Raw genomic sequence first — 120,774 nt, 5'->3', positions numbered from 1 at the left:
CTGGAGCCGTTTGGACAAGCCGAGGGTGGGAGATGGTTGAAGGGAGGAGGTGTTCCTGGGAATCCCCAGGGCTCTAAGTAGCTCCAGGCTAAGCTCCAGCCACCATGGGGCCTAGGAGAGGTGGCCCCTGCTCTGGCTCTGTGGCACCCTCCCTCATCACTTTGCCAGTCCCCAGTCCTGTCTTCCCAGGTGGGCTGCACACACACTCTGGGTTCCAGTCTGCAGGGCTCAGGCTCTTTACAAAAAAGCATCTGGGAGTCCCTCTGGGAGTCCCAGATGCCAGATGGGTCTCCAGGTGTGGAACCTAGCAGTCATGGTTCACAGAGCCCTTGCCCTGACCTGCGACTGGGAGAGAGGAGGCGGCCAGTCAAGTGGAGGTGGGCGGAGGGGCAGGCCAGTGGCTCCCATTCACCCTCCCCGCCTTCCCTGACGAGGAAGTGCCTGGGGTCCTGTCAGATTCCCACCTGGCCCCTGTGTGGCCCTGACCCTCCCGGGGCCCAGAGGGCCTAGAAAGAGGCTGAGTCCTGTCTAGACACTATGAGTGAGGAAGGGGAAAGAGAGGCCAGCCAGGGCTGGGCGGGCCTACCCATCTTTTGAGTCCTCCCTGTGCCTCATAAAAAACTCGGAGAAGAGGTTAGCTCACGCAAGCTCAGGCAGCCGGAAAGTGGCCAGGACAGACGTCAGCCCAGCTCTGACCAAGCCCCAGGGCCCTCGCTCACATCTCTCCTGTTATTCCATCTGCTGGGTGGGGGAGGAAAGTGGCCCCGGGGGCCTCCAGGCCTGGCTCCTCCTCTCCTCCCAGGACCCTAGCAGGCCTGGGCTTGAGCCTTGGTCTTGTTCAAATCCTAGGCCTGAAGGAGGGAGTGTGAACTCTCTCCCCATCTTCATCCCTACAGCCGAGCTGCATGCCTGGCACGTGACGGGTCTCCTCACACACCCGACATAGCCCTAGGAGGCATTGCTGCATTGCTGTGTCTGTTTTGGTGGTTTAGTCGCTCAGTCATGCCCAACTCTTGTGACCCCATGGACTGTAGCCCACCAGGCTCCTCTGTCCGTGGGATTTTCCAGGCAAGAATACTGGAGTGGGTTGCCATTTCCTCCTCCAGGGGATCTTTCCAACCCAGGGATCGAACACTGGTCTCCTGAGCTGCAGGCCGTCTCCTACAATGCAGGCGAATTCTTTACCGACTGGGCCACCTGGTGTCTGTTTTACAAAGGGGGAAATTGAGGCTCAGAGAGGCCCCTCGCTTGTGAAAGGAGGATCTGAGAAAAGAATTGTTGATTCCAAAGCTTGGGCCCATCATCACTCCCCAGGAATCTGCTCAGAGCTTCCGTGGCTGCTGGATCCCCACACCCACCCAGATATGACCCCAGGAGCAGTGTCCCTGGTGTGGGTTCAGCAACTCCCAGGGAGTCTGGGCCCCTCTGCAGGTGGTCATGGGGCAGGATGAGGCTAGGAACACTGCCCAGTTCCCCACACTCACCTTTCACAACTTAACCGACGGTGCCATGGCACAGGAAGGGTGAGAAAGAGGCCACAGGAAGTGGTGACACTGCGGGGTGGGGGCCAGGGAGGGCTGGCTCAGCAGAGACTGGGACCAGAAGGACACACAGCTGCGGGGCTCTGGCCAGCGTGGACGAGGCTGGCCCAGGATGGTGGCGCCCAGGGCCCTGGGGATCCTGCTACTCCTGCATTTGGCCTCAGGTGAGCAGTGGGCTCCTCACCCCCTCCTGCCAAGCCTGGGAGAGCCAGGGTCGGGGACGGGGAGGGGGCATGTCCGGAGCGTGTCCTCTGAGGAGCCCACCCTGACGGCCGCCTCACCTCCTCTGACCTCTGGGCCAGTTTTCCTGTCCTGGTAAACTTGGGTCAGCAGTCGTCTTGGGTCCCCTTGGCTTCCCCACAGCAGCCTGGACATGGGAGGGGGCCATGGAGGGTGCTCCCCGACCCCTATACCTCACACTGTGGCTCTCTGACAGTCATGGCTCTGGGACGTGGGGTGAAGGGATGTGACAAGCCCTTCTCCACTGCCTCTGAGCTCCTTGGAAAGGAGTCTGGGACCCCCTGGAGGCTGAGGCCAGACATGGCCTGCACTGCACTCCCACCACCACCCCCAACCCCTTTCCCCAGCCACACAGGCTCCCTTCCCTGACCCCACAATGGCTCCACGGTACCCAGTCACCCAAGCTGAGAATTAGACTTTCCATTCCTTCACTTTGGCCTTTTTTTTCCCAAAGATTTTTTTTTTTTTCATGTGGGCCATTTTAAAAGTCTTTGTTGAGTTTGATACCTTACTGCTTCTGATTTTTTGACCCCGAGACATGCGGGATCTTAGCTCCCCAACCAGAGATCGAACCCACACCCCTCACACTGGAAGGTGAAGTCCTAACCACTGGTCCGCCAGGGAAGCCCTCACTCCTGGTCTGGCACACACCCACACGGTGGTTGTCCAGAGGCAGCCCGAGGGTGCCAGGCTGTGCCCTTGCTGTCCTCCTTCCTGGGAAAGCAGGCCCCTGCCCCGGCCCACCTGGCCAGCTCTCCCTGGCTGCTCTCTGCCTTCTGCAGCGACCCCCTGGGGCAGAGGACGATGCACTCTCCCCATGGGCTGTCTGTTTTTCTGAGCTTTGCCTGCTCCTCCTGTTTCACTCTTGATTCAGTGAGTGGCCTTCATGCCTGTCCTTCATCCCCACCCCTGTGTGTGTCCAGCTTGGGGTCACATGGCTTTGGATTGATCTCTCGGGCTTCAAGTAATTCTCTTCTCTTCAAAAGTTGGGAAATTCAGGGAAATGCAAAATTCAGTCTTTGGCACAAAATAGGGCTTCCCTGGTGGCTCAGATGGTAAAGAATATGCCTGCAATGCAGGAGACCTGGGTTCAATCCCTGGGTCAGGAAGATTCCCTGGAGAAGGGAATGGCAACCCACTCCAGTCTTCTTGCCTAGAGAATTTTGTGGACAAAGGAGCCTGTGGGGTCACAAAGAGTCGGACATGACTGAGCAACTAACACACATGGACATGGCTCAAAAAAGTGTGAAAAATGGCAACATTGTACCAGAGGTGTGGCAGCAACACTTGAAGGATTAATTAACTTCATAACCAATAGTGGCTCTTGCTTGACCTCATAAGGACTCTAGGCCCCTCACAGAAGTTGTAATTTTCTGGTCAGGCCTCGAAGTCCCCTTGGAGTGACAGAGTTTCCCCTATGGTAAGATGGGTGCTCTGGTTCATCTGTTTAAACAATGTGAGGAGCCCTGAGAGGTTTATATCTTGAGGTCAGTACTCTTGCCTGGAAAATCCCATGGATGGAGGAGCCTGGTAGGCTGCAGTCCATGGGGTCGCTAAGAGTTAGACACGACTGAGCGACTTCACTTTCACTTTTCACTTTCATGCATTGGAGAAGGAAATGGCAACCCACTCCAGTGTCCTTGCCTGGAGAATCCCAGGGACGGGGGAGCCTGGTGGGCTGCCACAGAGTTGGACACAACTGAAGCGACTTAGCAGCAGCAAGGTCTTTTCTTTGTGGGTGTTTTTGGGCAGTTGCCACACGTTCATTTGTTCTTTTCATTCATTCATTCCCAAATGAATGGAGCCCTCGACACAGTATAAGGCCCTGTGCTCATATACCATGTGGTCCCTACTCTCAAGGGACTCACATTCTAGCAGAGTGACATGGGTGTGTCAAAGGAGTAGGGACCCAGAGGAAGAAGTGTGTGCGTGCTCACTCAGTCATGTCCAACACTTTTGAGACCTCATGGACTGTAGCCTGCCAGACTCCTCTGTCCATGGGATTTTCCAGGCAAGGATACTGGAGCGGGTTGCCATTTCCAACTCCTGGGTATCTTCCCAACCCAGGGATCGAACCCTCTTGCATCTCCTGTGTTGATTGGATTCTTTACCACTGTGCCACTTGGGAGGTATCTAGAGGGAAGCAGACGGTCTCTTTAATAAAGGGTTACCTTCCTGGGACTTCCCTGGTGGCCCAGTGGTTGACTTCACCTTCCAATGCAGGGGATACAGGTTTAATCCCTGGTCGGGGAGCTAAGATCCCACATGCCTTGTGGCCAAAAATCAAAAACATAAAACAGAAGCATTGGGGAGTTTGTAATTTCCTTGGTTTTGTCTCATTGCAACAAAAATTTGAAGTGATGGACAGACTAGTGTTACAGCCCTCGGATGTGCCAGTGTTACAGCCCCATGTAATTTCCTTGGATGGACCTGTGTTACAGCTCCGTGTTACAGCTTGGTTTTTTTTATTCTTCTTCTTTATTTTAATTGGAGGCTAATTACTTTAAAATATTGTGGTGATTTTTGCCATACATTGACATGAATCAGCAATGGGTGTACATATGTTCCCCATCCTGAACCCCCCTCCTACCTCCCTCCCCAACCCATCCCTCAGGGTCATCCCAGTGCACTAGCCCTGAGCACCCTGTCTCATGCATCAAACCTGGACTGGTGATCTATTTCACATACGATAATATACATGTTTCAACAGTATTCTCTCAAAATCATCCCACCCTTGCCTTCTCCCACGGAGTCCAAAAGTCTGTTCTCTACATCTGTGTCTCTTTTGCTGTCTCGCATATAGGGTCATCGTTACCATCTTTCTAAATTCCATATATATGTGTTAGTATACTGTATTGGTGTTTTTCTTTCTGACTTACTTCTCTTTGTTTAATGGGCTCCAGTTTCATTCACCTCATTAGAACTGATTCAAATGCATTCTTTTTAATGGCTGAGTAATACTCCATTGTGTATATGTACCACAGCTTTCTTATCCATTCATCTGCTGATGGACATCTAGGTTGCTTCCATGTCCTGGCTATTGTAAACCGTGCTGCGATGAACATTGGGGTACACGTGTCTCTTTCAATTCTGGTTTCCTCGGTGTGTATGCCCAGCAGTGGGATTGCTGGGTTGTATAGCAGTTCTATTTCCAGTTTTTTAAGGAATCTCCACACTGTTCTCCATAGTGGCTGTACTAGTTTACATTTTTTATTTAGAAAGCAAAGGAAAATACATCCTCGAGGTGTGAGGGTGGGCCGAACCAAAAGACATGACGAGAAGAGAAGCCCCTGGCCCAGTTTTGGTTCCTCTTTTTTTATGTTTTTTCTCCTCCCCTTGAGCCTGCCCTTTGTAAATTGGGCTAGCCAGGAGGGCTGTTTGTTTTACCTGAGGTTCTCACTCCGGTCCTCGAATCTTCCTTTGTTCTATTTTCAGGGGCTTTTCCCTTCTTTGTTTTTGTCTTTTAGCCACTGCCATTCTGGACTCCCTTTTCCTTTCTAACTACCTAACAGAAGCAATATTGTAACAAATTCAATAAAGACTTAAAAAATGATCTACATTAAAAAAAATGTTTAAAAAAGGCGGAGGGGGGGTACTTTACTAAGCACAGGTCAGGAACAAGAATTTGTGGCTGTCGGCAGAGAGAAGCAGGCCAGTGATGGGGAGGCTAGGGAGGGGTAGGTACTGTCCTGCCCTCTGACCTCTTTGCCCATCCCCCACTCCCCGTATGAACCCAGTTTGAGGTGGTCCTTGGAGACCAACCTCTGGGTCAGAGCAGGATGGAGAAGAGTAGGGTGGGTTTGGAGGGACCCCACTCCAGTACTCTTGCCTGGAAAATCCCATGGACGGAGGAGCCTGGTAGGCTGCAGTCCATGGGGTCGCTAGGACTCAAACACGACTGAGCGACTTCACTTTCACTTTTCACTTTCATGCGTTGGAGAAGGAAATGGCGGAGCCTGGTGGGCTGCCGTCTATGGGGTCGCACAGAGTCAGACACGACTGAAGTGACTTAGCAGCAGCAGCAGCCGGCACAAAGGCCTGGGTCAGGCTCTCCCTGTCTGGGCTAAATGCTTCTGATGACGTCTTCCAAAACTAATTGCAAAAAAAGATGTTTTGTAATCTTCTCTGCCCCGGGTACTTGCCAAGAGCTTCCTAAGTCTGAAGTCCCTAAAATCTCATGGCGGGCCAGGAGGGAGTCTCTGTTTACGCCTGCGGAGGTACCCTCTGTACCCCGCACCCATGAGTAACCCCTCAGGCACACAGAGGGCTGCCATTAAAAGACAATGTTCCCTCCCCTGGAGCTGACGTGACACTTTCCTTGGCTCCCCTCCTCTTCCTCTCTGCTCTTCTTCCTTCTTTCTTTCTTCCTCCTTCCCTGTTTTCTCTCTCTTCCTCCTTTTTAAAAATTATTCATTTTTATTTTTGGCTTTGCCGGGTCTCATCGCTGCCTGGGCTTTTCTCTAGCTGTGGTGCATAGGCTCCTCATTACGGTGGCTTCTTTTGTCTCGGAGCGTGGGCTCTAGGGAGCGCGGGCTCTGGGGAGCGCGGGCTCTGGGGAGCGTGGGCTCTGGGGAGCGTGGGCTTCAGTAGTTGTGTCTCCCAGCCTCTAGAGCACAGGCTCAACAGTAGTGGCTCCCAGGCTTAGTTGCTCTGCTTCTTGGGGGTCTTTCCAGATCAGGGATCGAACCCATATCTCCTGCAGCGGCAGGTGGATTCTTTATCTCTGAGCCACTGGGGAAGCCCCTCTCTTCCTCCTTTGCTTAAAAAGCAAACATGGATCTTGTTCTGTATATTCTCACCCACCCTGTGCTTTTTCCCCTTAAACAACATATTATGAATATCTTTACAATCTAACAGAAAACTAAAGTTCCTTTATAAGCTACTTAAAACATTGTCACATATAGCCCTAATTATTATAAAATCCACTTGAAAATGTTACTGTTTTACCCTACATTTACCCTAACTTTGGTGTGCTTTTGTCTTTACTATGTATTTCATTTTTGTCTTAAAATTTAACTGATTTCATTTAATGTGAAAGTAATACTGTACATAATTTTTAAAAAATCAAACACTGGAGAAGGGTGTGAAAAAATGAAAAGTAAATGTCTCCCTGCCCACCTCACCCTCAGCTCCTGGTGGGCCAGTCAGAACTTAAAGGCACAGATTGTCAAGATCCAGGCTCACCCCTGTAAAGGAAACAATAAAGCAGTTCATGGAAAAAGACATACAAATAGATGCTCAGACTCCTTCTAAAATAAAAATGAAATCCAATTTTACCCCCAGTCTAGCAAAGATTTGAAAGTTTGGTGAAGTCTAGGACTGTGAGCGTGTGAGTAAGCAGTCACTCTTGCCCATTTGGGTGCAAGTATAAAGAGCTGTAGCCCTTTTGAGAAGGAAATTTGAGGACTTTGAGGACTTCCCTGGTGGCCCAGTGGTTAAGAATCTGCTTGCCAATGCAAGGGTCATAGGTTCAATCCCTGGTCCAGGAAGATTCCACATGCCGCCAGACAACTAAGCCCACAGAGCAAACTGGTCTGTATGCCACAATCACTGAAGCCTGAGTGCGTAGAGAAAGCCTGTCAAAGACCAGGCTGCTGACTGGGTCAGCAGCAAAGACCCAGTGTAGCCAAATAAGTAAGTAAAACTGAATATCTTTTTTTTTAAAAGGAGGAAATTAAATAATATCTAGCAATTTTCCAAAGTGCGTACATTTTGATATAGAAATGCCGAGGATAGGAATGTTTTCTACGAATTCATAACATACACTGACAAAGATGTAAGTAGCATTATTCAAAATAGTAAATAAAATAAAACAAACCCCCCCTAAATGTTCACCAAGAAGGGGCCAACTGAAGAAGCATTGCAATACCCGTATACTGAAATAGTATGCAAATATATGATGAATGAGATGGATCGGTATGTGCCGACACAGAAAGCTCTTTTAGATATATTGCTAAATGATCCCGTTCATGTAAATTTGTAAATTCGCATAAAATGCTTGCATATGCATAGTCATTCCCTGGAAAGTTGTACAATAAACTTTTACAGGTAGTGAACTCTGGAGTGTGACCTGGGAGTTGCAGGGACTTTTACTTTTCATCTTATGTCCTTGTACACAGTTTGTTTTTAAAAACTCTGTTCAGATATTATTTTTGTTGAGAGATAGGTAAATATATAGACACATCCTTCCATCCAATGTAAATACATAAATATGCAAATAGTCTTACAATGCCTTTCTCACCTCCTGGAATAAATAATACTGACTCTTTGTACCCCTACGGTGAGCTATGTCCTTAACATGTATGATCTCTAATCCTCCCCACAACTAGGAAGGAAAGTATCATCAGCTTCATCTGGCCAATGGGACTGAGTATCAGAGAGTTTAAGTAATTTATCTGAGGTCACACAGCTAGTGACCCGAAGCTTGCACTCCATCCCCTACCAGGTGAAAGCTGACCTCTGGTCCTGGAGTCTCCAACTAGCTGTTGACCTTGCTCAGTCATTCTGCTTCAGGGAGCCTCATTCTGCTGTATTTTCCACCTAAACCAGGAGGTAGCCATGAAGGTTGTGCTGGGAATGTGGGAGAATGAGGCAAACCAAAACAGATCATGTCTAAGAGTTACACCATGTGTCCCACTTGTGAAGGTTGAAAAGTCTGATGTGGAACAAATGCAAAAAAGCCAGGCAGACTCCCTGGAGGAGGCAGGAAAGGGTACTCGCACTAACATGAACCTTTATCTATAGTCATGTGCCAAGCCTTTTGTATGTACTTTCCCCGAAGTAGCCCACTGGCCCTGTGAGATGTTGGGGGGGTGGGTGGTGCAGCAGGGGCAGGATATTATCTCCTTCACCTTGAAATCGAGGTCCAGGGAGGATATAAATCCATCTCAAGTTCACACAATTGCTGTGGATGGATGGAGTTGGGGTTCTAGTCCACACCACTAGACTCTGGACCCTGAACTCCTCTACCCTCTGCCCTTGTGGTGCCTGTTCATGCAGAACATTCACATTTTGCATCCCTCCGTTAGGTGAGGAAGATTCCACACCCAAATATGAAGAGCCAAGAAATGTCTGCCAGGGCTTCACCAATATGAACTCGTATGAAGACTTTGACCTTAACAGAACTGCTGGTTGCTTCTCAAAGTGTACACGGTCTCAGGAGAAACTGTGCCATCTGGGAAATTTGCAGAGGTAAAAGGCCCTCTGAGCTGGAGCAGGAATCTGGGCCTCTTCCATAAACATTTGAATTCTAGTTCTTTGTAGACATATGTTTTCATTTCTTTGGGAATGGAATTGCTGGGATATACAGTAAGTAAATGTTTAGCTTTATAAAAAACTGCCAAACTACTTCTCAAAGTGGCTATATCATTTACTTTCCCATAAGCAGTATAAAAGGGTTGTAGTTTCAACACATTTTAACAATACTGTTGGTATTTTGGGTTATAGCCATGTCACTGAGTATGGATGGTATTTCACTATGGTTTTATTTGCATTTAGCAAATGACTAATGATGTTGAGTAACTTTTCATGTGCTTGTGTATTTTCTTTGGTGAAATTCAAATCTTCCTCTCTTTTAAAAAACTGGGTTGTCTTCTTACTACTGAGTTTTAAGAATTCTGGATACAAGTCCTTTATCAGATGTATGATTTGCAAATATGCATTCTCTCCCAGTATATGATTTGTTTTTTCATTTTCCTAACAATGCCTTTTGAAGATCAAAAGCATTTAATTTTGATAAATTCTAACTTAAATTTAAAACATATCAAAGAAATGTTCATCAAGCAAAGCTATAAAATTTTTCTTCTGCTCTAAGTTTTCTGCTCTAAGTGTATTGTTTGAAGTCTTATAATTAGGCTCAATTAGCATTTGAGGTTCATTTTTTGTACACAGTGTGAGACAAATGTCTAGCTTTATGTTATTGCCGTCATTTTACATTTAGATAGCTAATGGTTTTGGCACTATCTTTTTTTTTTAATTAATTAATTAATTTATAGCTGCCCTGGATCTTTGCTGCTGCAAGGTGAGTGGTGGCTATTCTTCGCTGCACTGCGCAGGCTTCTCATTATGGTGGCTTCTCTTGTGTGGAGCATGGGTGTTCCACACCCGTGGAATATTCTGGGTGTTCGGGCTTCAGGAGTTGCAGCTCACTGGCCTAGTTGCCCCGAGGCATGTGTAATCTTCCTGGACCAGGGATCGATCGAACCCATGTCTCCTGCACTGGCAGGTGGATTCTTAACCTCTGGACCACCGGGAAGTCCAGTTTGGGCACTATTTATCAAAGAGATTATGCTTTCTTTATTGAATTGCATTTGCGAGGGCATTTCATTGAATGGCTAAATACTAGCTCCTGGAATGTCTTCTTCCCACTGAGATAGTAAACCAGAAACAAAACAACATCGATGGGGGCAAATATAGAGGTTAATGCATCCATGAAAGTCTTGAAAGAACCAGAAGTGATAATACCTGCCCTAACTCCATTTAACACACCATCAGTCAGGTGGGTCTTGGAGAATGACACGGACTGTCATAAACTTAATCAGGCAGTGAATCTAATTGCAGCTGCTGTCCCTGATGAGTATGTTTACACAAAGAAATCAACATAGCCCCTCGCTATTGCTATGCGGCTATTACATGGCTAATGTTTTTTTTCTCCAAACCATTTTTCAAGGACTTCCAAAAGTAGTTTGCTTTTTGAAAAAGTTTTTGAAAAAAATTTTGGCTGTGCTAGGTCTTCATTGCAGCATATGGACTTTTCTCTAGTTGCGGTGAAAGGGCTTCCCGTTGTGATATGTGGACTTCTTCTGCTGTGGAGCATGGGGTCTAGTGTGCTCGGGATTAGTAGTGTAACAGCACGTGGACTCTCTAGTGGCAGTGAGGGGGATTTAGTGGCCCCGAGGCATGTGGGGTTTTAGTTCCCCAACCAGGATTTGAACCTGAGAGTAGTGAAAGTGAAAGTTGCTCATTCGTGTCCGACTGTTTGCAACCCCGTGGACTATACAGTCCATGGAATTCTCCAGGCCAGAATACTGGAGTGGGTAGCCTTTCCCTTCTCCAGGGGATCTTCCCCACCCAGGAATGGAACCCAGACCTCCTGCATTGCAGGCAGATTCTTTACCAGCTGAGCCACAAGGGAAGCCCAAGAATACTGGACTGGGTAGCCTATCCTTTCTCCAGCAGATCTTCCCAACCCAGAAATCAACCCGGGGAATCCTGCTTTGCAGGATGGTTCTTTACCAACTGAGCTATGAGGGAAGATAGTTGAACCTGAGTCCCCTACATTGGAAGGTGGATTTTAACCACGGGACCACCAGAGAGGTCCCCGAAGTCGTTTCCTTTTACTTGGCAGAGCTAACAGTATATAGCCACAGTGTTTCCTCAGGGCCACATCAAGTCTCTTCACTGTCATAAGATAATTCACAGAGACCTCACTCATCCTGAGATTCTACAAATTTCACTACATTGACAACATTGCTGATTAGATCTGATGAGCAGAAAGCAGCAAGTAGTGAAGATGCTGTAGGAAGACACGTGTGAACCAGGAGATAGGAGACAAACTCCCTAAGAATTCAGGGTCCCTGCACCTCAGTGAATCTCCTGGACATTCAGTGGACTAGAGAATATCAAGATGCCCCCTCCAAGGTAAAAGACAAGCTGTTGAACTTCACACCACTTACAATGAAAAAAAAAAATGTACCATGAAAACAAACACAAACAAAAAATTATCTCAATAGTTAATTTAGTATCAGACAAAGAAGATGACCCTTAAATAAGTGTCAGCTTTACAATTAAAAATTCAGGTATACATCTATGGAGAAGGGAATGGCAACCCACTCCAGTATTCTTGCCTGGAGAATTCCATGGACAGAGGAGACAATCCATGGGACCACATAGAGTTGGACAGAACTGAGTGACTAACACTTTCTTTTCACTTTCATTTATGCTTTAGAATTTCTGAATATATGTTACTTTCACAACTAAAATAATTTTTTTAAAGTGCTCTGAAAACCAGATCAGAAAATCTTCCCTCAAGAAAGTAAATTCATGGTCTGTTTTGTAAGGGAAAGGAATGTTTGGAATGCATGAGGTGAGCTATTTGTATTGTGAAATACAATTCTCTATTTTATTTGGTAACAATAAAAATCACAAAACTTCTTTGTTTAGATTTTTGAAAGATAAAAAGTAGCATCAATTGGTGTATCTCAGTCAATGGATTTGGACAGTCTCATCCCACTGTTTCTGGCTGGATTTCTAGTTGCCTGATCCATCCAATCTCATTTGCACATGTTTTCATGGATTACATTTTACAATATTTTTGTCCTGTGGTTTCCTTGGAGTTTTATTCCTTGGTGCTGTGCTAAGTCACTTCAGTTGTGTCTGACTCTTTGTGACCCTATGGACCATAGCCCAGCAGACTCCTCTGCCCATGGGATTCTCCAGGCAAGAATACTAGAGTGGGTTGTCATTTCCTTCTCCAGGGGATCTTCCCGACCCAGGGATCGAACCAGAATCTCTTATGCCTCCTGCATTGGCAGATGTGTTCTTTACCACTAGCACCACTTGGGTAACTGTGACTATTCAAAAAACAATGTTGAAATAAAATTCTCCCTTTTGTCTCCCTTGCAAGCCCTCCGTAGCTACTCCTTTCCAGTAGCCTTGATCTGGCTCTATCTGCTCTTGTTCCACTTCTCTCTCATTGCTACTTCAGCCTTCACCTGTTTAAAATTACTTTTAAAACATGGGCAACACATCTTAGGACGCCTTGCTTAGGAAAAGGAACTCTGGCCAGAGAAGTTTCAGCACCATGGATAGCACCAGTACGGGGACCAGGTTGGGAGGCGGGACTTGCCTCACCCCAACTTTCTAGCCCAGTGGTCCCCGAAGTTTTTGGCACTAGGGACTGGTTTTGTGGAAGACAACCCCTCACCTCCTGCTGTGCAACCCAGTTTCTAATGGTCCATGGACCAATACCCATCTGTGGCTCCCGGGACTAGGGACCCCTATTCTAGCCTATGGCAAGAGGGCTACAGTAAAATAAATGACAATTAAATTTGTGTTCTATGTATTTCCAATGCCAGTTCAGTTCCCATAAGTCAGTGTCCATAGAGCTAAGTCTTCAAAGGCTGAATTCCCTGTATTCACTTAGCCCTTAGTAATAAATGTGAATGAGCTCTCACACAGGGGCTTCCCTGGTAGTTCAACTGGTAAAGAATCTGCCTGCAATGCAGCAGACCCCAGTTTGATTCCTGGGTCAGGAAGATCTCCTGGAGAAGGGATAGGCTACCTGCTCCAGTATTCTTCAGCTTCCCTCATGGCTCAGATGGTAAAGAATCCACCTGCAATGTGGGAGGCCTGGGTTCAAACCCTGGGTTGGGAAGATCCCCTGGAGGAGGGCAAGGCACCCCACTCCAGTATTCTTGCCTGGAGAATCCCATGGACTGAGGAGCCTAGCGGGCTGCAGTCCGTGGGGTCACAAAGAGTCGGACACGACTGACAGACTAAGCACAGCCCTCACACCACACACTGATCATCCCACAGTTTCAACTACTCAGAAGAATTTCTCCAAAGAAGATTTACACAGACCAATGAGCACATGAAAATGTGCTCAACATCATTAGTCACTCAGATCAGATCAGATCAGTCGCTCAGACATGCCCGACTCTTTGCGACTAGAGAAATGCAAATTAAAACCGCAGTGAGATACCACTTCACATCCCCTAGGATGGCTATATTTGAAAATGAAACAAAACAAAGTGGAAAATACTAAGTGTTGGCAAGAATCTGGAGAGGTCCAAACCCTCATCCACTGGTGATGGGACTATAAAATGATGCAGCTAATATGGAAAACAGTTGAATAGTTCTGCAGGAAGTTAAACATAGAATTACCAGCAATTCTGCTCCCAGGTATCCACCCAAAAGAATTAAAAGCAAGTCTTCAGGGGCTTCCCTGGTGGTCCAGTGGTTAAGACTTTGCCTTCCAATGCAGTGGGTGTGAGTTCAATCCCTGGTCGGGGAGCTAAGGTCACACATGTCTCCTGGCCAAGAAACAATAACACAAGACAGAAACAACATTGTATCAAATTCAATGAAGACTTAAAAAAAAAAAAAACACCTCTTTAAACAAAAGCCTCTACATGAATACAAGCAGCTCTACTCACAACAGCCAAAAAGTGGAAACAATCCAAATGCCTATCAATGGAAACATGTATAAATAAAAGGTGATATATACATGTGAAGTATATTATTCATCCATAAAAAGGAATGAAATGCTTACACATACTATAACATAGGTAAACCTTGAAAACATACTAAGTGGAAGAAGCCAACAGACCTGATAGCACATACTTCCATTTATATGAAATATCCAGAATAGGCAAACTCATAGATTAGTGGTTGCCAGAGCCTGGGCGAAGAGAAACTGCTTTATGGGCTCAGGGTTTCCTTTTAGGATGATGGCCATTTCTGGAGCTAGATAGCAAAGATGATTTCAAATGTTGTGCATGTCCTTCAGGCACCCAGAAAAGCAATCCAACTCTTCGAAAGGAGGTAGGAAAAAATATAAAAGACAAAAAAAAGAGACAAAAGAGGGAGGGACGGAGTTCCGTCCCGGGAAGGGAGTCTTAAAAAGAGAGAAGTTTCCAAACACCAGGAAACCTTCTCACTGCCGAATCTGTGCCGAGCTTTGGAAGCACAGAGGGCAACATAACAGGAAGAAAAAATAAATAAACAATTAAAACTCGAAGATTGCGAGTCCTACGGTAACTCCCCCAGCGGAGAAGCAGCGCAGACGCCTGCACGCGCCATTAGCAAGCAGGGGCTGGGCAGGGAGGCGCAGCTGCATCGCTTAGAGTAAGAATCTGGCCTGAATACCCTGAGCACTATCTGAGCGAAATAATTTGGGCTAGCAAACCAGACTGTGGGATATCTACCACGCGAAAAGCCAGCCCCAACCTAAGACACCGCCAGGCCCGCGCGCGGAACAAAGAATTGAACAGAGATAGCCGGCTGCAGACCTTCCCCCTCCGGTGACAGGCAGCCAGAGCCGGAAGAGGGCAATCGCAGCCCCAGAGAGACATTATCTATAAAACTGTAAGCAGGCTTCTTTGCTAACTAAAACTTATTGGGGGTCTGGATGGTTAACATCTGCCTGAGAAGGTGCGCCGGTTTTACACCCAGATAACCGAGTGGCGGGGAGGTGATAAGTCGCAGCATTGGCGCTTGCCAAACACCTCATCACTTGAGCTGCTCGGACCTGGGAAGAGCACAAAACTCAGGCCCAACTGAGTCTGCGCCTCTGAGGACTACCCGAGTGCCTGAACCTGAGCGGCTTGGACCTGGGAGGTACATGCAACCCAGGGCCAGCCTCGGATTGTTCCCGGCGGAACAACCTAGAGCCCGAGCAGTGTGGGCAGGGAGGCTACACGCGCCCTGAGCGGGGGCGGACCCAGTGTGGCTGAGGCACTGCGAGCGCACGCCAGTGTTATTTGTTTGCAGCATCCCTCCCTCCCTCCCCACAGCGCGACTGAACAAAGAGAAGAAATACAGCTCCACCCATCAGAACACCGACACAAGCTTCCCTAACCAGGAAACCTTGACAAGCCACCTGTACAAACTCACACACAGCGAGGAAAAGCCACAATAAAGAGAACTCCACAAACTGCCAGAATACAGAAAGGACACCCCAAACTCAGCAATTTAAACAAGATGAAGAGACAGAGGAATAGCCAGCAGATAAAGGAACAGGATAAATGCCCACCAAACCAAACAAAAGAGGAAGAGATAGGGAATCTACCTGATAAAGAATTCCGAATAATGATAGTGAAATTGATCCAAAATCTTGAAATTAAAATGGAATCACAGATAAATAGCTTGGAGACAAGGATTGAGAAGATGCAAGAAAGGTTTAACAAGGACCTAGAAGAAATAAAAAAGAGTCAATATATAATGAATAATGCAATAAATGAAATTAAAAACACTCTGGAGGCAACAAATAGTAGAATAACAGAGGCAGAAGATAGGATTAGTGAATTAGAAGATAGAATGGTAGAAATAAATGAATCAGAGAGAATAAAAGAAAAACGAATTAAAAGAAATGAGGACAATCTCAGAGACCTCCAGGACAATATTAAACGCTACAACATTCGAATCATAGGGGTTCCAGAAGAAGAAGACAAAAAGAAAGACCATGAGAAAATACTTGAGGAGATAATAGTTGAAAACTTCCCTAAACTGGGGAAGGAAATAATCACCCAAGTCCAAGAAACCCAGAGAATCCCAAACAGGATAAACCCAAGGCGAAACACCCCAAGACACATATTAATCAAATTAACAAAGATCAAACACAAAGAACAAATACTAAAAGCAGCAAGGGAAAAACAACAAATAACACACAAGGGAATTCCCATAAGGATAACAGCTGATCTTTCAATAGAAACTCTTCAAGCCAGGAGGGAATGGCAAGACATACTTAAAATGATGAAAGAAAATAACCTACAGCCCAGATTATTGTACCCAGCAAGGATTTCATTCAAGTATGAAGGAGAAATCAAAAGCTTCTCAGACAAGCAAAAGCTGAGAGAATTCTGCACCACCAAACCAGCTCTCCAACAAATACTAAAGGATATTCTCTAGACAGGAAACACAAAAATGGTGTATAAATTCGAACCCCAAACAATAAAGTAAATGGCAACGGGATCCTACTTATCAGTAATTACCTTAAACGTAAATGGGTTGAATGCCCCAACCAAAAGACAAAGACTGGCTGAATGGATACAAAAACAAGACCCCTACATATGTTGTCTACAGGAGACCCACCTCAAAACAGGGGACACATACAGACTGAAAGTGAAGGGCTGGAAAAAGATTTTCCATGCAAATAGGGACCAAAAGAAAGCAGGAGTAGCTATACTCATATCAGATAAAATAGACTTTAAAACAAAGGCTGTGAAAAGAGACAAAGAAGGTCACTACATAATGATCAAAGGATCAATCCAAGAAGAAGATATAACAATTATAAATATATATGCACCCAACACGGGAGCACCGCAGTATGTAAGACAAATGCTAACAAGTATGAAAGGAGAAATTAACAATAACACAATAATAGTCGGAGACTTTAATACCCCACTCACACCTATGGATAGATCAACTAAACAGAAAATTAACAAGGAAACACAAACTTTAAACGATACAATAGACCAGTTAGACCTAATTGATATCTATAGGACATTTCATCCCAAAACAATGAATTTCACCTTTTTCTCAAGCGCACATGGAACCTTCTCCAGGATAGATCACATCCTGGGCCATAAAGCTAGCCTTGGTAAATTCAAAAAAATAGAAATCATTCCAAGCATCTTTTCTGACCACAATGCAGTAAGATTAGATCTCAATTACAGGACAAATGTTGTGCATGTCTTTAATGCCACTGAATTGCACACTTTAAAATGGTTAAGATGACAAACTTTACATTGTAATGTATTTTGTTACCAAAAAAGAGAAACATGTACTCAGGGGGACCTCTGACTAGACTCCCTCAGAACCAGCATGAATCCCTCCCATGCACCCCTGTTCTTCTGCAGCATCACGGTCTTCCCTTTGATATCCCAGGTCACCCCTCCTACACCAAGAGCCTGATGATCGCTCTCCATGGTATTCCTCCTCCTGTCATCCAGGTGAGCGGACCAGGTGAGTGAGTGACTCAACCTGCAAGACCCTATTTTTCCTTGTAGATATTGGCTGAACTTCGAGACCTATCTGGTGGAGAGGAATCAGATGGACACATTGAATACGTCTTTTTTGACAGCGTTTGTCAAAAGCATCAACACCAATGTCTCAGAAGACCTGTACTTCTCTCTGACCCCCTCTCAGGTGAAGATTCCCCAGTCCCCTTTGTTGGGTTCTGGCCCTACTTTCCTCAGGCATGCTTTTCTGAGAGAATCATGGTCTGTGCTTGGTGTCCATCAACAGTTGTCCTTCCCATGTCACACTGGGTAGTTCTCTGCCACCTGGCTAGTGTGTGCTGGTGAGTTAACTGGGTGAGTGGATCCTGGTAACAGATTGTCCAGGGTGCTAGCATGAGACCTTCGGAAGATCGCCAAATTGAGAATCAGGGTTCTAGTCCTGGACTTTCTCCCACCTGACAAAGTGTCCTCAAGGAAATCCCCTCCCCTCTCTGGGCCCCTGAGTCCTCATCTATAAAATGAGCTTGAAGACTCCTCCAAAGTCTGACATTCCCACGAGAACTTCTAAAGGGTTAACAGGCAGACTCTGGATTCTGCCCCTAACTAGTTACTGTGATCTTGGGCAAAGTACTGAACTTTTCTGAGCCTCAGTTTCCCCATCTGTAAAATGGGGATGGTATTGCCCACTTTCAAGGTTATCAGACAGAGAAAATGTGATAACTTACAGGGAATATTTGGTGCAGTGAGGGCACAGCCTCCCTCCAGGCATAAAGCAGAGGGTGGAAGTTTGAGCGGCAGGAAAGTGGTCTGTCACTGAGACTTTTAGGTCAGCCTAGAGAAGGAGAGATGGAAGATGGAGGGGCCTTTCTCAACCCTTTATCACATCACCCTAGCAGCTGAGCCCTCTGCATGGGGTAGGCACCGGCCTCTGAAATCACCCACATGTCCTTTTGACAAGGTTCTGGGCTAGGAAGCAGAAAGTTGAGGCTCTCTGCTACAACACTTAGCTCCCCCTCTTTCCATGCCCATGGGTGCTTTTGAGGCAGGATCCAGTGGGACCAGGCTGCAGCCCCAGGGGAACAGTGAGGTCACAGAATGGACGAAACACGCTTGGCAACTACCCATGAAAATTTATTTTAATATTTTGACCATTCTTAGCTGTTACAAAATGTGTTGTTGGGTGGGAATGGCTATCACATTCAATGTGAATTCTTGAATTCTTCCTCTTTGTCCTCACTGTCTCCCTTCCCGATGGCCTTTTGCTTTTCCTTTATATCTGAGTCAGAAACCAGACACTCTCACCCTGGCCCTATGTCAGCACAGCAGGGGTCAGAACGCTGGCCAAAAGCACTACCACTGACCCTTCCTCACACCTGCAAACTGACTTGTCCAGGTGTTTCCCCTTCATAATCCACTTTCAGCCTGCCTGACTGCTGGCCACAAGGACACCTTGCTGGCTCCATTCTCCATATTGGGAAAACTGAGGCTCCACAAGGACTATGACTTGGCCAGGGGCTCACAGCCTGAACAGAGCACAGGTTGGACTGTGTCGCCAGGTGTCCCACCACTCAGAGCTGTTCTCGGACCCTGGTGCTGTCCCACCACCCAGCGTACCTCAGGTTTTCCTTCCAGCTGGGGGAGGGGCAGGAACTGTGTTGGTGACTGGGCTCCTCGGGGAAAGACAGAAGTGGCTGGGTCTGTGGTTGCAGATTCCGAAGCAGGTGACCAAGGATGAGCACCAGCACCCTGACAGAGTCCGGCTGCCCAAGAGCCTTTTCGGATCCCTGAAGAGCAGTGGGCCGATGGTCCGGTTGGGCATAATTGTCCTGGACATCGGTCCAGGGAATGTCTTCAAGGTAAGGAGAGGCACAGGGTGGCTGAGATTCAATGCTGGGTTCACTGGGACATGCTTGCCCCCTCTGGAATCTTTGCTGAGGGACCCAGTGGGGATGAAGGAAGTGATGAACGTCTCCAGCCAAGGTCATCTAGACCCATATCCTTAGAGTCTGGACCGCAGGGTCATGCTGGTTATTCCCACTTGGTATTTAGACACCACCTGCCCCCCATCAGTGTCTGTGGACTTGTATCTGTATCCCAAGTGAGTTCGTGTCCTGTGTGCGTCCTTGTCCGTGCACAAGCATGCATCTCTTTTCTTATTCCTGATTACATACATAATCATGTATGTGCTGGTGTGACCATGTTCACACTAACACGCATGCGCATTCCCTTGCAAATGTGTACCAGGTATGCCCCAGAGGTGTGTCTGCACTCACACAGGGGCTTGTGCATCCCTGAGTGCTGGTGGGCAGGGGCTCCCCACTGTAGGCATCCACTGTCCTCCATCTCTCGTCTCATCTTCCTTCTAACCCTGTGCTCCAGTTAAGAGGGCAGAGGAGGCCTGGGGACCAGAAATGGACAGCTATCAGATACACAGCATTGTGGCCATTCGGCCTAGAGTGTAGGGCCCGTCCTGGCACAGCCGGTGCAGATTCCAGGGAGCAGCAGGAAGAAGGTCGCCCATGACCCCTTTTCCCCTGGACCTCTGGCTCCAGACCTTTCCCTCCAGGCAAGGTGCACAAGCCCTAGAGGGTCCTAGGAGCCCCCACCAGGGTTGGGTCGGGGGAGCCCCTTGTGTAGCCTGGCTTCCCACGCATCCCTCCACAGGGCTCCCTGCTCAGCCGGGAGGACGGCAGCAGAGTGTTGAACAATCGCATAGTGGGCTTGACTCTGGGTCACATAAACGTCACCGAACTGGCTGAGCCTTTGGAGATCACCTTCTCCCACCAGTACCAGCCCCCCGTGAGTCCCCCACCCTGGCCTGGCAGTTCCCGAGGGGCACATGGGCAGGTGGGCATCCCCAGGCATATAGACAGACACGCAGGGGACTCTGCACCCTCCTACCCTCCCACATCCACCTGGGAGAAGCCATTAGGACCAGACACACAATTGTGCCCATGGATACATGTCCAGCCTATGCATGCATGTCCTCCCAACATGCTCCACTCACGTGCTCCCAGAGGGGCCCGGTGGACCTGGGAAACCCACATGCACACACACGGCTTTGCACATCTGCTCACATGTGCGTGCCCCTAAAGGAGCCCCCAGATATACGCCCCTCCCACCCACACCAATCCACACCCCACACGCTGACCTGGGATACATGAAATGCTTCAAATGTGGTTCCTATGTGACCACAGGCTGAGCCTTGCTTCCACCTAATGCAGGCACATGCTGAGACACGGAGCACCCCCCTCTCCCCTCACCCTCCTCTCCCCGCTCCCAGTCACCCCTGCCTCGCCCCTGTCTCCCACTCTCTGGTTTTAGAACATGAACCTCAGCTGTGAATTCTGGGATGCGACTAAAGGTAGGGCCTGGAGGACCTTCCCCGGGTAAGATGAAGGGAGGGTAAGGGTAAGTCGGAGTCCAACAGCAGGGCCGTCCCCTCTTCCTTTCCTCTCCGGACCTCTCTCTTCCCTTTTCCTGCCCTCCCCTCTGCTGTGCTCCCTCTCCTCCCCTGGGTCATCAGGAGACTGGTCTTCCAAGGGCTGCTCCACAGAGGTCGGAGTCCGCAGGACTGTCTGCCGCTGTGACCACCTGACCTTCTTCGCCCTGCTGCTGGTAATAGTGCCCCCTCCCCGACCATCCCAGCAATTCCAGAAATGCTGAGGCTCCTGGGCCAGGGAACAGGGTGGCTGTGGGCAGGGGCCAGGCCTTTGGGGTGTGCGGGCCTGGCCTCCAGTTGATAGGATTCTCATTCGGGGGAATCACCCACAGAGGCCAATCTTGGATGAGGCCACCGTGAGGGCCCTCATACACATTTCCCAGGCTGGCTGTGGAACGTCCATGATCTTCCTGGCCTTCACCATCGTCCTCTACGTTGTCCTGAGGTGGGTCACCCTGCCCAGCCCCACCCCCCATCTCCTTCCTGCCCTCAAGGACAGCAGCAGGGTAGGGTAGAAACCAACAGAGCAGTGTTAATCCTGTGTTATACTCATATTTTCTCCAAACCTCAGCTTCCTCATCTATAAAATGGGATTGGAGGCTGAAAAGTGTCTGGCTATTTCAGTTACAGGTGGCAGAAACTCAACTCAAATTGACTTAAAATAGATAACACATGGTTCATGGGATTGAAAAACCCAAGGTGATCTCATTTCAGGTGATGCTGGATCCAGGTGCTCAAAAGACGTCCCTGGGACTCCGTGTCCCTCTGATTCTCACCACTTCGCTTTCTCCTTTATCAGTCCTGTCAGGCAACTTCTTCATACTCAGGGGCCTAGGGGAGCCCCAGGCTAGCATCATAGCTTCTCAGCTGCCTAAACAGCTAATCTTCTGAACTAAGCCTCAGAATTGAAGTCTCTAAAAAAACTTTATTTTGAAATAATTATAGACTAACAGGAAGTCGCAAAAATAGTACCTAGAGTCCCAGTTCCTTCATCCAGCTTTCCTCAGTGATGACGTTTTCTATAACTGTGAAAGTGAAAGTGAAGTCGTGTCTGACTCTTTGCAACTCCATGGACTGTAGCCCACCAAGCTTTCCATCCATGGGGTTTTCCAGGCAAGAATACTGGAGTGGGTTGCCATTTCCTTCTCCATCTAAAACTGTAGTAGAGTATAAATCCAGGAAATTGATATTGGCACAGCACTGCTCTTTGGAGAAGGAAATGGCAACCCGCTCCAGTATTCTTGCCTGGAAAACTCCATGGACAGAGAAGCCTAGGCGGGCTACCATCCATGGGGTCTCAAAGAGTCAGATGTGAATGAGCAACTAACACACACACACACAGCAGCTAACGAGAATACAGAGCTCATTCAGTTTTCACCATTTTCCACATGCATTCAATTGTGTGTGTGTGTGTGTGTGTGTGTGTGTGAGCATGTTTGCACATACTGACAGGACTGGCTAAATCATTTGCAGGGCCCAGTCCAAAATGAAAACACGTAGCCCCTTGTTCAAAAATCATTAAGAATTTCAAGATGGTGGCAACAAAGCATTAAAGCAAGCATAGAGCCCTTCTGAGTGCAGGGCCCTGCAGAGATCACACCCCAAAGAAGCTGAGCCTGTGCATGCCCTGTGTGTGTGTGTGTGTGTGTGTGTGTGCGTGTGTATTCAGTTTTGTCCCTGTACTGCAGAGTTGAGTCTCACTGGTGTAACTTAGACCATGTGCCCATGACTTAACAGGCCCACTGCGGTGAAAGGATGGATGACACTGATTGGTCAGGCCAGATCACTTGCCTGCTCTTGGGTCTGAGGTTCATGGCTGAGAGTGGGGAAGGGTACTCCTTGGGGAAACCCAGGGCTGTTCCTGGAAGAAGGAGGAGCAGGGACAGCAGAAGCTGCTGTAGCTGGTCCCAGGCTCTCCCAGGCCCTGGCCATGGCTGAGGGACCCAAAGGAACTTCTGCTGAAGGAACCCATGGGAGCAGCCCCATGCCTGGCCTTCTGACCCATGACTGGCTTGGAGCAGCCCTTGGTCTCCTGACTCCCAGTCTGGGCCCTTCCATTGCCCTTATCCACATGCTGGTGCTGCTTTTCTGGGGAGCTGTGGCCCCCACCAGCTCCACCCCCCATCTCAGACCAAACGATGAGTGTAAGTGGTACCACCCCTGCCCCCATCCCCAAGCCCTGGCCCAGGACACTGCCTTCATCCCCAATAAGCTGAGCGTGACTTGCCAGCTGGTTGCCCTGCTGGACCCTGAGAGAAGTGCTTGGAGTGCCAGGAGGAAGTGTCAGTATCTCCCAAGGGTAGGGCCTGGCATCTCAGGTGTGGTGGACGTTATCCCTCATGCCCCCTCCCGGCAGCCCTAAGGGCCCATCCCTCGAATGAGAGTCCTGCAGGAACTGATTGGCTAGGAAAGTGCAGTGAGCTCCACAGAGCAGGCGTGGAGCCGTGGGCTGAGAGCCTGGAGCCCCTGTCCTGCTCTGTGACTCTGAGTCCCTGTCTAACTCTGAGCCTCATCTCCTTACAATTTCAAGGCCTCGGGCATCCACGTGCCATCCATCCAGTCACTCAACTAATGCAGGGCCTCCTCCTGCTTATTGTGCTAGGCCCAAGGTCACAGCATGGAGAGAGATGGAAATAAGGGTCAGGAGAGTTACACCGCACTCACTTCTGGGAAACTTCCACCTAAGCCTGGGATAAGTGGCCTTTAGAGAGAGCCTTCACAGGAGGAAACATCCAAGGAGGGTTTTGAAGGTGGAGCAGGGAAGCTGAGAGCAGAGGGAAGCGCATGGGCAAAGTCTGGGAGCTGTGGAGAAGCAAATGGCATTCAGAGTTTCAAGTTGTGCAGTTTGGCTCAAGCATGGAGTCAAGGAATGAAGCCAGAAAGGTCCAGAACCCACAGGGTCCTGCAGGTCATGAGAGAGCCCCTGGACTTGAACCAGAGGGTGCTCACACTGGCAGAGAAGTGGACCAGAGGTGGTCAGATGGGGAGGTCTGAATACCCTTCTTCACTAGCCCTTCTTGCCCTAGGTTCTCCCGGCAGAGGTTCAAGTCTGAAGATGCCCCCAAGATCCATGTGGCCCTGAGCATCAGCTTGTTTCTCTTAAATCTGGCCTTCTTCCTCAATGTGGGGCAACGCCTGAAGGGGTCCAACGCTGCCTGCTGGGCCCGGGGGGCCGTCTTCCACTACTTCCTGCTCTGTGCCTTCACCTGGATGGGCCTGGAAGCCTTCCACCTCTACCTGCTTGTCATCAAGGTCTTTAACACCTACTTCAGCCACTACTTTCTGAAGCTGAGCCTTATGGGCTGGGGTAGGTGTCTCCTGGCCAGGCAGAGGGTTGGCTGGCTCTGTCTGGATGAGGCCAGAAGGGGACCAGCCTTGGGGAGGGCCATGGGCAGTGGCAGCTCCCACTCTGATTAGCTCATAGCTCGAGGGATCGACGGTGAGAGGGGGATGTGAAGGAGGACGTGCCAAGGGAGCCTCAGCGACACCATACGTCCTTCCCTCCTCGCCCCTAGTCCTGCCTGCCCTAATAGTCATCGGTACTGGGATCGCCAACAGCTACGGCCCCTACTGCATCCGTGATGAGAAGAACGTCATCACACTGGAGCTGTGAGTGGTGGCTATGGGAGTCAGGGTGACCTCAGGGCCCTGGGGGCACAAATTAGGGCCAGAAGGAGGTGGGAAGAGGGGAGAATCCCGAGAAGAGAGTAAATCAAGGCCGGATCCTCAGATCCAGCTAGCTCATGGCCTGGAGGGGTAAACTCCAGAGAGGAAGGACAAGGAGAAGGGGCTGAGAAGGGGAGAGGACTGGACCAGGAGGCAGGACGCCCTGCTCCAGCCTGCGGCACCACCAGCCTCTATAGCACCTTTGGGAAATTTTTAAAAGGTACCCCCTTTATCCCTCTGACCTGCCATGCCAGGTGCCCAGCCTGGTGAGTGCAGGGTGAGCTGGATTGCAGCCTCCACCTGACCCCCCGCCAGGTGCCCTTGTGCAGGGCACAACTCTCCAGTGCTTGTATCAGCTCTGGTTCTATGCAGACTCTGCCTCTGAGTTGCTGTGTGACCGTGGGCAAGTTCGTCCCCTCTCAGAGCCTGCGTCTCCTCGTCTGTACAATGGGGGTTGATCACACCTGCTCTGGGGCCTCTCACCCCTGCAGTACAGGGAACAGTGGAGCCAATTTGAGTCTCTCTCAGGGCTCCCACCTGAGACCCGTGACTCTGTGCTAAGAAGAGTTGGCGGGGCCTTGGTGCTGTGCCCAGGGCCTCGAATGCAGAGTCCCAGGGGCCAGACGGGTAACATAAATGCATGCAGCGGCCTGGGTGGGCACAGCCGCAGACCGGCAATCACACAGCGGCCTAATTGGCAGCTGATTACTGTCCCTCAGGAGGGTGTCCACAGAGCTGCCAGCTGTATGGTTTTATAAGAGAAGCAGAAATTGGCATATTTAGGGAATTCCCTGGTGGTCCAGTGGTTAGGACTTGGTGCTTTCACTGCCAGTGCCTGGGTTCAATCCCTGGAGGGGGAACTAGGATCGAACCCAGGTCTCCTGCATTGCAGGCCGATTCTTTACCATCTGAGGCTCCAGCAAAGCCCAAGATCCCATAAGCCAAGTGGAATCTGGATGTATATGCCAAACCTTTCACTTTTAAAAGGGTGTTCCTTAATTCAGTTTTTTTTTCCCCCAATATAAGGTGGGGTGAACAAAACATGCCTTTGGGACCAAATTGGCCTTTTGTGCCCACTGGTCTGAAGGGATAGCAACCTGGAGCCTTATGACATCCCCTCTCCTGGGAGAGCAGGGGAAGGATGGATGGACATGTGGGCGGTGCATCTTCTTAGTCAGAGAAGAACAGGCTGGGGAGACTGCCCGGGGCTTGCTCTCAGGGGACTTCCTCTGGTCCCAACGGCCATCCATCTCCTCCAGGTGCTGGTTCCGTGAGAAAACTGCCCTCTACGTCACCGTGTACGGCTACTGCCTCATCATTTTCCTCTTCAGCGCGGTGATCCTGAGCCTGGTGTCCTGGAAAATCTTTACTCTGTCGAGTGCCACAGCGGGCAAGGAGAAGGGGCAGCACTGGAAGGGGGTCCTCACCCTGCTGGGCCTCTCGTGCCTGGTGGGCCTGCCGTGGGGACTGGCCCTCCTCACGTCCCTGGGCCAATTCACGGCCTATGTCTTTGCACTGTTCACCTCTCTGCAAGGTGAGGCTCCTGGGCTAGGGAGGAGACGGGCTGCCTTCCTGCACCAGAGGGTGTTGGGGGGCTTTGGGGGAGGGTGTAGCTAGCAAGAAACAGGATTCTACTCAGGCTAGCTCAAATCAAGGGTTGTTGTTGTTTAGTCGCTAAGTTGAGTCTGATTCTTTTGTGACCCCATGGATTGTCACCCACCAGGTTCCTCTGTCCATGGGATTTTCCAGGCAAGAATACTGGAGTGGGTTGCCAGTTCCTTCTCCAGGGGATCTTCCTGACCCAGGGATCAAACCCACACTTCCTGCATTGGCAGGTGGATTCTTTACCACTGAGTCACCAGGGAGGCCCAGTGGTACTCAAGGGTACTGATTTTAAATATCCAAGGCTCCCCCGAGGACCCCAGGGTAGAAAGACTGGCTGACTTCATGGGAGCTGATAGCAGGGTCAAGAACAGCCACCAAAACCAAAGCAGATACTTGCTCCATCTTTTTCTCCAGAGTCACAAGAAGTCTCTCACCTTCTCTTTGTGGTAACTTTTTCCCTCCACTGGCCCATTCTTACCCATGGTCTCCAACTGGCTGCCCAAGATGACCACCTCATCCCTATGTCGTCTTCCCAGTCTGCTAACCGTGGTCTGGTTCAGTCTTTTCTATGATCTTAAGAGAGTCAAGGATCTGACTGGGCCATCAGACGTCCATCTCTGGTCCAGTCATCTGTGGCCAGGAGAGCAAGATCCTGTGATGTGATGGCTATGTGACATGAACAGAGTCTGTGGAGGCGGGAAGGAAATGATTAGTGGAGGAAATGGTAGATAAGCCTGCTCCCTGCCCCCGCAGAATTTTTCCTCCCATATCCAGCAAAGGGGCAGGTACTCAGGGTACATGTGGGGCAGGGTTTCCCTGCCTGCACCTGTCCCGTTTCCTCCTCGTACTTCTGTTTCATACACACAACTTAAAAAAGTATATCACAGCCCGACTGTGAGGGAAAACAGCCCGGAGAGGAACAGCAAGTGTGGCTTTGACTCACAGTCTCATCCTGTCCAGAGCAGTCACTAGGGACGCAGGGTGTCTAGATCCAGTGGGTGCAAACCCACAGGAGCAGAGCTGGCTCCCAATGCCTCACGAGACTGCCTGGCAACATGGTTGGCTGCCGCTTGGGCTCAGGGCGTTGGCAGCATGGGTACAAGCAGTTCTTGTTGTTTAGTTGCTAAGTCATGTCCAACTCTTTCCTGACCCTGTGGACGGTAACTCGCCAGGCTCCTCTGCCCGTGGGATTTCTCAGGCAAGAATACTGGAGTGGGTTGCCATTACCCTCCAGGGGATCTTCCTGACCCAGGGATCAAACCTGCATCTCCTGCACTGGCAGGCGGATTCTTTACCACTGAGCCACCTGGGAAACCCGGGGAGAGGCAGACCTAGGTTCAAATCCTGCCTCCCCTCACCACCTCAACAACTCATTCAGCTCCTCAGATCCTTGTCATCTGTACAGTTGGGATTATCCCATACTTTTCTCACCAGATCTCATGATGAATACCTGAGATAATGTGTGTGTGGGACACAGTAAGCCTTCAATATGTGGGAACTATGTTAACAACAGAGTCATTATAATTAGGCCATCAGAGACTGGCCCTAGATGAAGACTCATGAGTCCACATCTGAGAAGTCTCAGGGGTTAAGGTTTGGGGGCACGTCTTGAAACTGTGGATTGTCATTTTTTCTGAGGTTACCCATTATAGCTAAACCTGAACACTTCACCGCACTGAGGTTTTTCCACTGACTGTGAGTAACTCAGTATTTCTCTCTTTCTCACAAACAGAGCCCTCAGCCTACTTTAACTACCCTTGAAGTCTTTTCAATATATTTTTTAACAAGTTTACTTTTTTTTATTGTTGCCTGTGCTGGGTCTTCATTGCCGCACACAATCTCTTTGTTGTGGTGTGTGAAGTTTTTTAGTTGTGGCACACAGGCTTTGTTGCCTGGTGGCATGTGGGATCGTAGTTCCCTGACCAAGAAACCTGTGTCCCTGCATTGGAAAGCAGATTCTTTACCACTGGATCACCAGGGAAGTCCCCTCAATACTTCTGCTGTTGTATAGGGTTTTAGTTCTAAATTTCTTTTAAAAACCCCAAAAGATTTTTACTTCTCCCTTAATGTCTGTACTTACTACAGTTTTCACACCTCACACCTTCCCTCTTGATGAAGCGCATCCTGGAATAACTGTTTATAAGAAGGGCAGTGGTCGTTGTTTCGTATGGTTGAAAATCTCTTCATTTCGGCCTTTGTTATATCTGATAGATATGTATACAGATTTTATTTCAAGGACTGGCTTTCATTCCCAAGATATTGATTAGGTCCTTTTTCAGGAATAGATTTCATCTCGGGGGCTGATGTTTCTGTACATTCTTGAACTTTTACAGTGGAGCGGTTTCGCCTCTGAGCAGCCGCCAGCCCTGGCCCTGCCCCAGGCTCACTGAGGCTTTCTCCTCCCTGACAGGTGTCTTCATCTTCTGCTGGTTCATTGTCCTCTACTGCCCAAGCCAGAGCACCGTGACCTCATCTTCTGGCACTGCCCGGGTTGACCATGCCCAGACCGTGTCTCATGAATAGAGGAAGGCCATGTGGCCAGGCCGGGCCCGCCCTGCACTCTGGACTCAGCTCTAATTCGCCGTGTGACCTGGGGGTGGCGGGGAGGGGGTGCCTGCCTCCTGGGCCTCAGCGCCTTTCTCCGCACAATGTGACTGGGGAGCCAGGGGATGGGAAATATGTTGGGCCATGTTGTCTCAAAGGTCTTATTCAGATACACCTACGGGTCTGAGAGTTCACAGATCCAGGACGGCAGGAGTCTCAAGTCCCTGTGATCCTGAGACCCCTGCCGGTACAAAGTGACACCCTCACCCTGCCCCCACACCCACCACCCGCCCTCAGAGCAAAACGGCCTTCTAGTCTCAGAAAGCCTGAGTTCCAATAAGGAGGTTGGTCCTTCCCAGTCGTTCCCCTTCCTCCCTTCCCCTCATCACTGCCCTCCCACAGCTCCATCCTTGGGCCGCCTGTACCTGAGGGGACACTCAGGGCCACCGCCCGCTCAGGCGTGGGGGGCTCTTGTGAACTGGAGGTTTGTTTTGAGGGGGTGGGGGGGTTGCTCCTCCTCTGGTCTCACCTGGTCTCAGCCACTCTCTCCAGGGCCCATCGTCACAGAGGTCCCCTTGCCGCTCAGGGGCGCTGGGAGCCCCTCAGGTGCTGGGGACCCTGAATATCAAGGAATGCCACTTACTCAATAGGTGGGCTACCTCAAGCAGTCCCCAGTTCCACCTCTGACTGCCTCACGGGTGGCCCTGATACCGACCAGGGTCCTTGGCCTTTCTCAATCAACAGACATTGATGGGAGGCCAGACGAGAAATTCAGGCAAGGCTTTATTGAGGCCCCTGCTGCAGAAGGGGAAAGTGAGAATTAACAACAGGTTGCCTTGCTTGCTCACTCCCTGAGGGCAGGGGTGGTGAAGCCGATTCCTTTCATGGGGTGAGGGTAGGGATATGTCCAGGGGTTTGGCTGGAAGCCTAGCTTAGGTGGTTTGCCCATCCTTCTGGTGGTGCTGAGTACAGGGGGCATGCACAGTACCCAGCTTTTTTTCCTCAACACCCTGTTTTTATTCCTGGCTCTTCAGAAGTGGCATTAGGGACTTTTTTAGTTTTTTGTTTTGTTTTGTTTCTTTTGTCCAGAATTGGCCCAACTGCACATGCACGCAGTTATTTCTAGTCCCATATAGCTTCTCTGCATTTTGTTGCTGGAGAAGAGGTCTGCCCAGGTTGCAAACATTGCAGCAAAGGGTCCCAGGTCCCAGCAGGTCTCAGGTGGACTGACCTCTGACCTGCTGTCTTGGTGGGGGTGGAGGGCATAAGGTTCAGGGCTCAGCACACCTGAGGGCTGAGGAGCCAGTGCGGGGGGAGGGGGTTGTGAACAGAGAGAGGATGGACATTTCTTCTGGCATCCAAGCTCCCATAGTGCCAGGGGAGTGCCGCAGGCCAGACCCAGCTGGGTTTGTCACTTCCAGTGGCTGGGCTTGGTTTTGAAACCACTGGTTTCCTCAGTAGGAAACAAAAAAGAGGCAGAGACAGTAGAGATAGACACGGATATAGAGAGATGGAGAGATAGAGAGAGACAGAAAGATAAACCGAAAGAAAGATGAACAGATAAACTGACCCAAAGAAAGAAAACAAAAGGAGAGATAGACAAATGCAGGGACACGCTGGCCTCCTGGGCCGGCCCGACCAGGAGGGCAGGGCGCTGGCGTCCACCCCTCTCTTCTGCCCTACACTGCACCTCACCCAACTTACTGTTCAGCCTCACTCTTCAACCCCCACCCTCCCCAGTGTGCTTTGCAGAAAGTCTAGCACCTTCCACAGGTGAGAAGTTATTATTATTAGAGCCTCACTACAACCCCTGGCTGCCAGTCAATTTGCTCCCCACAAATGCCCTGGACTTGGATTTCCCTTCTCCCTCCTCCCACTCAGCAAACAGATGAAAGAAAGGAAGCCCAGGACCCTGGCTTTATGCAAATCACTGTGTTCCTAGAAGGGAAATCTTAAGAGTGTGGACACTGCAACAGTTGAGCCACGTTATCAGTTTTGGGGGACAAACTTGGTGGGTTTCAGGGCTTATCTTCATAGACATCTGTTTCTCACACTGAAGTTCTCAGCAACCTTACCCCAAAGTCTCAGAGCTAGTAACCTGTCCTCAGGAAGAATGGCTGCTTCAGTGTCTGACAGGCCTGGCTTCAAATCCTAGCTCTGCTATTTAGAGGCTGGGTGACCCTGAGCCTGTCACCACACCTCTCTGAACCTCAGATTCACCCTACATAAGATGGGGCTTGTTGAGTCTTATGTGTGCACGCTCAGTTGCTCAGTCATGTCCACCTTTTTGCGACCCCATGGACTACAACCTGCCAGGCTTCTTGGTCCATGGGATTTTCCAGGCAAGAATACTGAAGTGGGTTGCCATTTCCTACTCCAGGGGATCTTCCCAACCCAGGGATCGAACCTGGGTCTCCTACTTTGGCAGGTGAATTTTTTACCACTGAGCCACTTGGGAAGCCCATTGAGTCTTAAGTGAGGTGGTCAAAGTGAAGTGCCCGACATTAAGTCAGCAGGAGTTAGTTTGCTCCATGAGAAACCCCTTGGCCTAAAGAGAAGACTCATTGGAAAAGACTCTGATGCTGGGAGGGATTGGGGCAGGAGGAGAAGGGGACGACAGAGGATGAGATGGCTGGATGGCATCACTGACTCGATGGACGTGAGTTTGAGTGAACTCCAGGAGTTGGTGATGGACAGGGAGGCCTGGCGTGCTGCAATTCATGGGGTCACAAAGAGTCGGACATGACTGAGCAACTGAAATGAGCTGAACTGAAAGCAAATTGTGAGCTTCTACAACCTGTTTGTTAACTAGGAGGATATGAAGTTCAAAGCTCCCTTTTATCAAGAGGGAGGGGACATATGTATACCTATGGCTGATTCATGTTGATGTTTGGCAGAAACCGATCCAATACTGTAAAGCAATTATCCTTCAATTGAAAATAAATACATTTTTTTAAAAAAAGGCTCTCTTCCAGATTCCTTGCACAGCTCTGCCAAGTGAACCAGCCCTGGGTGGGGAGGAGGAAATTGAGCCCAGAGAGGCCCAGCAATCCCGCCCAAGACCACCCTGAAAGCTAGGCCAACACTAGAGCTGGGGGCTCCAGGGGTTTAGAGTTATTACCTTGTCCCTGACCTCCGAGTCTCAAGGGAAATCCTGGACAGTGGTTTTTTTCTTGCCTTTTCCTTGCTTTCTCACTTAAGACATGCTCAGTGGGATGCGGGACGGATAGAACCACAAGCCCTGGATGGGCGGGGTTTCCAGGTGCAGTTGGGGAAAGCTGAAGGGGTGCGTAGCTAACAGCAGAGATGTCCTGTTTGCTGATTGGCTCTCCACCCCAGGGCCAGGCAGTGGCAGAGGGGCTGGGGTCCCTCACTGCTTGAAGTCGCTGCAAAAGTGGCTCCAAGCACCAAGTTGAGCACATGCTAAGGCCAGGGAGGGCTATGGCGAAAAAACACCCCAAGGTCCACCTAGACAGACGAAGTTCTCCTGTCACTGATACATCCAAAGGACAACCTAGGAGGTGGACAGCCTGATGGTCAAAAGCACGAACTCAAAGGTCAGCCTGCTTGGTCCAGGTTCTTTGCCTTGGACCAGTTCCTCACCTACTGAATCTGCAATGCAGGGATAACGGCAGCTGCCTGACAAAGCTGATGATTACATGAGATACCGGCTAAGAGGGCTGCCCACCTAACACAGTGTGACTGTGACTAAGCCGGAATTCGGCTTTGGCTGACACCTTATCAGGCCGTAGGCGGCAGTGGTCATCTGTGTGCTGCAGGAAGGGTGTCCCCTCATCGTGGTTCCCTGCCAGGTTCTCTCTGTTCTGTCCCAGATTCTTCTTTCCTAATACTTTTTCATTACAATGTAATAAATAGGTAGGAAGTAAGAAGACCTACTTGCTTCATGCTTTCAGAGAAGTAATTTAATATCAAAAGATAAAAATTGTTTGCAAATTGATCTACAAATACAGTGTAATTCCAATAAAGATTCTAAGTCATTTTTTAGGCTTTCTGAAACTTATTATAAAATTTATATGAAAGGGTCTCCTTGGTTGCCCAGTGGTTAAGAATCTGCCTGGCAATGCAGGGGGTGTGGGTTCGATTCCTTGTCCAGGAAGATCATTTGCCCCCTGGTCTACATGCCGCGGGGCAACAAGCCTGTGGGCCACAACTCCTGAGCCTGTGCACCCTAGAGCACGTGCTCTGAAACAAGAGAAGCCACCGCAATGAGAAGCCCACAGACTGCAACTAGAAAAAGTCCATGCACAGCAGTGAAGACCCAGCACAACCAAAAGTAAGTAAATAAATAAAAATTTTAAACTAAATAAAATAAAATTTATGTTAAGGCATATAGGCCTCAAATAGCTAAGTCATCCTTAATGAAAGAGGGCATAGAAGGAAGAACTGACCTGCAGATATAAAGAGTGTACAAGGCCATAGTGGTAAATTCAGCTTGGAGTCTGTGCAGGGATAGACATGAAGACCAGTGGAATAGAACAGAGGCCTCTGTGGCAGACACATGTACACCTGGGGACTTACTGTATGACGAGAGTGACTTCACGAGAAAGGGACAAATGATCTGATGATGGTGTTGGAAAATTAACTCTTTGTAAGGGGAAAAATAAAACAAAATCCCTACTTAACTCCTCATACAGAGATGGACTTCCAGCAGAATAAAGGTCTAAATGGCATGGCAAAATTACAAAATTAACATAGGAAAATATGTTTTATTGGAGTATAATTGCTCTACAATGTTGTGTTGGTTTCTGCTGTACAACAATGTGAATTAGCTGTATACATATATCCCCTCTCTCTTGAGCCTCCCTCCCATTCCCCATCCCACCTGACTAGGTCATCGCAGAGGGGAACATATTTTTGTGACTTTAAGTGCAAGAAAGGATTTCTTAAACAAAAATTTGTAAGTGCAAAACGTCAGACCAAAACCTGATAGACTCAAATACATCAAAATTAAAGTTTTCTGTTCAATGAAGGTCACTACAGGCAAGGTTAGTGGACCTGTGACAGAAAGGAGGGAGGTATTTGCAGCATCTGGAACCAGGGATTAACACCTGGAAGTCCTGCAAATCCAAACAAGATAATTCTGCAATAAAGCAAAATGGGTTGAGTTTTTAAAAGACAGTTTCAGAAGAAGAAACCCTTGAAGCTAACACATTAGCACGTGAAGACAGATTTAAAATCTTTAGTAATCAGAGAGGCACATACTCAAATGACAGTAAGAACTTGTTGTACCCCTACGAAACCGGCAAACATCAGGAAGGGAGTGAATATCAACTGCTGGCGGGGGCAACGGTGCCAGGCTCCCTCAGGCATTGTGGGAGGTGGAGAGAGTGTAGGTTTCACCACCTGAAAAAAAAGTGCAGTGCTGCTGCTGAGCCACCTGTCCTGCTCCTGGTTCTTTAGCCCAAAGATACACTTGCAGGTCTAGAAGGGACTCCACCAATGACGTGTGTGGCATTATCTGTGAATAATGGGAGTTGATGGCAAAGTGGGGTGTCCATGGCTAGGAGAGTAAAGAGGAAATTAATGTGGGTGGATCTTTTTTTTTTTTTTTTAGTAAAGTCTGGTACAGCTTTTTGTTTGTTTGTTTGTTTAATATTTATTTATTTTCTTTATTCATTTGTCTATGCCAGGTCTTAGTTGCAGCATGCAGGATCTAGTTCCCTGACCAGGGATCAAACCCAGGCCCCCTGTTTTGGGAGCCCAGACTCTTAGCCACTGGACCACCAAGGAGGTCCAGTGGGTGGATCTTAAATACACAGTTCTTAGCAAATATCTAAGCAACAGAAAAGTATTCATACAATATCATTAACGCCAGTTAAAAATGCTGACAGCGTGAGAAAGAATGCTCATTTGGTGGGGAGTTGGGGAGTGTCAGAATGATGCCTATGTGGGCTGGGAATGGGTAAAGAGGAATAAACAACTATGCGGAGGAAATTAGGTGTTGCACGAGACAAAAGGAAAAAGGAGACCTATGTTCCATTCCACCGGAGGCGCATATCACATTTTCCTTTTCCTCTTCCCTTCCTGGCCGCCGCCCAGGTGAATTCCCCAGAGAGGTAATTCCAGGCTGAACTCCAGGACTGAAGTCCACACGCCATCTTAGGAACTTTCCCTCCATCTAATTTATCCTTCTCACTTTATTTTATATGACTGCATAATGTTCCAGCCAGAAGAAAAAAAATCATTCTTTATTATCAAGAATTGAGATGATTTCTACATTTTCACCAATAGCAGCAACTATACAATCTCGTCCAGACATCTGCACGATTTATCTGGACCCCACTCCCCCCCACAAGGCGGCATCACAAGTTCTGTGGGCCCTTTCCTTCAAAAACAAAACAGAAGAAGTTATCTTTTGTGACTGCATTGGTATGAAGACAAATATAATCCCAGGCGGACTCATAATGTGCATTATCGGTCTATTCATTTTTTCTTTGGAATTTAAAAGAAATTAAAGTAAGCATTTTCATGGGCCACTAACCTAACAAGTAAGTTTTCTCTGTGCCATGAGATTTATACTAAATCAGTGGTCCAGCCTCGACTAGAACCAGGACTCAGGCAGCCTGACTGTCCACCATGACAGGCGGCCATGCCAGGACCCACACTGGTTTTTATCTGTTTTGATGAAGGCCATACTGACCATGCAAGCAGAAGCAGTGCTGTCCTGGTAAATGTTTAACAACACTTGATGAGAGAAATCTCTAGGATTCTTGCCTGGAGAATCCCATGGGCAAGCTACAGTCTACAGGATCGCAAAGAGTCAGACACGACTGAAGAGACTTAGCATGCGTGATGAGAGAAAAAGTCCTTGTCTGCAGCATTTGCCAATTTCTGTGGTATAAATAATCTCATGGACAATTTTAAGCTACCTATGTGATATCACTGAACAGAGTTGGAAAAAGATGTGGAGTAGTTTACCCTAACATAATATTTTCATTGTATAGATAACAATAGGAATAAATAACCTCTGGAGCTTAGATAACAATAAAATGCAGTAAAATAATTAGGAAGTGATGAGTTTTGAGTATTTCTTACCTCTGCTTTTAATATAGTCTATTTACTTATATGTTTTTGTAATTTAAATTTTACTAATGACTGTGTTCATCAATGGGTTCACAAACATTCCTAAAGCTTTAACCATCAGCTCTTGCAAACTGGCACACAAGCTGGTTCCAGCCCACCATGGGCTGAGGGACACACTGCAGTGTGTCTCCTGGACCCAGACCTGGTTAGTGACAAAAGACTACATTTCCCAGAAGCCTCCTCTCCCATGACCTGCCCTCGGCCTTGAAAGCTGTTACTATGGAGACAGGCTAACAGATGGTACAGGCTGTCCTCAAGGGTGAGATGGGAGCTGGGGTGTGCAGTGGCTGAACCCCACCTGGCAGGGGGGAGGGCAAGGGCGCTGGTGGTAAGGGGGATTCTTCTGCCTGGGGCCTTTCAACCCCAAACTTTCTGGGGAAGTTTTCAGTGTGTGTGTGTGTGTGTGTGTGTGTGTGTGTGTGTGTGTGTGATGGTGAAGAGGAGGTTGCTGCTGGGGAGAAAGACGCAGGGAAGGGCTTGTGGGGTGGGGAGAATGCTGGGCACAGAATTGCGGGAACTTTAAGGTGGGACTGCCTTCCCCAAATTGTGCTTTAGCTGAAGGGGCAGGCTGATGCCGGGAATAAGCATTGCAAGTTCTGGCTCAGCTCCACCTCTGATGACGTGTTCTGTGACCTTGGCCCAGAGCCCATTTTAGTGGCTGCCCACTGACACCTTGGCCTCCTCCCCTCCTATGTCTTTCCTTACTCACTCCCCCTCCACTAAACCATCCATTCCTTCTAGGATTTTTACATTTCATTAGGCCCTTAAATGCATGGATTTCAGAGCCAGAAATATACAGGTTCATGTATATTTCTGCTGCTTACTAGCTCTGTGACTTTAGGCCAAGCACTTAACCTCTCTAGGCCTCAGTGTTCTCCTCTGAAAAGTGGGTATCATAATAGTATCTGCCTCATAGGGTCCGTAATGGGAAAACTCAGTCTTCCATCTTCTGTGTGTCTCCTTTACTTCTCAGACAAAACCCTTTGCTTCTGACACTTCTGGTTTCCAAATGTGCAGTTTCCCCCTCACTGAGTAATTCCTTTTTAAAATATTCATTTATTTATTTGGCTGCATCAGTTCTTAGTTGCACTGCACACAGATCTACATTGTGTCATGCGGGATCTTTCTTTGCAGCTCAAGGGCTCCCTAGTCGTGATGCGTGGGCTCAGTAGTTTTGAGGAATGGGCTTAGTTGCTCCACTGCATGTGGGATCTTAGTTCCCTGACCAGGGATCAAACTGACGTCCCCCGCATTGCAAGGAGGATTCTTAACCACTCGACCACCAGGGAAGTCCCAAGAAATTCTCCATGACACCATTTGGGTGTCCTATAATTCAACTCAATTCTGACACTACCTACTTGGAGATGGCATCAGATCCCACAGGTTAAGGGCTCAGTCATACAAGACTCTTCCCACTCACTTCAGATGCCGATAGCAAGCAAGTAGTCGGTCCCTGGGTTACCCACAATTTATGTCCAATGTGGCTACCAACTGGGGGTTCCCATGACCCCCTCCTCGGGTTCTATTTATTTGCTAGAGAGGCACAGGGAAACACCTCATTACGTTTACCAGTTTATTAAAGGACACAGTAGAGGACACAGACAGCCAGGCAGGTGAAGAGATACATAGTGCGAGGTCTGGGAAGGTCCTGAGTGCAGGAGTTTCTGTCCCCCAAGAGGACGTTGCCTTTCCAGCCTGGAGGCTCTCTGAACATCCTACTATTGAGAGTCTTATGGAGGCGTCCTCACATAGGCTTGATCAACTATTGAGCCCATTTCTACTCTTCTCTCTTCTCTGGAGAATGGAGGAGGGGCTGGAAATTCCAAGCTTCCAGCCATGGCTTGGTCTTTCTGGTGACTGGTCCCCATCAGGGAGTCATCCAGGGGGTCACCCAGCCTTGCTAAAACAGAAAAAGAAAAAAAGATGTGCCTGGTGTTCTTATCACTTTGGAAGTTATAAGGGGACTGGATCTTTCGTCCACTTTAGTGAGGCTGGGCTCTCTGGCTGCAGACAAGTCCTTCTCTAGGGCACATGAGCATATATGGCATTTCAATGTCCATCCACCCTCCACCCCCCACCACCCAAAGGTCCTCCATCCTGAGAGATGACACAAGGGCTTGGCCAGAAGAGTGTAGGCTGTGTCACTGCCACCTGCCCCTTATTCAGGTGCCTTAGAGGCAGCCCCATTCTTGCCCTCTCTGTGTTCCAAGTTTGGTGATGTTACCTCTTCTTTTTTTCCTTCCTTGCTATTATGAATGGGCTTCCTAGGTGGCGCCAGAGGTAAAGAATCTGCCTGCTAATTCAGGAGACATAGGAGACACAGGTTCCATACCTGGGTTGGGAAACAACAACTGCTTGTCTCCAGTGTTGCCAACCATGGTGCCACCCAGTCTCGTGAGGCACTGGGAACCAGCCCTGTTAGCAACTCAGTGACTGAGCATATAGGTGTCATATCTAAGAGGCCTAAAAGATAATTATGAATAAGTTTCTTTGAATTTAGACTTCCTGGACTTCATAAATATATTTAATAGGAAACTTCATAGTACTATCCATACAGCACTAACATCACCTGCCAGAAGGAGAAAGTAACTGGCGGAATAAATATACAAAAAGCAAAGCAAGGTTAATAAGTCTCAGCTACCTGCTCCTGACCTGACAACAGTCTCAACATGTGACCTGCGTCGTCTCTGCTTTAAGGGGAAATTTGCAAATGTCAGAAAGGTGTTACAGGTGTGCTCACACCACGTGGAGACTTTCTCTCTGATGGAAAGAACGTTTAAGAGGGTCTTGCCTCCTCCCTTTGTGATCTAAACCAGCGGTCCCCAACCTTTCTGGCACCAGGGACCAGTTTCATGGAAGATAATTTTTTCATGGACCAGGGGTGGAGGGAAGTGGTTTCAGGATGATTCAAGCACATACATTTATTGTGCAATTTATCTCTATTATTACGACATCAGCTCCACCTCAGACCATCAGACCTTAGATCCCGGAGGCTGGGGGACCCCTGAATTCTAAAGCACATCAAAGCACCATCCAGGGACACAGCTGGTGTCATTGACTCCATTCTGGCCTGAAATTGGCCATTCTGAGTGCATTTAATCCTCCTGCAGCGACCTCCTCTCTAGACAGTCATAGACACGCCAGAATGGAGGTCCTAAAGGAGAAAGTGGAGGAGGAAGAGGCGGCGGAGCGAGAAGAAGCAGCTGAGCGGGCCGAGAGGGGAGAGAAAACAAAGAGGCCGATGGAGGTGCGGAGGGAGGAGACCACCATGACGCAGGAGATGCTCAGAGACCTGGAGAGGAAGCTGTCAGAGATTGAGGTCTCTGTCCCAGAGAAGCTCTTGTGAGTGTCAGGGATAGGGAGGGAGGGGACTTTGGCCCAGCCACCCTGGCGGGGGTCAGACCAGGGCTGGGCAGAGAGAGAGCAGGTCAGAATGGTGATGCCTGGGCTGGGAGGCAGCACGGGGACCTAGAAGGAGATGGTTAAGAGTGAGGACCATGCTTTCAGGCTGTCTGGTCCAAGTCTCTAACTCCTAGGGAGTTAACCCTCCCTAACTGTAACCTTGGGCAAGCCACTCAGCCTCTCTGTGCATCATTTCCCTCATCTGTTTAAAGGGGCATCTGATCAACCCAGTGCTCGGTGACAACCTAGAGGGGTTGGATGATGGAGAGGGGAGGGAGGTTCAAGAGGGAGGGGACATATGTATCCTTATGGTTGTTGTACAGCAGAAATCAACACAACATAGTAAAGCGATTATCCTCCAATTAAGAATAGATTAAAAAAATAAAAGAGCAGCTGATAAGAATGACACTTCCCTCCTAAGAAGTTATGAGGATTAAATGAGGACGGAGTAGAGCCGGTGGCAGCTAAGGTAGATGGAGGGTTCCCTGTGTGCCAGGCCCAACCCCACACAGGCTAATACCACCCTCTTGTGGGCACAGGGCCTTCACCAAGGACACTATCGACACCTCCAAGCTGCCCCTTTCCTACCAAAGCAACACGCTCAAGGAGGAGCACCTGCTGCAGGTGGCGGACAACTTCTCCCGCCAGTACAGCCACCTGTGCCCGGACCGCGTGCCCCTCTTCCTGCACCCACTGAACGAGTGCGAAGTGCCTGTAAGACCGGGTGGTAGAGGGCAAGGCCGGGGCTGGAGCACAGAGGGTGGAGGGAGGCGGGCCAAGCACAGACCTCTCCTGGAGGGTGGTGGGGGCAGCATATAAACTCAAATGCCCACAGGCCCCAGCAGACCTGGTGTGCGTCATCCCTGGGGTCTGTGGTGGCTTGGAGCCCCCATGCCCCACCTAAGGGGCAGTTGGACAGCCAGTGCGATCTCCAGCCCCCAAGGCCAGCCCTGTGCAGACAAAGGCAGAACCCGAGTGCTGGCCCCCTTCCTTCCCACCCTGGGACCCAGGGCACGTCCCTGATTCTCACTGGGCCTCAGTTTCCCCACCTGTAGGCCCTATGGCAGGAGATGAATGCGAAGTTACAATGCCGCAGCCCATACATAGGTTGACAAGGGGCTTGCAGACCGTTTGATCTGGCCCACCTGGTGATGTAACCCTTGTGTTAGCTGCCAGCACTTGGAACTCAGCTGTTCCCAACCAGATCCCTAGTCCCCTCTTTCCTGGATCTGGTAACCCCGGACCTGCATTTCTGCTACAGCCATCAGTGGGGGCTGCCCCTTAGGTGGGGTCATGTGTGATCTGGTGCTGGTGAAACCTTCCTCGAATTCACAGGGAGGGAGACTCCAGAGGCCTGGCTCCTGGCCCCAAGGCAGCAGAGCAACCCCTCAAAGGCCACAGAAGCACTAGGTCCCCCATGCTGGGCAGCGGTCTAGAGCCACAGACCCGACTCTTCTACTGACTGTGAACCTGAACAAGTCAGCTCACCTCTCAGAGCCTCGGCTTCCTCACCTGTCAGTGGGACCTGCCTCACAGAGTTGCTGGGGGTCAGGGAGGTGATGCGGGACTGAGCGGCGCTAAGTGGGGTAGTGGTGATGATGCGGTGGTGATCACATCACTAGCACTGGATTATGCTAGATCTGGGCAAGAAGGGCCTTGAGGGAATCCCTTCCTCCAATTCCCAAGGCCCTGAGTAGGCACCTGCGGCCCAGAGAAGCCTAGAGAGCGGCCCCCAACCCCATCCTGAGGTCTCCAGCTTCCTTGGAGCACCGTGGTTTCCTCCCAAGTGGCACATCGCCCCAGGGCCTGTGGTCTCTCCCTTTGCAGAAGTTCGTGAGCACAACCATCCGGCCCACACTGATGCCCTACCCTGAGCTCTACAACTGGGACACCTGTGCCCAGTTCATCTCCGACTTCCTGTCCATGGTGCCCTTGCCTGACCCCCTCAAACCTGTAAGTACCACCTGGGGCTGCGTCCTTAGGCCACGAAGCCAGAGATGGGAAACCAGGCAGGTCGGGAGAAGGAGGCTTGGCCAGCCTCGGGCCACAGTCTATGAGTCTGTCGGGGCCGAACCCCTCACCGACCCCCTGGCTGGGAGGGAGGATGGGAATAGGCCCAGAAAGAGACAGCCACTTGCCTGAGGTCACACAGCATGCCTGATCTCTGGACTCCCACCTCTTTGACTCCTTTGCCTCCTTCGGCTTTCAGAGTCTTCTTTTCAGGACTTTAGGAGGTGGAAAAGGAAAGAGGGGGACCTGCTACCCACGTTTCAAGGCCACATTTTTGGGGTTCTGACCAGCTTAATCTCTTTAAGAATGGAGGGTGAAAGGAGGGAGAGAAAAGGGAATATGTACACAGTGGAGAAAGAGAAGAGAGAGACAGAGGTAGAAGGTAAGGGTAATTTGGAATAAAACCATAAAACATCCAATCAAAGATCCTCAGGCCAGAAGCCTCAACATCCAGACAGTCTTTCCCACCAGGAAGAAGTCCATGGCCCTTTGGAATTACAGGCAAATGTGGATTGCACTTTCTGGACACGGGGGCTGTGGTTTTCACCCCATTCTTAGCAGACTCCCTAAACCAGCAAAGGGGAGGAGCCCCATTGGGGTTGAGCCTGCACACTGGCCCTGGCGCCCAGCCCTGGGGAGACTGGCGAGGGGCAGGGGGCAGCTGTACTGACCAGCCTGCTGTGCCCAGCCCTTGTACCTGTACTCCTCGACCACTGTGCTCAAGTACCAGAAGGGGAACTGCTTCGACTTCAGCACACTGCTCTGCTCCATGCTCATCGGCGCCGGCTACGATGCCTACTGTGTCAACGGCTACGGCTCCCAGGACCTGTGCCACATGGACCTAACTCGGGAGGTGTGCCCACTCACCATGAAGCCCAAGGAGGTACGGCCGGGCCCCTGCTGCCCTCAGCATCACATGAGACACGCCATCCTTACGGCAGCCTGTCCCTGCCGCTGAGCTCTACAACTGGGACACCCGCGCCCAGTGAAATCAAACCACTGATGATTTCTCTCCCCTTGGCATCTTCATGCACACAGCCCATTCCTCCAAACTGGCTGCTCCTCTCCACTTGTTGTCACTCAGTTGCAGCTACTGTGTTCCCCACATTAGTGAATGCCACATGGCGACTATCTTCAGCCAAATTCTTCCAAATTTATCCTGTGCATGCGATAAAAAGCCATCCAGTCATTTTCATATACGGAAAAAGCAGACAAATGAACAGATATGTAGTTCTGTCTTTTTTTTCCCCCTTCTCATGTAAAAAGATCCCTTTTTTAACAGCACAAAATTTCACCAAACCACAGCAGGCAGTGGTTGTGCTTGTATATATGCTGACTGAGTACACCATAATGACCCAAGGCAGCTGTGAACACTCGAAACACTTCTTAGTGAATTTAATTGTAGGAATCATTAAAGCATCTCTGTGCATTTGGAAAATAGCCATGCTACAGGCAAAAAGGACTTCCCAGATGGCTCTAGTAAGAACCCACCTGCCAATGCAGGAGACGTAAGAGATGTGGGTTCAATCCCTGGGTTGGAAAGATCCCCTGGAGGAGGGCATGGCAACCCACTCCAGTATTTTTGCCTGGAGAATCCCACGGACAGAGGAGCCTGGCAGGCTACGGTCCATAGAGTCGCAAAGAGTCAGACATGATTGAAGCGACTTAGCATGCATGCACAGGCAGATAATGCTTTTCATGAACTAGATTGATTCCAGGATTTTGTGATCCGGAGTCAAGGCCCCATGAGTATCTGCAGCTTGGGGCAGGGGATCCAGGGGCCTGAGGCAACCAGCATCATGCACCTGTGTTACCTGCGTGAGCAACTGGGGCCCCTGGGGCTGTTCTCTGGTGGAGAAGGAGAGGGAGGCACCTGGTGAGAGCCCAGCCTGCTCTCTCAGGCCCAGCTCCCCACGAAAGATGGAACAAAAAAAACTCCATCACTGCTTTTGGCTCCAAAGGCCTATGAACTCACATACAGGCCTCTTAGCTCAGCCAAAATTTTAATTATGAAATTGATATCAATAGCTAATGGGTGCTGAGAACATTCCGGTCTATAAACCACTTACATGTTTCTTGACTTGGTTGCTCCTCTCAAGAGCACTGCGTGGTAGGAATGATTGCTCTTGTGTTTTACATGTGAGTGTGTTGAGATGAAATAGCTTTTGTGACCAAAGTCACACAGCTGGTAAATGGGTCCCTGGGGGCTGAGGCCCAGTCTGTCTGACTATGAATGGTGGAGATTCGCTATTTCTCCCTCATACCAGGTCCCCATTCTGCAGCTTCTGTGGTGTCTTTTCCTGGACATTTTCTGGCCACCTAGCACACATTTGTGTACACACGCTCATGTGCACGTGCGCGCGCACGCACACACACACACACACACACACATACAGAGGCTTTGTTCTTTTTCCGAGCCCAGGAAACTCTCACTTCAAGTCAACATGTGAAGCCCTGCAGTGGTAAAACCTGAAAATCTGATTCTCGACAATTTTCCCCACTTTCTAAATCAGATCCAGATCATAGCTAGTCTAGGCCATGGGGGATGAAGAACAGAAGTCACACCTCCTGAGCTCCGGCCTGGATGGGCAACTCATACAGACATTGTCCTGTCTGCATTTGACAGATCAAGCCTGGGGAAAAGGTTCTCACTGAATTTTGCAGAAGATGCTACAGTTAGGGAAATGGGAGGACATACCCACAGTCACAGGTCTGGAGCTGAGGCTCTTTCTGTGTTTGGGGTCAGAGAACCTGCAGACTCCAGGAGCAAGAGTGTGGGTGGCTGCCAATCCTTTTCCTCTCGTCTCGTGACAGAGTGTCAAGGAGGAGGAAAAGGCACCCCCTAAGAAGTACGCCATCAAACCTCCCAGGGACCTGACCAGCAGGTTTGAGCAGGAACAGGAGATGAAGAGGCAGGAGGCGATCAAGGCTGAGGAGGAGAATCGGCGGAAGCAGGAGGAGGCACGCCTCTTGGTGGGTCCACCATCCTCAGCCCTCAAGTCATGAACTCAGCTCCAGAGAAGGGGCTGCTTGGAATGGGGAAAAAGACGCAGGCCACAGGCCATGTGTTTATGGCCTCCAGGTTCAAATCCCCTCCTCCCTCTTCCAAAAACCCCACCTCCATCCCAGTGGTGGTCAGCCAGATGCTAATACTACAGAGCTGTGCTGCCTGGGCCAATTCATTGTGTGCTGTGCAGTTCTGGTGTCCTCCTTGATCCAGACCAGGAGCTCACTGAAGATATACCTGCATACACTCTACATCCATCCTACATCCACCTTCCCACCACCCTCAACCACCCTCCCACCATCCTCGAAAAACCCTCCCACCACCCTCCCAAAACTCTCCCACCACCCGCCCACCACCCTCCCAAAACTGTCCCACCATCCTCCCACCTCCCGCCCACCACCCTCCCAAAACCCTCCCACCACCTTCCCAAAACCCTCCCACCACCCTCCCATCACCCTCCCACACCCGCCCGCTACCTTCTCAAAACCCTCCCACCACCCTTGCAAAACCCTCCCACCACCCTCCCATCACCCTCCCACCACCCTCCCACCACCCTTCCAAAACCTGCCCACCACCTGCCCACCACCTGCCCACCACCCACCCACCACCCTTCCAAAACCTGCCCACCACCCGCCCATCACCCTCCCACACCCGCCCACCACCCTTCCAAAACCCTCCCACCACCCGCCCACCACCCTCCCACCATCCTCCCACCACCCTCCCACCATCCTTCCAAAACCCTCCCATCACCCTCCCACCACCCTCCCACCACCCGCCCATCACCCTCCCACCATCCTTCAATCTCTCCTCCTATCCACCCACACTCTCATCATCCCTTTCATCTACTTTGCTTCCCTCCCTTCTTGTCTTTCCTTCCATATAGTATTTATTGAGGGTCTACTGTGGGATGCAGTAGACCCTGGTGATGCAATAATGAACATGGCACAGTGACCCTTTTTCCAGAGGGGTGCAGATAGGGAAGCCATATGGTGTCCCCCTATCTTTCTTTGGATGAAATCTCACCCAGAATCACAACACAGAAAGCCAATAAATCCCAGATACCCTAGAGCTCCAAAAGGTCAAGTTTATAAACCACAGATCGAGCTAGATCCTCCCATTTTATGTATAAGCAAACAGGTTCAGAAGTGGGGTGATGTCCTCAAGGTCACGAAGTCAACCAGAGATGCAGTGTGGATCAAAATTCGATTATTTTGCCAGTTCCTCAGCCCCAGGGAGATGTTTGTACCCCTGATGATCCCCTTCCCATCCATTTGCCTCGAGGTCACCCACCTTTCCCGTGCAGGAGCAGGAGAATGCAAAGACCGACCCCCTGCACGGACTTCGTGTGCATTCCTGGGTCCTGGTGTTGTCGGGGAAACGTGAGGTGCCTGAGAGTTTTTTCATTGACCCATTCACTGCACGCAGCTACAGCACCCAGGACGATCACTTCCTGGGAATTGAGAGCCTTTGGAACCACAAGAACTACTGGGTCAACATGCAGGATTGCTGGAACTGCTGCAAGGTGCTGGGCGGGCCTGGGCAGGTGTGGCAGGCACAGTGGGGGAGGGTGGGTGTGACCAGTGGGGAGAGCTGGCCACCAGCCAAGAGGGCTTTGAGCTTTCCCTGGAGTACCCAGGGCCTACTGCTTTACCCATACATAATCATTCCAGTATGATTATTGTCACTCTGTTAGTTTCTGTATCCTTATAAAATGTGGATTGTTAGTTCAATTGATTTTGAAGTGCAATACACATGCAGAAAAATGCACTTATCCTACACGTCCAGCTCAATGAACTTCCATACATATTTATGTATAAAAACTCAGTGCCAGGACTTCCCTGGTGGTCCCATGGTTGAGAATCCCTTCCAAATGCAAGGGATGCAGGGTCGATCTCTGATGGGGAAACTAAAATCCCATATGCCCTGGGGCAATGAAGACCCAGTGCAGCCAAAACAAAACCCAAAACCTCAGTGTCATTTATAGAAGTTAAAAAATATGTGCACATGTTTGGAGGGAGGTGGTAACTGGATACCAGGGGACTTTCTGGGAGTGTGGATAATGTTCTGTCCTTGAACCGGTCTTTGCCATATAGTGACACCTCATCTCTTCCTGTAAGGACAATGCCAAATGAGCTCCACATTCAGGCCTATCCCAGGCCAGAGAGTCTCCGAGTCTCTCACCCAGAGACCAACACAGGAAGGGAGTCCCAGCCCCCTCAGGGCCTCCGTCCCCCTGTGGGGATGAGGAGGGCGGGCGAGGACTCTCAGAGGCAGCCTGGAGCCACATTCTGGCCCCTTTGAGACCCAGCTGGGTTTCTTCTCACCCTGGGCTTGGCTGTTCCCCGCCCCTCTCCCTGCCCCTTTAGAGTAGGAGGGGGGTACACTGGCTGTGGGGTGTGCTCAGCGACCCCGTTCTCCATCAGGATTTGGTCTTCGACCTGGGAGACCCCGTGAGGTGGGAGTACCTGCTCTTGGGCACCGACAAGCCTTTCCTGTCCCTGACTGAGGAGGAGGATGAGGGGATGAATGATGATGACGACGTGGAAAACCTGGTGAGCCTCCATGGAGTGGGGGGACTTGACACCCTGTCTTGCTTCAGGCCAGCCTGACACACTTCCCCCACAGATATGTGTCTAGGGCGGGGCAGTTCAGATAGACCACTTATAGATTCCTTGAAGCAGAAGGGCCTGGACCATGCCCTTGTTTTACAGATGGGCAGACTGTGGCCCAGACAGGTCCAGCAACCTGCCCGGGACCCCCAAATGGTGCAGGGAAAGTCTGGGATGTGCATTCAGGCCTCCTGCCCATCCCCCACTTGGCCCCCTCTATACACACACACACAGCCCACTTCCTGTTCAGGGGTTGCCCTGCCCTTTGGAGTAGGGCAATAAGACCCTCTCCACAACCCATCCCTTTCAAGCCCCAGAACCATCCCTCACATCCAGGCCTCTCCTGCATGATCGCCATGATTCTCCACACACGCTTCCAGACCTTGTTTGTCCCTCCTATCAGCCCTTCTGAAGGTCATTGGCCTGGTCATCTCTGATCTCCTACTCGGGGGCAATCCAGGCAGGTCTGCATGAGGCCCTGTGAGTGGAAGTCAGAGGCCCAGATGCCTTCGCCACTGGTTCCGACATCTTGAGCAAACTTCCTAACTGTTGGAAACTTCAGTTTCATCATCTGCATGTAAAATGGGGGAATGGGGTCAGTTACATCACGGTAGTAATAACTGGGGTATTCGTTTGCTAAAGTTGCCGTAACTCAGACTGGGTGGCTTAAACAGTAGAAATTTCTTTTCTCACAGCCCTGAAGACTGGAAGTCGAGCTGTCAGCAGGGTTGGATTCTCCTTAGGGGTGCCCACCCCCGGGTCCTCACACTCTTTCCTCTGTGTGCGTCTGTGTCCTAATTTCTCCCTATAAGGACACCAGTAGTATTGGATTAGGGCTCAACTGAATGACCTCAGTTTAACTTCGATACCTCTTTAAAGATCCTGTCTCCAAATATAGTCACATTCTGGGGTTCTGGGTTCTAGGACATATGAGTTTTGGGGGGATACAATTCAGCCCCCAGGTAACACTCACATGGCCCTTTCTAAGTGCTGTGAAGCGGCTCAGTCATGCCTGATTCTGCCACCCCATGGGCTGTAGCCCTCCAGACTTCTCTGTCCACAGGATTTTCCAGACAAGAATACTGGAGTGGGTTGGGATCTTCCCGACCTAGAGATCGAACCTGGGTCTCCTGCATTGCAGGCAGATTCTTTATCATCTAAGCCACCAGGGAAGCCCTTCTAAGTGCCAGAAGGTATTTAACTTGCCAATATCTTCGCAGCTACCCGGTGTGATGGGTACTAGTATTGTCACCCATGATTATTATTGCCCCATTTTACTGACAGGAAGGCTTACACACAGAGGGGTGAAATAAATGACCCAAAGTTACACAGCCAATAAGTGACAGCTGGGATTTGACTTGGGATTTGACTGTCCGGCTCCCAAGTCTGGGTTCTCAAAGGCAGTTCTGTTCGGCCTCCTGGGGCTGCATGAGGACAAGTGAGACCACCAGTGTGATGTGTTTGGAAAGACGTGTAGACCCACCTGGAAATGGTGTTGAGTGTTCTCAGCCTCTTCTCCCTGGAGACCAGAGAGCCTCCTCTACTGTGCAGTAAATCCTGGACCACTGGCGCCTCCTGCTGGCCTCAAAATGAGAACAGACAAGCCAAGCGGATGTCAGACATCTGAGCAATTTGGCAAGAAGAGTTTTCTTTTTTGAATTTTTTATTTTATATTGAAGTATAGACGATTAACAACATTGTGATAGTTTCAGGTGGACAGCAAAGGGACTCAGCCATGCATTTGCATGTATCTATTCATGGAGAAGTTTCAAACCGAGAAAATCTTATGCAAGTTTCTGTGGTTACCTAACCTGAAGATCATTTGTCCAATGTAGTTGCTAAGTCATGTCCGACTCTTTGCAACCCCATGGACTGTAGCCTGCTAGGGTCCTCTGTCCATGCGATTCTCCAGGCAAGAATACTGGAGTGGGTTGCCATGTCCTCCTCCAGGGGATCATCCTGACCCAGGATCGAACCCACATCTCCTGCATTGGCAGGCAGGTTCTTTATCAGTGAGCCACCAGTGAAGCCCTTAAATCTGAGTTTGTTTCTGTTTTGCATGTGTATTCATTTGTATTGTTTTTAAATTGAACAGCAGAGAAGTCATACTGGAGAAAGGCCTTATAAGTGAATGCATTCAATGTGAAAAATGTTTTACCCATAAATCCTCTTTCTATCAAAGAATTCACACTGGAGAAAGGCCTTCTACGTGCAGTGAATGTGGGAAATATTTTATCAACAACTCCAATTTCCATAGACATCAGAGAATTCACACAGGAGAAAGCCCTTATGCCTGTAATGTATGTGGAAAATCTTTTATAACTCTGGCTGACATTTGTTATCATCAGAAAGTTCACAGCAGGGAAGTGCCATATAAGGGCAGTGACTATGGGACCTCCTTTAATCAAATGCACCTCCTCAGTTCTGGTAGGAAAATCCACACTGGAGAAAAGTCTTATAAGTGCAGTGAATGTGGGAAATCTTTTACTGCTAACTCTGGCCTTTGGAATCATCAGAGAATTCACAGTGGAGAAAGGCTTTATGAGTGCAGTGAACGTGGGAAATCTTTTATTGCTAGGATGAGCCTTCTCAGTCATCAGAGAGTTCACACTGAAGAAAGGCCTTATAAGTGCAGTGACTGTAGAAAATGTTTTATTAGCAGTTTGAGCCTTCTTTGTCATCAGAGAAGTCACAGCGGAGAAAGGCCTCACGAGTGCAGTGAACGTGGGAAATCTTCTCCTGCTAGCTGTGGCCTTCGGTATCATCAGAGAGTTCATTTGTCTAGACTAGGCCTTATTTGCCAGATGGGGAAACTAGGCTCAGAGAGAAAGAAAAACAATAAGGGCAACCAGGCAGTGTCCCAAACCCTTATGTGCATTTATCAGTCAATCCTCCCAAGCAGTTAGAAAACTGAGACTCAGAGCCGTTAAGGGACTTTACCTGAGCTGGTATTGGATGGAGACTCCAGAAGCCCCTCTTTTAACCAAAGGCCTGTGGCTTTGTCTCCTGCATCTGCGGGAAGTGGGGAGGGGTGGGGTTCATATGGGACAGGGCGTGGCTGTCCTCGCAAGGTACCAGGTGGGTAGAGGGGTAGAGCTGCTCCTCCTCCTCCCCTCTGTCTCAGGTCACACCAGGTCAGATCTCCAGCACCGCTGGGGAAGCTGACAAGCCACCTTGGAGGGCTTGGCCCTGGGGGGTGAGAGAGTAGCTCCGACCTGCCTGTAAGTCAGCCCTGATCAGAAGGCCCAGTCCTGATCAGAACTACCCACCCCACCCCCACCTCTCCCAACAGGGCAAGGAGGATGAGGATAAGAGCTTCGACATGCCGCCCTCGTGGGTGGAGCAGATTGAGATCTCCCCCGAAGGTACAGCGTCTCTGGACCTTTGGGGGCATCTGTGGCGGCGGGATGCCTGCAGAGGCTGCCTCGGCCCCTCATTTCCAAACCCCGGCCCCATGTTTCCTGCTGCACCCTCTTCATCTCTTCCTTCCCACCATACACGCTCAGCTCTGCGGCCGGGGGCCTGACCCTAGTCTGGCACACAGGACAGGGCTCAGTTACCAGACCCAGAGAGATGGAGTGTGGCAGGTGCTGGAGGACTGGGGACCGGGACACAGCTGTTCCCCTCCCTCAGCCCACTCTGCCAGGAGGAGACTACGCACAGTACCCAGGGCGGGCAGGGAAAGCAGGGGGGCAGGGCATGCTTGTGCCCCATGCCAACCTCTGCTGATTGCTGAGATTTCCATCTGGGAGTGGCTGGACCCATGGGGAGGACCTAGGCTGTCCCATCAGGGCGGGAAGGGCTGGAGAGGGTGTCATGGGAACCCGGGGGTTGGAGGCTGGGGAGTGGGTGGGCAGAAAGGGCTTCTGGGAGGAAGGCTCATCTAAGCTAAGTTTTAAGGGGTCGGAAGAAGTCAGCACAGTAAGGGCAGGAGGGGATGGTGTTTCCAGCTGAGGTCTGGAAGAGTGCGGTGTGGTCAGGCTCAAGCTGAGATGTCCTCCAGGGCAGGAGCCACCCTGGTGACTTGTCCCCTCTGCCTCCCTGGAGTGGGCTTGGGGGCTGGAGGAGCTGAGCAAACAGCACAGTGAACAGAGGCTGAAGAGTGGCTGGTGAGGCTGGCCTTCCCTTCCCCCAGTCTGGGGAGGAAGGACCCCAGCCCACTCTGTGTCCTCAGCGTTCGAGACCCGCTGCCCAAACGGGAAGAAGGTGATACAGTACAAGAGGGCGAAGCTGGAGAAGTGGGCCCCGTACCTCAACAACAATGGTCTCGTGTGCCGCCTCACCACCTACGAGGACCTGGAGTGTAAGGGGGCAGCTCTAGCTGCGGGGCTGGGGGGGAGGGGGCAGAAGAGCTGGATCCCTGACATGTTATGTGACCTTGGTCATGTCACCACCCCTATCCGTGTGAGTGTGGGCCCTGCTGGTGTGCTCTGTGTGCTGGGAGTGGTGGGACAGCAGCTGGGGGATCTGGCCTGGCTGCTTCAGACACCGATCGGGCCCCACAGGTACCAAGACTTTGGAGATGAAGGAGTGGTACCAGAATAGGGAGGACATGTTGGAGCTAAAGCACATAAACAAGATCACGGGCTTGAATGTCGACTACTTCAAGCCGGGCCACCCCCAGGCGCTGCGCGGTGCGTGGACCCCGTGACTAGGCCAGGGTGGGAGCCCAGGGTGGGGGCCTCATGTGCTCCTTAGAGCAGCCTCCACGGCAGCTGATGCGTGGTGGGAGGAACCAGCATCCTTATTGCCAGGGTTCTTGGGTGGCAAGCAACCGAAATAGCCCCTGCCTCCCCAAGCAAAGCAGATGTGTGGGAGGTCAGAGGAAGCACAGAAAATCTAAGGAAATGTGACAAGTGTTCCTCCAGGAAAGGTAAAGCAGGGCTGCAGCCCATGCTGTGGTTGGGATCAGGTACCCATTCGGGCCACGTTTACAGGGGTTAGGATGCCTACAAGAAAACCAACAAGCACCCCCACAAGGGCAATGCAGGGGGCCGAAGTGTGGCAGTGAGCATGTGGTGGCAAGCCCAGGAGACTGGGAAGCAGGGAAGGACATATCCTGGGAGAGAATTAACAACCCAATCCAAGAATTCACAAAAGAAAAACATAGGCGCAATACACATCTAAAAACAGGACCAATCTCACTTGGTTGAGACAGGAAGGGGAGGGGAGGGAAGGGAAGGGAAGGGGAAAGAAAGAAAGAAAATCAATAAGGGACCAACCTACAACCCTTCAGTTGGCAAAAATGAAAAAATGGCCCTACCACGTGTAAGCAAGAGACTCCCCTTCATTCCTGGTAGGACAGCAAATTGGCACAACTTTTCTGGGGAGCGGTTGGGCAAAATAATCAATGATAGCTTTCAATTATGTACGTTTTTTGACCAGCAGTTCTGTTGCACAAATAGCAGGCAAGAAGAAAACATACATCAAACAGATGTTCATCACGGTGTTGATTATAATAACAAAAAAGCTGGAAGCAGCCTAAACACCTAGCTCTAGGGCATTGGTGACATCACACATGAGGCTTCTCCCCAAGGCCTGGGGTCGGGTTATGAAGCCAGGGGCTCCGGGTGCTCACCTAGGCGTCACCCGGCCCCCACCTACCCCGCAGTGCACTCGTACAAGTCCATGCAACCTGAGATGGACCGTGTCATGGAGTTTTATGAAACGGCCCGCGTGGACGGCCTGATCAAGCGGGAGGAGACGCCCAAGACGATGACAGAGCACTACCAAGGTCGGCCGGACTTCCTCTCCTACCGCCATGTCAATTTCGGGCCCCGGATGAAGAAGCTGGCTTTGAACAGCGCAGAGTCAAACCCCCGGCCCATGGTGGTAAGTACTTGCTGGACTTGGGGATGGGGTGCCTGCCTACTCTGGTGGGCCAAGGTTACCCTGAAGGGGAGGAGCCCCGACTCCGGGGAGCCTTCTTTACTGAGTGACCTTTCCTTTTTTACCATCTCGGGTCTGTCTGATGCCAGACGTCAGCCACTGGGCCACCGAGGTATTATGTCCCTGTGTGGGTATACGCGCTCTTGACTAAACACTTGGAAAATATGTAAAATTATAAAAAGTAAAAAAAATCTCAGAATGCCATCTCTCAGCTATTATCACATATTAATAGATTAGATTTTGAGAGTCTTTTCAAAGATGTGGGTGTGTGCATGCATGTAGAATTCCTGTATCACTCTCTTCCCTTAAATTGTGTAGCTTTTTCCTCCATATCATCACAAGTTATTTTGCACCTATATTTAACTTCTGCACACCAAAGAAGCTCTTTTTAGCAGTAAGCATTGTCAAGTGATAGAGCAGGCTGCCTGGAGAGGTGGTGAGCTCCCCATCTCTGGAGGTGGGCAAGCAGAGTCTGGCAGAAGGAGCTAGAGAAGAAATGGCGCACCACACAGGGCTGGAGCACCGGGCACTGAGAACCCCTGGGGCCTTGAGAGCCACTGTCTAGCTGGGAGGGGCTGTTCTACATAAACCCCCACCCCCCAAATAACCCCAGACCCCAGCGTCCCTGAGGGTCCTTTGCGCCTGTCCTCAGGGCAAGCACCGAAGTCCCCCTTTTCCACCCTGCCTCCTCCGCATGTTTTGGTGTCCCAGAAAATCACAGAGAGATTCTTCCGCAACCCTGCAAAGCCTGCGGACGAGGACGTGGCCGAGCGAGTGTTTCTGATCGCTGAGGAGCGCATTCAGCTGCGCTACCACTGCCGCTCCGACCACATCACGGCCAACAAGCGCGAGTTCCTGCGGCGCACGGAGGTGGACAGCAAGGGCAACAAGATCATCATGACCCCCGACATGTGTATCAGCTTCGAGGTGGGCTTGGGAGTCTGGTGGGCAGGGGCAGGATGGGGTGGAGTGAAGAGAGAGCCCTGGGGTGGAAGGCCCTGGTACCCCGCCTGGAAATTCATCTTCGCCCCTGGGAAAATCAAGACCTCCCATCTGGGAATAATACTCTTTGAGCTCCTCTGAAAATCGTCTCCTTTTCCATCCTGCGACCAAGGCTGTGACAGATCTCAGCACCTCCACAGGGCTGGCTTTCCTAGTTCCAGTCCTGACTTTGCTGGCACATTCCTTGGCCCCTCTGAGTCTCCAGTTTCTCTTCTGTTGCTAGTTGTGCTTTTAGAGATGCAACAGTTTGAGAGAGGTGAAGCAACTGGCTGGAGGTCACACAGCTAGAAAATGGCAGGGAAAGATTTGAACCCAGGAGATCTGGCTCCAGAATCTGCCCACAACCCCAGCCGTTGCTGCTGCTTCTCCAAGTAAATGTGGCGGTTGTTCCAGGTGGAGCCGATGGAGCACACTAAGAAGCTTCTCTACCAGTACGAGGCCATGATGAAGCTGAAGAATGAGGAGAAGTTGTCCAGACATCAGGCCTGGGAGTCGGAGCTGGAGGTCGGGTGTTCTGCGGGAGAGTAAGCAGATGGCAGGTAGCAGGGGTGGGGGGTGTTTAACCATGTCTGCCCCCACTTCCCAACTCAGGTGCTGGAGATCCTGAAGCTTCGGGAGGAGGAGGAGGAGGCACACACGCTGACCATCTCCATCTATGACACCAAGCGCAATGAGAAGAGCAAGGAGTACCGGGAGGCCATGGTGAGCCCTGCTCCTTGGCTTCCCCCCGACCCCTCCCCCACCCACTCCCCCGGCCCCCCCCCACCTCCAGGGTGCTGAGGTTGATAGGGATTCTGGGGAGAAGCCCTTTAGAGGTGATGAAGTTATTGACACCGTGGTGGTCATCTTTGCTGTGAGCTGACCATTTCCCTGGATCACGCCCCAACACATGCTTAGGATACAGGCCAGGTCCCCCCACACCACCTCCAGGAGCTATGGCCAAGCCAAGACCTCCACTTGGGGGCTTCCCTGGAGGTTGTGACCTGGGCTGGTAGCACCAGTGAGCGGACTCTGGCCACGGGCCTGAGTTCTCTGGCCCCTGCACATACCTTCACATTACCCACTCTGGTTGCAAGACCCAGCTTGGTTTTTTTGAGGCAAGCTTCTAAATCCCCTTTACCAACCAAGTGGAGATTTCTAAAAAAAAAAAAAAAATAGATGAGGTTGGCAAGACAGGACTGGGCACCTGAGGTCTGGTTCTCAGACCCCCAGAGGTAGGGATGTCTGCCCCCACATCTCTAGCTTCACTGGGCTCTGGCGGCCAACACAGCACATAAAGAAGGCCCCAGGGTGGAAGGGAAAAAAGGGACTCACCAGCAGTTTTTAACGTCATTAACAACCATGCTTTATTACCATTTATCGAGCGAGCATCTGCTGAGTGATAGGTATGTACTGAGGCTCGAGTGGAGACGTGTGAACTCACAGACACCAGAGTTGGCCGTCACCAATAACCATGATCTCAGGAGACAGCGCAGAGCCCTCTGAGGCCTCAAGCACAGAGGGTTTGAGGTCCAGTTCTATGTGATCACATCTCGATAGAGCTGGTTGGGGGATGTCTGCGGCCCCTGCTGGTCCAGCCAACCCCCGGCCCCCTCTTACAGGAGCGCGTGCTACACGAGGAGCACCTGCGACAGGTGGAGGCCCAGCTGGACTACCTGGCCCCGTTCCTGGCCCAGCTCCCACCTGGGGAGAAGCTCACGCGCTGGCAGGCCGTGCGCCTCAAGGATGAGTGCCTCAATGACTTCAAGCAGCGGCTCATTGACAAAGCCAACCTCATCCAGGCCCGCTTTGAAAAGGTGCAGCCAGGGCCCTGGCAGGGGTGGGGACCTCGGCATCCTCCACCGCAAAACCAGCCCAGGGCTGTTGGCTCACCATCTCTTAGATTGTGAGGGACTATCGGGCAGAGGGGGAGGAGGCCAGTGCCTGGTGTGTCCAAAGGACCAAGCTGTCCTTCCTCATCCTTGTTTATTGGGTGGAAGGGTGGATGGAGGGGTGGATGAGTGAACAGAGGGATGGAGGTGTGGCTGGCTGGCTGGCTGGAGCATTATAACAACTCCTATAGTTTTTGACTCATGTCTGTTGGTCAGGTACACCCATGTAGTTCCCCTGCATTATCTTATTTAATCTTCCCAAACAGCTCTATGGTGGTGGGGGTGGGGTGGGTGCAATGACCCTCATTTTGCAGACGACAGATTGGAAGCTCTGAAAATGTACTTTGACCAGAGTCACGTGGCTCTCAGTCCTGACTCCTGCTCTAACCTTGTGGACATGTTGTTGTTTAGTCGCTAAGTTGTGTCCGATTCTTTCTGACCCCATGGACTGTGTAGCCCACCAGGGTCCTCTGTCCATGGGATTTCCCAGGCAAGAATACTAGAGTGGGTTGCCATTTCCTTCTCCAAGGGATCTTCGCCAGTCAGGGGTCTAACCCTCGTCTCCTCTACTGGCAGGCTGATTCTTTACCACTGAGCCACCTGGGAAGTCCTTGTAGCCATATATGCCTCTAAACAAGGCCCCAGGTTTTCTGCCTCTGCTTCTCTGGCTTCTAGGAGAAGGGGTGACGGGGCTGACCTTGTGGGGCTGTCTGGGTCAGCCCTCCTGCTCTCCTTCCCCGTGCCCACAGGAGACTCAAGAGCTGCAGAAGAAGCAGCAGTGGTATCAGGAGAATCAGGTGACCCTGACGCCTGAGGATGAAGACTTATACCTGAGTTACTGCTCTCAGGCCATGTTCCGCATCCGTATCCTGGAGCAGCGGCTCAGTCGGTGAGGAGGCAGGGGTAGGGGGAGCCGAGAGGACCCACAAGGATGTTGGAGCACCAGCTTTTGTTTTTTTGGTTGTGCTGAGTCCTCATTGCGGTGCATAGGCTTCTCCAGTTGTGGCACGCAGGCTTAACTGCCCTGCAGCACGTGGGGTCTGAGTTCCCTGACCAGAGATTGAACCCATGTCCCCTGCAATGGAAGAAGGATTCTTAATCACTGGGCCACCAGGGAAGTCTCAGAGTACCAGCTTTGTAACCCCTACTTGTAATTTCAGACACAAGGAGCTGGCCCCACTGAAGTACTTGGCTCTGGAGGAAAAGCTCTACAAGGACCCACGCCTGGTGGAGTTACTTAAAGTCTTTGTTTGATGCTCTTCACCCCCTACACCTGTGGTCCTCTGAGTCCCTCCTGAGGCCTCAGCAAAGCTGCCAGAGAAAGAAACCTCCCCCAAAGCCTGGCCCTTGTGTTCCCTATGCTCAGCTAATGACCATCCACTCAGGCACACTACCTTCCTGCTTTGCCTAATTTACCTGTAAATAAACACTTGCCATTTGCCACGTGTACCTCATGTTTCACAGACTCCAGCAGCAGCCTTTTTCTCCTTCCCTTCTTTATCTGTGGCCTGGGACCACCTTTACAGCCTTATCTTATTTAATACAGCAACTGCATCCCCATTCCACACATGGCTAATTAGTGGCTGATAAGAAGAGTCGGTGGAATTCAGTCACTTGCAGTCTAGCGTTGAGAACCCAAGTTCTGGCGCACACACCTTAGGCTTGCCATTCCCACTTTGTGAGCTGGGCCACCCCGGCCATGGTGGGGGTGCAAGACCCTCATTTTTCAGACGAGAAACTGGAAGCTCTGAAATGTACCGTATCCAGAGTTTCATGGCTGTCTCAGCCTTAACCCCGGCTCTGACTTCATAAGCATTATATCCCTTTAAACAATATCCCAGTGGCTTTCTCTCAAGACGTGTGTGTGACCCCTGCCTCTGCTCCTCCAACTTCTGTGGGTAGTGGCCCTTCCCAAAGCCCACCCCACCCGAGTCCCAAATGAAGTCGGCCTTTATCGGGTTCCAAATCCAAATTGGTGGTCCCCCTCAAGCTGCAGTGCACTCATCCATTAATCGAGGCCGTGGGGGTAGCACTCCCGGACTCCAAGACTGACTTGGACCCGGAATCAGACTCCGTTTCCCTCTAAGCCTCCTGTGTGGGATTCAAGCTGGGGTCCAAGCCAGAGAAGAGGGACAAAGTTCTCAGAGCACGCCAGCACCGAACCCGAGGAAAAAGAAAAAAACAGCAGTTTCGGTAAAGTGCTGACCAGTGCCTCAGTTCAGTTCAGTCGCTCAGTCGTGTACAACTCTTTGCAATCCCATGAATTGCAGCACGCCAGGCCTCCTTGTCCATCACCAACTCCTGGAATTCACTCAAACTCACGTCCATCCAGTCAGTGATGCCATCCAGCCATCTATCTCATCCTCTGTCGTCCCCTTCTCCTCCTGCCCCCAATCCCTCCCAGCATCAGAGTCTTTTCCAATGAGTCAACTCTTCACATGAGGTAGCCAAAGTACCGGAGTTTCAGCTTTAGCATCAGTCCTTCCAAAGAACACCCAGGACTGATCTCCTTTAGAATGGACTGGTTGGATCTCCTTGCAGTCCAAGGGACTCTCAAGAGTCTTCTCCAACACCACAGTTCAAAAGCATCAATTCTTGGTGCCCAGCTTTCTTCACAGTCCAACTCTCACATCCATACATGACTACTGGAAAAACCATAGCCTTGACTAGATGGACCTTTGTTGGCAAAGTAATGTCTCTGCTTTTGAATATGCTATCTAGGTTGGTCATAACTTTCCTTCCAAGGAGTAAGCGTCTTTTAATTTCATGGCTGCAATCACCACCTGCAGTGATTTTGGAGCCCCCAAAAATAAAGTCTGACACTGTTTCCACTGTTTCCCCATCTATTTCCCATGATGTGATGGGACCAGATGCCATGATCTTCGTTTTCTGAATGTTGAGCTTTAAGCCAACTTTGTCACTCTCCTCTTTCACGGTCATCAAGAGGCTTTTTGGTTCCTCTTCACTTTCTGCCATAAGGGTGGTGTCATCTGCATATCTGAGGTTATTGATATTTCTCCTGGCAATCTGATTCTTCCAGTCCAGCGTTTCTCATGATGTACTCTGCACAGAAGTTAAATAAGCATGGTGACAATATACAGCCTTGACGTACTCCTTTTCCTATTTGGAACCAGGCTGTTGTTCCATGTCCAGTTCTAACTGTTGCTTCCTCACCTGCATATAGGTTTCTCAAGAGACAGGACAGGCGGTCTGGTATTCCCCTCTCTTTCAGAATTTTCCACAGTTTATTGTGATCCAAAATCACTGCAGATGGTGACTGCAGCCATGAAATTAAAAGACGCTTACTCCTTGGAAGGAAAGTTATGACCAACCTAGATAGCATGTTCAAAAGCAGAGACATTACTTTGCCAGCAAAGGTTCGTCTAGTCAAGGCTATGGTTTTTCCTGTGGTCATGTATGGATGTGAGAGTTGGACTGTGAAGAAGGCTGAGCACCAAAGAATTGATGCTTTTGAACTATGATGTTGGAGAAGACTCTTGAGAGTCCCTTGGACTGCAAGGAGATCCAACCAGTCCATTCTGAAGGAGATCAGCCCTGGGATTTCTTTGGAAGGAATGATGCTAAAGCTGAAACTCCAGTACTTTGGCCACCTCATGCGAAGAGTTGACTCTTTGGAAAAGACTCTGATGCTGGGAGGGATTGGGGGCAGGAGGAGAAGGGGACGACAGAGGATGAGATGGCTGGATGGCATCACTGACTCGATGGACATGAGTCTGAGTGAACTCCGGGAGCTGGTAATGGACAGGGAGGCTTGGCGTGCTGCGATTCATGGGGTCGCCAAGAGTCGGACACGACTGAGCGACTGATCTGATCTGATTGTGATCCACACAGTCAAAGGCTTTGGCATAGTCGATAAAGCAGAAATAGATGTTTGTCTGGAACTCTCTTGCTTTTTCGATGATCCAGGGGATGTTGGCAATTCGATCTCTGGTTCCTCTGCCTTTTCTAAAACCTAGATCGCCGTTTTACCCCAATCCAAGATGGAAGGTCCGCGGCTTCACGCTGCTCTTGATGTCCCCTTCCTGTTGGCTATCCTGAAATTGGTTTTCCAATAATACGGTTGCTGATTGGTTAATTTTGGACGGTTGCTAAAGCGATTGGTGCAACCGCCCTTGGAGGGCGTTTCGAAAAAAAATTAAGTGCAAACTAGTTTTCGTGAGAGACGGAAAGGGGAGGAAAGGGAAAGCTTGAGGCGGAGGCGGAACCAAGAAAACGGCAGCTCGCATTGGTTCACTAGAGGCCTAGGGGCGGCTCTTGAACTCTCCTTCCTCGTGATTAGTCCAATTCAGGAAAAGAGGGCGGGGACTTAGGAGAGGCGGCAGAAGCGCCTGCTTCTATTGGTCATACCCGAAGGGCGGTGGAGTGCTCGCGGCGGCTGATTGGTGCTGGGGGTGAGGAAGGAGGGGCTCTGAGCCGGAGGTTTTGTTGTGAGGGTCGGTTGTCAAGCAGCGGCCAATCAGGCCAGGGGATGGAGGCAAGTGGGGGTCGCGCCTGGAGCGGAGCCTCGGCCTGCCGAACCGCAGCTGCAGGTGGAGTGGGCGAGGGGGCGAAGGGGCGAGGCGGCGAGGGGAGGTTGAGCCCTGGGCTGGGCCGAGCCAGGCGGGGCCACGCCGGGATGCGACGGAGAAGGCCCTGGGCAGAGGGGGGCCGGAGCCAGTACTGAGAGGAGTGGGAGGGTTAGGCAAGGCCGAGGGACCATTTCCAGCTTCGGGAGGGGCGAGACCGGTGTGGAGGCCCAAGGGGAAAATCCTGAGAGGCCGGAAGGAGAGCGGGGGGTCTGCAGGAGGAGGGGGGATGAATGGGGACTCTTGAAGCAGGAGAGTGAATGAATGGGGATACTGATAGCAGAGAGAAAGGGGGGGACTTAAGAGGGTCTGGCGAGGCAGGGGCCAAGTTAGGGAGCCCTGGAGACCGGATGTGCACACATAGGCGGCAGGGAGAAGGAGAGAATGGAGAACTAGAGAGGCAGACCTGGGGAATCCAGGAGAAAGGCTTGGGGGAGCGGATAGGAGACTCCATGAGGTCGCCTTTTAATGCTTAAGAGTCATACCGACTCATGTCCAGTCTGGAGGCCTAGTTCCCAGCGCTGTCCTTGGGAATGGCAGGGACCTGGAGTAGTTCCCTTGATACATACTGGACTCCCAGGGCCCTCTTCAAGACTCTCCCTAGAGAAAACTTAAGTCTCTCTCTCTCTCTCTCTCTCTCTCTCTCTCTGTGTCTCTCTCTCTGTCTCTCTCTGTCTCTCTCTGTCTCTCTCTCTCTCTGTCTCTCGGGTGCCTCTCGTGGCCCCCTAAACTTAGTCTCTGACTCCGCCCCCTTCCCATACGTCAGACAAAACTGACTCTCTGAGATCTATCAGAACTGCAGACATGTGGTCTTTCTTCCCCGCCCCACTGCAGCATTTCAGCTGCATTTCAGGCAGCCAGCCTCCTGGAACAGAACCTCCTCCCGTCATCCTGGCCTCTGAGAGAACCTTCTTTTTCTCTGTGCTTCAGTCACCCTGCCTGAGATAGCCCCTCTCCAGATTCTCAAACCCAGCTTGCAGTGGACCTCTTGTTTCTGGTGTCTTTGGTGGGTGTCTGTTTTTATCAAGTGGCCTTGGTCATCCAGGGAGCTGCAGCTGCAGTTCTGTAAACCCAGCGACCTCCTGAGCTTCCCCCGAGTGTTTACTAACAAGCCATCACCTCTGTTTGTATTCCAGCCCAGTGTTGAGCTGAGATGGCTCAAGCCTGACATTCCATGACCCAGGATCCCAAAAGGCATGCACAGGGTGCTGCTGTGGATGATTTAAAACCACGAGGTGGTCTGGAGACGAGGCATTCCCTCTGCCTGCATGTGTGGAAACTCCCTGCCAACTTGATTGGTGGATCTGGGGGGGATCCACCCCCACCCCACAAGGAAAGCACAGTCTGTTGTGGGTGGAGCTTCAGGTGCCAGCCAGCTGAAGGATGGCCACCCCTGTGGTCACCAAGACAGCCTGGAAGTTGCGTGAGTGGCTTGCTTTCTTACCCCCTTTATCCCGGTAGCTGTTTGTTGGTGGGTGGCCTGGACCCTCAACCTTGTCTCCCATTCTTAGCACAAGGGGAGACTCCCAGGCTTTGGCATAAAAAAGACCAACATGCAAATCATGACTTTGGCACTGAGTGACATTGGCTCAGTGACTTAACCTCTCAGAGGTTTAGTTTCCTGTCTGTACGATGAGATCATCACGCTTCCATGCTAGAACTGCTGTGAGATTCAAGTGAGAAAATGAACATAATGAAGCACTTAACAGGATTTCCAGTTAGGCCGGCAGATGGGGTGGTGCCTCTCAAAGATGTCCTTGGTGTTTTCAGACGTCTCTCCAGTCAAGCTCCCCCATCAGATGAGAACATCTTGGGGACTGGGGCGGAGGTGAGAGGGTAGGCAGAGGGCTGCTAATAACCTCTGCAATGTATCTGAATCCAGGTACCACCCACCCCACCATTACTGTAAACTGACAACTCTAAACTCTTTGATCTTAGGACGCTTTTATATTCTTAAAACTTATTGAGAATCCCAAAGAGTTTTTGTTTATGGGACTCATATCTACCCACATTTACCACTTCAGAAGTGAATATTGAGACATTTGAAAACATAATGCACAAACACACTGTTAGTGATGATGTCATCACATGTCATGTATCTTCTGGAAAACTCCACCATATTCTTGTGAGCAGATGAGAGTATAAAAGTCAAACTCCATCTTAGTATTATGATAAAAGTAGTTTTGTTCTCCTGGATCCCCTGAAAGGATCTTGAGGGTCCCACGGTTCCCTGGATCATCTTTTGAGACCTGTTGCTTTGCACCTGGTGCCTCTGTGGGCCATGTTCCTCTAGTAATAACTGGTTGGCATAGATCTGGTGTGTCCAAACTGGTCATCCTTTGCTATGAGCTGTCCCTGGGCTGTTTTCAGAAGCAGGGCCGGGCTCCTCCACTTTTTAACTGTGAGAACCTGAGCAAAACTCTCTGCTGCGTCTCAGTGTCCTCATTTGTAAATGAGAAGATTGGGCCATGTTCAAATTGCTCCTCAGTCCCAGGGTTTAGGGAGAATCATGTTATGGGCTCCCAAGGAGGTGCACTTTGGACAGAATGGCTCTGTATTTATTGGGGTTATGTATATATATACCTTTAACAGCTGGTTTTTCCTGAGAAACCAGGAAAGAACCAGGCACTGGGGAGCCAGTGGAGGGCAAAATAGGCAAGGTCCCGGTACAGTGGGGCTTAGAGTCTGGGGAGCACAGCACATGGGAATCAGGTAATCACACTCACCTGACTCTCCTTCTCTGATTTCAAGCTGGAACTTGTGCTTTAAATCAGTTCACTACATGATAGAGGGGTGGGAGTAGAGGAGTGGGGTGGGCTACCTAAACAGCATGTGGCAGGAAGCTTGGTGGGTTTCAAGGTCTTGGAGGAGGCCATGGGCTGCAGCACTTTGGGGGAAGAATGTGGTGTCGCATAGGCTGGTAAGGTCTTCTGGGACCTTACCCAGCCCTTCTGAGGCTTTGCCTTTATCTGAAAGGTGAAGCCAAGCCATCGGAGCATTCAGGTGGGAGGCGACGTGATCAGGCATTTGGGCATCTGCTGACATGTGCACAGCAGTTTCCGTGGGTATAAATTGTCTAAAGAGCTCAAAGGCCAAATGACCTCTGGCTCCTTGTGGCTCTAGAGTCTGAGGAGGATCAGAAAGTGCTTGTTGAAGCCTAGTTCTTTGCACCTTCTGTTGGCATGCAGGTGCTTAGCACTTCTGACCAGAACACAGTGTCCCCCTAGCTCTGGCTGGGATGTGGGGTCCAGAGTGTGCCCCTGAGCTTGGGAAACCAGCATGAGCCTGGGGCCCCATGGTAGAGCAGCAGCCATCGGCCTGGCCTGCCGTGAGGACTTCTATTTGTTTGCATTTAAATTCAGTACCCAGGCCCGGGCCACTGCAGGATACCATCCTTCAGGCCAGACTGGGAGCTCTTGGGCCAGTGCCCTGTGCCGAAGCCTTCTCTGCCTGATGCCTAAGGAGTGCCCCCTCTCCCCACCCCACCCACTGGTCCCTCCAGGGGTTCCAGCCAATCCCCTGGTCAGGCTGCTTGCAGGGGAGTAGTCTGAGCCCTTCTAGAGGGGCCCAGTCTTCAAATTCCACTTGCCCTAAAATCTGTGGTTCCTTGGGCTGGATGCCCTGTCCCTGGAGCCACCTGCCCAGGCTGGAGCATGGAGACGAGGACCTCATCACTGTCACTCCCCACCATCTCTCAGCGCAGGGCCTCTAGCGGACACCCAGGAAACATTCATGCTATGTATTGATGGCTGTCTCTGCAGGCAGCGGTCCGGAGATGCAGAGAGGGGTGACAGTGGGCCCAGGAGACCCAGTGTGGTGGGACCCAGCCCGAACTTCCCCTGGGAAGGCTGAGAGGCAGGGTGCGCAGCTAGGCCTCCTGGTGGGTCACGTGTGGAGGGCGTCACATGTAGGGAGTGTCTTCAGAGAAGGGGAGGGGCCGTGGGCTGGGGGGTCACAGTGCTCAGGCGGTTTGGCCTCTAGCTGGGTTGGGCAGTCAGTCTGGCCCAACAGAGGCTCATGAACAGATAACTCTGTGACCAGAGCCCCAGGGCACCCATACATCTGTGCTACAGTGTCCAGGGGACAGAAGGCTCCTTGCCGAGGTGTGGACCAGAGAGACGCCCAGCTTCCTCGACTCCAGGGGCAGGGTCCCCTAGGCCCTGGCTCACATTTGGGCCTGCCAGGAGCTCTCACCTGGCTGGGGCTGGCCCCGCCACCCCTTGAGGTGGGATGTCATCTGTGAGGTTGAGTCTGGGACCTAGTCCCCCAGGCAGTTCTGACATCCCCTGTGAGGCATGCCGCGTGGCCAGCATCCTTCCCCAGCCCAGCTTCCCAGCCTCCCTGCGGTCTGAGGCTGGCACCGCGGAGACCCCCAGGCAGGGCAGAGGCTGGAGCAGGCACCGTAGACGGGCCTCTGCAGAGCAGCTGCACCGCCCTCCCCCTCAGCATCGCCCAGGCTGGCCTCCCAGCTGCCTCAGCGCGTCAGCATGTTTCCCTCGTCTGTGTGGGGACACTGTTTCTTTTCTCCCTCTTCTTAGCAGAAACTACTCAGGCCCTGGCTCGGAGTCCCAAGCAGCCTCTTGGTTCCTTGCCTGTTCCTTCCCTGGCGATGCCCTCTGAGACTTACATCTGCTGCACCCTCACCCCCCCCATGCCCAAGCCATGGGCCCTCGGGGCCACCCACAGTGACCTTACCTCCTTCTCTGTCCATTTGGCCCTCACACCTGACCCCTCAGTTCGACTGCCTCCTGCTCCCTCCTCACACAGCCCACCTCCTGGATTTCTCCTGGGCCGCAGTGCCCACTCTCCATGATGTCTAATCTGTAGCCTGCCTAGCAGCCATGAGTATTCAGCCCCTCAGAGAAGCTCACAGGATTGTCCTTAGTGAATCTTCAGCAGTCCAGTGAGCCACGTACCATTATTATCCCCATTTACCCAAGGACGAGTGCAGCACTCAGAGAGGGTGAGCAACTTGTCGAAGGCCACACAGCCTGCAATAGCAGAGCGCAGACCAGAGCCCAGGCCAGGATTGTGACGCTGTGGGCTGAAGCCCTGGCTGAGCTCACCTGGGGACAGCTTGTTTGCCTTCGACCTATACGGTTCTGAAAATGGGTTTCCCCAAGCAGGAACACCAAGCGGCAGTTGAGAGGTTCTTAGGTGGTACGTGGGTCAATATTTCTTATTTCAATTGTTGTTTTTATTTTTCTTTTTCTATCATAGAAAAAATGTAGTGAACATATCAAGCTTGTAATTTTCATGCATGTTATTGCTTAAACGATAGAGCTAAATAAAAGTAGCAAGTCAGTTTTTAAAACTGATCATAGTAACTTAATGATAGTACCCATTCATATGCAGAAAAAGGAAAAAATTCATGAGGCTTAAGGGTAGGATGGGAGTGACTGAAGTTGAGAAATTATTTCTGTCTCAGGCCCAAGCCCTGCACTGTCTCACCGCTCATGGGGTGTGTCTAGGCACCAAAGGGAACCGCAGGGAGCAGGGCCCTTCTTCTGGGCTTCCAGTGCCAGGGATGGGGGCCGAGCAGGATAAGGCCCAGCCTGCCTCCACGTGGCCTGTCAGGCCCCCGACTGTCTTCTCCCTCTGCTCTTCCCTGTATAGAGGAGATCGTGGCCCACGCCAGCAATGTGTCCTCGCTGGTGCTGGGCAAAGCCTCGGGCCGGCTGCTGGCCACGGGCGGGGATGACTGCCGCGTCAACCTGTGGTCCATCAACAAGCCCAACTGCATCATGGTGAGGTTTGGTCGGTGGGCGGGGTGGGGCAGATGGGCAGACCAGGGATGGGCGCTGGGAGTGGGCAGCTCTGCAGAAACCCAGCACATCAGTGCTCCCCCCACACTTGTCTACTCAGGGAAGTCCAGGACAACCCAGATGGCTGGGACAGTGGCCAGTCCTCAGGAATGGGGAGCGGGGGCGGTCATCTGGTTGTGGGAAGGAACTCTGGGGAGCCTGTATGAAAAGGCTAAAATAAGCCTACAGGCCCGAATCTGAGCCTCCCCTGCCCATTGACCTGTCGGCTCTCCTGTCAGTTACATGCAGGGTTATTTTGATTCATTACCCACCTCATTCCACAAAAGGGATTTGAATGCCCCTGGTTGGAGCTGGTTAGAGGACTGGTTCTTTAATAGTGTTAATGAACTGAACTTCGCTTGGCTTGGGAGCCAATACATGAGAGGCAAGTGTTGGTTGAAAGGAAAGGTTGCTTTATTCAGGAGGCTGGCAGCTGGTGGGGAGGCGGTCTTGTGTCCAATAGCCAGTTCCCTGCTATTGATCAGAGGGCAAGAACTTTTACAGGGGAGTTTCAGAGGTGTGTAGTTGATGCAAGGGAGCTACGTGCAGAGCAGCACAACCAGGTCTGGCGTCATCTTGAAGTCGGTTGTGCGGTGGTCCACCCAGCAGCACCTTCAGCCCCACGGTCTGTTTGTTCCCGTTTCTTTGAGGCCAGTTCTCAGAACTGTGGCATCTTAGGCTGTGGTGACAGTCTGGTCGTCATGTAGTCAGCTTCTTCCATCTGGTGGGAGTTTCGATATCTACAAGACAGCTCACAAGATAGGGTTCAGATCAGTATCCACAGTCCTTGAGAAGGAACCAAAGTTCCTCAACTTTGTTTAATGACTAAGCTCTTATTATTTGGTCCTATTTGACTGCTTTCCTTTGCTTCTTCTGCATTTTCCTTATTTCTCTGATTAAATTTGTTCTCTGACAAAAGTTTTTCTCCAGACAAAAGGCAGGCAAAGGACATGGAGGTGGGTGGCGTCTGTCCTAGGAAGGCCCTGTAGGGTTCTGCTCCCATTTCATTAGCACTGTCCCCCTGGTTACACAACTATATTCAATGCCAAAAACCGTTTTCCAAAACAGGAAATCACACAGAAGGGAAACAAATACAGAAATGAGTTATATGCAGTTTGATTATCCAAGGACCATTACATCTGGTACTTCGGTCTGTGTGCTACTAGGGCCTGATACAGACACAGGTGCGTGCACGTGTGTGCAGACTTGTGCCTATGTGTACACGGGCAAACATGCCCACGTGCACACAAATATATAACAGCATGTTTCCAGTACACTGTCTTACTCTTCTGTAGCCTGTTTTTTTTTTAATATAGCAACAGTGCGAGTGTTTTCCTGTGTCAGCAAATACCCTTTTACAACACGATTTTTAATAGCTTTGTGGTATCCCATTGTAGGGTTGAGCCTGGCTCCCAGCGTGGAAGTCACCGCCAGGTTTTTGGCTCAGCCCAGCCACAGTGGGGCACATCCTCGTCTCCCTAAATCTTCAAACAGATCTGCAATCATAAGATTGAATCTGTGGGTGTGTACTGCTTATAAAGCTTTCAAAACATATTGCCAAACTGCCCTCCAGAAGTCAATTTACATTCTCATCGATGGCACTGAAGCTTGCCCTCTCCCCCTACAATCTTGCCGCACAGGGCGGTATTCTTTTGACTCTTGACCGAGTAAAGATAAAAAGGAGGTGAGGTTTATTAGTAGAAACATAATCAACTCAGTGTTCTTATGAGATCCAGCAGACAGCTGAGATCTGACCCAAACCGCGGCCAGGGTTAAGGTCAGAACTGAGATCGGGTTAAGAAGAGAATTGAAATTGTTTTGGGGGGTTCACATGTGTTTGCCTCTCCCTGAAAGTCCAGAGTAACACACCCTAATTGAAAAAGACTCAACAGAGGCTGGTCTGAATTGCGAAGAGTGTCCGTGTTTCCAGCAGAATCACTCCCGGGTCCTCTGGTTTCCAGAGCCCCTGCCTGAGAGCGTGGCTGGGTCCTCTGGTGGGGGTCAGCCCCTGGGGACCTGGGGGCTCCAGAGGCCGCTGACGGGTCAGACCTCAGTTCTGCCATGAGGGCTGGGCCAGGCAGAGTAGAGATGAGAGCAGTTCTGCCTCTGGAGGGCTGGGCCAGGCAGAGTAGAGATGGGAGCACAGTCCAGGAGGACAGTGCTTTGGACTTGGGACTGAAGGGTCAGCTACCCCCCCGCAGGGCCACTCCTGCAGGTGACGTTCCTGTCGGGAGCACAGCGGGCAATGGTGGAGCATGGCTGGGGTCTGGCCCACTTTCAGCCCTGGGAGCCGAGAGGCCTGGGGGGGCCATAGGATCCCTGCTTGATGAGCTTCCCGGGGATCCAGGATTGGGGGCAGCAGCTGAGGGTCTGTTGACACAGCGCACCAAAGCTGCTACCTTCTCTCCTCAGAGCCTGACGGGTCACACGTCCCCCGTGGAGAGCGTCCGCCTCAACACCCCCGAGGAGCTCATTGTGGCCGGCTCCCAGTCGGGCTCCATCCGTGTCTGGGACCTGGAAGCTGCCAAAAGTAGGTGTCCACGCCTGCCTCCCCCCACGCATGCCTGCGGTTGTGCTTGTCCCCAGCTTTCCCGTCCAGCCACTTTCTCCAGGAGGCCTGTGCTGACTAGGTTGGGTGCTTCTCTCCTGGTTCAGTGACCAGATGGTGTGTTTTAGGTTCCAGGGCTGCTTTGGGAGGTCATCCTAGATCCCTCACGCGGGACCTTCTCTCTCCTCCCCTGCCTCTCTCTCTGTAGGCTTGTAGGATTTTCCTCCCAGTGTCCTCAGGTTTCACAGTGAAGGGCTTTGGTGGGCATGTTCTCGTCCCTGTACTGGGTCCTCACTGGGGTCTTGGTCTGTAGACTCATGCCCTCAGTTCTGGGCCAAATAGGGAGTCCCACTTTCCCTAGAATGGGAGCTGCCTCTCAGCCTCACTGGCTGTTGCCACACGGGAATGTGGGCGCAGTGTTGCCAGACTCTACAGATTTTTTAAGAGAAGCTGGGAATCTGGGCGTTTATGTGGAATCCACCCATTTCTAAAGGTTGACAGCTAACTCAACATACTTTTCAGAACACTGTGCAGGCTGACACTCAGAGGTCCAAGTAAAACCTGTTTGCTCACTGCTTTTGCCAGCCTCTAGTCTGGACCTCGCAGCATGCCAGGTGGGAGGCCATCTGCTCCCTGAAGGATGGGAGAGGAAGGAGTTGCGTGGTTTTTTGCCGAGTCTGCCTCTCCCAGAAACAATGCCCTCTTTGCTTGGCTGAGACTTAAAGGTCATTCTGGCCTCTCCTCTGGTGCCTGCAGGATGCTCTGCTGCAGGGTGGTGGCCAGTGGCCACATATGCCCAGTGGCCAGGTTCATTCTGCTCTCGTATAGGTGTTCCTCAAGTTAGGACCTCACTTGAGCCTCTTGGGTGGTACTTGCCCACCCAGTGGCAGACTGTTTCAGAAAGACAGAGCCCCAGGACCTCTTAGATAATAAACGGGCTGCGAGCTTAGCATCTCAGCATGCAGTCCCACTGCCTGGCCACACATAGGACCCACAAGGTGGGGGCATCGCTGGACAAGGGGCGAGGGAGGCTGGGCTCCAGCCAAGAAAGCAGAAAGGCTCAGGCAGCAGGTGGTTCACCTCTAGGAAGCCTCTGCCTGCACCCAGATCCCAGTGGAGGGTGCCAGCCATTTGCCATTCACAGAGGAGCAAGACATAAAGAGAAGGCAAGAGCTGTGATTTCACAGCCGTGACTCTCACGCACAAGGGAGCGTGAGGAATTTCTTGAGGTAGGCAAAGAATGGAGACTAAAGACGTCTGGAATTCCTGAGCCCTGGGCTCCCAGGGCTGGCTGTTCTACAAGCAACCTGTGACACATCCCAGACCTCACTCGCAGAGAGACTGACTCAGGAGAGGGATGGGCCCAGGATCTGGCTTTCATAAGCTTCTAGCTGGTTCTGATGCAAAACCAGGTTGACACTGTCTCCTTTTTTGACAGATGGGTAGACAGGCCCAAGGAGGGCCCTGAGCTTGGTAAAGACTCCACGGCTGGGGTGTCTGACCTCGAATCCTGGTGTCAGGACTCCCATCCCAGTGCTGTCTGCCCTGCCATTTGGCAGGGGTGGGTGGGTTTCAGTGACAGAAGAGAAACTTGCCCTCAGCATTCTCGGCAGGAAGAGGACCTTGGGGCCACCTCCACCCCCACCCATCACAGTGTGGGTGGGAATGATACAGAGGCAAACTGGCACCTCACGCGTAGAAAGGGGTTGGTAAAGGGTTGCCTGGCTGTGGCTTCAGTTGCCCATCACTGTAGGGTCCAGCTGCTCAGCTGGAGGGTTTGGAAGTTCCCATGTGGGGTAGACAGGCCCTGGAGGCCCCTCCTCTCTGCAGCTCCTGGATCCCGTGACCAAGTGGGGCATCAGGAGGCTCCAAGAGTCCTCCCAGGACCGAAGAGCGAGGGCAGAAATCACATCAGAAGAATGTGGTCCTGCCTGCTTTCCATGGAGAGCCAGAGGGCGAGGGCGGGTCAGCCCAGGATCCCACAGGAAGGCGGTCTGGGCTTCATGAAGCCGGCCTACGCAGGGGTGGGACCTGCCGCATCCTCTGGGGTGGGGCAGGATTTTAGAAGCCTGGCTCTGGGATGCAAAGCAGGTGGGCTGGCAGGGGCGGCGTGGACTGGAGCATGTGCGAGAGGAGTGTGCACCCTCCAGGGCCTGGACTGGGCTGCATGTGCCCGAAGACCCCTTGGCCAAAAAGGCAGTGCTGAGCCCCCGGTGGCATGTGACAACTACAGTGTGGGGAGGGCAGCTGCTCAGATTTTAGGGTCTTCGAATTTTGTCCTTAAAGCATTATGTCTGGAGTCTGCTTGAACACCTGCTCCAACAGAGTGCTCACTACCTCACAAGGCAGCCTGTTTCACCTTGGCTCAAACCTGAGGATCACTGGACTGCCACACTTCTTTGCGCCAGCACCCCTGGCAAGATCAGTTTCATTCAAACAGCAGATCTTCTAAAAAGCAAGGCATATGAGGCCAGAGAGAAGAGGCAAATTTGAGTGGTACCAGAGAAAGCTCTGATACAGAAACGCAAGCCTCCCTCATCCACCACCTACTGACATCCTGCTCAGATACCACCTCCTCCAAAAAGTCCCCCTGGATTTCTGTTTTCAACCTAGCAGCTTCTCCCCCGCCTTGGACCGCTCCTGCATCCCTCTCCTCGCGCTGTCTCGGGTATGATGGGATGCCTGGCAGGTCATAAGCTCCGTGTCCACAGGGCCTAAACCGAGTGCAGCAGCTGCTCGACTCTGCTGACTCCGGGGCTTCACTCTTGTGAGAACACGTTGGCACAAGCCCAGTGGCACAAGCCACATGGCGCTTGCAGGGAGTTTTCTGGGGGCTCATGTAATGGCAGAAATGGCTGGCATCTCTCGGGAGGAAAATAAGAAAAGTTAGTTGTTAGGGTGGTAGGACTCTAGTTGAGCTTCCTCCCCATCTTGAAAGTCTGTGTAACTGTTGTGTTTTTCTGTGCTGTCAGTATGAAAGCACACACAGAAACGAACACTGAAGCTCTTTCTCTGCTCGCCGTCCTGTTCGCCTCTCACACCACTGTCTGCTCTCTCCCTTGTTAGTCCTTCGCACACTTATGGGACACAAAGCCAACATCTGCAGCCTGGATTTCCACCCATATGGCGAGTTTGTAGCCTCGGGTTCCCAGGACACAAACATCAAGGTGAGACACCACTCAGCACCCTGGCTCTCCCAGGACTGGGCCGCCAGTGGAACCAGGCTGTTGAGTCCCACCCGAGGGGGTGGGCTTCGGCTCTGCGGGGGCACCTCCCACTTGTGCTGCAGCATCCATGTCCCCCCAGCCCCACCCAGGCAGGGAGATGTAGGAGCACTGGCCAGACATTTGTACTCGGAATGCCCAGCTTTACTGAGCAGTTTCCAGACCCCTGTCATTTTGGGGTGTAGTGACCTGGAGGTGCTCAGAGCCCGTCTCTGCTCATGGCCGTCTACTGCCCTCTGACCCAAGCTCCAGGACTGAGCTTGGCTAGGCCTCCCCAGCGCAGCCCAACTTTGTTGTGATCTGTCCTGACCCCGGCCCCTTTCTACTCCCCACTTCACAGCTCTGGGACATCAGGAGGAAAGGCTGTGTCTTCCGATACAGGGTAAGTGAGGCCCCTCTGTCCATCATTCCACAAGCACCCTGAGGGCATGGAGCCTGGGGCAGTGCCCAGACCCTGGAAGGGGCTGGAGGAGCTGCTCATCCAGCCTGGGTGAGAACGTGAGAAACAAGAAGTCCAGATGAGAAACGTGCATCTGGAGCAGAGCAGGGGTGCGCTGGGTGGCCCACCTGGACACCCAGCTTTCCATGCCTCCCCACAGAACCGTGTTCACCGAACTGTGCTCCACAGTTTGTAGGCTGGTAATAGGTGTTATTAAGTGAAGTGGGTTCCTGTTCATATGAGTTTCAAAGCACTGAGTTTAATAATTATTTTTCGAAGTTGTTAGACCCTTTGACATAAGAGGAGGCATTTAACTCTCCAAAAAGAGGCACAGGACACATTGCTCCTCAACCTGTAAGACCATGAGGTCTTGATCTCCTGGAGTGTCCTGTAGGACTGGGGGTCCGTGACCACCTGTGGAAAGGCGTTTCTCTGTGGCACCTCCCGCAGGTGGCCATCTGTCACCTCTCTGCCTGCTCCCGGGAAGCACTTGCTTGTGGAGGGCAGGGAGGAGTAGGGGGTGGGGAGGGAAGCCCACAGGGCCCAGCCCCTCCAGCGCTCATGCTGTGTCCTGTCCTCAGGGGCACAGCCAGGCTGTGCGGTGTCTCCGGTTCAGCCCCGACGGGAAGTGGTTGGCATCAGCCGCAGATGACCACACGGTGAAGGTAGCTCCCAGCCAGACGTGGGCCCAGGGCTGGGGACTGGGGTCTGCTGATCACACCCAGGTTGGGTCTTCACCTCCCTCCCCATCGGGCTCGCCCGCCCCAAGACTGTCCAGAGTGGGAGGTGGTTCGTGGATAAAGAGCACGGGCTGGATGAGAGGGTGATCCGGAGGCTGAGGACCAGGCTGGTCCTGACCTCCAGCCCACCCTGCCCCAGCTCTGGGATCTGACTGCTGGCAAGATGATGTCCGAGTTCCCTGGCCACACGGGGCCTGTCAACGTGGTGGAGTTCCACCCCAACGAGTACCTCCTGGCTTCTGGCAGCTCTGACAGGTGAGGAGGAGGAACAAGGCCTGTGGCCTGTGACTGCCACACCTCTGTTCTTTGGGTGTGTTTCTGTCCCAGTCTGTCTTTGGGTCCTGGGTGTCACATCCTACCTGGACTGAACTGACTGCCAACCAAGCCAGCCTGGGACCCAGTCACATCTCTCTCCTGACTCCAGTTCCCCGGCCCCAATGTCCTGGGCCTTGCTGGGGTGTCTGGATCTAAGGCAGATGTCCACCTCCCACATGCTTAAGAGTGGCCCTGACCTGGGGGTGGGTGGGCAAGTGTCTGCAGAAAAGCGGGTTTTCCCAGCCACCGGCCTGCGGATAAACCAGCATGGGGCCTGGCTTTCTCTGCAGAACCATCCGTTTCTGGGACCTGGAGAAATTCCAGGTGGTGAGCTGTATCGAAGGGGAGCCCGGGCCTGTCAGGTAGGCGGGCGGTGGGCGGGGCCTCCTCCTGGCCGTGGGGCATGGCTGCGGTGGCCCTTTCCTTTCTCCACTTCCGCTCTGGTCCTGGGTTCCCCGGAGCCTCTCCAGAGGCTTCTGACCCACGGGCCCCTCTTGCCTGGCCCAGGAGCATCCTCTTCAACCCCGATGGCTGCTGCCTGTACAGTGGCTGCCAGGACTCGCTGCGCGTCTATGGCTGGGAGCCCGAGCGCTGCTTTGATGTGGTCCTCGTCCATTGGGGCAAGGTGGCCGACCTGGCCATCTGCAACAACCAGCTGGTGAGAGAGCCACCGCCCACCTTGCATCTTTCTGCCGGGCCGCCGGCCTCCTCCCGCTCAGGTCCCCAACTCCCTCCTGGCCCTGTGGGGACCCTACCCTCAGAGCCCCATGAAGGGTCCCGCCCCAGCTCTTCCATTTCCTGCAGATAGGCGTGGCCTTCTCCCAGAGCAACGTCTCCTCTTACGTCGTGGACCTGACGCGGGTCACCAGGACAGGCACGGTGGCCCGGGACCCCGTGCAAGACAGCCGGCCTCCGACGCAGCAGCCGCCCCACCCCAGTGCCCCGCTTCGCCGCATCTACGAGCGGCCCAGCACCGCCTGCAGCAAGCCTCAGAGGTGGGGTGCTCGGGGCCTTGGAGGACACTGGGGGGTGCAAGAGGTGAGCCCCCCAGCCTCACCGCCCCCCCCCTCCCCGCCTCCCTTTGCTCGGCCGGCCCCCCAGGGTGAAACAGAACTCGGAGAGTGAGCGCCGCAGCCCCAGCAGCGAGGACGACCGGGACGAGCGGGAGTCTCGGGCGGAGATCCAGAACGCAGAGGACTACAATGAGATCTTCCAGCCCAAGAACAGCATCAGTGAGGCTCTCCCCTCCCTTCCCATCCCCGCCTAGCCCCACCATTCCCCTCTGGGACGCAGAGGCAGATGGTCCTTTCCAGGATGGTGTCCACGTTGCTGCGCCCCCCTTAGCCTAATTTCTCACCCACATCTGGGCCTGGCTCTGTCCCCAGGTCCTCTAGGCCCCAGCAGAAGCCCAGCAGCCCCTCGGTGCTCAGCTTGCCAGGGGCCAGGGCATGAGGAGGGGCAAGCCTGAGGGTTCAAACCCTAGGAACAGATCACGGTCTACAGCTGTATGTGTACCCTGGAACCACTTGCCCATCTCCTGCATCCTATGGGGCCCTGGGGTCCCCGCTGACTGGGCCCTGAGGGCTCAGACAGCAGCCCTGGGCTGGCCCATGTGAGTCCCCAGCCCCCTTCACCTCTGCAGGTCGGACGCCACCCCGAAGAAGTGAGCCCTTCCCTGCACCCCCAGAAGATGGTGAGTCGGGGCAGAGCCTGGCCTCCCGGGCTCCCCAGTCTTCCTCTTCCAGGCTGCCCCTCCCACAGGACAGTTCCAAGCCTCTCTCTCCCCTTGGGTCTTTTCCCTCCATTCACCCAAAAAGCACCTAGTGTGTGCCAGGTGCTGCGCTAGACCCTGGTAACAGCGTGAAAAAGTAGGCAGGTGCTCACACCCAGTGAGGAAGGCAGGTGGTAGACAGCCGTGTGGGAGGAGGAGCCAGGCGTGGTGAGAGGCACTAGGGCCCGTGTAGATGGGGAACTGTGAAGCTCTGCAGAGGCGGTGCATCAGGCAGGGCTGGGGACCAGGTGAGGAGATGGGAGGGAACAGCCTCAGGTGGGAGGGAGCTAAGAGGAGGGCGGGGGTTTGGGGGGCCAGGTCCCCAGGCCCTGGGAGTTGGGTTTCGCTGCTGGAGGATTTAAGAGGGGGGAAAAACCTGATCTGCTTTATGATTGGAGAAGGTGGGACGGGGCACCCTCATCTTCCAGCCCAGCCTCACCCCTCCCCCGCCATCAGCTTTCTCCTCAAGGGGCCATCTTCCCGAGCCCCTAAAGCTGGGATTCTGAAGCACCTCTCTCTCCCACACTCCTATTCACCATCCACTCAGCACCAACCCCCCCTGCAGAACACACTCCATTCCTAGTGAGGTGTCAGGGCCACCACTCCCTGGGTCCCATCCACATGTGGTGCTTGGTTCCTGCTTTCTGCCAGACCTGTGGTTGAGTAGGTGGAGAGGGAGGGGCCAGGCCCACCCCCTCCGCCAGACCTCCCCTGTTAGAGGCGAGGCGCCACCCAGAGTCCCAGCCCAAGCCCTGCCTTCCCGCCTGTCCCTTCTCCCGACCTGACCTGACCCAGTGATCTTTCCCTTCTATCTCCAGACATGGCCACAGCCAAGGAGGCAGCAAAGCCCAGCCCAGCCACAGACGCACAGTTCCCAGTGCCAAACATATGTCCAGGCGGAGCGGGCACGGTATGAGGCTCAGAGGGCCTGGTGTCCTGAATCAGGGCTGGGGTGACCCTTGCTGGAGAGAGGGGCAGAGGGGGAGGCCTTGGGCTGGCTGGCTGCCTGCTAACTCCAGACCCTTCCAGCTTGAGGTCCTATCCAGGCCCCCAGTTGTCACTTCCACCCCTGCACCCAAGGCCGAGCCTGCCATCTTTCCTGCCACCCGCAATGAGCCCATCGGACTGAAGGCCTCCGACTTCCTGCCTGTGAGTGGGGGGCCCAGGCTGAGAGTGGGTGGAGGCCCATGGGGCAAGGGCAGAACTTGGTTGCCACCATCCGGGCACCCGTCCCACACAGGCCGTGAAGATCCCCCAGCAGGCAGAGCTGGTCGACGAGGATGCCATGTCCCAGATCCGCAAAGGCCATGACACCATGTGCGTCGTGCTCACCAGCCGCCACAAGAACCTGGACACTGTGCGGGGTGTGTGGACCACAGGCGATATCAAGGCAAGTGCCACCTCTGCCTGGGCTTGGAGCTGAGCTGAGAATAGAGCTTCCTGGAGTGGGGTTGGAGGGGTGGCAGGCGGCTCCGGTCACCACACCTTGCAGTTTTATGTACACACCCCAATAAAGCCCGTGATCACATCACACCCAGGCAGGGCCACTGTGTCCCTGGTCCCCACTAACAGGCGCTCTGTTTGCACAGACATCGGTGGACTCAGCCGTGGCCATCAATGACCTGTCTGTGGTCGTAGACCTCCTTAACATTGTCAACCAGAAGGCGTGAGTGGCCATGACGGGGGATGGGAGGTGGGGGGCGTGGGCAGGGCCAGGTGCTGAGAGCACGTGTCCCTGGCCCTCTCCCCAGCTCCCTGTGGAAACTGGATCTGTGCACCACGGTTCTGCCGCAGATCGAGAAACTTCTGCAGAGCAAGTATGAGAGGTATGCGTGGGGAAGCCACACCTGCCTCACAGCGGGGCGGGGTGGAGGTGGACCACAGGAAAGACCCCCAGGGCTGGGGCACATGTTGGGGGGCTGCACCACGCTGCTGTCCCCTCCGAAGTTGGAAGGCCAGTGACCACAAGTCCATGCTGCCTCTGGCCCCGGCTCTGCCCTGCTTTGTCTCCGTGAGCCATGCGCTCTGTGTGTTTGATTCTATCCATCCCTCTGCCCTTGCAGCTACGTCCAGACGGGCTGCACCTCCCTGAAGCTGATCCTGCAGCGGTTTCTGCCCCTCATCACAGACATCCTGGCGGCCCCGCCCTCTGTGGGTGTGGACATCAGCCGGGAGGAGAGGTGAGGAACCCGGGCAGTGGGGAGGGGTGTGTGGCATGTCTGTCTGTGTCTGTGTGTGCACGCCACGTCAGGCAAGAGCACACAGGCCTGCTTGTTGATGGCCCTGGTGAAACAGCCAACAGAGGCAATCACTGTGCCTGGGACAGTCGCTCAGGGCACGCGGTGGGGTTACCAGAGCCTGGGCTCCTCCATGGCCTGGTCTGGCCTGGGCCCTGCTCTTTGGGTCTCAGCCTTCCCCTGGGAGGAGGGTTGGTGTGGTTAGTACAGGAAAGGCCCTGGGGTTGGGCGGGGGTCATGGGACTGTGCCGGCTGGCCACCTCCAGTGCTGACCCTATGCCCACAGGCTGCACAAGTGCCGGCTCTGCTACAAGCAGCTCAAGAGCATCAGCAGCCTCGTCAAGAGCAAGTCGGGTTTGAGCGGCCGCCACGGCAGTGCCTTCCGCGAGCTGCACCTGCTCATGGCCAGCTTGGACTGAGGGGCCCAGAGAGTGGGGGCACCCTCAGGCCTGGCCTTGGCCCCCACTCCTGTTCCCTGTGCGCCCACCAGCCCATAGAGCCTCTGCCCGGCCCCCACTGCTGCCCTGTGGCCACCCTGGAGGCAGCAGCGCTGGCCCACTGGCTACTCCTCAGCCCTGAACTCTGACAACTTCTCTGCAGCAACAGTTGCCCAGCTTTGTCCAACTCCTGCTTCCTGGGGCAGTGAACTGAGCCCTGGGGCTGCTGCTGTAAGGGGCTGCTGCTGTAATTTATAAGGTGAATTTTATTAAATTTGTAACTATTCCCCGCTTTCCTTGCTGGGAGGTGCATCCTCGGGCAGCCACAAGGCTCTCCTGGGCCCCTGATGGCTTCTTCAGAGAGCAGACCGCTCCTTCTCCCAAGACCCAGAGGTGGTGCGCCACGCTGGGTGGCCAGCAGGGGGCAGCAGAGTGATAGGCCGGTGGGAAGGGGTCAGTTCAGACTAATCTGGGGGAAGGTGGGCACAGCAACTCCGTTTCATGGCCAGAAGAAACAGGTGAGGGGTGGGCTCAGGCTCTCCAGCCCAGCCCCTCTGTCTCAGCCACTCCCACCTGTCCAGTGGATGCCTCTGAGGCCAGTCGGCAGCTGTACCCTGCAGGGGGCTGGGACTCCAGCCTTGCAGTGGGGCCACTTACTGTGGTGGCTGATCCAGAGCTCACCGCCCTCCCTCCACCCCCGGAGGCCTCCAGGGATGGGACCAGAAAGGCCACTACCCCATGCTCTGAACAGCTGCCCCTCCCTGCAGGGCCCCCAGTGCTGGCTGGCCAGAACAGCTCCCCTGACCCAGAGGTCACCCTGCTTCTCCTCCTGAGGCCACTTCAGCTCATTTGGTGCAAGGACCCCACAGAGCCCTGCACATGTTTCCCCAAGGCTGGGACCAGGTGCAGACCAGCACCACTTCCATGGTGGGGAGCCTGGTGGGCATGGCACCCATGGTTGGGGTGCTGTAGGCAGAGGGAGGAGGTGGGTAGCACTGACCTATGGCCATTCACCTAAGGGGGCAAGGCCAGGGCAGACGGCAGGCAGTGGAGTAGGGACCACTGTGCTAGGTTTTTGGCAAGCCTTTGGAGAGCTTGAGTTTCCCGTTTATTAGGTAAAGGTGCCAGTACTTGTATGGGTCAATCATGATAAGGATGGGGGGAGGACACTTGATCCTGACTTAGTGGGTGACAAGCCAGCACTGGGGAACCACCCACAACATGCCAACACCCTGCTCCCTGCATCTGATCAGGGGCTCACAAGACCAACTCTTCCAGACAGTGCTTGTGTAAAAAGGTTATTTAATAAGTAAAAATGGCTAAGCTTCCAAAAGTTCTTAAATAGGATTTCAGAGGGAGGAAAATGTCAAGAGGCTAGTGAGCAGGGAGACAGCCTGGTGCCAGGCAGAAGAGGGGAGCAGCAAGATCCCCACCCACTGACCTCCTGCCAGCCATAAATAAAGCCCGACCCGCCGCGGGAGCGGGCCTCCTGTGTACATCTAGGAACACTGTATACACGCCTGGCGAGATGCTCTACTCCCGGAGAAGAGCAGGACAGGGCTGCCCACCAACCGCCCAGCTCCCACAGTTCCTGTGCCTTCTGGAGAGGCCCTGCGGGCTGGGGAGGGTTGGGCCAGCCCAGGCGAGGGCCCACCCTCCCACACGACACACTTGCCCTCCCCGCAAGGGCCCACACTGATGGCCTGGGCCTGCCCTTCCAGCCCGTGCCACCTGCACCCAGAGCCACAGCCAAGAGACATGGTTTCCTTCTGAACATGTTTCTCATCTCTAAGGGGAGATGGGGTCAAAGAGGCGCCTCCACTCTGGCCTCTGCTTCACAGGCTCCAGATGCTGCAGCAGGGGTGGGCCAGCCACGCATGGAGACCCAGTCGCTGGTCCCTGGTCCGGCAGGGTGGGCATGTCCATCACACAGGCAATGGCCTGGACTTCCCTATGGGAGGGGATAGGTTTTGTCAGCACCGGGACTGTCAGCCTCTGTCCTAGAGCAGGAGGCAGCCGCGCAGAAGCACACAGACAGCAGGCAGCGAGCCCCAGACCCAGCCAGCTTCCCGGCACAGCCCTGCAACCCGAGGCGGCCAGGCAGGCGGGTGGGCGGGCAGCCCTGGGCTGCTGGCCCCCACACTCACCTGGAGACTCTGCAGCCCCAGCCGTCAGGCTGAAATCAAAGCAACAGGTGTCTCACTGGTAGGCTTCCCTTGGGCTGGGACCCACCCCCCAGGACCCTGCTGCCCATACCCCCTTTAGACTCAAAACATTTGCCAGGCCCTTCTGTGAGTGGGTCAAGCTGGGGACTGGAGCCCCGGATTCTAATCACCCATCCACGGCCTAGTTGGGAGGCCATGTCTTTCATGAACCCAGCCTCAGAGAATTGCGTCCTGGGCCTCACATCAGCGGCCTAGCTAGGAGTCCAGAGGGCTGGCCTCCCCTCCTGACACTCCATCTCCAAGGGGCCTTCAGTTTCCCATCAATAAAATGGACCCAGCACTGTCTGCCCTGACTACTTCCCAGGGCCAAGGAAGGTTGTGAAAGTGGTCTGCAGAAGTTTTATAAATTTAAAGCCCACTCCAATAAGGGCAGCCCAGTGGCTGTGATCAGCCTATGGGGGAGGCTCCCCACCCTGGCTCACTCCCTGAAGACTCACCTGAGGGCTGCAGCTTCCTTCTGATGGAGCCTGGGCGGCTAGTGGTCCCAGAGCCGGGGGCCGAATGGGCTCGCGCTGAGGGCTGTGGTGTCTGGCAAGCTGACTCCCACTGTGGGCAGAGAAGGGCAGGTGGGTGGGTCCCCTGCCACCCATGTGTTTCCCCTCCCCAGCCACCCCAAACTGTTTTCTCATCTGCAAAATGGACATGACAATGATACAATAACTATGGGAAGACGGAATTAATAAAGAAGTAAACACTACTGAGCATCTGTGTGCCAGCCTGCACCTCCCTGCCCCACGTCCAACCAGCTGATGACCCCTAGGTACCTCTGAGGTCAACAAAAACGCCTGGACTGAAGAGACTACTGGGTTTGGGTTCAAGTTCTGGCTCCACCCGCTCTGGTATGTTCCCCTCTTCCCCACTCCAGGCTGTCCTCCCCGCCACACCCTCCCTCCTGCCCATGACCGGAAGTCTTTGACCCAGCGCCGGCGGGGGTCCCTGTACCTCTAGGTGCTCCTGGCTGGACCATGACCCGAGCTCTGTCCTGCGGGACCCAGGGCCCAGCTCCACAGAGCGCACCCTCTCAGCAAACTTGAGGGAGTAGAGCGTCTCACTGGTGTTCTTCTCCACAGGGGACACCTAGGGGACACACGAGAGCTCACTCTCCACCTGGCTGGCCAGCTGTCCTCACGGAACTGGAAGGGGCATCAGAGGGAGCTCACAACCAGGGGATTCTAGAAGGCTCCCTGGAGAAGACGAGAAGGAGGGGAGCTGGGGTGGGGTGGGGGGGCAACTTCACCAAGGTGGCTGAAGTGGAGGAAGCTGCAAGCAAAGAGTGACTGTGGCCAGGTCTGTTGGGAAGGCTATGGGGTGGGGGGCACATGTCACTGACTCTGAAGCTGCTGAAGACAAGAGGCTTTTCTCTGCACAGCCTGCGGGCTACCTGGGCTGCAGGGGAAGGAAGGGGGTGGGAACCCCTGTTCTTGGAACTGGCCAAGTCTGTACACACTGATGGCCACACTGTCTGGCCCACCTGAGGCCCTCACCTGCACCACCATGAGGGTCTTGCTGTCCCCGCTGAGCGAGTCCTGCAGCAGGTAGGTGAGCTTGGAGTTGCGGAAGGGCACGTGGCCCTGACGGGAGCGCAAGGCGGCAATGACATCGCCCAGGGCAGACAGCGACTTGTTGATGTGCTGCGCCTCCCGCAGGCGGCTGCCCTCCGCCCCCGACTTGCCCACGCGCTCCGAGCCGGCCAGGTCCACCAGGTTCAGCTTCCCTGTGGGGAGGGCGCGGGCAGGTCAGGGCCGCCCCGGGAGAGGCAGAGGTGGGGGGTGCTCAGGCAGGGCGCTGGGGGTCCTGGCTCACCTGTGGTGCGGAGGCCGGTGCTGCAGTCCACGCCGCGCACCGTCACGATGAGCAGGGCGTGCGAGCGCGAGCTGTGCTCGTTCAGGTTGGTGAACTCCGTGGTGCGGTTGGTGTGGCCGAACTCGAACACCTGGAGATGGGAAGGCCGACGCACCGGCTTTAGAGTGGGGTCTTCGAAATCCCCAGTCCTGGGGCATCCCTATCAGGGGGCGTCACCCGCTACCTCCTCCGCGGGAGGAAACAGGCTCCCAGAGGCCTGCAGACCCAAAAGAGCCTGCATCTGAGCCCTATCCCTCCGGGCGGAGCCAATCCGCTGTGGGCGGAAGCCTCCCAGCGTTGGCCCGCCCAGCTCCTCACCTTGTTGATGTCCTCCACGCTCTGCACCTGGAACTCGGTCAGCCCCGGCACGTATAGCTGCCCGCTGCCATCTGGACACAGCCGGATTTCCAGTTTCTCCTGGGGCTCCTGTCCCAGCAGGTCCCTGAGGGCAGGAAGGACGGTCACGCCCTCCTCCCAGTCTGCCTTCTGCTCACACTTGCACCGCCCCCCCGCACCCCCCCAACCAGCCTGGAATGTTCTCCCAACCATCACACTTCAGGATGCCTTCCTGGACACCAAGGGGCTCAGCCCTTCTCCCTCCCCAGCCCCAGCTCCTCTCGGGCACTCAGTTTGCTGAAGGGCAGAGGCAGGAATGTTCCCCAAAAGTCCTGGGGTGGTGGTAACTCCAGTCCCCATGCTGCACTGAACCCCTGGAGGCAGGGTTCCCCAAGACCCCACTCTCACTTTTCACCACCCAGTGCAGCCTGCAGGTAGGGTGAGGGCACTTCCAGAGGAAAGGAGGGCCTTGGTCTGGGTGTCCCAGGTGGGCTCAGTGGGCCTCCCCCCTCCTGCCTGCTAGTGCCTGGAACCGGTGGATTCTCTGGGCCTAGTCACAACATTCAACTCCCACCTGAGGCCCCCATCTGAGGGCCCTTCACCTGAGGGCCCCTCACCTGAGGACCTCATTGTAGATCTCTGCGGCACTGACGGTGATGGTGTATTCCCAGTCGGACGCTTTCTCCTGCACCTCAGAAAAGAGCAGCCGCAGGGCCCGCTGGTTGATGCCTGGGTTCTCAGGGGTCCCCTGGGGTAAAATCAAGGCCCCAGTGAGCCAGGCCTCTCCCCTTTCCCCACAAAGGCTGACCTGTGCAGATGCTCCCCACCTCCTCTGGCTACCCCTCCCAGGCCGGCCTCCCCAACTTAAGCTGTCACATGCCAGCCTGCCCCCTAAACACCCTCCACCAGCTACAAGCCGCTTCACCTCCTTGGGCCTCAGTTTTCTCACCTTTAAAATGGCCCCACCCTGCCAAGATTGGGCCTGAGACTTAAAGCAGAGCACCAGGTGGAACTTGGCCTGGGCCCTGCACACAGGGCCTGCTGATGGACACCTGGCCCTGCTGGGCCCCCTGGGAGGAGCCACTGGGAATGTGTGACTTCCCTGCTGCTGCCCAGAGTTGGGGCTCAGTGTCAGGTGGGCCGTGAGCCAGGTTCTACGGGAGAGCTGGCAAGTGAACTGGGGCCGGACGGGCTGGCTAGCCTTTCTAGAAACAGTCTGGAGTCCTCACCTGGGCCTCCCTTTGGATGGCACCTTCCACCCCCACTTCCACTTCTGCCACTGGGGCCTCAGTGTCCTCCCCACACCCTCCAGCCCCGTGGCCTCTGCCCCGCTGTCCCCTCTGCCCCACATTCCTCTCTGACTGGCTTCGGTGTCTGCACCAATGTCACCTCCTCAGGGAAGCTTCCTTTCCCTCCAAACACCAGATCCCCCCCCACCTCACTGTTAGTTCCTTGTTCCTGGATGAATTTTCCTCTCTAGCACCTGGAGGACACATGGTGACTTGCCGTGGGCACTGCCATCTCCCCATGGGTGGGCCAGCTCCGCGGGGCAGGCGCTCTGGTCACAGCTGAGCCCCAGGCAGGGTGCCTGATGCACGTGGAGCCTCAGCCTGGATGAGTTGGAGGATGGGTGCCCCTGGTGTCACCTCAACTCTGGGCGCCCCAGACAGAGCTGGGAGCCTAAGGGTGTTGCACACACTCCCCTCAACCACCCCCTCCCCCTTCCCATCTTCTTTTGGCCTGCCTCTCACTAAACAGTCTAATCAATCCCTTCTTGAGGGAAAAGAAGGTCCAGACTGGGGAAGAAAGGCCCACCACGGGAGCCTTCCCAAAGGGTGTCCAACAGCCTGGGCCAGCAGGGCCCTCTCCCAGCCCTTGTTGGGACACCAGGTCACCTGCCCTCCTCCTCTACCTGGAGAATCCCGTAGCAACCCTCAAGAGCCAGGGAAATGCTAACAAACCAAAGACATGCCCTGTGACCAGCTTTCCATTTTTGTCTACAGTCAAAATTCTTCCTCCTCTCAACACCCCTATTCCAGGCCACAGTCCATGGAGGCATGGGGCGTGGGGGGGGGGAGGGGTGGCACACGCGTGGAGATAAGGCCCTGCAAGCTGCAGGTAAGAGCTGGGCACCCCACAACAGCCTCCATTGGCCAGTCTCTCCCGCTGCCCAAGGATCTCCTTGAGGGTCGAGGTCCCCCCTCATTCATCCCGACACGCCCAGAGCCCAGCATGAGCAGCCATACAACAGGAGCCCAATACATGTGTGTGGTTGAAATGAGGGCAATCCTGAGATACGTCACAGCAATCTGCCCTGGACTCTTAGCCCAGGCCAAGACACCTCTGGGGCCAGAGGCTGTTGTCAGCACACCTTCCCCTCCCCCGTACCTACTAGGACCACGCAGGTGTGCTTAGGCAGGGCACCCCCACTTCAGGCCTGGTGCCTTAGGGTTAACACAAATAATTATGGGCTCAGCTCTAAGGCTGTGAAGCCCAAGTGAGGCAAAACACGCCCCACACAGAACCTCAAGACCAATGAGGGGCACCCCCATCAATAGCAGCAAGGGGGCAGTCTTCACTCTGAACCCCTGCTCCACCCAGTGGGTACCCACCTCCATTGTGTATGTCTTGCCAGCACCCGTCTGGCCGTAGGCGAAGATGCAGACATTGAAGCCATCAATGCAGGAGGTGATGAGGGCCTGCACCTCCTGGAACACCTGCAGAGAAGACGTAGGATGGAGGATGTGGAGCTGCCAAGGCTGCTGGCTGCCCCCAACCCCAGCCACCTCCTCCTGACCACTCCCCTTCTTCAGCTACAATATGGCACATGTTATCATGGGCAACCAGCTCCCTGTGGAGGAATTTGTGACTAATGAGTCATTTACACTAGGCATCAGTGGGCAACCTCATTGCCGAAAGACTGAAAGGAAGTCAGGGTAGTAATTACTGCCCACTGGCACCTGAGGAAGGGGCAACCTGGGCCAGGAGCTCAGGAGCCCTCCCCCAGCTTTTCCCCCTCTCAAGGGAGAGGCAGCATGTGCCTGGCACCTCCACTGGCTTGCCTGCCAGCCAGCAACAAAGGACGGGGGCAAAGATAAAGCCTAGCCTGGGCACAAGCAAAACAGGCCTCTCAGGTTGGCCCTTGCAATGTGAGGGAAGAGCAGATGCTGAAAACACCTGGCTCACACAGGCTGCAGGCTCCTCCCTGGGGTCTGCGCGAGCAGCATGGAATCCCTAGAAAGGCCCGTGGGGCTGTTAAAGGTGGTGCTCCTGGCTGGAGAGGCCTGCCTCCACACAAGCCAGGGTCCAGTGGGTGGGCGGGGCCATGTGAGTGGGAGGGGCTGAGAGTGGGTGTGGTTGATTATGGGCGGGGACGGTTGGGTGGGAGGGGCTATGAGGGTGGGTGTGGCTATAAGGATAGGAGGGATCACCCGAGTAGGATGGGCCCAAGAGTGGGTGTGGCTGAGATGGGCGGAGCCACGGGGGGGTTGCTCTAGCTTATACATGCATCTGCCCTTCCGAAGCCCTTTTTGCCTTCCCACCCTCTTCTCTCCTCCAGAGGTAAAGAGAGGGACCTTGTAGCCCTAGGCTTCTCCATCCTGTCTCCCCTCCCTTACGTTTATTTTCGTCCAGCCCTCACCCATCTCTCCCCCTTCATGTGAGGTGTGTCTCTCTGTCCCTCTCTCGGCAGGGGCCACACTCACGTCCTGCTGTGAGGCCTGTGAGGAGAAGACCTTGTCCAGCTCGAAGGAGACAGGCTTTCCTTTGTGCAGCAAGTGAATGATGGAGTCGTCGTCGGGATCAAAGGTCACAGCATTGGTCGCCTCAGGTCCTTCCCCGTCCTCTTTGGTGACTGGCCGGACACGGGCAATCACCCGGATGTTTCCTAGATTTGATGGGGCAGGAGAGATGGGTACAGGCCAGGTCAAGACCAGATTGCCTCCACACTGGTGTCCACTGGTGTCTGGAGCAGGCCAGTGGCTCAAGAGATCCTACCTTCTTAGTAAGGCCCCCAAGGGCAAGGTGGCCCACAAAGCTGTTCTTAGTCATTCACACTATACTATGAATTCATGTATCAATACATTTTTTGCTAAGCAAAGCAACTGAGGGTGGCAGCCTCACCTTGGGGACATAGAGGAAAGGCCAGTTTTCAGAGTTGAGACTTTGCACCTTGCACCCAGTTTGAGTGGGATACCAAAATGGACAACTCATTACACATCTGGACTTCAGTTTCCTCACACACACAATGAGGGGCTTGGATCCCACTAAGCCTAGGAGCTTGTTCTCATTCTAGAAGGGCACTGTGAATGCCAGGACAGAGTCTGGGAATCAGATGGGCTGACGGGACCAGGCAGAAGATGGGCACAGGCAACAGAGCAGCCCCGGGGTTGACTGGGGCACAGATTCAATCACGCCACCCGCCTTGCTTCAAGCCCTTAGAGGGGATCCCAGAGGCTTGAATGAAGAGAATGAAGAGAAAACTCCCCATCACATCTAGCATGGCCCCACCTCCCTCCACCTGTCCACTGCAGCTCACAGTCCAGGTCTCAACCCTGGTTCCACCTCCTACAAGAAGCCCCCTCGACACCCTCAACTCTCAGATATTTAGGAGCTCTGAGAACCCCTCCCCAGCCCAGGTAAAGGGGCACTGATGGGGTTCTCAGGGTGATTAATGATCACTGTCTGCTCCCCTCCACTGAAACTGAAGGGAGCACCATGAGGGCAAGGGCAGGTTCTGTGGGGTCCAGAGACATATCCTCAGTGTCTGGAACAGCATGTGGCACAGGGCAGGTGCTCTCTGGACCGCTGGGCAGTGAACGGGTGCTCTCTCAAGCTTGACCAAGCCCTACATCAGAATAAGTGACATTCTAGCCACCCACCACCCAGTACTTCAATGCCCTGCTCCTCCAACACCTGGCAGGCTGCCATGGGCACGAGGAAAGGCTTCAGAGTTGGATGGATCCAAGGTGCAAAGTTTGTTTACTCGCCATGAAGTTTTGAGCAAATTCCCTGTGACATTCCTGTGCCTCCGTACCCTTATTTACAAAGAGGGCATCACAACAGTCCCTCAAAATGACAGGGCACAGCTCCAAGGACTGGCACTGGGGGCCAAAGGGAAGGGCAGGAGCACCCCCGAGGCAGGTCAGGGCCCCCTCTGCTGGGCACCCCCTAACCCACACGGCAGTCACCTTTCAGCCGCACGAGCTCATTGTGGCACTTTTTACGCAGCTGCAGCTCCCGGCGGTACTTGCGCAGCAGTTCCTGGTTGTTGCTATTGACCTCCTCGATGGCCTGGCCAATCTGGTGGGGGAAGGGCAGTGCCATCAGGGGGCCAGTTCCACCCACCTCACATGCCCGGCCGCTGCCCCCCCACTGACAGCCTGCTCATCGCTGCCTGCCCTGGACTGGGCACCTAAGCTGAGCTGTCACACGTCAGATTTTCCCAATAACCCCTCTGGGTAGGTACTGTAACCAGACCCATTTTACAGAGCAAGAAACTGAGCCCCAAAGAAGCTAAGCCAACCTCAATGTTGCCCTGCTGATGAGCAAAGAGCTGGGACTCAGCCCTCACTCCACAGCACCAGCCCTTGACTACAGGATTCAGTTGGACCCAAATCTCAGCTCTATTCTGAAGAGCTGGGAGACCAGAAGCAACTGGCTCAATGTCTTCGAGCCTCAATTTCCTCATCTGTAAAATGGGAATTCATAGGAGCTGGTGATAAAGATTTCAAGTTCCATTCATAGGGAAAAGAAACAAGATGCAGGCTACACTCACACCTGTTCCCCTTTGTTGGGAGAAAGGGAAGTGCGTGTACATGCACATACATGTCAATAGTTTTCAACATGCTCAGGATACCCTTTAGGGGACATGCTGGGAGAGGTTTCTTTTGAGGAGCGGGCTGGGTGGCAGAGAGAGGCCTTTCCTTTTCATCCAACGCCCATCTGTGAAGTCTGTAGTTGCAACATGTCCATGTATTATTGACATGATTTTTTTATTAAAGGAGAAGAACTATTTTCGAGTCCCCAAATATATGTCTATCCTGCGGAGCTGTCACACAGACTCAAGGAGCTGATGGCTATAAAAGGCTCGGCATGTAGGAGGCACTTTAGAGACGTTGGTTATTCTCATACTGCACAAGTACAGCTTGAAAAAATTAAATTAAACCTAACAGATGTAAAGATATGTGTAGCATGTTTGAGATATAAAGATATGTGTAGCCCATATGGAATATAAAGATATATGTGACGTGTTTGCTTTACAGACTCATAACAAGACAAATATCCAAATACCTACCCTGATCAGACTGTTTTTCCAATGGTCTGAGGACAGCCGTGTGTGTGGTAGGGAAGGGAGCTGCCGTCTGCGGGTTTGTCTGAGTTTGAGAAGGGCGTGGTAGGGGATGCTGTGTCCACCCAGGGGCTCCAGAGCCTCTCCCAGCCCCGCCACCCAGGGCCTGCACTCACCTCGGCCTTGACACTCTTGAGGGCCTCCTGCAGCAGCAGCGGGAAGCCGCGCACCTGACGCTTGAGCCCATTGTAGTCATTGGTCAGGGTCCGCAGTGCTGGCTGCAGCGTCAGCAGGTTGGTCCGGACGCCTATGGGGACACAAAGGGGTGAGAGGCAGATGGGGTGAAGGGCCGTGGTGTGGGGAGCAGGCTAGCGCTCAGCCGGCCGGCTTACCTGCCAGGTTCTCGTGTACCGCCTTCATCTCCACCTGGGCTCTGGCGAAGGCCTCCTCGATGGCCCGGTTCTTGTCCTCCTCCAGGGACTGCATCTCTTCCAGCATCTGCCCGTGGGCCCTCTCCAGCTCCGACTCGTACATGGCGATCTGAAGCCAGGGTCAGGAGCTCAGTGCAATGCCCCATGGGAAGGTGAGATGCCCCACCCCCCACACACACACACATGCACGAGGGAGAGATAGGATGGCCGTCTCTCTCCCCAAAAGGGCTGCCAGCTCCGTGCAGCTACTTCCCAGCATCAGCCCAGCACCATCCAAGGTCCCATAGGCCCTGGGAAGCAGGGGAGAGGATCTCTCATCAGTTATGATACGGACCAGGGTACCCTTCCAAGAGCGTTGTGTGCCAGGCCCTGAGTCAATCTTGCAATGAGGTCAAGCCTCACCGGGAGCTGGGTTCTGCGATCAGACCATTTTACAGATGAACAGAAACTTGCCCTTGGTCACGACGGCCAGCAGGGAGAGGGGGACTGGAACACGGGTCTGTGGGACCCCAGGTGCTCAGCCTCTGCACTGTGCCAGAGTGCGACCCCAGCGTCATGCCGCCCCGACAGCCACGCGATGACCCACACACCTGCGCCCGGAGCTGTGCGGTCAGCTGGTGCGAGCTCTGCAGCTGCTGCTCCATCTCCTTCAGCACCTGCCTCTGCATGGCCACCTGCTCCTGCAGGTGCTGGTTCCGGGCCTGCGACTCACTGAGGGCCTGCTTGGTCTTGGACGACTCTACCTCCACTGTCTTGATGACATACTGCGAGGAAGGGGCGGAGGGGCAGGCACACAGAGGTGTGTGGGTGCCTTGCCCTCACCCTGGGACCCTGAGGGGACCCTCAGGAGCATCCCACTAACATCCCGCAGAAAAAAACTAGAGGAGCCCTGAGGTCTTGGCTTTCCAGAATGCTGCAGGGGCCTCCTGGAATCTTCTCATTTTCACGAACCCACGAGGAGCCTGGCTGTGGCCCAAGACTGGGCACAGAACAGACAAGGAGGGCAAAGACGAGAGCAGAACATAGTGAAGCATCACATCCATGCCTGGCTCATAGCAGGCACCCCAAGCCTCGGTTGCTGGACGCCTACATGGCCTGACCCTGGACAGCAGGAAGGGGAAGGGGCCAGGCTGAGTGCAGACCTGGAAGGATTCCTTCAACCCCTTGCACCTACTTATTCACCAAGACAAGCCTGTTCTACGTCTGGCCGTCCTGGGCTCCAGAGACCAGTGCCGAGGCACAGCCCAGGTGCATACAGCAGGCAGCCACCCAGCCCCGGCTCACCTTGATGGGCGGTGACTGGGCGCGCAGGCTGGCGATGGTCTCGTGGCTGTCTCGCAGGCGCCGGCTGAGCCTCTCCTCCTCCTGCGCCTTCTCAGCCAGGCAGTCCTTGAGCCGCAGCTCCACCTCGGCCAGCCGGTCGGTCTTCTGCTGCACCTCCAGGTTCAGCTCTGACAGCAGGCCTTTGTTCTCCGCCACCTCCAGCTGTAGCTGGGACAGTCTGTCGCGGAGCTGGGCGCTCTCCTGCAGACGGACAGCCACAGAGGCATGGGAGGTGGGGATGGGTCAGGTGTGAGACCAGCAGGCAAGAGTCAGCGTGAGGAGCTGGGGTGACTGCTGGGAATCAAGCCCCCTGTCCCCCGACCACACTGGTCCTGGGCCCACCTGGCTGTGCTCGCAGCCCGTGCAAGGGGCCGCCGGCTTGGCCCTCAGCTCCTGCAGCTCCGCCTCGCAGCGCCGCATCTCCTGCCTCAGTCGCTCATTCTCCACCATCAGCAGGTCCCGGTGCTTCTCCAAGTCGGTGCCTCCCTGCAGAGAGCCAAAGTCGAGGTGGGGGCATGTGGCCAGGGCAGGTGGGGGGAAGGATGGGGCAGCGGGGAGGCAGAGACAGTACAGGGTGCAGTGGGCAGAGGGCCAAGATGGGGAGGAAGAGAGAAGGAGTAAAGAGAAAGAAAGGCCGGTGATGGACGGAGAGAAGAGAGAAGGGGCTCCAGAGAAGATAAAGACAAAGATGAGGGCAGAGGAGAGAAGAGATGGAGGAGGGTGGTGAGATAGGAACGGCTCCTGGCTACACCCCAGCCCTCTCATTCTATTTTCCTGAGTGTGAAAGTAACAAGGAAAGTCATATTTATATACACAGAGATCACACTCCTGCTTTACATCAGCAAACAAGTATTAACCTCCCTCCCATTATGGGTCATGCAAGCTCGTGGTGATAAGTACCCTGGAAGCTTCTCCCCACCCCTCAGCCCCGTTAGGATGGCGTTGTTGGGCTCACCAGCTCAGATCGAAGGCGGCTCACTTCCTGGGCCTGGCTTATAAGCTTCTCCTTCAGATGTTCCACCTGCCAGCACAAAGCCAGGGTGGTAAGCCTGGTTCCTCACTCCCAGGCCTCTCGCCCAACCCCATGGCCCCAGCCCTCCCTGTGTTCATACATCAGACCACACCTGAACTCCAGATGCAATGCACCTGACCTGGTCCTGACAGCTCTCAGCACGCTCTCCCATCACAGAACCGGCCAGCTTGGGCTCTCAGGAGTCCAGGGAGCAAATGCAGAGAAGTGACCCCTGGGCCCACTCCAGGGGCAGCTTGACAGGGGCCTCAAGGGGCTGACCCTCAGGACACCTGCCTTGCCCAGACCCCTGCCCAGGCCTGTAGCTACTTTTGTATTTGTAACTTTATATCTTTTTTTTTCTTAAAAGGCCTCCAAATTGTATAAACTCCAGGTACTACAAAATGTGGATTGGTCCTTGTCCAGCCCCTAGAATTTTCCACTCTGAGTGGTTCCTGGGGAGTCTGTCTGTGGAGACACCAGCCTGCCAGTGACCAGCACAACTTTAGGATCTGCGTCCACCCTGGCTTCCAGTCTGCCTTGCCGGAGAGCCGTGGGATGTGCACTCCATCAGGAGGTGAGGGTGACCTGGTTCAGCCAGAGCCCAAGGAGGAGAAACCAGCCCCCAGAGAGCAGGGTTCCAGGGGGGCTGCCTGTTCTCCCCGCAGGCCTAGACCCTGGTTCCACATCAGCCTGCCCCCAGGAACTCTCCCCTTGGAAATAACCCAAAATGCAGATGAGGACTTTGGCACCAGCATTCATCAGAGCACGTGTAGGGATTTCCCTGCAGAACATTCTGTGATGACCGCAGGGAACCTTGGGAAAGGTACCGTGAGAGAGTCAGGCTTCCTCCACGGAGATAAGGAGATGCAGTTTACACAAGCAGGCCACAAAGCCTTGGGCTGGCTATTACTACACACCAGGAGACAAAGCCTACTGCCTACAGGGTCCACCAGCCAGAAAAGCAGGTGAAAGGCAGAGCAGGAGCAGACGCCCAAGATCCAGCTGAAGAAGGTGGGAGTGCGGCGTGAGGTGGGGACACAGGCCCAGTGTTGCCAAACTTCTGACCTTTCAAGCGAGGCCAGACATGGGGATTTTCAGGTTGTGCATATTAAATCTCCCCACTACGTATGGCTGAGATGTCATCAACAATCGGTTGAGCACAAGCTCAGAACCAACCATCTCCTGGGGCTGGAGAAGGCAGCTGAACCACAAGTTGGTCTCTGCTTCTCTGAGCGGGTTGGGGGAGGAACTGGGTAACAGGCGTGACCCCACCTCCGAGGAAAAGACCAGTGACACCAGCGAGCTGCTCCCTTATAGTTGAGGAGGTGGAGTACAAGACCCAAGACCCAGAGAGGGGTTGGGAGGACCAACCTGGCTGCCCAAAGCCTGCTGGCTGGCAAGCAGGTGACTTAAGGGAGGGCACCCAAGAAGGTCACCTCTGTCACCTGCTCCACCAGCACATTCCTTCCTAGCAATGCACGGGACGTGGACCAAGGCAGGTAGCAAAGCCTATGCCACTTCTCTGCCCACTCCAACGCCCCCTTCTGTTAAGAGCCTGACACACAGAGCGTTCAGTCCCTTTGCCCTAGAGGGGAGTTTGAATAAAGCAGCCTATCATTCCTTAGTCATGAAACTGGCAACAACCTGAATGCCCAGCATCAGGGGACTGCTTAGGTGGGTCACGGTAAATGCACTCATACACTACTGTGTAATTGTTGCTTATATGCTTATCATGAATTTTAAATGATGTAGGGAATGGCTCCTCAATGTATTAAGTCAAAGAAAAATACAAAAACAAAATTGGATTTGCAATACAAGAAAGTAGAGGGTGCTGGATAGCAGGATTATGTTTGACAGACGTTTAGCACTTTGCAGTAATTTTCAAGTCTCAAAGAATATATATTTCTCTTGCACTCCTCCCACCCTGAAATAGGTGGAGTCCACCTCGTTTTGAAAGGTTGGGGTCTCCCACCTCCCTCCCCTTCCTCAGAAATCACCCAGTAAGATCCACTTGCCCCAAGTTGGGGCACAGAGTCGGTGCCCCAACAGACTGCTTCCTTGGCACCGGGCTGGGGGTGTTCAGACCTTGTGTGTCCCCGACGCCACTGGCACTCAGATCCAGTGCAGAGAAAGTGGGGGTTTCCAGTGTTTACCTGAGGGGGGTGGTCAGGATGCTTACCTGCCACCTGCCTGCAGCCCAGTTCCTATTCTCTTCTTACATCACAATCGGAACTCTAGGAGCGCCAAGCCACTGTCTGGAATTTCAGAGGGGTACCCCCAAAAGGCAGAGGCTGCCCTGGGGGCCCAGGCTAGGGGTGAGGTGGGGCATGAGGAAGAGGCTGTAAAAGGCTCCTCTTGTCAGAGATGTGAGTCCCTCATCCTCTCCCGGTTTGTGTCGGGCAGTGGGGGACACACCAACACCGCTGGTCAGGCAGCAACCACCCCATGGCGTGCGGTGGCTGCGCCCCAGTTGGCCAGCTCCACTAGGGGCCTGGGAATGAAGAACACGCGCTGCCCAGGCGCAGGACCCCTGCCCGCCACAAAGAGGGCTCGGCTTTGGGGGGAGCCACGGGGAAGATGGCAGCTTTCTCCCAGCCTGGGAGATGGAACAGGTGAGTCCCTCAGAGTCAGGGAAAACAGTGGGCAATGGAGACAGAGACAGGAGGCAGGCTCAGAGCAGAGACGGGGAACTGAGGGTGAGCCTGACCAGAGGGCAGAGCTTCCTGTTGGAGGGGGCCCCACAGGGCCCCCCTCCGCCCACCCAGCACAGCTCTGAATCAGCAACCATACCGGCATCTGTACACAAAGAGGGTTCAAAGAGTCAGCCAGAGGGCCAAGCAGGCTCCTAACAGGCTGCAGTGACGACCCCCAGAACAGCACGCAGGCAACCCCAGGCTGAGAAGGGACCAGGCTGAGTTTGTGCAACACTCTCCCTGGGGCTTCCCAGGTGGCACCAGTGGTAAAGAATCTGCCTGCCAGTGCAGGAGACATAAAAGACACAGGTTCAATCCCTGGGTTGGGAAGTTCCCCTGGAGGAGGGTATGGCAACCCATTCCAATATTTTTGCCTGGAGAATCCCAGAGGAAATACAGTCCATGGGTCGCAAAGAGTCGAACACGACTGAAGCGACTTAACATACACACACTGCCTGAGCTCAGTCTCCTCGTCATCCAGAGAAACTGAGTCACAGGCCTGGTGCAGGGCAGCCTCAGGGGAGACCTGGGAGATGGGGCCCGTCTGCTGACCTGACGCCAACCCATAGTTACATCTCCCAGCAGAAGCAGGCTCAGCAGAGGGTGGGGCTGCTCGAGCTGGTCTGCGTTTTCCCAGTTGTCTGCACCTCTCAATGCAGACAACCTACTGATTACCTACCCTCGACCTCCCACCAAGCCTGGCCCTCCATCATCAGCTGTCTTTGGAGGAACAGAGGGCTGTCCCAGTGGCGAGACCAAGGGGTTCCTGAGCTGGGAAAATGAGAGGGCCTGCAATCCAGACAGCCCCAAGGAAACACAGTCCAGAGGCCTGAGGGGCAGCCCCGGGAAGCATACTGTCTTGCCCCCAACACACTCCCCATTCCACAAGACCTAACTCCTGGCTGCCTACATATGTGACCAATGACCAAGCCTGTCTGGCTACGTCCACCCACCCTGCCTCTACTGCTGGGTTTTCACATGTGAGTTCTCTGCCACCAAGGGTCACTGGGATCATGGACTCTCAGGCCGGACTTGCCCAGCTTTCTAATACAGACATTGCCCTAATGTGCTGGACAACCATGGATATGTCTCAAGTCCACCATGCCTCTCTCCATATCCTTGGCTGTAGAGTGAGGCTACCTTACCGAGGAGGTCTGGAGGATTAAGTCAGATTACAAGAGATAACATATATGCAAAGTGCTTAGGACAGGGCCCAGCACCGTAATGAGTTCTATTAACAGAATGAAAGTTCAGATAGGCAGAGATATTTGTCTATTGTGTCAGCGGTGTACTCCCAGTGCCTAGAATGGCAGCTGGTATACAGTAGGTGCTCAGTAAACACATATAGAAGAGTGTTGAATGCCTGAGTGAGTGAGCTGAAAGGCAGGGCACGGGGCAGCAAAGGTGGCACAGGCTGGGGCTCACTGAAGGGTGCTCCCTTCCACCAAAGGCAGGAGTGGGTACTGGGCTCCAGGCAGCGGCTACCATGTGGAAATGTCGGCCCGGAGGTGCCACATCTTCCAATATTTTATGACAAAAAAAAAGGAAGCTGAGGTTTTATACGAACTTAACTAAGATTTAAATGGTGGCAACTAACTTGAGCATTAAAAAAATCAGGCCAACTGGAACTAATAAATTCAGCCAAGTTGCAGGATACAACACATTAAAAATCAGTTGTGTTTCTATGCACGAATACTGGACAATACAAAAAGGAAATTAAGAAAACAATTTCATTTACAATAGCATCAGAAAGAATAAAATATGTAGAAATAAAGCAACGATGGAGGCAAAACCTTGTTCACTAAAAACTATAAAACGTTGCTGGAAGAAATTAAAGATGATAATGGTAATGGAAACACATTGCATTCGTAGTTTGGAAACAATATTGCTAACATGTCAACACTACCCAGAGCAATCTATAGATTCAATGCAACCTCTATTTAAATCCTAATGACATTTTTTGCAGAAATAGAAAAGTCCATCCCAAAATTCATATGAAATCTCAGAAGATTTCAAAAAAAAAAAACAATTTTGAAGAAGAATAAAGTTGGAGGACCCACACTCCTTGATTTCAAAACTTACAACAAAGCTCCAATAAACCAAAAAGTGTGGAATTGGCATAAAGACAGATATATAGACCAATGGAGTAGGACAGAGAGCCTAGAAATAAACCCTCATATATCTGGTCAACTGATTTTTGACAAGGGAGTTAAGATTTCTAATGAGGAAAGGATAGTCTTTTCAACAAGTGGTGCTGGGAAAATGATATCCACACGCAAAAGAATGAAGCTGGACACTTACTAACACCATATACAAAAATTAACTCAAAATGGATCAAAGATCTAAACACAAAAGCTAAAACTATATATAAAATTCTTAGAAGAAAACAAGGAGAAAGCTTCATGACATTAGATTTGGCAATGATTTCTTGATTAGATCTTTACTTTGAACCCCTCAATCCTCTGAGGTACATACTATTATTATCTCCATTTTACAGGAGGAAAAACTGAGGTCCCAAGAGATTAAGCCTTGGTTAATCTTGCTCAAGGTCACTGGACTATTAAGTGCTGGCGCTAGAATTGGAGCCCCTGCAGAGCCCTCAGTCTTAACTACTAGGCCACGTGGCTTTTCAGGAAGAGCAACATGGCAAAGCCAGTTGAGTTCAAAGACAAGTCTAGACAAGAATGGGAACCAGGAGGCATCCTGAGAATGAGGTGGAGGGTACTCCACGGTGGGCTTTTCTTAGAGAAGCAACATATAGAAAAGCCAAGAAGGTCAATCTGTGTCAAATCACAGTGAGGCTGACAGGAAACCAGAGCACACAGACGTGACACCTCACGAGGCACAGCATTTTACAGTTTATGGTCCACTCTTCTGTCCAGTTTCACAACTGAGCTGCTCAGTAACCATGAAGCAACATCTATTAGACCCAGTTTAGAGATGGGTAAATGAAGACTCAGACAGGAAGTGACTTACTACAGCTGCACAGCCAGTACTCAAACCCTGCGCACGTGATTCCAAATCCAACACTCCTCCCAGTAACAGTGAGGGTACTGATGGCGGTGACACCAATAACACTGGTCCTCTCACCAGATACTGTTATTATGTCCATTTTACAGATGAGGAAACTGAGGTGCAGAGTGGTAATTAACTAACCCAAGGTCACGCAGCTGATGAGCAGTGCCAAAGTCAGGACGTGGATGGGACTCCGGGCCCCTCAGCTCCACAGGGTCAGACCCTTCCAAGAGTGGTTCAGAGACCTGAACCTTCAGGCGCATCTCCTGAGATACTTTTTCAGACAAGAGCTTGCAGGAATAAAACATGACCCAAGACCGGGAACCATTCTGAATTCTCCAGATCATCCAGAGGAGTGGAGGCTGGGATAAGGGAAGGGGTCAGGACTGCCTGGAAAGCTGCAGCTCAAAGACACCAAAAAGGCTGAGATGCTTAACACTCAGCTTCCCGTCTAAAAAGTAAGTCAATTTTGCTAATTAAAGGGAAAAAAAAATGTTTCTTAAACATTCATTTAGGGGCTTCCCTGGTGGCTCAGTGGTAAAGAATCTGCTTGCAATGCAGGAGCCACAGGAGATGTGGGTTCGATCCCTGGGTTGGGAAGATCTCCTGGAGAAGGGCACGGCAACCCATTCCAGTATTCTTGCCTGGAGAATCCCAAAGACAGAGGAGTCTGGTGGGTTACAGTCCATGAGAGTCACAAAGAATCAGACATGACAGAAGAGACTTAGCATGCACACACACAAACATTTGTTTAAAGTCACAATAGGCCACATATTATTTCATTTATATGAAATGTTCAGAAAATATCAATCCATATAAACAGAAAGCAGGGCACAGGACTTCTCTGGTGGTCCAGTGGTTAAGATTCCATGTTGCCAATGCAGGGGACACAAGTTTGATCCCTGGTCAGATAACTAAGATCCCACATGCCATGCGGTGAGGCCGAAAGATTTTTTAAAAACCCAGAAAGCTGGGCAGTGGTTGCCAGGGGTTGGGGGAAAGGGAACATAAGGAGTGACTTAATAGGTCTTTGAAGGGTGACAAAAATGTTCTAAAATTAGACAGTGGTGATGGCTGCATCATCACCTTAATATACTTAAGACCATACATTGTATACCTTAAACGGATGAGTTCTATGGAATGTGAATTCTATCTCAGTAAACTTCTTCAAAAAACAAAACTTGTTTCAAAAGTGAAGTGCCCAGACAAACTAAACCAAGGGAAGTCGGGGAAGGAGGAGCTCTCCCCGCTACAGGTCCTGATCTCCCTGACAAAGGCATCTGGTAAGGGCCCGCATGCCCTCTGTGTGCGCCCGCCAGCAGAGACTTCGTTACTCTCCCACCTTTACATAAATGCAAGTGACAAATGTCTGTCCTCCCCTAGACTGCAGCTGCCACAGGCCAAGGCATGCCTGTCCACCTGGGCACCCCCACTGCTCAGCTGGGTGCCTGTACAGACCAGGCACCCAGCAGCCATCTGAGGCAGGAAGGCAGGAGGTAACGGTGATACAAAGTTGGTGTGTTACACCTGCCATGAAGAGCTCCCACGAGTGGGGCACACCAGCCCAGGGCAGCAAACAGTGGGGTCAATGTACGAGGAGACAGACAGACTGGGCACCAGGGAGGCCCCAGGGAGGCCCACCCAACTCAGCAAAGGACGGGTGGTCAGGACAGAGAGAGCCTGAGGATACACTTATAAGCATTTTTCCAAAACGCTGCATCTGGAAAGTGCATGAGGACTTCCCTGGTGGCGCAGTGGACAAGAATCTACATGCCACAGAGTAACTAAGCCCGTGGGCCACAGCTACTGAACCTCAGCGCACCTAGAGCCTGTGCTCCGTCACAAGAGAAGCCACCACAATGAGAAGCCTGTGCACCACAACGAAGAACAGCCCCCGTTGGCCGCAACTAGAGAAAGCCCACATGCAGCAACGAAGACCTAGTGCGGCCAAAAATAAAAAAATAAATAAAAGTGCATGAAAATAATCCACTGCCCCCGGAACTGAGAACAAGTCACGGCATCCAGTAATGAGGAACAGAAGATCCACAGGCTGGGCAATCACAGAGAAAGAAGCTGGTCCACCTGAAGGCAGGGCGTTCTACAGAGAGCCAGGCCCGGGAGCGCAGGCACAGGTTCCAACACGGAGATGGTGTGCAGACAGGGCTGGGGAGCTTGGGGAAGTGGGAAAGGTCAGACTCAGGCCTGAGAGACACTGATGATTAGAGTGGGGAGTTGAGCCCTAGGAAAGGGGCCTCGGGGCCCACATGATGGTGGGAAGGAGTGAATTGGCCAGGCACTCGGGGGAAGGCCAGGGGTCAGCCCAAAGGGCCTGTGGCATCCCCAGCATCCTCCTGGCCAGCTAATGCAGGAGACAACACTGGCTAGCATGAACCTTTGCTTTCTCTGGCTCCCAGAGATTTGTGAGCTCCCTTCTCTCCCTGGTACACACCCCAGCCTCTCTGCTCCTGCCAGTTTTCCATGGGGCGACCTCTGCGATGAGTTTGGTCCATGTGGGCTGCCCGAGCCAGGCCACCTCAGAAGATGGAGTGGACTCAGCACCAGCCTCAGAGCAGGAATATCCCTGCGCCTTCCTGCTCCGCCCACGTCTACACATGCTGCCTGTCACTCATGGAGATGCGGATCTGGCCCCCTGGTAACCACGAGGAACGGCACGTGGAAGACCAGGACGGGAGGCCCAGGCCTCCGTGTGTTCCCAAGCCAGGGGAGGAGACCCCATCTGTCCATTGTGCGGGTGGCCTGGAGGGTCCCAGTTACCCTGGGTGACGTCCTCTGACCTGTTCCACGGTGGGCAGTGGCCTCAGCCCGTCCCACCCTCCCCAGATACCTGGTTCTGCAGCTGCGTGGACGCGGCTTGCTGCTCACTGTCGCGGACAGCCAGCCTCTCCCGCAGGGCCACCAGCTCCTCCTGCAGCTGGGCTTTCTCCTCCCGCAGCTGGGACATGGCCTCCACCATCCTATGTACCACGGGGGCGGCACTGGGTGACCCCGACAGGCTTGAGCACCTCCCGCTGCCAAAGGGCCTCCCACCTATGAGCAAAGTAGCGGCTGATCAGCGAGGCAGCAGAGGCCTCAGCCTGGCTGAGGACAGGGGGCCTGTCATGGCAGGATGGACCATGGGGATGGGGAGTGGATGTAAGCAGAGGGGACAAAGGAGCTGGGCAAGGGCTGGGGCAGCAGCAGGAGTTAGCGGGTGCTGGTGGGTTAGTGGGGGGGCCTCCAGGGCCTGCCTTGGAGGAAGCCACTTTAGTGGGAAGTTTCTGGTGGGTAGAACTGCCTGGACCAGGAGTCAGGAAAGCAACTTCCACTCATTACTCCCCCAAAGCCTATGTTCTAGGTTTGATGGGCAATATCCTCTCCATGGCCAGCCTGCAGGGACCTGCAGTTGAGAAAGATGTGCCTCTGGCAACCGCTGTTGTCTCCCCGGAAAACACTATCCTTGGTGGAAAATGATTTCTTTACGCCCCAAACCTTCTCCAGAGTACAGAAGAGAGGTGGGGGCTCACCAGCCTGGCCCCTGCCCTCCGCAGGGAGTGATCACTGCACAGAGAGAGAGAGCAGGCGGAGGTGTGCGTGCGCAAGGGACAGACAGACCAGGACACAGGAACAAACGCAGCAGCATACAAGCAGGAACATCACCAAGCGTGCTCCCAGGCAACCCCTGTGGGACTGAGTACAGGGACCACACAGGCAAGAGGGAGGGATAAATACTGGGGTGGGCGGGGGGTCTCCGCCTTCCACCATCCTGTCACCAGCAGAAGAGACACAGACAGACGGACAGGACAGAGACACAGAATCAAGGCCTGGGACTTGCTAATGGGGCCTGGCATGCCCATCACAGCCTGCTTTGATGGCACCAAGAAGGACCACTGTCTCTGCAGGTGGGGAGCTGGCAAGGGGGTGGGGCAGTGGACAGAGGAGAGGCTGGAAGGGCAGGGATCTGCCTCCCGCCTTGGGCAGCCTAATCCGGGTCCTGGCCAAAGTAGGTGAGGCAGGGTGAAGTGTCCAAGAGAGGCGTGAAGAGTTGCTGCAAGCCTCCACCCTCACGGAGCGCCAGAGCGTCCAGGCTCCCTCACATGAGGTCCCAGAAGCTGCAGCCCTGTGTGGGCAGGACGGCGGGGAGACCCCAGACTCCAGAAACAAAGCCATCTGCACCTGAAGTCACACAGCCCAGCTTCAACCCACAGGAAGGTGACAGGTGTGTTCAATGAGACGGCAGAGAAGCTGAAACGGCAGCCTGGCTCTTGGACTAAGCGGGAACGTGGGGCACAGATGGCACTGATTCCAGGCTGGACAGAACAGCTCAGCACTGGGCCCAGGAGGGGTGGACAGTGAGAAGACATCCACTATTGAAGGAGCAGACCCTACACACACAGACTCCCTTTCCCTTCCTCCCAACCCCAAGGGTTGGCTCTGACTCAAGGCCTTCTGGAGAGCCGGAACGGGGGCCAATGCTGGTTGGCCAGGGGGCTCTGGCCAAGCGGCCTGCATGTGACACAGCATGCATGTCACACACAGCTGGCCAGGCTTCTGCTCTCTGTTCTAGAGAGCGCGAGGTCAGATGGATGCTTCCAGGCCAGCACCCGGAGCTGCCATAGACAGCATGTGACCAGCACAGCCCTGTGCTCTCTGCAGATTGCCATGGGGTGGCAGGAAACGCTCTCGGCTCTAGGTCCAAGAGTTGGCACTGCCACTTCAGAGCCGGGTGGGAGGATCCCTCTGGGGCTTCCCTTGTGAAACAGGGACCATGGTCCTTGTCCAAAGAGGCAACCTTGGGCAGGCACCTGGAACCCATGAGGGGTGCACGGGTGTGTTGCCCAACAAGACTGGAATAGCCCTCCTTGCTGGAACACGGCTCATCTCACCCTCAGCCCACAGCCGGGGGGCTTCATCCTAACCTTGGCATGGTGCCCATGTGCCAAGGGAGCCGCAAGGGGCCTGGAGAGCATTTACTGGGGAGGAAAAGACCTTGAGAAAGCTAACAGAGAACAGCAGAGAAGGGAGAGATGCGATTAAAGGAGAACTTAAAAGGGGGCTAAGGGACCACTGCACCATCATAGTAGGTCAGCTGTCCATCCACATTCTCAGAAGACAGTTTCTTTCTCTGAGACCCTGCCTGGACACTGCCCCTCAAGGGCACCCAGGCTCGGGGAAGCTCAGCCCCGGACCCACAAACCAGAGTCAGAACTCTGGACTGGCTGGACAATGGCCCTGCTTCCACAGCCTGGCCAGACCCCAACACCCAGCCCCAAATGAATGCTGGGCCCAGACAGGTGAAGGAGGCCCTGGATCAACCTCAGAGAAGGGGGTGGCTCCTTCCACCTTGCAAGTTCAGACACAAATCAATCTCTGGTGACAGGAGAAGGCAAACAAGAGGACGGCCAGCTCCTTTCCCCACTCACTCTTGGCCTTCCCCTCGGGCTTCTTGAGAATGCCCTTCCCCAATAGCTGCTGGGCTCTGGGTTCCTGCTGGGGAACTCCACAAAGGGGGCCCACAGAATCTTCCAGAACTGTCAGCCTCGCCGGAAAAGACTGGAGCCATCAGCTCCTCTTTCCCAGCCTCGACACAGCAGAGCAAATCCCCGTCCTAGGGCCTCTGGGTCCCTGACGGACCCACAGATACACAAGTGGAGGGGGTCAGGCCTCTCTCTGCAGGCGGTGGCGTCTTCGCGGCTGCCACCCTTGCCCTGCTTTTGACAGGCGCTGGGGAAAAGACAAAAAAGCAGGGAAATTCAACCCCAGCATGTGCTGGCCAAAGCTGCTTATCACCGGCTGGCGCCCAGCGGCACCGGGAGGAAGGTGTCCCTGGAGTCAGGATGAGCAGGCTGGGGTCTCCGAGTTCCATGTCAAGGCGGCCACTCCAGGCGAGGAGGACAATGTCTGGGGACAAGAGCCTCCCCTCCGACACCAGTGTTAGCCAGGGCTGTGCCAGGCGGGTGGGCAGACTTCCTTTACCTGTTTTCTCTACATTCATGGCGCCACCAGCTTCCTGGGCCTCCCGGTCCCTCCTGGGGGCCGGCGCCTGCCTCTTCAGGGGCTTCTCTTCTTTCGTCCCCTGACTCTTGCTCTCGCACCCCTTGTCCTGCAGGGCTTGCTGCCAAGACACAATCAGAATCCTCACGTGAAGAGGGGGGATCGCAGTGGGGAGGGGACCCCAGTGGAGCCTGAAGATGGTGCATGCTCCCGGAGCTGGTGAGGTCCCCAGACCTAGCCGGTCCACCCCTCACTGTGTGGGTAGATGGGAACAAGGAGGCCCGGAGTCCGGAAGAAAATGCGCCCAGATCTCACAGCGAGAAAGGGCAGTGAGTTCCCCTGGCCCTCATTGGCAGCCGGCCCTCAGGACCAGCAAACAAGGTTCTTGGGCACATAGAAATCCTCAGGTGAAGTTCAGCTGGCCGACCTGTGAGCCCTGAGTCACCAGTGCAGTGGCCTGCTTGCTTCAGGTGTACCCTTGACCCACCATTCACAGGCCTGTCCAGCCCCAACAGGCACACGGCAGTCTCAGGGCAACAACCCCAACCCGTGACGTCAGCTGCCTCCATCCCCCTGCAGACAGCACCAGCCTGGGACTGCCAAGGAGCGGGCACACAGGTCCACACGAGCAGGGCAAGGCCACGGTCCACGTGCAGGCATGGCTATCTGGGACCATGAGACCTTGTCTCCAGGAAGGAGGAATCAAGGCAAAGAAGGCTGGAGAGAAGAGACCAGTGAACTGGCAGGGAGATGAGGCGAGAGGCAGAAAGAGGCTTTCAACCAGAGAAAATCACGTGCAACTCACACAGGACAACAGGTAAGGTGTGAACAGAACCACAGGTAAGGTGTAATCCCATTTAAGGATAATGGAAATAAAAGAGGCTTGCCCCTCCCTCTCCAAATCTGGTTTCCTCTGGAGGCTGGGTGATGTTACAGGGGTATCATCTAAATTTGGGGGGTGGGCTTCCTTGGCGGCTCAGTGGTAAAGAATCCACCTGCCAATGCAGGAGATGTGGGCTCAGTCCCTGAGTCGGGAAGATCCCCTGGAGGAGGAAATGGCAACCCACTCCAGTATTCTTGCCTGGAGAATCCCATGGAGAGAGGAGCCTGGCAGCAAAGAGTCAGACATGACTGAGCAACTGTGCACACACGCAAACTCTGGGGAAATCAAAAGAAACTTGTTGCAAGAGAAAGTGGAGAGAAAGGAAAGGCTTTATGTTTCATTCTGAACCTTTCTGGCATTTGCATTTTTAAGCTTGTAAGCATCTGTGGTGTTCTGCTTTGTTATCTTTGATAACAGAAGCTATCCAGAATGGGAGATTACAGGCACTTTTTGGTGTGTCTTTGTGCCAACCTTATTCAAAACAAAAAGACAACTGCTATATTTAAAAAATATTCCAAATCTAGAGTCGGAAAGGCCTGGGTGTGCAGCCTGACTCAGGTGAGCTGTGTGACCATGGGCAAGTTACTTAACCCTCCCTAAAGCTTCATCGTCCCATTCTTAAAACAGAAACTCCACTTTCTACTCCAGAAGGAACGGTCGTGATCATGTCTCGTATTTAGGAAAATTCCCGCCGACTTAATTTTATCCCCACCCTCTGACCAACTGCCACACCAGCACGAGCAGCCTTGTCACTGGCGGCAACAGCGGCAGCTGGAAGTTTCCATTTGCCGTCCAGAGCAAAGGTTACACTATTTCTGGCCGGTTGGCCAAGCCACAGGAAGGGCAGACAGGCCCCTGGGGGTTGGGAATTTCTGCAGCCTCCAAACGAAGCAACTCGGGTTTTAACTACTTGAGAAGCTGGTGGGGGAGGTCACCAAGCCCACCAGGTCACTTCACTGGGTCTGGGTCCCTGTTTGAGCCTCACAACCCCCATCTCGAAGCTCCTATAAACATAACGAAGCTTCACCAGCCCAGAAGAACACGCATGTGGAAACTGGCGGCTGGCGGCAGCGTCTCACATCCTCAGTAGATCTGCTGACCCCAGGACTCAGCAGCAACCACAACCCAACAGCCCATAATCAAAATTCAAGAACAGAGCCTCCACCCAACTCAAGGCTGCCTGTTTCTGACCACCTCCCGATTTAACTACCAATGGCTTGAGTTCGATTAAAAAAAAAAAAAATGATTCTCCAGTTTTTTTAACTGTTCCTGCACCAGACCTGCATTTCTAGCAGAACTTACAGTTAAAAAAAAAAAAAACAAAAAAAAAACGGACCATTCAGTTCTATCTTCAGATGAACCACACCAGAGGGGATGAGAAAAACCAGGAAGCCCAAGACTATCTCTGAAGCAACAAGCAAGGGGTTCATGTTCAGATCAGGACTTGAAGCCACACGTTCAAAGGGCACCTATCTCCCACACCCACCCTGCCTTCCATCTGCATGGGTCCCTTCAAGGTAGCCCCTGCCACACACAGTCTTTCTTGTGGGGAGGGGCCTTGGCAACACCTCCTGATAACTCTGATCCTTCATCCTCAGCCATTATGTCAATGTTTGCCCATCCTGGCCTCTCTGCTAGACTGCCGGGTCTATTTCTCTTTTTGGCTGTGTGCCAGCACAGTCTTCTAACACAGAGTAGGCACTTGCAAAAATATCTGTTAACAGATGCATCCATTTAAAAAATTACAAGGACTTCCCTGGCAGTCCAGTAGTTAAGACTCTGCACTTCCAGTGCAAAGGCCTCAGGTTCAATCCCTGGTCAGGAAACTAAGATCCAACATGCTGTGTGGTACAGCAAAAATAAAACTGCAGAGCCTGTGCTATCCTGAAATTGCTCAAAGTTTTAGGTGCACAAATGCATCGGTATTTGTTTAAGGAGCTCTTTGCAATCAGAAACCATACAGAAGATCAGTGAGATAAACCCTGAAGTAGAATATTATGCGGCAGTTTAAAAGAATGAAACAGTTCTCTATATATTGACAGGCATGAAGAAATCACCAAGACTCACTGTTGAGGGAAAGAGCTAGTCACAGAATAGAAGGCAAAAATAAAGAATAAAAACTGTATAAACGCAATCAAGTAGTTGTATAGAAAAGATAAATAAATTAAGAGTGGATTTCTCAAAGACACAGGACCACAGGAGACATTCAGTTTCTAGATATTACATGCCACATGTGTGAGTTCTTTATACCGTTTTTAAAGCTGATCATGTTCAGACCCCAGCTTGCTGTGTGACCAGTAGCAAGTCACTTAACCTCTCTGAGCCTCCTTTACTTCACTCATAAAACAGTAACTATGTCTTGGACTGATGTGAGACATATAATATATGCCACAATGTCTGGTATAACGCCAGCGTTCAGTAAATATTATTACTGCTATTAGGACGTCTTCATTCTACAACCAAATACTATACATATAAATGTAAAGTCAGTGTTTTGAAAGTCCCATGATAACTGACTTGCAGTGATGACTGCAAGAGAAAAGAAATCAAGTTTTGGTAAAGTCCTCACTTTAAATGAGGAAATTTAAGTATCACTGCCCCCATGGACTCATATGCCCCAGTGGGAATATACAGCTCCCCTAAAATCCTGCCCATCTTTCTAATAGCTTCTCACTGAAGGCTCCACATTTCCCACTTTAACACTTCAGTCAGGGCGTGGCTGAGAAGCTCCTGTCATCTCCTGTGAGATTTCCCGCCAGATAACCTAATAAAGCAAATTGTCCCATGTAGGCAGGCTCCCAGTGGGTGTGCTATGAGGAGCTTGGCAGGAGGTGTGAGACCCATCTCCTTCGTGGCCTCCTTCCCCAGAGGAGCCCAGCGGCTGGTATTCAAAGGGCCATGGCATACCTGCCCGGCTAGACACCTGGCTTTTCTGACAGCCCCTGGACTTACCTGCAGGGTCAGGTAGAGCCTGTGGGGGCTCCCGGGGCCAGCCCAGTCCACGCTGAGGGCTCGGCACTGAGCCAGGGCCGGGCGAGCTGCACTTCGGGTGCCCGAGTCCTCGTCACCGCCAGCCGGGCTATCTTTTCCACGCCCTGTCCCAGGACAAGAGGAGACAGGTGAGATGCCGGATGCTGGTTGGAGGCTGCTGGCCAGGGATCAGTGGCCAGAGCTGAGGCTTAGCTCCCCTTTCACACACTCAGGGCGGCCCAGGCACCGCCAGGAGGGACTCACACGCCCTCACATGCTTGCCTGGCACAGAGGGAAGGCCTGGCGCTGAGCAGGGGCTGCGCTCTTTCTTCACCACAAACCGCCAGGGGATCCTCTGCAGGAGGTCGCCCAAGACCTCCCCCCGGAGGTGGCGGCTTCCTCTCCCTCCACGGTGGCCTTAGGGCTGGCACGTGCCCACCAGCAACCCACTACAGAGAGCAGCAGAAGGAAGCCGACGCCACCCCGGCTGTGCTAATCCTCACAGGAGGTGCACCCCGGGGCTGTGACCTCATTACCAAAGCCGCCTCTAGGTGGCAATTTCTCCCCTGCCTTCATAAAGAGCAACCCCACACTGGGTGGCCTGGTCCTCGTGGCCTTCAAAAGCGCATCCAGGACCAGTTAAAGCACATCCTCTCGAGTCTCTGACACATCGCCTCCCTCACCGGATGGCGGGAGACGGCTGACTGTGGCTTCAATACCCATTCACCCCTAATCCCCAGCCCTCCACCGCAGCTTGTAGGGCTGGACGGGATGGGAGAGGGGACACCCTGAGAGGTGTGAACCGGAGGCCCGGAAGGGTTAATAATATGCCCAGGGTCACCTGAAGCCAGTGTTCCAATCCCATGTGCTAACCCACCTTCTGCTTGCTGTCCCTTCTCAAAGTGGCAGTAAGTGGGGGGGGGGGGGGGGCGGGTAGAGGGGCCTAGGGACACCCATACTGGCTGAAACTCTACCCAGTGGCAGGCACCATGATTGGCATTTCACACACAGGATTTCATTGGACCTTTGTCTTAAATTTTAAAAGTGGATAAAAGTCTGTATGGTCATATAAGCCTCATAATACTAATTTAAGAGAGCAATATGCACATGCAGGACTGGAAGGAACTATATAAAATGTTTAGTGACAAGCTTCTAGGTGAGTCTTCTTTTTTATACCTTTCTGTGGTTTTTTTTTTTTTTTTGGCTTTCCAAGATAACATGTTTTTGTTTTTCAATTCTTGCTTTCTTTTTTTTTTAAGCCAGAAAAGCAATACTATTCATTCATATTACAGTCTTAATCCTTTGGACAATCTGGTGGAGTAGAGACCATCTTCAGCTCCTTCCAGACAACTGGGGCCACCTGATTCAAGAGCCCAAGCTTTCCCAGGAGGACTCCAGGGTCAACCCCAGCCTCACTGTCCCCGAAGAAGAGACAGACCGTGGAGGGCAGCGCTTTGGCTGCCACTGATGGTACAAGTGAGGTGGGAGACAGGGAACTGGAGCTTGCTATGTGCCCTCTCTGGGCCTCGGTTTTCCCTTCTGTACATGGAGGGGCTTGGCCTTATGTCCCAGAAGGGCTCTGCTAACTTAGGCTGGCCTTCTACAGCCCTCTCCCAGTAGGTCAGGAGCAGTCAGACAGCAAACTCCTGAAGGCCCCCTGCCTGAAGACACACCCTCTGCCCCCACACTTCCAGGAGGACCTGCCCAAGCCAAGGCTGGCAGACACCCAAGGGCAGCTCCCCAGGCCTGATGATCTAGCCCCCACCGGGAATCACAGAAGCCGCCCACTTCTTGATGTTGGCAGCGCCAGGGGACATGACCCAGAAAGGAGAGCCCGTGTTGACAGCTCCCCCAGGGGGAGGGAGGGCCCAGACTCGGGGACTCCCTCACTACCCACCTGCTGTCGGGGCCACCTTGGATGGCACCTAAAAGGAGCGCATGGCACCCACCCTCTGCCAGGCCACGCTGGGGAACAGCCTTTCGTCCACTCCGCGCTATCCGCCGGAGAGCCCCGGCGGGATCAAGTGTCGGCACCGCGCAGGGCGCCGGGCAGCTCTGTACCTACCTTGTTTACCAGCTGCGGGCAGAACCCGGGGCGAGACCACGAGTGCTCGGCCGAGGACGGGCGGATCACAGAGCCACAGCGACCCGGCCGGTCAGGGAGCGCGTGGCTGTCCGCCGCGTTCTGCGCTCCGCGCTACAGACTGCGTTAACGTTTAACTCGGCGTCCCGGGCCGGTCTTTACAGACGGGCGGGCGCGGGGCAGGAGCGCCCAGAGAAATTGACGCCCTGACTCCACGCCCGGCTCGCGGGCTGCCGGTACCCTGTAATTACCTGACAGCTCTGACTGAGTCTAGGAACTTGCGAGAAACCCCAGTCTCATCGTTGGTATCTGGAGGAAGGAAGGGAAATAAAGAGGCATTTTAAAAATGCGGACTCACCAGTTCTCAACCTCCCCGGGCCGGTGTGTGGGAAAGGGCGGGCGGCCGGGCTGGCTGGGGCGGGGCGAGCCATCCCCGGGTCGGGCTCCCCGGCCCGGCCCACTCGCCACAGGCCGCGCAGCGAGGGCGTGGCTCCCAGGTTCCACGTCCTGCGAGACGGGACCATGGCCCGGCGGGGCTTAGTAGCCTCCTCCGGGCACCGGGCAGCCTGCGGAGAGAGCAAGAAAAGCGAGATTGAAGCCCGCTGGCCGGCACCTTCCCCCGCCTCAACCCCAAGCAGATCGGAGACTGCCATCTGCAAGGGTCCAAGGGACTGGGTCACCTGTTAACCCAAAGCCCCAATTCCAGCGTCCCCCAGGGACCCCCCTGGGCTCACGCAATGAAACAGGCCTAGCACCATTTCAGGGTGCTCATTAAGGAGAAGGGAGGCTCAGAGGTGGGCAAGCAGCCCACCAGGTGCACCTGCAGCACAGCTGGAGACCCCACATCTCAGCCCTCCCCTCGGAGCCTGGCAGCACACAGACAGGGCACAGCCCCACATGGAGGCACCACCAGGGCCTCCAACAGCATCTCCATGAATCTATTATGAGGGGACCCTGACTGTGGCCCTGACAAGTCAGGTTTATATACATCAAAATTCTCTTTAAATCAGCTCATTCATGTATTCAACTAGCCCTCACACTGTACTACGACTGGCAGACACCCTGCTAGGACTCGAAAATACAAAGATTCATTCATTCTTCATTTAATAATTATTTACCCAGTACCTGCTGTGTGCCAGGCACCTGCCTGGGGTCCTCTTTGATCAGCAGAGACATGGCCTCAAAGCTCCCTGTCAGGAGGGAGGTGAACACTTCAACAAACCTTCACAATCAGAACAGGAGGTAAGGGGGCTCCAGGTGGTATGGAGAATGGGGCTGGGGGTAGGAAACACTGGTCTGGGTAGAAAGCCCCATAGGGCCCTTATGCACTGAGCAAATGAACAAGACAGACATAATTTACTTTACAAGTCTATGGAACACCTATTGCGTGCAAAGCGACTCTGAAGGCATTTAAGGTGATACACCAAGCTACAGTCCCAGACTCAGACAATAAGTGATGCCATGTTTGAAAGAAGCCAAGTCAGCTCGGAGAGGTAATGTGGAGTTTGCTTTGGGTTTAAAATGGAGTTGGAGGCACCCAAGGATTTCCTAATGATGCCACCTGGGCTAGAGACCACTCTCCCCATCCCTCACTGCACTGATTGCTTTCTACCAGACTATTTAAAGCTATTTAAACAGTGTCCATTCCCCCTGACCTTCTACGGTTCCCCAGGGTGAGTCCCATGGCACCCAGCCTGGAGCAGCAGCTACATCCACACCAAACAGCTGGTGAAGGCTTACTAGGTGAATGCCTTGATAGGAATGCACACGAAAGCCTGAACTGAAAGCTTGGAAGACAGCAGGGCTAGAGATGAAATCACTGAGTTGAGAGGCTGATGGGGGTCACCGTGCTACAGGTGAGGATCCAGTCATCAAAGGTAGTGCAAGATGAAAGGCAACCAGGGAGGACAGAGGTGACTCCGAGTGGGAAGGAAAGCTGGAGAAGGAAAGTCAGAGGTGGCAGAAGCAACAGACAGGTGCAGAGTCCTCAGAGGTGACCGGGAGTGAGGAGAGGATGGTCAATTACCAGGGAACCATGCCACGGACAGATCAAATTGGAAGAAAGGTCAATGGAGCAGAGCAGAGGGCAGGCCTGGGAAGGTCTAAGGTCGGGTGAAGGTGGCTAGAGGAAGCTGCCACTTCCTTCTCTTTGGAGAAGTTGGCTAGGACGGGAAAGAGAGGATGTGGAATTTAGAAAAGGAGAGATCTGCACATTCTGGGTCAACAGAGGAACAGGAACGACTGAAGCATCGAGAGGCAAGAGAAGGAAGAGCCCAAGGATGGGTTGCCTGAGGTTCGAAGAGCTGAGCCCTGGAAAACTGAAGAAGACCCAAGAAGGCTCTTGGCTAGGGAGTCCTGGTCTCTGCCTTCCTTGATTAAGGAAGACACCTTGGAGGAGGAGTCTCCTGGGTGCCCTCTCCCTGGCAGGGGTCAGGACTGCGGGCGCAAAGGGTAGAATGGACGTTAATGCTGCCTATAGGCAGCTCCGCTGAGGAAATGGAGATAGACCAGTGTGGAGTGGAGACGTAGCCAGACATCCCCTTCTCCAGGCTACTCAGCACAGAGCTGGGCACACAATCTGCCCTGAGGATCAGCTGCCCAGTGGGTAAAGAAGGAGGGAGTGAGATAGGCTCCACCTGCATGCTGAGCTGCTGGAAGGTGAGATGGCAAAGGGCACTGAAGGTCGATTCCATGGTTGAAGGAGACTTTCACGTGCCTCTGGGCTTAGTTGTGTTGGACTCTTTGCGACCCTTTGGACTGTAGCCCACCAGGCTCCTCTGTCCATGGGAATTCTCCAAGGAAGAATACTGGAGTGGGTTACCATTTCCTTTTCCAGGGGATCATCCCTACCCAGGGCTCATCCCAACCTAGGGATCGAACCTGCGCCTCCTGTGTCTCCTGCATTGCAGGCAGATTCTATATGCGCTGAGCCATCAGGGAAGCCCCTAGAAGACTTTTAAGGAGATCAGCTAAGCCTGAGGGGCAGGGACACAAGGACACATTATTTCTTGGCTTTCAGGAAGGGAAGTTGGGAGGCAGGAAGATATCAGGAAGAAAGAGGAAGGGTGTGTGCAAGATCCTGAAGAGGAAAAAGTAGCTGAATTTAGCAGTCTGTGGGATGTGAGAATCAAACGCATCAAGGACTTTCAAACAGCCCAAGACTGGAGACTCAAAGACCTAGGTCATAGGACGGGGTGATGGGGGCACGGCGTGGTTACGACCAAAAGCTAGTTCAGAGCCCAGCTGCGCCACTTAGTAGATGTGCAACCCTGGGAGAATGACTTTGTCTCTAAGCCTCAGTATTTCCATCTTTGAAATGGGAGAACTCTACCTTAATAGGGTTGGTGTAAAGTTTGGACAATACATATACACAGCATTAAGAACAATACTGACATATACAAAGAACCCTCCCCCCCGCAAATTTAATGTTTCAGTGACCTATGTCCAGCGGTGGGTGAGCGCAGGGGCGGGCTGCAGGAGAGCCCCATCGACCTCTCCATGTTTAGGCCAGGGTGGCAGAGGTGCAGCCCCCTTCCCCCAGACCAGGGTTGCTGCAATGATTGGGGGACAGACTTGACAACTGCCCAGAGACCACTGCCCAGGAAACATAGTCTCCGTCTTCCTGGGAGAGGGGGCAGAAGGTCTGGGAGGGTGGACAAGGGCTGGACCTCCCTTGCGCACAGTCACACATCCTGGGTATCGCAGGTCAACCCAGATTTCAAAGCCTCTGTTCCTTGGTGCCCAGAAGGAAAGCAGAACTCATTACCCCCACATCCCTCAAGTCCAGTCACTGCAAATACAGGGCCCCATTCTCAGACTGCATTCTTCGCAAATGACGCTCTGGCCAAGGAGAGGGCTACTTTTATCAAGGGCATGGGGAACAGCCTGGGCCAGCAGAGTTGCTCGCTCAGCCTCAGGCGGACAGAAAGCCAGAGAAGGCGAAAGGCCAGGTGTGGCCAGGACCCCCAACCTTGAGACAAATGTGTGGGGGGGGGGGGGGCGGGGGGGAGCTGGTGACAAATCGTACTTGAGAATTTAAATACAGCTTCCTCTTTAAAATCTGCCAGGACCAGGCCCTTCACTGCGCCAGAGTTCCGCTCTAACTCACAACAGGGTGCTGACAGAGGTGGCTTGGGCTGGCCCTCCCAGCTGGGAACCCCTCCCCACCAGGCTGCAGCTGTCAAAGGCTCAATTTCCCCACTGCCCAGGGGGACGCCGGCCCAGGCCCTCCTTCCTAACCTGCGGCTAGCCCACCCCATCCCGGCCCTGCGAAGGGGAAAGTCAACTGCCCAAGGGACCTACGCGGTGGGAGGGCTGGAAACTGCAGCGTTCAAGGGAGCCTTGCGGACCCGGGGACCTCGGCCCGGGGAGGGGGCGGCGCTGACCGGCACGCGGTTCCCCGGCAATCTCCGGCTTTCCCGGGCCATTGAAATCGGAAAGGGGGTCCCGAGGCTGCTCGCATTCCAGGGGACGTGTCGCCCCCATGCTCTGATCGGCTCCGGCTGGACAGCGCTGGGGGCGGGGGTTGGGGCGGGATAGCGCAGGTCTGGGTCTCCCGGGCCCGGCCCTTCCCGCGCCCCACCTCAGGATTGGGCAGGGGGATCCCGGACGCGACACCCCGAACGACGGGCTGGGCGGAACCCGAGCGCCCAGCCCTCCCTCTTCCCGCCCGAGCCCCGGACTCACCGGCCTGGCGGAGGCAGGATCCCGGCGTCGCCGCAGTGCCCGGGGCTCGGCCCGGCCCGGCCCGCCGGCGGGAGGCAGCTCCACGCCACCGCCTCCTTGGCCCGCCCCGCTCCCGCCCCGCTCCGGCCCCTCCCGCACACTTTCCACAGGAAATGATTAACTCGGGCCGCGGCGCGTTCCCATGGCAACCGGCTCAGACCCTGGCGGGGGGCGGCGGCACGCGCGCGCGCTCCCGCGTGCACACACACAGAGACTCACACTCTTACGCGGGGCCGCCCGCTCCTCTCAGACCTTTCTTCTGGGTCTCCCGGCGCTCCGCACAATCCCGTGCACACGTGCGCGCTCACCCCAGACGCACACGAGCCGTCCTACGTGCTCACATACAATACAGGCGGCTCTCACAGGTTTGCACACACGCTCTAGTCAGTCCACATGAACACACTCACAGTTCTCACACACATCCCAACGTTCGTTCCTACGTGCATGCTTTTGCACTTAAACTGACATTCTCATCCACACCCTCTCAAACCCTAGTACAAAACTTTTGCACACACTAGTTACTACTAACACACAATTCTCACAAGTGCTCCTTCGCCACCTTTCACAGTTTCTCACAAACAGTAGTACACTTTTTTTAAAACTTTCTAGCACACACACTCTAGCTAGTATGTGTGCACACTTGCACATTCTCACACACTTCCAATGTGCACTCACATTCCCGTATGGAGTTCAGACTTTCCCCCTTGTTTTCCCACAAATGCTGTACATGCTTCTTCACATGCTCTTGAACTCTACCTCACATTCCACAGAGCAACATTCCTATGTTGCTAACCCCAGTACAGACTTTCATGGGCTTCCCAGGTGGCTCAGCTGGTGAAGAATCCACCTGCCAGTGCAAGAAACTTGGGTTTGATCCCAGGTCCAGGAAGAGCCCCTGGAGGAGGAAATGGCAACCCACTCCAGTATTCTTGCCTGGGAAACCCCGTGGACAGAGGAACCTGGCGGGTTACACTCCATGGCGTTGCAAAAGAGTCGGACTTGACTTAGCAACTAAACAACATACGCTTTGGTGAGCACACATGCACATGCATGCACTGTCACACATCAGCACACCCGTTTTCACACATACATTCTCACTAGCTCTAGTAGGAGTACACAGGCCAGGTTGCCTCCCTAGCCAGGGCACCACCTGCTGCCCCCTGTTCCTCCCTGGCCCTGTTCCCCTCTCATACCCCCTCTCAAGAGATAGATGTCTTGCAGAGCAGGGAAGCTGTTTGGGATTTTTTAAGGTAAAATATTCCTTTAATCTCCAGTGAAAACACATTCAGAATGCCGGCTCGGAGCAGACAGCAGCTCCTGGTGTAGACCCAGACGGCCTTCCTCAGAGGATGTCCCAGAAGCAGCCTGGGGGAGGCAGGGAGGCAGGGAGCCTGCCAGCCAAGGAGAGCCAGCTGACCCGGAGGAGCCACTCTGTTCTTTGTCTCCCAAACAGAGGCGGCATTTTATTCCAGAGTCAGCAGCAATATTCCCCCTCCAGCGTGCGGAAGGAGGAGAGAGCAAAGAAATTCAGGAGCCAGCCCAGTGCAGGCTGATGGTTCCCGCAGATAATCCCAGGAGGGTGGGTGCTCTCTGCCTCTTCCTGTTTAACAGGAGGGGAGGATGAACCGACTGGAGGGGGACGTGCAGCTCCAGGTGGATTCTGTCTCGTGTTGCTGAGCAGGCACTGGGCTGGCGGTCAAGAATCTCAACCAGAGGCAGAGCCAAGGTCCTGGGCCTCAGATGGTCCTGGATGCTAGACCAGGACACTCCCAATCTCCTACTAAAAATGGATTCATGTGTTTTATCTTCTCACTGAGATGTCCCAGTGCAAGCCCAATAAAGGGTGCCTGTCACTCTTCTGGTTTTTGTTTTTATATTTTTGTCCAAGCCACAAGGCATGGGGGATTCTAGTTTCCGGACCCAGGATCAAACCTGCGTCCCCTGCATTGGCAGTGCGGAGTCTTAACCACTGGACCACAAGGGAAGTCCCGAGTCACTCTTGTGGAATGGTTTCCTATAGAGTTGGATTTCTAACTAAGAACCCCAGAAAACCCTCCCAATAGGAGAGCCGGTCATAATTTGAGAGGCACTTTCCCTTTGACTGCCCCGCAGACAGCAGTGGTCAGGGGGACTGCAAGGTCAGATGAGGACAAATTTTCTCTAGATCCTTGACCAAGTATCTCCTTTCATTATAGACCCTAATGTTTGACTGGGCAGAGGGATCGGGTGGGAGTATCTGTCTTTCCAAGTCCTGATACAGAACCGGATGCCCTGTCTTACTTACAGCCGGCACGTTGACATTAACTGCAGGTTCCTTTCGACAAAGCCGAAGCCAGATTTTTAAATTAATAATAACATTTATTGTTCGTTTCCTCTGATTACAAAAGTAATAGATGTTCATTGTAACCATAATCCCACCCACTAGAGATAAGTGCTGCCAACATTTTAGTACAGTTTTTTTTCCTCTCTGCACATAATAGCTACCATTTATCACAGTTATCACTGTGCCAGGCACTGCGCTGAGCTCTTTAAAAACAAGATCTCGTTTAACCCCAAGCACCTATGAGGTGGGTACCATCATAGCCCCCATTTTCAGGAGGGGAAACTGAGCCTCCTAAAGTTCATTGACAAACCCGGTGTATGCTACTGCTGAGATATGAACCCAATAGGGGTGTGTGTGTGTGTGTGTGTGTACATGTTGTTGTTGTTGTTCGGTCGCCAAGCTGTGTTTCACTCTTTGCAACCCCACGGACTGCAGCCTTCCAGGGTTCTCTGTCCATGGGATTCTCCAGGCAAGAATACTGGAGTGGGTTGCCATTTCCTTCTCCAGGAGATCTTCCTGACCCAGGGATTGAACCCATGTCTGCTGCATTGGCAGGTGGATTCTTTACCACTGAACCACCAGGAAAGCCTGCGTATATATACATATACACAAACATACAGTATAACCATATATATATAGGTGCTGGAGTTTACTAAGTTCAAAGCACCAGTGAAGGAAAAAGAAAACTGAGATGGTTGAGGAAGCATTTGCCAAATTCCAGTAAAACTCTGACTTGAAATGCAACACCAAATTGCTTTATGATTGCTGGAATTTAGTTTAAGGTTGCACAATGTCAGAAACTACATATCAGTGACTTCGGGGTATATTTCTATCCCAGAAACTTCACTGATGGTTTGATATGGAGGCTGCCAATTCTCCCCAGCCACACGGAAAGTGAAACTTGGCCACCCCGATGCTGAGGTCCTGAGCCCATGAGTGAGGACTCTTGGGTTCAGCCTACCTGCCCCCTGGCAGAGGCATACATGCCCCTGGGAGAGCCATAAGAATGCAGTGGCCAGAAGCTGAAGCTCCAATACTTTGGCCACCTGATGCGAAGAGCCAACTCTTTGGAAAAGACCCTGATGCTGGGAATGATTGAAGGCAAAAGGAGAAGGGGGCAGCAGAGGATGAGATGGTTGGATGGCATCACCAACTCAATGGGACGTGAGTTTGAGCAAACTCCAGGAGACGGTGAAGGACAGGAAGCCTTGCATACTGAGTCCATGGGGTCACAAAGAGTTGGACACGACTGAGTGCCTGAACAATGGAACGCTGCAGGCTCGTATCCACATTGACCCATCCTCCAGGAAAGAGGGGGCAACACCATTGTTGTTCAAAGAGTCTGAAAGCCCTTAACTTCAGGCACCCATCTGAGAGGTAGTCAAGGGCTCAAGGGGTTCTTCTGCATAGAGGGCAGCAAAAAGGGGGTGATAATAAGCCAGTTCTGTTTGATCTGATTCTTGTAGCAATCAGAGTTAAGCACACCTAAGATGTACACGATTTTCCAGTTCTAATGACTGAGGTTGAGACTCAGTCACCTTCAGGCCTTTGTAATGCTGTTCTCTAGAGGCCTCTCTTCTCACCTCATTCCTACCAGCCTCCACCCACCTTCACCTGGGCAGCTCCTGTTTCTCCTTCAAGCTTAGAGGTCACCTTCCTCGACCCTACCAGGCACTACAGTCTCCTGACTGCTCACTCCCCTGCAGCACCCCCCATGCTGGATTGTAAAGGTCTCTCCTGTCTACACCATCGTCTCCTTGAGCTCAGGACTCATTCCTAACTGGATTACAGGGAAGGCCTCTGCTACAGACTCTGGTCCAACAGGCAGTAGGTGCCTGGCATCACATCAGGTAAATAAAGAACGAGATCACACAGGGATCACAGAGGGAAAGAACAGGCTGCGCTAAACATGTATGAACAGACTTTCTTCCCGTGTAAATAACATAAAAGACTTAATGAGACGCACACTGCTGTATTAAACATGGATAACCAACAAGCGTGATCGAAAGATTGAAGGCAGAAGGAGAAAAGGATGATAGAGGGTGAGATGGTGGGATGGCATCACCAATTCAATGGACATCAGTTTGAGCAGACTCCAGGAGGTGGTGAGGGACAGGGAAGCCTGGCATGCTGCAGTCCATGGGATCTTGAAGAATCAAACATGACTTGGTGATCGAACAACACAGCCAAGGACCTACTGTACAGCACAGGGAACTCTGCTCAATGTTATGTGGCAGCCTGGATGGGAGAGGGGTTTGGGGGAGAATGGATACATGTATATGTATGGCTGGGTCCCTTTGCTGTTCGCCTGAAACTGTCACAACACTACTTGTTAATTGGCTATACCCCAATACAGAAGAAAAAGTTTAAAGAAAAAAAAGGAGTAAGTGAAAGGATTCTTAGGGAATCATTCCAATGTGGTCAGTTAGGAGCCCCCTGCCCCTGTGAAAAGCGTGATCAGTACATGTTCCTGTAACAAACAGCTTCTTGAAGTCAGAGGGTACCTCCCGGAGCTGAGTCACACAGTAAGTAATTCTGACTCAATTAGCTGCTGTTTTGAAGCCTTTCCAGTAGACTTGATACATCCCGTCATGGACAGTGAAGAAAGAGCTTGGAGGATCCCAGGAGGGCACAGGCAGGGCTCTGCACCCAGCCCTGCAAGCACGAGTTTGACTCCTCACCAGCAGCAGGACTCAAGCCTTTGATCTCTGAGCATACTTGGGGGTTGGCTCTTTGCAGGGGTAGGGGGGTGCTGGCCTTTGATTCACACCTCCCAGCTCTGAGGAAGTCACGCTTCTCAGTGGACGTGAAGGTGTGGGCTCTTAGATGACCCCGGGGCTGGACTGTTAATCCTGACTCTCCTCTGTTACAGGCTCAGCTTAGCACTCAGTGCCCATCGGGTATTTGAACAAATGGTCCCCGCCTCTCCCCTCTCCCCTCCCCTCTGGGCCCTCCCTCCTTCTAAAAGCTGTATTAACGAGGAAAAGCTTGCTCCCACTTCCAAAGGTCTCTGCTGGGAATCAAGGCAACCTTCCCCCCAGACCACTCTTGCTCTAAAATATTTAGACAGTGACTGACCTGCTGCATTTGCCAGGGAAGTTGGGCTCAGCAGTGCTTCCCAGCTCCCAGGTGAGGGGAACCTGAAGCCTCTTGATGATCTGAGGAAGAATTTGGCAGATACCCCTCTCCTAGCATTCCAGGGCAGAAAGGAAACAGAGAGTTTTTTCCCCTTATCATTTCTTGTAGTCTAAAAAATGAGAGGAATGCAGACACTAAGGAGATATGTACTTAAGTATACCAGGTAATAAAGAGATGGAGGAAGGGTGACCGAGGGAGATGAGCCCTGCCTCCACGGCTTCCCTTTGAGTCAGCCCTTTCCTGGGATCATCCAGAAGCCCTGGACTTCCTTTCCCAAAAAGCTCCCTCCCTGGCTCTCTTCTTTTCCTAAATCGTTCTCTCTCTCCTTGTTCTAAGCCAAGACATGCATTATTCACATCATCCCTGCTTTTTTTCAACTTCCCCATTCATTTTTCCCCATCTGCTGCAAATTCTAGATTGCTGGGGTAGGGGTTTGTTTTTTAACTTCAATTTTTATTTTTTCCTGCACAAATGTAGTAGAAATCAAGAGAGGACAAATCATCCATGCCCCCAAACCCCACCACTCTTCACTTATTGTCATTGGCCCAGATTTTCTCTCTAGTGAAAGTGTGACAGTGTTAGACGCTCAGTCATGTCTGACTCTATATGACCTATGGACCATAGCCCTCCAGGCTCTTGAATCCAGGCAAGAATACTGGAGTGGGTAGCCATTCCCTTCTCCAGGGGATCTTCCGGATCCAAGAGTCGAACCCGGGTCTCCTACATTGCAGGCAGATTCTTTACTGTCTGAGCCACCAGGGAAGCTCAGAACACTGTTAACTTTCAAAAGACATTATTTCTGTAGTAAAGGGAGACAGTAGAGAGCAATGGTTAAAACTAGGTTTGAGGGTCAAGTGGTTGGGGGTCTGAACTCTGGCTCCTTCACTTCCTCTGTGCCTCAGTTTCCTCCTGTGACAAGGTAACTAACTCATTGGGCTGGTGTGAGAAGTAAATAAGAGCAAACACGTTACACCCAGAGCCCGGCATCTGGTGCACCAGCTGCGGTTATAGTGGGAGGCAGACCGTGGAGACAATTTTCTACTCTGCCTTTTTCTCACGTTACATCATAGAACAAGGGATTTTCCAAGTGACTTTTTCCTACTAAGGTCTCCCCTTTTCTGAACTGCAGGACCAAGACTGAGGATGAGGCCCAGGGCCCATTCGACCTTGGGCTTGCACGGTGTGGGGTACACCTAGCACCCTGTAAAAAATGACTGAAAAGAATAAACATTTTAAATGGCTGCATAATATACCTCTGAACGGCTCTGCCACCACTGAACTGGCCATTCCATGGGATCAGATATGTGAGTAGCTCCCATTTTTACACATTTATAAACAGCATTGCTGTGACATCTCCCTACACACAGCCTGTTCATGCCCTGGGGACAGGGTAGGAGACAGGAGAGGGGGAGTGGGGTTGTTAACTTCATAAAATCTGAATAAAGAGTCTGATCATTTTTTTTTTTACACTTTCTAAACATGTTGCCAGATTGCCATCAGATGGGCTGTACCAAATTTACACTTTACGCTGTCACTGGCAGCATTTTAGACGAGAGCTACTTTTTGTACTAATTTACAGTTTTTCTCTTGGATCTGGAATTCTCGCCTGGGCTGGTTCCCCCGTGAGGCATGAGGCACATTAGACGCCTGAGCGATGGCTGTCAGGGAGGGGAGTGTCTGGTTCCTTTGCTGGGTTTCTGTCTGCTGGGCTGGCCTAGGCCCAGCTAAGAGAGCTGAGTCAGCGCACCCCCTTTCTGTCTGCTCTTCAAGCCCCCAGACACC

The 120,774-nt window shown here is 52.9% G+C and overlaps 4 protein-coding genes across 13 annotated transcripts; 3 read left to right on the top strand and 1 right to left on the bottom strand.

Moving 5' to 3' along the window:
- The first annotated feature begins 1,627 nt into the window (after positions 1–1,627).
- Positions 1,628–31,671, top strand: ADGRG3 (adhesion G protein-coupled receptor G3). Its single transcript, XM_027516451.1, has 12 exons — positions 1,628–1,705; positions 8,810–8,972; positions 17,510–17,648; positions 19,171–19,317; positions 20,126–20,260; positions 20,786–20,828; positions 20,982–21,079; positions 21,236–21,348; positions 23,930–24,210; positions 24,419–24,512; positions 25,829–26,103; positions 28,585–31,671. The coding sequence occupies exons 1-12, from the start codon at positions 1,654–1,656 to the stop codon at positions 28,695–28,697; spliced, it is 1,653 nt and encodes a 550-aa protein (XP_027372252.1). The 5' UTR covers positions 1,628–1,653; the 3' UTR covers positions 28,698–31,671.
- Positions 31,672–35,992: 4,321 nt separating this feature from the next.
- DRC7 (dynein regulatory complex subunit 7) lies at positions 35,993–57,066 on the top strand. 2 transcript variants are annotated; one of them, XM_027516448.1, is made up of 18 exons: positions 35,993–36,081; positions 38,933–39,164; positions 39,764–39,938; positions 41,052–41,177; positions 41,923–42,117; positions 44,049–44,207; positions 45,545–45,763; positions 46,665–46,793; positions 50,143–50,215; positions 51,025–51,153; positions 51,356–51,484; positions 52,462–52,682; positions 53,451–53,666; positions 54,135–54,245; positions 54,333–54,443; positions 55,343–55,537; positions 56,362–56,501; positions 56,773–57,066. In XM_027516448.1, the coding sequence occupies exons 1-18, from the start codon at positions 36,060–36,062 to the stop codon at positions 56,864–56,866; spliced, it is 2,676 nt and encodes an 891-aa protein (XP_027372249.1). In that variant the 5' UTR covers positions 35,993–36,059; the 3' UTR covers positions 56,867–57,066. The 2 variants fall into 2 exon arrangements, with proteins under 2 accessions (XP_027372249.1, XP_027372251.1); XM_027516450.1 differs by lacking the exon at positions 51,356–51,484.
- Positions 57,067–60,010: 2,944 nt separating this feature from the next.
- Positions 60,011–78,005, top strand: KATNB1 (katanin regulatory subunit B1). Of its 4 annotated transcripts, none has more exons than XM_027516446.1 (20): positions 60,055–60,162; positions 61,335–61,621; positions 65,815–65,945; positions 68,415–68,532; positions 71,617–71,717; positions 72,115–72,156; positions 72,795–72,878; positions 73,093–73,208; positions 73,559–73,630; positions 73,776–73,926; positions 74,073–74,263; positions 74,370–74,500; positions 74,911–74,961; positions 75,858–75,949; positions 76,069–76,188; positions 76,280–76,429; positions 76,629–76,705; positions 76,791–76,865; positions 77,103–77,219; positions 77,563–78,005. In XM_027516446.1, exons 2-20 carry the CDS (start codon positions 61,582–61,584, stop codon positions 77,693–77,695), a joined length of 1,992 nt encoding a protein of 663 aa, XP_027372247.1. In that variant the 5' UTR covers positions 60,055–60,162; positions 61,335–61,581; the 3' UTR covers positions 77,696–78,005. The 4 variants fall into 4 exon arrangements, with proteins under 4 accessions (XP_027372245.1, XP_027372247.1, XP_027372248.1 ...); XM_027516447.1 differs by having other exon boundaries at positions 60,153–61,204; XM_027516444.1 differs by lacking the exon at positions 65,815–65,945 and having other exon boundaries at positions 60,011–60,162.
- Positions 78,006–78,998: 993 nt separating this feature from the next.
- KIFC3 (kinesin family member C3) lies at positions 78,999–113,602 on the bottom strand. Of its 6 annotated transcripts, XM_027516439.1 has the most exons (22): positions 113,493–113,602; positions 109,165–109,372; positions 106,706–106,848; positions 102,853–102,991; positions 99,725–99,927; positions 91,115–91,180; positions 90,502–90,645; positions 90,121–90,360; positions 89,427–89,600; positions 88,798–88,945; positions 88,582–88,712; positions 87,306–87,417; positions 85,821–86,002; positions 84,729–84,833; positions 82,734–82,864; positions 82,099–82,222; positions 81,742–81,871; positions 81,423–81,652; positions 80,881–81,015; positions 80,376–80,484; positions 79,861–79,889; positions 78,999–79,664 (listed from the first exon to the last, which is right to left on the bottom strand). In XM_027516439.1, the coding sequence occupies exons 2-21, from the start codon at positions 109,328–109,330 to the stop codon at positions 79,885–79,887; spliced, it is 2,817 nt and encodes a 938-aa protein (XP_027372240.1). In that variant the 5' UTR covers positions 109,331–109,372; positions 113,493–113,602; the 3' UTR covers positions 78,999–79,664; positions 79,861–79,884. The 6 variants fall into 6 exon arrangements, with proteins under 6 accessions (XP_027372240.1, XP_027372239.1, XP_027372241.1 ...); XM_027516438.1 differs by lacking the exon at positions 79,861–79,889 and having other exon boundaries at positions 113,493–113,593; XM_027516440.1 differs by lacking the exons at positions 99,725–99,927; positions 102,853–102,991.
- Positions 113,603–120,774: the final 7,172 nt, after the last annotated feature.

The sequence above is a fragment of the Bos indicus x Bos taurus genome, chromosome 18 (assembly GCF_003369695.1).
Source record: "Bos indicus x Bos taurus breed Angus x Brahman F1 hybrid chromosome 18, Bos_hybrid_MaternalHap_v2.0, whole genome shotgun sequence".
Lineage (NCBI taxonomy): Eukaryota > Metazoa > Chordata > Mammalia > Artiodactyla > Bovidae > Bos > Bos indicus x Bos taurus.
Note: the sequence above shows the minus strand (reverse complement) of the source record. Positions and strands in the feature narration are given on the sequence as shown.

Excerpts from the sequence above, each read along its gene's own strand:
- ADGRG3 (XM_027516451.1), top strand. The coding sequence starts at position 1,654 with ATGGTGGCGCCCAGGGCCCTGGGGATCCTGCTACTCCTGCATTTGGCC. Across the intron at positions 20,829-20,981 it reads CTGGGATGCGACTAAAGGTA|CATCAGGAGACTGGTCTTCC; the intron begins GGGCCTGGAGGA and ends CCTCCCCTGGGT. Across the intron at positions 21,349-23,929 it reads GTCCTCTACGTTGTCCTGAG|GTTCTCCCGGCAGAGGTTCA; the intron begins GTGGGTCACCCT and ends TTCTTGCCCTAG.
- DRC7 (XM_027516448.1), top strand. The coding sequence starts at position 36,060 with ATGGTACAGGCTGTCCTCAAGG. Across the intron at positions 52,683-53,450 it reads CAAACCCCCGGCCCATGGTG|AAAATCACAGAGAGATTCTT; the intron begins GTAAGTACTTGC and ends TTGGTGTCCCAG. Across the intron at positions 54,444-55,342 it reads AGGAGTACCGGGAGGCCATG|GAGCGCGTGCTACACGAGGA; the intron begins GTGAGCCCTGCT and ends CCCCTCTTACAG.
- KATNB1 (XM_027516444.1), top strand. The coding sequence starts at position 61,373 with ATGACCCAGGATCCCAAAAGGCATGCACAGGGTGCTGCTGTGGATGAT. Across the intron at positions 72,157-72,794 it reads GCTGTGTCTTCCGATACAGG|GGGCACAGCCAGGCTGTGCG; the intron begins GTAAGTGAGGCC and ends TCCTGTCCTCAG. Across the intron at positions 77,220-77,562 it reads GACATCAGCCGGGAGGAGAG|GCTGCACAAGTGCCGGCTCT; the intron begins GTGAGGAACCCG and ends CTATGCCCACAG.
- KIFC3 (XM_027516438.1), bottom strand. The coding sequence starts at position 109,330 with ATGGTCCCGTCTCGCAGGACGTGGAACCTGGGAGCCACGCCCTCGCTG. Across the intron at positions 88,946-89,426 it reads CCGCACAGCTCCGGGCGCAG|ATCGCCATGTACGAGTCGGA; the intron begins GTGTGTGGGTCA and ends CCCTGGCTTCAG. Across the intron at positions 81,653-81,741 it reads CACCGGCCTCCGCACCACAG|GGAAGCTGAACCTGGTGGAC; the intron begins GTGAGCCAGGAC and ends CCCTCCCCACAG.